Raw genomic sequence first — 133,086 nt, 5'->3', positions numbered from 1 at the left:
ATAAATTAATTTTTCAGAAAACACATTATTCTTCGTGTTTCTTTATTTTATTCTCTCTCGTTTGAATGTATTATTAGTCCTTTTATTTTAGAAAATCAAATATTAAAGATGTTTTTAATAATAATTAAATTTTCAGTAACTTTTATATTATTTTGTCATCTTTAAATCAACCCTATTTAAATACGAGCAACTGCGTAAACAAAAATGTTGGCAACTAATTGTTATAATCAAAATTACAACAAAAGAAAGAGAAAACAAATTGAGTAATAATTCAGATTTAAATACTAACTAGAAAATAACATTTTGATGGTAGAAATGCTTATGGTGTCTTAATGGGTAATTAGAAAAATTCAACAATATCTTCTTTTGCTGAGAAGTTATGTTTAATTAATCAGAAAATATACTTTGACAGCGTGAAACAGTGAAAAGTATTAAATTCACAAATCATAATATAATAATATATATGATTAAAAAATATAAAAAAAATATGATTAAAATGTGAATTAGGTGTAAATAAATAGTGTAAAATACATGTTATTACAATTATCTTTTTATTTTAGTTTTTTTACTTTATTAATTGAATATTAATAACTCCACCAACCATTATTCGCAACTAAACTTCAATCAGCACAAAGGGCATTAACAAAAATAGTTTTCACTCTCGCAAAAATAAATATATTAACTCATCCCTCCATCTTCATTTTTTAAAATGGTATAAACCTATCATTTTGTTGATTTTGGAGTTTGCTTTTAATTTATTTAATTATTTACCCTGTTTTTTTCTCACAAATTTAATAACCTCAAACAATCCCATGTTAGGTGTATCCATACTTACCTTAATTTTTTATATTTTTATCTAATGATTCAATTTAGACATATAACATACTTTAATAAATATTCATAACTAAGAGAGACATAAATGAGTTATTGCAAACAATTTGTGTAAAATAAATTACATATATTTGGTAAACATGTAGTTTAATCTCCAATTCAATTAAAAGTGATTATTTAACTTTAACATGATATTACTTCTAATTATCATTTAATCACTAGTAAATATTAGTTTTAGTAGCATGAAATAGAACTTGCATTAAATATTTCAAATAAGACCATTGAAGTAACGATGACAAAGCAAGTCAAGTATATTGGCTTGACTCGCTAGCTCGCTACATCAAATTAATATTTTTAATTTATCTATCTATTTTCACCCATTATCCTTTTTTTTATAAAAAGTAAAAAAAAAAGTGAAAAATAATATTGTCTAATACTTTATCATCATGTCATATCACCACACTAGCTTTCACTACACTCTCACCATTACAATTAAGGTCACCATTGTCACAATTACGATTAAGGTCACCATCAGTGTCAATGTCACATTTATTGTTATATCTCACACTAGCTATCACTACAATGCCACAGTTACAATTAAGGTCATCATTGTCACAATTACAATTAAGGTCATCATTGTCACAATTACGATTAAGTCACCATTGTCACCATCAGTGTCAATGTCACCTTTACTGATATATATCAGAATTTATTTTTTTTATCATAACTAATGTTATTATTACGGTTGTCGTTACCCCATTTACTATCATTATTACTTTTGTCATTATTATTATTGTTATCTTGTTTTTACTGTCGTCATCACCGTCATTACTATTGTCCTTATTACAACAATATTACAATTCATTTATGTATCGGTTACTACCATAATTTTTGTTGAAATATTAGATGAAATTAATGTTTATCTAATTCTCATTCCTATCTTTTATTTTTTAATGTTGGTGCATATCTTGATTATTAAACCAACCCTATCCTATGTAACATAAACACTGATACGACACAAATATGAACACGCATATAATATCTAAAAGGTAAGACATGGACACATAAATCTTTATATTATATAATTATTATGTAATTATGAATCATATAAATTGACAGTAAAGATTTATGTGTATGAGTATGTTTCATATTTTTAGCAGAAAAATGTTTTTCATGGCTGATTCAAAATGATTTGTTTCTTATTTTTATAATCATATTAAAAATTTACACAATAAGTTTGAATTTCTATAAAATTAATGTATTTTTCATTTTTAAAATCGTGTTAGAAACGTGTTAAAATTGTCAAAAATCTAACAAATATTTTTTGAATTGTACATTTCATCAATACATGTCTTACGAGTATGAGTATTTGATATATTAAACACACAATTTAAGAAGCATGTCCGAACCTTATATCCAATAGTTTCATATTAAACTCATATCAAGTTAAATTGATAAAAAATAAAAAGATTGAATAAATTTATTAACCATAGAATATTTATTCATGAAGTGGAAGAATAAATTAAATTATATAAAATAGTAATTAATGCCTATACATTTTTAAACATTTAAAACTACCGAGATAAAAAATACTAAAAATATATTAAAAATCAAAACATTATTTTGTATAATATTTTTTTAAAATTATAATAAAAAAAGTAAGAACATTTTTCAATTTTATTTTTTAAATTTTGTTTGTTTATCAGTTTAAATAAAAAGCACGAAAAAACATTCAATACTTGTATCAAGTAAAATGACGAGGACACAATAATACAATAAGTTTGTATTAAATAGAAAAATTGGGCCGAAACAGAACGGGCCCTTTTGGTCCATAGATTAGCAGTGAGGGACCAATAGTCATTATTCATTGCGAAAATCTTTCATCATTCTTTCTTTCTACAAAATCCCTCATTTCCTTCTTTCTTCCCATTTCCCACCTTTTCATCATCGTTCATCGCCTCCACCACGCACTCACCCAGATTCTCCTTTCTCTCTGCCTTCTTCTTCCCTCTCCAAATTTTGATTCTTTCGATCAGATCCGCCACCCCCACCTCCCCAAAACCCTCTGCCACCCATCCATGACGCTTGGCTCAGGAGGATCCAGTGTCGTGGGTCAGTCCCTCACTGTTCTTTCTCTGCCTTATCAACTATGCCCTTTTTCTTTTTCATCTTTTTTTTCAAAATTCCTCTTCTTGGTCTTCAGATTTTTTCCCTTCGTCGTCTTGCCGTTGACCTAAAACATTCCATGTTTTTTTTTATTTGCTCAATTCTTGTTTATTTGTCTGTTTTTGGGGTTTCTGTTTGTGTTTTGTCGGAGGATTTTTGGATCGTTGGCTGCGCTTTCCCACCTTGTAATTTTTAGTCTAATGTTTTGTTTTCCTTATTTTGTAAAGGGTGGTTTTTGGTGTTTTTATTTTTTGTGATCATGTTTAATAAAATGTTTTTTCCCCTTTCATTTCACGTCTTCAATCATGGGCACACGTTTTTTTTGCAGCTTTTGTGCATTAGTATGTATTTTTTGGAAATGCGTATGTTTTGTTGTTAATGTTGTTTGGTGTCTCTTGTTAGAAGTATATCTTCTCTGGGACCATTTCTCTTTTGATGGAGTGTTCTCATATTCTTTCATAAACTTCATTCATTGAAGTTAAGCAAGCGTGGAAAAGTAATTCAGAATGTGTGGTTGAACCTTGTGGCATGGTTTTAAAAGCGACTGTGATTTGAGTATGTGATTGCAGATGCATTTGTCCATAATTTCAATGCCTCTGTAATGCATGCCTTTTGAATTTAAGTTGTGGGATTGTCAGTGATGACTTGAGTTGATTATCAACGTTTTCTGTCAATAGCATGCACATACTTGTGAACCTTAACTTGTTTATGTTTTGTTAAATATTTGTTCGTTTATTTGCAGTTCCAAGGAACTTCAGATTGCTGGAGGAGCTTGAACGAGGAGAAAAAGGTATTGGAGACGGCACAGTTAGCTATGGAATGGATGATGGTGATGACATCTACATGCGATCTTGGACTGGCACCATTATTGGCCCCCATAATGTAAATATTTCTGTCACTTCTGTAGATTAATCTTCATGCATGTGTGTCTAATCACTGTCATCAATCGCAAGTAGCAGTACAAAGAGTTTGTCTCGAAAAATGTTTACCATTCCGAAGATTCTAACCTATATAATTTATATTAACAAGTAGTGGCTGTAAATTCTGATGTGACATCCATCTGCAATGGCTCTATTGTGTTGCTATGGTGCATGGTTGATAATTGTGTAATATTTTATTTGAAGAAGTAAATTCGTTTGCAGATGCTGATTTATTGTATCAGAATCAGACCCTTTCAGTGCATATATTGTAACATTTTCTGCTTGGGTGTGTTCTGTACATGCTAGTAAATTCGTTTTTTTGTCCAAATTTAAGAATTTGGTTGTAAGTATTGACTTTTATGTATTTGTACATGCACATTGTGTATTATTCTATGCCTGTATGGAGTTGAGCATGATATTGATGTCTATTAAATTATAATGGGAAGTTTTATTACTGTTCTGTAATTAATAGGTGAGTTTTTGGCTTTCTTTAATATTGAATACGCATGCCTTGCAATTTTCTGCTGGATTGTAGACTTTAAGTCTGTTATGAAAATTCGTTTTTCCATGAATATGCAAGTTTGCATAAGTTTATATTTTCATACAATATATATGCTTTTATTTTTTGTTTATAGTTAAAAGGCTGTCTGCAGGTCCTGTAATTGTGTTCTTCTCATTTATCTTTTCTCTTTCAGACTGTACATGAAGGAAGAATCTATCAACTGAAGCTGTTTTGTGATAAAGACTACCCAGAAAAGCCCCCAAGTGTTCGGTTTCATTCACGGATCAACATGACCTGTGTTAATCATGAAAATGGAGTGGTATCATTTATAATCTTTCATATGTATTCATTGCATAAATATTTTGTGCAGTGGTTGCTGGGGTAATTAAACTGTTCCAATCTAATAACTGTGCTTACTACTTCAATCTGTAATAACTTGAGATCTCTTTTATTAGAGATCTAATCAAGTTTGATATGGGTTTTCGGGAAGAAGGGAATAATGAAATATATTTCATTCTCAATAACTGATTATCTGTGTGAAGATTTATAGACTGGTACATGAATCAGGTTGAACCGAAGAAGTTTGGTCCTCTTGCAAATTGGCAAAGAGAGTACTCCATGGAGGATATACTGACCCAGCTGAAGAAGGAGATGGCAGCTCCTCATAACCGGAAGCTTGTGCAGCCCCCAGAAGGAACCTACTTTTAGCATTGAAGACGGTATAGATGTCAGCTTGTATTGCATATGCTGTATGCAATATATAGTGTGTAATGCTTTGTGGATCCTTCCTTCTGAATTCAAGAACATATAGGGGAATGCCCCAAAAGATATTTCCATCTCCTTGCCTTCAAAGTTGTTTTGTTGTCTTTCTCAACTGTGCTGAAGGGGGACTGTTTGATTAAAATATTGTGTGTAAAATATTTCTAAAGCAACTATTTTAAGTAGTATTTTCCCTTTAATCCCAAAGGTGCTTTCAATTTTAGTCTTGCTTCTTATGCCTTCACTTTTTCTCTTGCTTCTTATGCATTCACTTTCTCTCTTTCTTCTTATGCATTCACTTTCTCTCTTTCTTCTTATGCATTCACTTTCTCTCTTGCTTCTTATGGCTTCACTTTCTCTCTTGCTTCTTATGGCTTCACTTTCTCTCTGCCTCTGTAAGTAAGGTGGAGCCAAATGGAAACTTGGCAATGGCAATGTGATGTGCTTTTTCTTTGGTTCTCTTTTTAGTTGGCTGGTTTCAGATCCACCATTTTGGTGTGCCCTTTACGAAATCTTCTCTCTGATATGAAACAAAAGTAACCAAGTTACCAATTGAATATTTGGTACAGTTAATAATAAAGCTTATGAATTTTATTCTTTTATAAGACAATATTTGTTTTTTAAGAATATCTTATGATACTTGGTTTTTTAAGATTGGAATCAGTTTATTTTATGAATTATGAATTTAATTAGAATATATTGATAGTGTAAAATATACTGTTATTTAATTATAACTTCACATTTGAATCAAAACTATTGTCTTTTATATCAGAGTAATTTTTAGTTGATTGAGAGGTTAAATTTATGCTTGTATATATATTAAAACTAAACTTTGAAATAAAAGGAAAATTGTAGAACTCCGAAATTATTGTAATTGTTAAAGCAATATGTAAGTGTTTGAGATTTATCTTTACCAAACAGGGTAATTTTAATTTGTTAAGTTGATATTCTCTGTTATGAATATTAAAAAAAGGTCGTTTTAAGTTTAAATTGTTCATAATAATTTGCAAGTTTAATTTGTTCATAATAATTTGCAAATATTATTTATTTGGAAAGATATTGATTTTTTTCGGTATTTTCATACTTATTTAATTTGATAACATAACTTAATTGAATGAAATGTTATTTTAAGTGCCATTGTACGTGACATTATATTTTAGCAACTAATAAATTAGCAATTATTTTTTTTTATAAACAAATAATCTACAGAATAAAATTAAGATATTGCATATCCAAGCTTTATTTTAGTAAAATGTGTTCAAGTTAGTTCAAGCAATTGAAATCATTTTGGAGCTTTTTGAAATTTTGAGATTGATATAGACTAAAACAAAATCAAAATCAAAATAAATGCTTTTTAAGGTGATCAAGAATTTTAGAATGAATTAAATCCTAGGGCGAAATAATATGATAAAATAAAGTATTTACAATTCCCATGGATCATAATACAAAATATGATAAGATCTTGAAGTGTAACTTAAACCTAAGATAATATATCTACATCTCAAATATAATGAATTCCTAAAGATAAAATAATTATCTACAATCTTAGTATATCGAAATTTTAAAATAATTAAATTTAATTACCTCATAAAATAGATAAAATAATTATTTATAATTAAAATTTTATCTACTCCTAAAATAAGATAGATATTTTCTTAATGTTAGCTTGTCCCTTCTAGCATTTTAACTATAATTTAATAATTAATTTAAAACTTGTCATTTTTTAAAAACTTTTTTAGACTATGTGAGTAAATAAAATATTTAAATGATTTCGTACCCAAAATATATATTCAATGTTTTCATTTAATTATTGATGGATTAATTTGTTTCTAACAAATATAGAATATAACAATTAGTAATATATATATATATCAATTAAAGATGATTTTTTTATTAATTACTAATAATATTTGAGTAAGAATATTATTATTTTTATTAATTATCCAAATTAGAATTAATAAATTTAATATATTTTTTTAAAAAATGTAAACATTTTTAACAATTTTTTTTTGTAGTATATATAATCAATCTAATGAAAACACTTATTTAAATAAAAAATTCCAAAATTATTTTTGTTTTATTATAGTACAATTAGTCATACGAGGTTAATAATTAAATAATTTTTATTTATTTATTTCAGAATGATTTATCTTTTTTAAAATAACAATTATATGATTTTTAATTCTATTTTTATAAAACGATATATATATTAAATTAAATTATTTTTTATTTTTTAATTAATTAATTATCAAAATAATAAAATTATATATATATAATATAATAAAAATGTGAATAAACATATTTTTTATTAGTATTTAATAATTTTGAATTTTAAAACATTAATCAGTTTTTCATAAATAATTCTATTATAAATAATAAAAAATATAGATAGACAATTTTTGTCTTAATTATTTTACAAATATAGTAAAAATATTATATTTATTAACAAAAAAATAATATCTTATATTTCCTCTAAGATAACAACAGAATGAAATATAATATAAGTGTTCTTTATTGAAAAAAAAAAAAAAAGTTAAGTCGAAGAGCTTTTACGTAATACTTGAAGAGTTATAAAAGGTAGTCTCCTATTAAGGTAGGGGGTGCATATAAATATTTTGTATCCCGTTGTATTCAGGCCCAACTTGTGTCGAAACAAGTTCTTATTTTTCTTAGCACTTCTCAACCTAAAACCCTTTCTTCTAAACCCTGTTTCTTCTTCTCTGCCAAGAAACGTTTCCACATGGCACCGCCCAAACGAACGCAGATGAAGGTCTCAGGTGACAAACCAAAAATCGACAAAGCCTCAAAGAAAATTTTCAAACGGAAGGAAAAGAAGCAAAACGACGCCGCCGCAACTAAGTCGGAAAAACTCCCTTTGCAGCTAGAAGACGAGGTTCCCGATTTCCCTCGAGGTTGCACTCAATCACTCTCCGTATTCCATATTTTTCTACTGAGTATTCATTTTTAATCTGAATTTGGTTTGTATTGAATGTGTTTCATGTAGGTGGAGAAGTTTTTGCAAATCCAAGGAATGATTATGATGAGTTTGGTGGCGAGAATCACTCGAGAAAGACGAAGAAGAATAAGAGAAGAAAGGCTTTGATTAAAAGTAATGAGGCTGTAGATGATTGGGGCTCGCTTTCTGGTGAGGGTATCACCGGAAAGTTGCCAAGGCGCGTGAATAAAATTACTCTCAAGGTAACATGCAGCATTTTGTAGGATGGAAGAAGCAGATTGTTAATTACACGAAGATAACTTTTAGGAGTGGGAATGTTACTAACTACCTTGCTTGTTGTTTTTGCATGTTGTGTTTTTTGCTTTCTATTTTACTTTGTAATTCCATGTAAAGATTAGTTATAGTGATCTGCAATATACTGGTTTAATATGATAATTACATAGAAATTTGAGCTTTTTTAGTTGGTGGTTGAAAGTTTTGTTGATATTGTATCTGCATTGAATGATGAATTCAATTAACTGTTTTTCTTTTAAAATTTACAACCGGAATGTTCAAATCAGTGTTACAATATGCATTTAGTCTCGAATTATTACATTTTATTATTTGCTTATAGAGATCATACCCGATGGATTCCTTTTGCTTTTTCTGTGTGCGGTGCTTTAACTTTTTGTCTCACATGTATGTCAGAATATAACTCCTGGAATGAAGCTTTGGGGAGTTGTTGCTGAAGTAAACGAAAAAGATCTCGTAGTTAGTTTACCCGGGGGTTTACGTGGTTTAGTTCACTCAGCAGATGCAGTGGATCCTATTTTTGATGATGCGATTGAGGTGTGCAATAAGCTTTTTGTAAAATTCTGATTGTTCTTCCTCCTCTTACACATATCTTCACTCTTCAGCATAAGTTTTTTTATTACTATATTTTAACTTTATTGTTCTTTCTTGTTTGTTTGCATCAGGTTGGGGAAAATTTCCTTACTGGGGTATTTAATGTTGGGCAACTGGTTTCTTGTGTTGTACTGAGATTGGATGATGACAATAAAGAGAGAGGAAGAAGGAAAATTTGGCTTTCGTTGCGTCTTTCATTGTTGCACAAGAACTACAACTTGGATGTTGTTCAGGAAGGCATGGTATGTCATTGTTTTATTAGGAAACTATGTGTAACTTTTGTACATCATTCATCTAGACTAGGATTTAGTTTCCTCCTTTGATTTTTAAGATATTTTCAATTATGACCTATAAAGCTCGGATACGCCTCTTAAATGGCGTGTCCGTGTGTCCGGGCAGTGTTACAATATAAAAGAAAATTAGTTCTTATTATATTCATTTTATTATGCTATTTTGGTCCATAGCCTGTTGTGGTTTTTTATCCATTCACTATATTCAGAGGCCTTTGAGAGTAATAGGGATTATGGAATATGATATGGAGCTTTTGATTTTTTTTATACACAACGTATATTCAGGTCCTGGCTGCATATGTTAATAGCATTGAAGATCATGGTTACATTCTTCATTTTGGTGTGTCTTCTTTCATGGGATTCCTACCAAAAGACAGCTCTACTGGTAAAATAAAGTCAACTGCTGTGAATTTTATAATTTTTTCTGGCATGACCGAACCAAACTCACTTTATGGTTTTCTTCCTCATGCAGAAGGCCCAGGTGGTGAAGTAAAAATTGGGAAACTTCTTCAGGGTTTGGTTAGGAGCATTGATAAAGTTCGAAAAGTGGTTTACTTGAGTTCTGACCCTGATACAATATCCAAAAGTTTGGTATGGTTTCTCTGTGATCATTCTATTGTCTTTTTGGTACCTAATTTTAATGATTCTCACTTTCCCTTCTGATTGGTTATTTTCTTTATGCATTTGATACAGACCAAGGATCTCAGAGGTTTATCAATTGATCTTCTAGTTCCAGGAATGATGGTAAATGCCCGGGTGAAGTCAATCCTTGAGAATGGTGTTATGTTATCATTTCTCACATACTTCACTGGAACTGTAAGTGTATCCTGTAAGTGTGAATTGATCATCTTGGCACAGCCATTGCCCTCACAATATTAATATTAAGATTAATTTCATTGCAGGTTGATCTGTTTCATTTGCAAAATATTTATCCTGGAACAAACTGGAAGGATAAATACAGTGAATCTCTTAAGGTACTTTTGAATTTTATATTTTGCATGCAACATTTATGAGTTGTATTCCTGTTGTTTCCTGACACAGTGAAATACTTTCATTTCAAGCTCCTGCGGTATATTTACACCAGTTATTTAGTGCAAGATTTTTCATGTATGTATTGTGTTGGTGTGATCTAATATTTGAATGAAAAAAAACATTTTGATGCCTTGTTTGGCTTTCTGCTAATAGGTAGCATTTGCTTTTTTGGTTCCTCTGTCGTTTCAGAGAGACAACATTTAAGCAGTAAAATGATGAGGAATTTGATCCATATTATAGTACAAGCAATGCATTAGAAGCTGCTTGCAGATTAAAGCTCTTTAGTCTTTTCTTCTACTCTTCTTCAACTGATATGGCTTTCAAATTTAAGTGTAATTTTTTGTAACTACAATAATACAAGTGGATTGATATGTGCATTTCACAAGTTCTTTTATGGCTGTTATTTTTTCTATCAAAAGAATTTATTTTTTATTTTCTACTCAACTCCTCCATAAAAACAATGGTTGTGTATTTTTTGTTATTTGATATAATTGGATTTCGGATTGCACTTATAAATTCATAATGCATCGTCATGTTTATTGTGTTATTTATTGTCTTCATATTTACTTATTTCTCTTGATGGATATTCACACTGGGTTTGAGATATGGTTGGTGTGTTTTTCAGTTGATGTTGTCTTTTGTTCTGCCAAACTGATTACCACTTTTTAAAGCTACTTTTTCTATTTTCTAAGTTCCTTTTTATGTAATATAGGTTGTTTCTCGAGTATTATTTATTGATCCATCAAGTAGATCTGTTGGTTTGACGCTAAATCCATATCTTGTTCTGAACAGAGCCCCTCCTTCTGTAAGTATTGTAGCTTATATATTGTTGATGGGATATTTCATTCCATGGAATGGATTCCTTAACTGTTTTCCCTTCTCTTTCTAACCAATTGGCCTTCAATGTTCTTAAATGATCTATTTCTTATTTTTGTGGTGTCCATAATTAATATCCTGATTAAAGCATGTTTAGATTAACTTCAATACTCATCACGAAAAAATTGAAAATGTTTTAAAATTTTAATATTATTGGTAGGAATTTTATGCACTAATTGGAAATGCATTTGAAATTATTAGAAAGTGAGTTTAAGTCTAATTTTAACCTTACAAAACCAGTGTGTAAAGCGAGGTTTGCCACCATTTATATATTGTATATTGTAAATTGAACTTATCTCAAGTCAATGTGAGATTTCTAACCCCTCCTCTCTCAAGTCAATGTATTGTATCTTGTGCGTGAGACTTGATATTTGTGGGAGGTCCAATAGCGAGTGACACGATAAACTCAACCAACTTTGTTAGGATAGACTTTGATACCATATTAAAAAGTGAATTTAAGACTAATTTAATCTCACAAAACTGGCTTGTAAGATGAAATTTGCTACCACTTATATATCATAAATTGACCTAATCTCTATGTGATATGAGATTTCCTACAAAAGTAATCCTAAAATAATTTCTATAATAAAAGGGAAGATGACTTCAAGTGATCTCTACTATTATAGTGTTGTTTCTCATTAATCAATGAATTGTTTACCTCATTGTATATGCATGTGTTGCATAGCCGTGAAATCTCTACACTTTCTGTTATGTCTGGGGAAGTGTGAAAGAATGCTGGGAAATTTACATAGAAAGAACCAGCCTTTTTAAAAATGGTTGAATCTTACTGATATAGTGATTTGAGTAATCATATAAATTTAGGAATTCCAATAAATTATAAGTAGTTTGCATCTGTTATTCTTACAGAGTGCCTTGATGATAATAGAAGTTGGGTTATCACTGATGTAAAATACTATGCGTGTTGTTTCTGGGGATTGAAGTTGATGTGAAGCTTTATTTACTGGTCTTTGAGTAAGGTGCTATAGTATTTTAAATTTAGGATTTGAGAAATAATTTATTTCTGCATTGTAACATCTCTCCTTTTCTCTCTTTCCTGGTGTTTGATGTTGGTAGTCTGTTTTTTTAAAGTTGGTAATCATTGTTCCATTTTGTAGACTGATGAACTGACTTTATTGTGCAGAATGTTAAAATTGGAGATATATATGATGACTCAAAAGTTGTAAGGGTGGATAAAGGATCAGGACTATTGCTTGAAGTTCCATCAATTCCGGAGCCAACTCCAGCTTTTGTCAGTGTAAGTAGGGTCTGCATAAGTTTTAATGATGCAGAGTTTTACAGTATGACTACATTACAATAATAACAAGCATTACATGACCAAGGAAAAATGTAAAAGATCTTTGAAATTATTGTTGACAGATATCTGATATTGCCGAAGAGGAGATCCAAAAACTTGAGAAGAAGTTCAAGGAAGGAAATCATGTTCGAGTTCGGATTCTTGGGTTAAGATATTTGGAAGGAATCGCAACAGGAGTTTTGAAGGTTGTCATTGCACTAACATTTAATTTTCAAAAAGATGATAAACATTTGTAATTGAATGATTACATTACCTTTTTTGTTGGTACACTTGAATCATATACTTTTTATTTTAGTAATTTTGTTTGGAGAATGGGATACAAAGACTGTGTTTCACATGTATTATTATAAAATGAAGTTAAGTTGGAGCTTTATCTTTTTATGATTTACTTGTTAGGTGACCAGCTATGGTTTATACTGGCTAGGGTCCAGTTGTGATACACTTATATCATTTAGTCAACTGTGCTTTGTATCTGCACATCAATTTTCTGTTGAATTTGAAAATACTTAGGTAGATTTGTTCAGAGTGTTTGAATGTGATAACCTTTTCAGAGTAGAAGCAATATAATTTAGTTTTTTTTTATATTCAATATATTTTTTATAATGTCTATCATTGTTAAACATTTTCTTGAATATGCAAAGGGATTATATTTGTTACCCATTTTTTTTTGGAAAAGAAAAAATAATAATTTTGATTCATAAACTGAGCTACTATGTTGTTTCTATGTATAATGAATTAATGTGTAAACATATTAAATTTGATGGCACATGGAATAATGTTGAATTAATAGTTAGTAAGTGGTTTTCATTTAATCATCTTCATGATTTCATATCATGCAGGCTAGTGCTTTGGAAGAGGAAGTGTTTACTCATTCTGATGTCAAGCCAGGCATGGTGTTGAAGGCTAAGATTCTTTCAGTTGACAGCTTTGGTGCTATAGTGCAAATTCCAGGTGGTGTGAAGGCTCTTTGTCCCCTTCGACATATGTCTGAATTGGAAATTTCAAAGCCTGGAAAAAAATTCAAGGTTGTATTCTTGCTAAGCATGCTTGTTCTTATTATTTTCAGTATTGTCAGTTGCATCCCTGTGGTGGGGCAGTTTTTACATTCCGTGGCTGAAGTTTTTGCTTGAATTATGTTACAGGTGGGAGCTGAATTGATTTTCCGTGTGCTTGGTTGCAAGTCAAAGAGAGTGACAGTTACACACAAGAAAACCCTCGTATGTTTCTACATGTTAACTCTTCTCCAGTTTATTCAATCTCAATGATATTATAGTAATTTCCATAAACTTTAGATTCTGTTTTTCCTATTATAACAGCCTTTAGTTCATGAAATATTCAGAGCAGCATTTGTTGAGGCAACAGTGGGTGGGGTGGGGTGGGGGTTTGGAGGAAGTGATGCAAAAGCTTCCCTTTTCTGTTTACACCTATCAATATGCTTGTTTGCCCATGCATTGTTCTCAATGGAGAAGAGATTTTGGCAGCATTTATTAATATCTCCCCGCAGAACCTAAATGACTAGTTCTCTATTCAATTTTGAATCAAATATATGTTATTTTTACAGGTGAAATCGAAACTTGGGATTATTAGTTCATATGTTGATGCAACTGATGGTTTGATAACCCATGGATGGATAACAAAGATTGAAGTTAATGGATGCTTTGTACGGTTTTACAATGGGGTGCACGGATATGCTCCTAGGCAAGTCTCATATTTGTATATACTTGTATCATAATCACAGTCAGTTATGTTCATAGTTGCTTAGTAGTATTTGAAATTTCATCTTCATTATTTCAGCATTTAGTCTTTGACTAATTTCTTCATTCCTGTGTCATTGATATAACATGAGATTTTATGTTTGAAGCATTTTGCTTCCTCACAAGATAAAATTATATATAGAAGTCCTTTTGTGAGCAAAAAAAGTTCTATCAAAGTAAGTGTGTTTTGGCATTGCACAGGGTTTAAAAATATATTTTTCTGCTATATAATTTTTCTTCTCTTTACTAACCATGCTTTTCAATATTTCATATGGTTTTCAAAGATGTTTTACTGTTTAATTTTCAACCATGTTGATGTTTAAATTGGATATTCTGTATGTGTTATTGTTAGTTATCAATAGTTTGCTTTAGCAGCACCATAATAGCGGTTTTTTCAATAAAGGTCATGGAAGCTATTGTTTTTGGGGCCTTTAAAGGTCAATGTTGAGATTATGCTCCCCCTTTTCAGAATGTAAATTGTAAAATAATAATACTTAACTTTGTGAGACCCACTCATCTTGGGCAGTATATCAAATGCCATCCACCCTCCATTATCAACACTCATCTTTGATGTTTGAATAATGAACCCCCAATCTGTTCTTTTCTTTGTGCTACACTGAACCTCAAATTTTATTGAATGTTTGATGTCTCCTGATTTAAAAAAAATATGGACGAATTTTTAATTTTGTTTGTTTAGATGACCTTTTCTTTTATTTACTTGTATAATTTTCTTAAAACCTTTATTGAACTTGTGCGCATACTACCCTAGAATAATGACTATTTGTGACTCTGCTGGAGCCCCCCAATTATTTACTTGCCAATCCATTGTTTTTTGTTTCTGTCATTTGGCTTTAACTACTTTCATTTTATCAACTGATCCAAACTTTCATATTATCTTTGAGTTTCTTGCTAACTTGGTTGGACCAATTTGAAATTTGAACAAGTCTCTAATTGCAGTATTTTATTTTTTGGTTGTATATTGCCTTCCTATGATTATGTAGTGGGCTCTTGGAAAAACTACTGACTATATTATTTAATAAATTTTCACTGTGATGTCGATATTGGTGTTATTTTCTCAAAGGACCTATATTATGTAATATATTCATTGTTCTGATTTGATGTAAGAGCAGATTTGAACTTGGATTAGAGCCAGGTGCTGATCCAGGTACTGTGTACAATGTTGGACAAGTTGTCAAATGCCGGGTCATAAGTTCCATTCCTGCTTCACGGAGGATCATTCTTAGTTTCATGATAAAGGCCTCAAGGTTTGCATTTTTCCTCTTTCTGCTTGTTGGGATCCTGCATCTGGAAATGTCTACTAAATTTTTCAAGTGTGTAATTGATCATCAGACTGTTTTATTTTTGAGAGGATCATATACTTCCAATTATAAAAAAAAGTAGTTTGACTTCTGTCATGTTTTATGAGAAGCTATCTGCTGACTTTAGTGATTTTTGTAGAAGGTACAGGCAGTCACACTGCTGGTGTTTTACTTATGCTAATCCAATGTGAATTAAAATGACAGGGTATCTGAAGATGTTATGGTTACCTTGGGCAGCCTTGTTTCAGGAGTTGTTGACAGAATTACATCCGTTAATATAGTTGTTCGTGTCAATGCAAGTAGTTTCTCAGGGGGTACAATATCCATGGAGCACTTGGCAGATCATCATGGTAAAAATTCCCATATGGTTTGGTAAAGGCTTTTCCATTTTCTGCTCACTCTTAATATAATTGCTAATTCTAGCTTCTTTTTTCTGTAGGGCAAGCTATTCTGATGAACAAACTATTGAAACCTGGATATAAATTTGATCAATTGTTGGTTCTAGGTACTGTTATGATGTTGAGGACATAGAATGTTGTATCCCATGTCATGACCAAGTTGATGCCTGTGCAAAACTATTAAGCAGGAATTGTTGATGATTCTGCCTTTTAGTTTACTACTATAAGTAAAACTATTATGTTTTTGTTTATAATTGTACTTTACGTAAAGTATCAAAGAAATAAGAGGTCAATTTTTTACATCGTAACATAAAAATATTCATAATTTTATTGCCTTTGTGTTGTGTTTGAAACAGAAACTTTAGCATCCTTTTTAATGTTATTCCTTAGATATGAATGGTACTCTTATTGTTATGTATTTTTCTTTTTCGTGTCATTTATCAAGTTGATAACTTTCATTATAAGCCTACATTTACTAATTAAATGTTTCATTTCAATGTAGATGTTAAGGGAAGCAATTTGATTCTGTCTGCCAAAAGCTCTCTTGTTAAACACGCTCAGCAGATTCCTTCAGATATCAATCAGATTCAGCCTAACTCTGTTGTGAATGTAAGTGCTGATGTCTATTGAATAATAAAACTGTTTTTGTTATACTTAGTATGTCATAGGCAGCAGCCCTTATTTACGATTTCTGAAAGTTGTATTGTCGATTACTCAAATCTCTCTCTCTCTCTCTCTCAATATATATATGTATATATGTGTATGTATATATAACTATATATATTTTTACACACACAAACTTCGGAGGAGTGTAGGAACAGTCTGTTTTTCAATCTATAACCTTCAACTTGGTAGCAGAGTGATCCCTGTCCTCCCTCCAGTCACTGTCGTATCGTTGGAAACTGCTGTTGTTGGAATACTATTCCTTCCTGAAGACTTAGGGATGGTTCACCTTGTCAAGCACAACCTAACCCAAGTGGTTTCACGTCCAAACTCTTGCCCACATATTCTCATGTGTCAATATTACAATCTGTCCTGTCACACATGTGCATATAACATGTCAATATGCCGCCATTGCAATGTCACCACAGGTCTTGCGAGAGCTTCCTTGGTCTGTTTCAAGCATCATCTTCCTGTACAATTGTACTTAGCTTGGTTGGTTGGCTGGCTTGTACATGAACTTCCCATATTTTTTCTCACAGGGACTGCTATGGCCACTCTTGGCTCTGTTTTAGCCCCTGTTTTTTCCATCTCTGGAATACCCACCATCACCACATTGAAACTGTAGTAAAAGGTTATTATGGGATCAGTAGAGAATAATGCTCAATGTATGGAGCTCGATTTCCAGCCATGTGCTGTGCTGTGGCTATCTGTGGAAACCACATTTTAAAACGCTGTTCTTTTGTGAGAAGGGCTCACATTATTTTGCTAACTTTTACAATTTCTACATAGCTCAATAGAGAAATCAACTTGAAGTATTTTTTTACTAAATCATTAGAAGACCTGAAGTTCTGTTTAAATGTTCAATGCTTGGCACATACAATTTATTTGCTCCAACTTGAGGGAGAGTGTTTAGTAATAATTATCTTTTGTTGTATAGCTTCTATAAAGCTGCTTTATTAGCCCTTGTTTATGTTTAGTTGTATGTCAATTACTTAGATACTCACACACATCAGTGGAGTGTAGGAACACATGTTTTTCAACCTTGTGGAACATATATGAATTGCTTCCAGCACGTTTTTGAAAGTCACAACTTTTTAACATGTTACTTTTTTGTCGTTGACATGCTGCAAAGTTTCTGTTCTTTACTCTATAAATTGTGCATGGAGCAGGGTTATATATGTAACATAATTGAGTCTGGCTGCTTTGTTCGTTTCCTTGGTCATTTAACTGGCTTTGCTCCAAGAAATAAGGTATTTCGGGTCTATCCTTTCTTTTTCTTTTACACATCTCACTATATCTTACGCACATGATAACTTGGACCTCATTCTATTGGTTTGTATAGGCTGTAGAAGACCAGAAAGCCAATATTTTGGAAGCCTATTACATTGGTCAATCAGTTCGCAGCAACATATCCAATGTTAGTATGTTGAAGGTTGTAAATGTGAATTTTTTGAAAGCTTAGTGCTGGCTAAAACAGTGTAATTCTTTTTTATAAACATCAGGTTAGTAGTGAAACTGGTAGAGTAACACTCTCTCTAAAGCAGATAGATTGTTCTTCAACTGATGCATCATTTATTCAGGAGTACTTTCTCATGGATGAAAAGGTATGAACAATTGTCAATTAACTCTTAATATTACTGACCCGTAGTTTTATGGGTGTAATTTGGTGCTCTGAACCCACAAATCCCTATGCACCGAAACGTTTTTGTAAGTTGGGTTTCCTTTTATTGCATCCAATTAGAATTGGGTTGAGAACCACGTTCTTGAGTTTCAAACCCAATGAACACAACTCAACTAAATGATAAATGTATAATATTGATCTGTTTCTACTATACAAAAAAAGTTTGATTTTTAATTGTAGGAATAATGTTCTATGATAACTGTACGTAGATGCTACATATTATACATGTTATTACTGTGAAATTGTGTTTGTCTTCCTACCTAGACCATTTAGATTATTCAAAGTAATGGCGTTTATTTTATGATTACTGTTTAGATTTTATTCAATATTTTGAGAATTACTGTTGAGATTTATCAACCCAATCATCTGGGTTGCTAAATATAAAAAGGTAATATCCTACCCAATTATGTTTAATTGGATTGGGAGGAAAATTGTACTAGATTTAACCCTACCTAAACAATTTATGTCCCTAATTCTACATGTTAGATTGTTTATTTTTTCCATGCTAACTCAAAGACATCTATTCTTATGCTGTTACCAGTGCTGAGTAAAATATTAGGCCTTGTTGACATACTAGCGGTCCAGTTTTTTTTTTTTTTTTTTTAATTGAGAAGTAGATATCTGATTAGAAAATGATATAGAACTCTGTTATGTAACTAGATCAGGGAATGAAGTTTTAATAAACCATATCTGCAAATTTTTATTTGCATCTCCTTTTTTAATTAAATCTTGGGAAATACAAAATAGTAATTATTTTTACGTCATGTCTCTTTTCAATTGCTTCTAATCTTTTGTGCATCTTTGAATTAGATTGCGAATATTCAAAATTTGGACTCTGGTGCATCTGATTTGAAGTGGCTTGAAGGATTTAACATTGGTGCGGTTGCAAAAGGGAAAGTTAAGGATGTTGCGGATGTTGGACTTGTTCTAAGCTTTGAAGAGCATAATGACGTTTTTGGTTTTATTACCAATTATCAGTGTATGTTTTCTCTTCTCGACTTCTTACTTAGTTTCTAACTAATATGTTTGAGTGATTCTTACTCAATTGCAAATTCCACCTCTCTCTGTATTATTCCTTAGTGGCTGGAACTGTTTTGGAGAGTGGGTCAGAAGTGGAAGCATTGGTTCTTGATGTTGCAAAGGCAGAACGCCTTGTTGATTTAACTCTAAAACCAGAGTTCTTTAATAGTTCTAAAGAAAGTTCCAGAAGTCGTACCGACAAGAAGGTAATCATTTTATCCTGCACCTCATCCATGTTCACATTTTGGTCCCAAAGGGCAGAGAAAAACTTGAGTAATTTTTTTGATACAAGTTATATGCTGTCATGCTATGGAAGCATTTTTATGTAATTACTATTTATAAATGAAAATATTTGGTTACACTATTTCTTTCTTCTCTCCAATAAACATTCCCTTTTTAAATGAAAGGAAAATAGTTCAGATTTTTTCTTTCTTGATATGATCAAGGTTCCATAATCAGCATTCAATTTTGTCTTGAGAAGGGCAGCCTTGTGCATGATGTTCCAATATTATTTCTTTATTTTGACCAAATGAATGAAATATCTCGTTTATTCTAGAAACGTAGAAGGGAGCCATCCAAGGAGTTGGTATTGCATCAGACGGTGAAGGCAGTAGTGGAAATTGTGAAAGAAAATTACATGGCAAGTATTGATATTATTGTTCTTTCACCATTGGCTATTTTCTGATAAAATTTGTTCATGCATATTAACATATTTTACTGAATTTATTCTTTGCAAAGCAGGTTGTATCAATTCCAGAAAATGATTACTTGGTAGGATATGCATCTATATCGGACTATAACACTCAAAGGTTTCCTCATAAATACCAAAATGGGCAGAGGTGTGCACAAAAATTAGTGATTAAATTTTTTAATTTAGTTTCTCATTTGATGATAAAGTGGGTACATCAATGTTTTTTAGAGCCATATTCTGAAGAATGACTATTATGAGCCATCAATTCCTAGACATCAATTCCTCTTATTACATTGGTCTTCCTGAAAAGGTTTTGTGGTTGAATGCTCTTTTTCTTTGAGATACAAGGAAAGGCTCATGAACCATGAAAGCTCTCTTGTAAAAATGAGAAATGTCCAAGGTTTATAACCTTTATTTTAGCCATATTTATAGTCAATGTGGGGCTAAACCACCAACCTCAAGATTGTAATTTAGGCAACCTCCATAGAGGTTACAACTAAGGCATGTTAGGATGATTAAATTTAAGCTGACTTTCTAACTCCTTGCCTTCTATGTTAGTTTCCATCTTGTATTATTTGGTAGGAGAATTTTTTCCTGGTTTTCCCATAACACATTGCATTCATGTTTTACTTGGTCAGTGTTACTGCAACTGTTATGGCTCTTCCAAGCCCAGAAACATCGGGAAGGTTGCTTTTACTTCTAAATGAGGTAAATGAGACAGCTAGTTCTAAAAGATCCAAGAAGTCTAGCTATAAAGTGGGAACTCTGGTTGAGGCAGAGGTATGTGGGTTTATCGTTTTGTTTTCAAAATGTATGTATGTATTTGATGGTTTTCAGTGTGTTCTACAAGCAAGCTTATACATACGGACTGTCATAAGCTTCTTTATTATGCATGTGATTCGCATTGGCTATTATTTTTCTTTTTACTAGAAAAGTGTACCATTCTTATAGCTTGCTAACATTTTCCAACTTTTATAGACTGAATATTTTCTACTATTTCTCCATTACGCTCTTATTATATCTGAATACTACTACTTTTTGTTTTTCTGACAATTACGAATGTTCTTTTGTTATGACATTGTTGTGTAGATTACTGATATCAATATGTTTGAACTGAAAGTTAAGTTTGGGTTTGGTCGACATGGCAGGATTCACATAACAGAGGTAACCTTTCTGTGTTTCTGGTGTAGATTTAAATTAGCATTTTAAGTTGTAGATTTGATACAGCTTCTAGCACTATGTGGGCTTTCAGTGTGTCAGATGTAAGCATGTTACCCAGGGTTGGTACTGTTTTAATAGCTGTAAATTGTGACCATGTTTAGATAGCAGTAACCTTAATTTTGCAGGGGTGAGGCTTGCCCTCTTGCTGATGTGCTATTTTTGTTTTACTATTTTTCTCAATAGTTTTGTGCCCTATCTGTGGGCAGGTACATAATGGTAATGATTTGAAAAATCCATTCTCTAGCTACAAAATTGGACAGACAGTGACTGCAAGGATTGTTGCAAAACCTAATGCAAGAAATGGCAATTGGAAGGGCTCACAGTGGGAGCTTTCTGTCAGACCTGAAATGGTTACAGGTTAGTGTAGCACTAGCTGGCAAAGATGTGAATGATATAAATACTGTGCAATTTGTGAAACATATATGCAGAAATACGGGTTAAATTTAAGACCTACAATTTGTTTCATAAGGTGTAATAATTTTATTTGTATTTTGACATCCTTATTTTATAAACATTTATGCTCTTGTCATTATATATTGATATTGCTATCAGTCTCATTTTTATTGGAATCAGGGGTAAATATATTTTCATCCCCACTCATGATTGAACTGTATTTTGGTTTTCATATATACTTATCCAGTCTCCCTTATCTTCTATGTTTGTTTTCTAATGAAAAAATTAGCATAATCTTTAAATCCGTTTTGTCGGTATCTACTAGTTAAATTTATTCCAACAGTTTGTCTGTTCATTTTTAAAATTATCGTAATATTTCTGCTATGTAATTTATTATCTGTACTTCAATTCAGGTTCCAGTGATATAGATGATGTATCAGGAAATTTTGAGTTTATAATCGGGCAATGTGTGGCTGGTTATGTATATAAAGTAGAAAGGGAATGGGTATCGTTAACAATATCGCGAAATGTGAGAGCTCAGATATATATTCTTTATAGTGCTACTGAACCCAGTGAGCTAGAGGGTTTCCAGAAGCGATTTCATGTTGGGCAACATGTTTCTGGTCATGTACTAAGTTTCAACTCAGAGAAGACGGTATTGCAGTTGGTTCTATGCCCCTTCTTAAATCTTACTTGCAGAACAAATGAAGAGCCACAATATAATGTCGTGGACAAGGATTTAACAGCATATGTACACGAAGGAGATATTTTAGGTGGAAGGGTTAGTAAAATATTTCCAGGTGTTGGTGGATTGCGTGTTCAAGTAGGTCCTCGAACATACGGAAAAGTACATTTTACTGAAATTGCAGACTCATGGGTGCCTGATCCATTGTCTGGATATCATGAAGGGCAGTTTGTCAAATGTGTAGTGCTTGAAATTATTCATACTGTAAAGGGTAGCATTCATGTTGAATTGTCCTTGCGATCTTCCAGTGTGAAGCTTTCCCAAGATTCTGTAGATGTTCAGAGCATTGTGTAAGTAGTAGTACTGATCTTTGTGATTAATTTTAAATAGTTTTAGACTGGGCCGCTTATTTTTATCCAACTAATATATACAGTAAATCTTTCCGAATTCTGGACACATGTCAAGTTTTACTGCAATTTTTATTGCTAATTTTACTTTATTTTTTCTGCATTAGAATTGGTTGTTTGGGTTTATGTTCATTGGTTGACTTTTGTTCAAACAACGGGTTTGTGTTCTAGTTATGTTAGAACCCAACACGTTTTATAATGATTATAGTAATAATATGGTAGAATCTGTTATACGTGATATTTCATCTCATTACATTATCAATTGCTGATTTTTCAGGGATGCTAATGACAAACGTGTAGAGAAGATTGAGGATCTACACCTTGGTATGATTGTAAAGGTATAGTCTTTTTTTTTTGTCTATTTCCTTTTAGAGATAAATGCTTCAACTTTCTAGTTTTCATTTTTCTTCAGTAGGACTTCTGTCTTTCTTTTCTTTTCTACCATTTCTCTACTATATTTTTCTCTTTAGAAAAATCAAGGCAAATCTTTTGCTTTGTTGCAGCAGTATTCTCTTGACGGAAATGAGTAAAGATTGTTTGTTTACGGATGTCTGAGGAGAAATAATTTTGAAATTAGTGATCCCCGCTGTATTATAATTTATATCACACATATTTCCATTCACGTCTCCTAATTTATATTTTTTAAATTTGTAGAACTCACTGGACTATTTTTTCTTTTTGATTTATTTATGTCTTCTTTTGGCTAGGGTTATATTAAAACTGTCACACCAAAGGGTTGCTTCATTTTTCTCTCACGAAAGATTGATGCCAAAATTCTTCTATCCAATTTATCTAATCAATATGTTGAAGAACTCGAGAAAGAATTTCCTATTGGAAAACTTGTAACTGGCAGGTAAGTACTCAATCTATTTTTTCCGTTCACATCTTAAAATCATACATTTTTGAGGGAATGTACTACGGCCAAAATTGGCAGGGTTATATCTGTGGAGCCTCTTTCAAGTCGTGTTGAAGTTACACTGAAGACATCACCAGTTCTCCATACATCCAAATCCGATATTATTGATTTCAGTAAACTTCACGTTGGAGATATTATATCTGGCAGTATTAAGCGGGTTGAGTCTTTTGGTTTATTCATTGCAATTGACAACACAAACATGGTATTTGTACAACCTTGGTAGCCTTTTCTTGTCCATTTATTTGTAACAAAAAGTATTATGATCTATAAAAAAATGAAGTTTATATCTCATCAATGCTTTTAGCATTTTATAAGTGTATGCATCGTATATTAGTTATTTTTTTAATCTCATGCTTTTATCCTTTTATTAACTTGGTGATCAGCTTGGTTCTGTGAGCTCACTTGGTTATGCTTCTTCAATTTCCTAGGTTGGACTATGCCATGTATCAGAAATTTATGATAACCAGATTGAGAATATCGAAGCAAACTATAAACCTGGAGATAGAGTAAATGCAAAAATATTAAAGGTAAATCAAATATATAAAGCTTTAGATATACTGGGTTCTATGTTCTTTCCAGGAGATTATATAACTTCTAGCTGTTAAATGTGCTTGTTTTTATTTTTCTGTCTATATTTTACAATCGCAAATGCTTTGCATGAGACCTGTTGCATGCATTCAGATAAATATATTGACGATTCAGAAAGTTGCACCATAATTAGGGTAGATCTGGCAGACAAACCTAAAATCCACAAATTGCTTGAAAATAATTTATAATGAATGAAAGCAGTTGTAATTTTTGTGAGGCATAAACAAAGTTGATGAATAACTACAACACTTCTAAATGGTATGTTAACTTGTTCAAACTCTAATTTCTATCTTAATTATCATTAAATTGAGTGAAATAATGAATTCTTATTTGTCCCATGTCAACTAGTCTTTCTTTCTTGACCAGTGTGTATTAAAGTAAATTGCTAATTACTTGCGTTTCTGTAATTATCATCAGGTGGATGAAGAAAGACACAGAATTTCTTTGGGAATGAAGAGTTCACATATGAGGGATAGAACATTACTTCAAATAGCATCCAAGGATGAACTTTTTGAAGATGTTATGAAGTCTATAACTTCTACGCATAGTTTTCTTAAAACCTCAAATTTAGACGTTGAGGATGAAATTAATCAATTCCCAATTCTTTCACGAGCAGAAGATAGGGGAGACATTCCACCACTTGACGTTTCCCTTGATGACTTTGATCAAATTGATGTAAATAATGCTAATAGTCACAGTGAAGAGAATGCAAATGAAGAAGTCATTATAAAGGAAAAACATAAAAGGCACGAAAAGAAGAAAGCAAAAGAAGAAAGGTCAATATAAATGCTTTCTATAAAATGTTATCTCATTTTGTTTATTCTTCTTATTGCTTTTTAATCTCTAAAATGGGGAAGTATTTTTGTACAGGGAGAAGCAAATAAGGGCAGCCGAGGAAAGATTACTGGAGGAGGATATACCTAGAACTGCCGATGAGTTTGAAAAGCTTATTAGAAGCTCTCCCAATAGCAGTTTCATCTGGATAAATTACATGGATTTCATGATTTCTATGGCTGCTGTTGAGAAAGCCCGCTCTATTGCAGAAAGGTATATCTGAAAAACTATGATTTTTTGTTTGGATTTTTGAATGATTATGAAATTCAACTTGACTAATCCTGGGCTTTTTCTGGGTGTCGTAAACATCCTATGCTAATGCAGATCAAAAGAGGGTTTTACCAGTTCTCTTTTTGTTTATTCTCGTTTACTTTTTGGTCAATTATTTTCTATTAGACATTGAACCTTCTATCGAAGACTGTTTTTATATACTCGTTTGTGTTCTGGTTTTAATATTTATATGGAATTGGTGATTTTGTTTACTATCTCTATGCTAAACTTTGAAAGTAGTAAACAAGTGAAAACAACATGTTTTCTTAATTATTTTGTAAATAAAATATAAAAGTCGAGACAAGTTTTCAAACTCAACAGTTGTATCAACCAAAGCAGCTATATCAGCAAGATGGTACACCCTAAATGTTACATTTGTTTCAACAGTTACTTAAACATTTAACTTTGATGCTGCTGCTTAGACATAATAAGATTTGTTGTGTATTTGAAAGGCCTCCTTCATAGATTGGTTATAGAAAAAAGAGTAGGTTGTAAATCTCGTTATGTACTTTCTGAAGTATGAAGATTGAGCACTTAAATAAATAGCTTCTTTTAAATATGAGATGGATTAAATGATGATCTGCCTATGTTGTCATTGTTAGTAAAATTTTGAAATAGAGCGACTTGAGACTAGACACATCAATTGTTTACTAGTATTTTTATCCATCACAAAAGTGGGGAATAGTCATGAATCATGTAGTTTGTTTTTCCGTGATTGTTTTCTTTGAAGTTTTTGTTTGCAAACAGTGTATTTCTCCCCTTTAACCTGGCAGAATACATCCATGTGAAGATCATATTACCATAGTCATCTTACTTCACATTGTTTTACTCACATGAATCCATAATTTTGAAGAGCTTTGATGACCATAAATATCCGAGAAGAGAATGAAAAGCTTAACATCTGGAAGGCATACTTTAATTTGGAAAATAAGTATGGCAACCCTAGAGAGGTGAGCAGAACGTGCAATTTCAGTTTTTGCTTGTTCACAGTTGTAATGTGGAATCCTTAATTAGTGTTTTTGTGTAGGAGGCTGTAATGAAAGTATTCCAAAGAGCACTACAATACAATGATCCCAAAAAGGTCTATCTAGCACTGTTGGGAATGTTCGAGAGGACCGAACAGCATAATTTAGCTGATGACCTTCTCAATAAAATGACAAAGAAGTTCAAGCATTCGTGCAAAGTATTGTAACTTTTAAGTATAAAATACTACTCTTTTTGTCTAGTTAAAAAAATGTTTTCGGAACTTATTTTGCGCTGTATTTTAGGTTTGGTTGAGGCGTATACAAAGTCTTTTGAATCAAAACCAGGATGAAATCCAACCTCTCATCGATCGAGCTTCTTTAAGCCTTCCCAAACATAAGCATATTAAATTTTTCTCTCAGACAGCTATTCTTGAATTCAAAGCCGGTGTTCCAGATCGAGGGCGATCCTTGTTTGAAAAAATTCTTCGGGAGTACCCAAAGAGAACAGATTTATGGAGTGTTTATCTTGATCAAGTATATTATTCTCTATCTCATTTTCTTTTTGTATTAGTATTATTTTGATCCTAACATCCCTGTGTTTATTATTTTGATAGGAAATTCAACATAAAGACGAAGATATAATTCGTGCGCTGTTTGAAAGGGCTGTTAGTCTGAGTCTCCCACCTAAAAAGATGAAGGTGTGTGCACCGATCTATATTACTAATTTTGCTGATGTTTCATGTTTTTACGCTGGGACTCATTTGGATTTTGTTGTCTTGATTGACAGTTCTTGTTCAAAAAGTATCTTGATTATGAGAAATCCCAAGGTGATGATGAACGTATAGAATCTGTGAAGAGGAAAGCAATGGAATATGTTGAGACTACTCTGTCTTGATAAAAGGTCACCACTGCCTTAGTTTTGAATTTTAAAACTGGCTTTCCTAAGACAGTTTGAGTTTGTTAAGGCATGATACCTAAACACTACTTGTTTTCCTAAATCATCAGGCAACAGGATTTGATATTGGCTGCCTCTGTAAATGGAGTGATTCTAACAATACCTGCTAGTGCTGCTAATTGCTAATCTGCTTTCTGCAGTGTAAATTGATGAAAGTTTTCCAAGTGAGTTGTGAATGCAACAAATGATGCCAAGAGAAAGACAGCTTTGGTGAAAGAGGAAATATATAGGTCCTTCTATTCTGTCTTCTGCCCTGTTTATTCCATTTATTTAGGCTGTAATTTTTGGTTTTAGAAACTATCTTTCTTCAGCACTGAGGTTGGGATAGTGTTTGCTGAAACAAATTTTGCCATTGTAACCATTAATTTATCATTAAAATGATTAACTATTGCTCTAGTATTACTTTCTAAATTATCCCCGTAGGAAGCTTAAATTTTGGTAATATCTGAGTGAAAATGTCAAATCGTCCGAGCAAGACTTGTTATTTAACCTAAAACAAGCTACTGATATCTTAAAAGGATAAAATCACTCAAGTGGTATGTTAGAACACATTTAGATAACAAATGTCGGACTTTTGTCTTACTCATAAAATCTTTTTAACAAACCAGAATGTAAATAAATAATTGAATCTAGTGTTATTACTATTACTATTGTAAGTACATGGAAAATGTATGTTTGATCATAGGGTAAACATAATTCCATGTCAGTGTCAAGTGTCATGGCAAAACATTAAGCTCCTAGGGTGAGAGATTCTCTTCCCCCATCGTCAATTTATTTCTGCTCAGAATATGAATTGAATATAGTATGCCAATATTCACTATGTGAGAAAAAAATTGTAACTACTCTAAATATTATGCGCTTTTCAAAGTAATTTTTCAGTTTTTATTTTTTCAGAAAAAAAAAAATATGGTCCACTTCAGAAGTGGACTAACCTTTATAAGACATTCCAACAGAATGTTTACATCTAACTATCAAACAAACAATCTCAATTAAGCCATCAAATAATAAAACATGAATGCCTATCATTTAAAACTTTTTCAAGATTAAGCACAGTAAAAACAACTGACCAGCCTAAAATTGTCACAAGTTTTTAATTGAAAACATATATGCCATATATTCAAGTACCAATGGAAAAACAAACCGAATGAATCTTAGAAGAAATCCAAATCCAAACTTTTAATTGAAAAAATTTAAACCATTTCTATCTTCCAATTTTATCGGATGTCGCCGAAGGGACCAAAGTATAATTTTTCAGTAATATGTTAATCATTCACAAAATGCAGTGAACAATATCAAAATTTTAATATAAAATCATCTGAGCATGAGAAACTAGGTTAATTTCCTTTCGTGGTTTTGAACTTTGAAACATGAAACTTCATTTTTCAGCATCAATATCCTCTTTGTTCAAACTGGTATATATCCAATACCATGCTACATGAAAATCAAAATATTTCTTGCAAAATTCAGGTTGAATTTTGTTTAGAAAATGGCGAAACAATTTTCTGTTATTTGCACCATTTCCTTGCCAAGATCCTGAAACATAAAACAAAATTGGAAACAAGGAGGTGTTTTTTAAATTATTAGTAAAACTACACCTAAAATATCAAGATGTCTAATTGAACGAAATTATTTCCAAGTCATAGCCATAATCACATAAAGCCACTAATTGAATTTTGATCCAATTTTACTGAAATAAATAATTAAATATAATCCTATTATAATTTTGATTCTGTAGAAAAGTACGAAACAAATTTATATTTTGATTAAAATTACATTTTAATTAAATATTTAAATATAATTATATTTTTTAGAATACATATTGAATAGACACTAAAATTATGTGTCTTAAAATTAATTATAATAACTAATTTTTAAATGTATTTATTGTAGAAACTAAAACTTATTTTAAAATTATGCTTATTTACTTGTATTTGTATGAGAAGAACAAGAAGAAAATAATAATAAAAACTTGTAAAATTATTTTTTATTCATGAAAGAAGTTTCACAAACTTTTTGTTGTTTTTGTCACGAGTGCTTGTAGAAAAAAAAATTCAGTGCTGTTCAACTTACATCAAATTTATTCACTTAATTTTGTCCCAATGGCAACGAATTGAATTAAGATTAAAAAAAAAACTGGTTAAACTGGGCTTAAATATGGTTTGAAACTTCCTTTTGATTATAGATTCAAGAAGTTCATTCTGGAAGTTGACTTAGAAGTTAAAATTCCTGTTTGTCACTCTGTCCTTAGATTTTCAATATATTGAAAACAAAATTATAGAATATATTCAAACAACTTAATTATTCTCCTTCTTTCTAATTAATAAAATATCACATATTCATAAAAAAGTTGTTTCTATTAGTTGCTAATTTTCTTTGTTAACTTACAATTTTTTAATTAAGGGAATAAACAATAGAAAAACCTCAGGTACTTTCATTCCAAACATGAGTTTTAATCTTCTTCCTAGAGTTTGGGACATCAAAATGCAGCACATTCTTTTACTCTCTTTTTTTCACAATATTTACTATTACAGTAAACAGATGTTGACTATTCTAAAAAAAATCTGTAGATTAAGAAGGATTTTAAAACTGTTAGTAATGAAAGACATTGAATATATCTTTTAGAATTATTTTTATCATATAAATAGTCTTCGCATGAATTGTTTGGTCTTAAGATGAGGAAGGTGTGTTAGATATCATACATTGACTAAAAATAAGGGTCAACTCATAATATAAAAATGAGTGCAAACATTACCTTATAAACCAATTTTGTAAGGTTCAGTTAGGCTTAAGTCTAATTCTTAAGATGGTAAAAGTTATTTAAAGTTTATCCTAACGAGAATTTGTTGAACTTACGTTTTACTCACTATTGCATCATTCATTAATATATAATCTCACGCATGAATTGACTGGTCTCTTGCAAAATTTTACCAAGTTGAATTAGACCTAAAGTCCAATTCTTTAAGATTAAGATTTTTTTTTTTTGTGTGTTTTTCAAAGTAAGAGATATGAATCATAATTCCCATGTCATATTTCATTAATTATTTCATATAATTATGAGAAGTGCATTGTCTTATCTTTCTTTATTTTGTTTATTTATTGTTAATTAAATAAACAATAAATTGATATATTTAGATATTTTTTAATAAGATCTTATAAAAAGTTTGCCAATTAAAAAAAACTTCTCTCTAATTGTTTTTAATGTAATAGTTGATTTACTTGTACTTCTGAATAAGAAAAAATGATGAACGACGAATTAATGGACAATATAATTCTCATAACTATTTGAAACAAGAAATGACATTTGCATTATCACTCTTGTAACCAATAAATTTTTTTGAAGGTGACCTCATCTTCAAATATTTGAACAACGACATGAAGAGCTTTTACATTTTTTTAATCATCATAACTAAAAAATTAGTACTTTCAGTTGCAATAATAGGAAAAAACACCTTTTAGCAAACATTAAATATTGACTGTAATTTTTTTTAATTTTTTTTAATACTCATGTCTTCTAAATCAAGATTAATTTTTTTTCCTTAATATCCAACAAAGTTACAATTATATTATCAAATATATTTTTCTCTATATATGTATTATATAAAGATTATGATATAATTTATTTTGCTTCCAATATTATAACTACAAGGATAGATTTTTTCTTCGATAGATCTTTGATATTTTTTTTTAGTTTTACCAAACACATTGATGAAGTTCTTTATAAGATAATTTTTTCCTTATTTGCCACTTACATTCTATTTTCCTATTAAAAAACCTTTTCATTTGATCTGAATTTATGATCAATTGAAGAAAAACACAATAGTTCATATGGCATGTTTTATTATTGTTATTTAATCAGTTTAAATCAGTGTAATAATTATAATCAAAACATGCAAATTTCTCTTTTATACTTTACTCATGAATGTCACTATTTTTTTTTTCAAAAAAAATATTGAAATTATGCTACCAATAATTTTTTTTTATTATTATTATCTCTTGTTATTTAAATTTGGTTTAATTTTTGTATTTAGTGCATCTTGGGAACTGAATTCAAAATAAAGACAAGTGAGCACCCAAAAAAGGAGAATAAAGAAAATAAAAGGTTTCTAAAATGGATCTTGAGTTTAGTTAAACTTGGTTATGAGTTTCTTGAAGAAGCAAAATTGCTCAATCAGCTTAAATAATTGATCCAAAAAATGTGCCACAAACGGTAATGAGGCAGTTACACTTAATTTAATCACTAAACACATCATTAATTAATTATTTAATTTGAGAGAGAGAGAGAAAAGAACCATGGAGATTAATTCAAATATTAATCAATGAATAAGCATTATAAGTTAGATGTAACGTAAACGTTGCGTAATGAAAACATCTTTGCCATAATACCACAGATTAAATTCAAATTTTCATCAACTTTTTTGTTAATGCTTATTAATTAAAGTCATTACTATTTTTATTTAAAAAACATAGGTTGACTTGGGAGTTAAATGTGTATTTATTGTGATAATTAACAGTTTTATGCCGTTATCTGATAAGAAAAATGCAACGTAAAAGAAATTAAATAATATATTTGATTTCAACAATTTAAATTTACTATTTGGTTATATTTTTATTCTATTAATTTATTATGTAGTCAAAATTAGCTTGCAAAATAATTATTTATTTATAGTCAAACACATGTAATTAATATTTTCAAATTAGACAAGAGTTATTGAATTTTGAAATGTTAATTTTATGGTTTAAGTATTTTTAAAAGAGATAATTATTGATAACAATTACTCCTTCAAATATTTTACGCAACGTTTTAATTATCAGAATTTGAATTTGAATTTAGAACATTTTTACACGCTTATTTCGTTGAATTTGAATTAAAAGAGTTATAGTTCATTCTTATACCTTATATTAAAACTATTCAATACTTTATCAAACAGTTTTTATTAATAATAAAATTTATAAACTAGTTCTAAAATTGATTATTTAACTAAATTATTGTATTTTTGAAAAAAAAAATATTGTATTAACATGTTTGTTAAGGAGAAACTATGAAGGATAATTTTGATTCTAATGGAGGTGTAAGTCTTTGAGTCTAATTTCAATACAATCGTTTTTTGAAAGTAGAGTTGTAGGTATATATGTTCGTGTCATTGAATTTCTTGTATGAATGACGTTAAACATAATATATTTATAAATATTACAGTACATGGATATGAATGAAATGTTATAATTTACAAATTCATAATTGCATTCACTAAATGAAATGTAATTATTAATGTGTTGTGGTATAAATTAAAAAATATAAATTTTTTTTGAATGATTATTGATTATATAATATTGAAAGGTAGAAAAATAATACTTTATCGTATTTTCTTGTTTAAAATATACAATTATTATATCTTACACAGAAATAAAAACTATAAATGATGAATCTTAATATTGAGTAGCCGAGGAGTTCCTAGAGAAAACTAGAAGATTTTTTTTATTTTTACATACGTGTACATATATAAATTTTGTTGTAAAAACAAACAAAATTTTGTAATACAATATTTGAAATATGTAAGTTGAAAGTACATACCAATATTTTAATTTTAATGATATAATTATTAAAGCAAATAACGGATTGTGTTACAAAACTAAAAGTGAATGAAATATGTTATATTTTGAAGTTAGAAATACTAATAATCGTTAAACATTAATTTTTTTTAATAATATTTTTTTATAAGTGATGATTATTGTTTAAAGTGTGAGTCTAACTAAAATATCAAATTATATAATAACTATTATTATTTAAGGTGTGAGTAGAAAAGTAAAATTGTATAATAATATTTAAGATGAATTTTTTTTATTAAGAAAATATAATAAATTTGGCTGAGATACATTTATTTGTATGGGTGAAAAAGTTATAAGAAATAGATGAAATGAAACGTATCTTTGTTTGACCCACCAAGTTGTCCTTTAAAATCTTCTCCCCACACACTCCATTTTCATTTTCTGACCATCCATTAATATCTCCATCTACTTAATAACTTCAATTTCAAAATGAAGTTCTTTTCTCTTCTCAAAAACAACACCACCGCCAACAACCACCATCACCGATCCTCCACCTCCTCCTCCTCCTCCTGGCCCTGGCCCTCCTGCCACCAACCCAGAACCCTCTCATTCAGAGCCGCCGCCACCGCCGCCACAACCAACGACGACGTTTTCAAAGGCACCAACTCAACCGCCTCTCAAACTCCGGATTCCTTCTTCACGGACTCCCCCAACTCCGCCAGCTTCTCTTCCGCTTCCAACGCATCCCGCGCCGTGGACCCCACCGAGACGGTTATTCGCGGCCTTCGCTCGGACCGGCTTTTCTTCGAACCGGACCAGACCAGCTCCATATGGGAGGCGAAACTCGCCACCCTCGCACCCTTCAAAAACAGCGTGGTCTTCTCCATGGACTCCACGCACCCTTACGTGGATTTCCGCAGGTCCATGGAGGACATGGTGGCCACCCACAGCGTCACTGACTGGGAGGATCTCGAGGACCTTCTCTGCTGGTTCTTCAAGGTCAATGCTCCCAACACTCACCACTATATCCTCCATGCTTTCGTCGATTTCTTGTTCGCTCTCGCACTCGCTTCTTCTTCTTCTTCTTCCTCTAACGCCATTTGTAGCACCACCACCACCGTCTCTTCTCTCTCTTCTTCTCCTTCCTCTTGCACCACTCACTGCACTCTCTGTCTTGATGAAGAAGTTGAACACCAACACACTTCTTAATCTCCCTCAATTGTATTATTAGATCATCAAAATTATAACTCATAAAATAGTTACAACCAAAATCTAAAATTACAAATATTATATAAGATATTTTTATCATCTACTATGTATCTAAATAATTCTCTATTTATATCAGAGACTCTCAAAGTAACATCAAACCTTTCTTTTATTTACATTAACATTCTTCGCTTCTCATCCCACTCAACGTCTGCATAATATATAATGATTAACGCAAAATTTCATACTTTTTTCGTTTACACAAAAAAATGAAGCACTTTGTTTAAGAGAATAGAAGAAGAAACATTTTTAAAATGATGGGCGCTTAGAATGTCAATTTTTGTTTCTTCTTCTGCAGATTATGACAGGAGGGTGGAAACTCCTATTTTTGTTTTAACTATAATGTTGTGTTGTGATGCTAAACTCATTAATTAATTGTGAACTGTGAAATCCATATGCATATATATGATAGTTAATTGATGTGTTGCTTTCGATGCTGTAGACAGTTTAACTCTCGTTGTGAATGTGAAGGTTAGTTTTGATGAGGAAACAGTGCAGAGTTTATAGAAAAATGTTAATAAATGTGGCACGTTCTGTTATAGAAGAAAAAGAAGTGATTAGGTGCTGTTCTTGCTTCAACGGCATCCTCTCATTTATGGCATAGAGAGTTCCATGTGGCTAACTTGTCACCTTCTTTTGCAAATCATTATTACTTTCAGTCAAAAAAGCTCATCAACACAAAACCATTTCCTGTGAAAAATATTCAGCTTCATGTCACCTTCAAGTGATTTTTCTTTTGTATGTGATTAGTTTGTTTATGTTACCACAACAAAACAATCTAATTGTAACTAGTTTTAAAGATTAAAAGTTTAATTTTTATGTTTTTAACTAAAATGTTAAGTGTACCCAGATAAATATAAAACAAATAAAAAACATGTAGTTGACCTATTTTATCCAGCATTGGATATGGCACAGATGGGTACATGAAAAGTGGAGTGGTGAGGGAGATCATGGCCATTGGTTTTGAATTGGGCAGTCATTATCAAATGATGGATTCAAATCCAGCTCAAAATTTTGGGGTGGTCCTGCTAAACTCTGTTCACCTGCAAGAACCAGCATTGTCATGGTCTTGAGCCAGAACAAAAAAAACACAGAAAAAATGAAAATTACTAATAGCTCTATGATGTTGGAAAACATTGTCTTCATAAGGCACTTAAATATGTCAAACTTGGAATATAAAGGTTACAGAAATCTATTATTTACCTGCCTGCAAAATCCAGCAAGAGTACAGAAAAATGCTTTCTTCAGCTTTGAAAATGCCAAAAAATACTGTTCAGGTTGAAATTGGAGCTACATGTTTGAAATTTTATGTATTTATTACTCCTTTAAAAACATTATGTTTTTCTTTTAATTTGAATTGATTTTGGTAGGACAATTATGTCCTCATAGCACCTAATTACATATAGGACATTGTATCTTTGTCACTGAGTTTCAAGTATGAAGCATTAGGGTTGTTAGAAAAAACAAGATTCTGCATACTGTTGAGAGGGTGAAGAGAATCCATTTAATCTATGGTCCCTCAAAAATTGATGGTAACAATGGAATGGTCCTTCATAAATCCCCTACAGTCCTAAGGCATATTTCATTTTTATTATTTTCAATTAATAAAAATAAATTTAAATTTTCAAATACAAAATATACTAATCTAGATAGACACAGTTTTTATCCACCTTGAGAAGAAAAAAGTGAAAACAGTGGAAAGCATCATTGGATAGGGTGCAGTCCAAAACATCTGAAAATTAATGAAAAAAACAATTTATTTTAATTATTTTGGATAGATTATTTTTTCTAATTTTTTCAAACCCATAATCACTAAAAAAAAATTATTAAATAAAAACTAATTTGAAAATAAAAAAATTATTACTATTTGAATAAATTAGAAATTATTTTATAAATTAAAAAAAAATATTTAAATTATATTTTATTATTAATAAAAAAATTTAAATTAATTTTTAAATTAATATCTAACTCATTAACTTACTTTATATTCTAAATTAGTCTTTATTAATCTTTTAAATACCAATTTAGAATCTAAAATATAGGTAACTAATTTAAATATCAATTTAGAAACTATTTTTTAAATTTTTATTAATAATAAAAACCACTTTATATATCAATAATTTTTTTGTCTCTATATTAATATCTAATTTAGTTAATATAATAATTAATTATTTTTAGTATTTAAATTTAGTTACTATTTATATTAATTTTTTTCTGTTTAATTGATCAAATATATTAAAAAATCTTGAAAAAATCTGAAATTTTATATAGTTTTTTCATTTTGTATTCCTAGCACACAAGTTCTAAAGGTGTACTCGTATACATAAACAAATTCTTTAATTAAATGAACTTAATTTATAGTTAGACCAAAAATAATCAATGATATTTATCTTGTGACCTATTAAAAGATTCCTTCAGCTGTTTTGTATATGGTAAAACATCACGTCCATTTTCTTTTCTCTCTCTCACACACATAATATATATATATATATATATATATATATATATATATATATATATATATATATATATAGAGAGAGAGAGAGAGACACACACACACACGAGAGTAGCCGTGAAAGGGAAATAAAAAAGAAGTATTTTGCAGGTTTAGAAGCTTCCTTGCTTGACGATAATCATATTTAAATGAGAAACAAGTTGGTTTGAACTTTGTAAAAATGTGTTTCCTTTCTATAATATACCAATTCCGAATCCCAAACTTATCAAGATTTGTTTATATATTATGTTATCGAGGTGTATATCTATATACACACATCTCATCAAGGTTCTGAGCATATAGTACCTTTTATCATCCAAAAACATTATTATTTAGAAAAAATGAGTAAGTGTTCATTTGTATTCTTGAGTTGTTGTAATTTTATTTTTAATTATATTCAACCTTTATGAATGAAAAAACATGCTTATCAAAGTTATTAACAAGTTTATAATGTTACTATATATCTAATTTTTTGTATAGTGGTAAATGCTACACTTTCAGAGGCACAACATGAAGTAGCAACGATGAGAACATTATATAATATGAAATTTGATCATTACAGAAAAGACAAGATTACATAATTATTAAATATGCCGATAAAAAAAGTTATTAAATACGAGAAAAAATTGAGTAATGCCCATCAATGAAAATATGATAGGAAATCTTTTAAAGCAATTCATTAACGAAGTCATTGGAGACACTAATAAAAAAAGTAAAATATTGCATGCATTAAGACTCTAGATTCACTAAACTAAATTAGTTGTACTGAGTTCATTAAATATAAATAATTAGATAACCCTATATTAATTAACTGTAGAAATACTACTGAAAAAAAGTGTGTAAAAAATATAAAGATTATTATTTCAGAAAAGAACTATTATTATAAAATTTGAGACAATTTTTTTTTTTGAAATGAAATAAGACCATGTGTTATTGTTTTTATCGATAAAATAAAAAAAAGAAATAAAAAATAGGTATTTAAGATGCTTCAATCTATTTTTATAAAGACATAATGAGAGGATGTAGGACATTTCATCTAGTTTCAGCAAACCAACTGCAGCACTGATGATCTTTGCTCCATGAATCTGCTGCCCCGTATAAAAAAATTAATTACTTTTAAGCACAAAATTAGATTGAATGACGATTCAGAAAAAAAAATTATATCTTCAATCATAATCAAGTCTTATATTTGAGTTATAAAAATAACGTTGTCTAGTTACTATATTAATTAAATTAAATAGTATTTTAAAAATTAAAATATTATTAATATTTAAATTATTTTTATTATTAATAAAATTTATAAACTAATTTTTAAATTAATATTTAATTAAATATTGAGATTTTAATTATCAAATTTAGAATTTAAGTAATTAATAACTAAAATATTAATAATTAATTAAATACCAATTTAAAAATTTTATGAATAATAAAAATTATTTTAAAAATTAATAATTTTTTTAATTTTTAAAATAATATCTAATTTAGTTAATATAATAAATAATTATTTTTAATATTTAAAATTGTTTTTTATTTAATAATTTTCTTATAATATCTCTTTCTTTAAAGTTGTGGGTTGCTGAACTATGATAAACTTGTGGGCTGCTGAAACTATGACAAACTTCTGGGCTGCTGAAACTATGAAAGTATGTGCCGAATGAAAATGAAGGTAGAAGTGTTTAATAATGCATGCTGAATTTGCCTTGCTGTGAGACAAATAAAGAGACAGAGTGCAGAGGTTTGTTAGTGTGAATTTTGAAGACCTTGGGGGAATCGAAACCAAACTTTAAGAAAATAATGAAACTGTGTCTTGTAATTAGTGAGATAATGACCTAACATTGAGACCTTCATTTTCCAAGAAGATTTGTTCTATTCTACTGCTCTCACCCCAATTCAGAATGCTATTGCTCCTTTATGTTTCCCAACTATTATTGTCAGAAAAAACACCCATTATTCAACTTCATCACATTTTATATTAGGAGGGTCATATATTAACACAGGAACAGTGAAACACATACATATTACATAATAATAAATTAATATTTTAATACTTTTTTTTTTAATTTTAAATAGTATTATATTATTATAAAGAGGTGTGAAGTGTCAAGGAAAAGCTTTTCCTTATATTAATTTTTTTCGAATCAAACTAAAGCATATTACATATTTTTATAAATTAATCTTATATGACTAGATTAACAATTCACAATACTCTAAAGTATCTTGATTTGTTTTCATTTGCATAAGGTGATATAAATAGCATGGTAGTTCTCAGAAACAAATTTTGCACCTCAATGTGTTTAGAAATACTAAATTATTATATTCACTAAATTAAATACTAAAAAATTTATTAATTTTTAGATTATTTTTTATTATTAATAAATATTTTTTAAATTAATATTTAATTAACTATCAAGATTTTAACTAGTTAAAATTTTAATAATTAATTAGATATCAATTTTGAAAACTATTTATTAATAACAAAAAATTAATTTAGATATTAATAATTTTTTTAGTATATAATTTATTTAATATAATAATTCATTATTTTTAGTTTTTAAAATTGATTTTTATTTAATAATTTTTTAATATAATATATGTTGTTTAACATTTTTTTATAATAAAGGCTGAGTGATGTTCTAGATTTTCATGGAAATGAAATACTTTTTAAGCTAATTAATTCTTCTCACTTTATTATTATTTTATATTTTTACTTCACTTTTTAATTAAATAAACTGATTCTCAACCAAATATATTTATAGAATTAATATTTCTAGACGTATCATTTGTGAAAAAAAGAATTGATATGTAATGCAATATTGTACTTAAATAAATGTCCCTTTAAAAAAGATTAAAGTACAATATTAAAATAAAGGAATGGAGCGTTGTTGGAGGAGTTATGAAAGGATTAAAGCCTTATTATCAAACTAGGGTACTTTTTGAATATCAACTTTGATTGTAATGTCTGAGTATTGAATTCAAATTTTACAAAAACTAATGTTCAGTTCATTAAAAGCTCAAAATAAAGAATAACATGAGAATGCAGTACATTTAACAAGTATTTTGTTTAATAAGTAGTTGCAATTTGAAGTTTTTGAACCTTCTTAAATGTGGTTGAGTAATAAAAATATATTTATTTCAACCCATATATAATTCGTCAAGATCAACAAATAAAAGAAAAAGAACTTGTACGAAGACATTACAAACCTTTAGAATATACATTCTGTAAGTGAAAAAAGATAACATTAACAATAAAATCTCTTACCTTCTTACGTCTACTGCAACATTTTTCAGACATCCTAATAGTCATGTCGATAATAATTTTAATAGAAAAATATGTCAAGATTTTAAAGTATATGATGGAGATCCCACGTCGACTATCGACTAGAAATGAGGACAATTCATTGTATATAAGTGGGTGTAAACCTCACTCCCATGAGCCGGTTTTATGGAGTTGAGTTAGGCTTAAAGTCCACTTCGTAACATGGTATCAGAACCATTTCGATCCTATCCTAGCAAGTATTTGTTGAGTTTATCAGGCCACCACCCATAATATGTTATCCCACGCAGGTTTGTATAGTTTGGTATGGGTCGATTTTCGATCCCAAATTACCAATTGAACTGAATTATACCGTTTGAAAATAAAACCAGATAAAACCAATGAACTTTTATTTTATTTAATTTAATTTTTTAATTGGATTTTCAGTTTTTAAATTGGACTGGTTGAATTTTAAATATTATTACATTTATAATAATACGTAACAAGTGAGTTACATTTAAAAAAGAAAATTAAGGTTATACTATATAGCAATTTGGCTTCTTTAAATACTGGCCCGTGAGACGCATTACTGATCCAATTTTAATTTGCATATTTACATTTTAAGTACTTTAAATAAATGTTAGATATAAGAATCATTCGGTTAAATAAAAGAAAAAATATATATCCAAATTAAAAAAAATTAAATATGTTTAAAAAACTAAAGAAAGAGAATGAAAATCACAAATTTTTCATGTGTTTAAATTTGAAGTAATTTTATTATAAAAATGCATTTCCTGAATGGTGATGTTGATCTTACATGATCTCATTGAATGGTTTGATTCTTCCAAGCAGCAAAGTAGTGAGAGGTATGAAAAAGGAACCAAAAGAAGGAAATGGAACACAAAAATGACCAATCCATTAAGAAAGTTGATTAATAAATGAATCATAAACTAAAGTTGATTAAGATTAATCTTTAGAGTGCATGTGTGCATGCATACTCTCACTATTTGTTTTGTGCCAAACTCCAAAACTCATTGAATAATACATCACAATAGACTTTGCTTTTTTTGTCAAGACAAGATCAACATCTTTCTGTCTAACTTTTCTTAGCTCTCTTTCTTTCTCATAACTCATCACACAACTTTTCTTCATCTTTAGGTAACAAATCATGTTAACTCTTTCCTACACAAGTACCAACATTTTCCCTTGGTTTGTTTTGGGAGATTAAGGGATATTTTTCTATATAAGAATTATATAAAAGTTGGAGCATCTAAAGTTATTCACACTTTTCTTTATAATAGGATCAAGAGTGTTGTTATTGTGTCTTTTTTTCCAGGCTTAACCATCTTCTCAACATTAAATCATGTTCCTGAGATAGAATCTACATGTTTCTCAGATGGAGTTTAATGAATTTGTCTATTATAATTACAAAATTGCAACAACATTAAAGAAACATATGGTGTGGAAAATAGGAACATGGTTTCTCTTCACAGCTAGGATTTGGAAAGGGTGAGTTGGAAAAGTTGTTAATTTAGTTGCATATCTTATCCCAAAGTTATTATGTTCTGGATTTTGTTTTGAATAATGGTCCACCATGTTTCCACTACCATGAAGATGCTGTGCTATAGAGTTGACCATCCTTTGACCAACTTTACCTGGATTTTCTTTTCTGATTTCAAGATTGAACTCACTGAAATCTCAGCTCAAAATCTGCACCTTTGCCTTTTCCTCTTTCAGTTCATCAATCTGGACCACATAACAAACAAAAGAAAAACCCTATTTTCTCCAAGGGATGATGATGCACAAACACCCCATTTTCTACAAAACATTCACTATGGTATTTTATTTTAAAATATAAAATAAATTTGAGATAAATCAATTAGAAAAGTAAAATTTTTATTAGATTTTCCTTTTCTCTAAAACTATGTTCTTTTAGAAAAGAGTCAAGCTTGAAATTCTCTGAACAATTAATAATCCAATTTTAATACTTTTCATTGTCAACTTTAATATTGGCAAAAAAAAGTTCACAACATTGAATGACAAGTCTGAATCTAAAAATACACCCATATAACCTTAAAATAGTAAGACAACAACTTGAATCTAAAACCCTAATGTTTCTGTTTTTTTTTCTATTTATATACTACTTGTTTTATTTATTTTTATTTAATATGAAATTTTCAACTTGTAAATTTACTTGTAGGGATAGTTTATGATCACATGTATATGTGATGCTTTAACCAGAGATATCAAATTATCACGAAAATATATGTTAGATGACTTAAACAAGTTTGTTTTTGTTAAAGAAAAAAACATGTTCAGTGGTGAAAAAAATTATATATTTGCAGGCATGATATTGATAGTCTTCTTCTGTCAATACTACACTTCAAAGTAAATAAATTAAGACTACAAGAAAATTATCAAATAGAAACCAATTTGTAGAAACAAAAAATAATTAGTTGTAATAGTAACTAAATTAGAGACCATTTTACAAACTAAAAAAAAATCTGGTTTCTAAATTAGTTTCTATTATGTTCTATTATTGTTAAATAGTTTCTAAATTGGTATCTAATTAGCAACCAAGGTTTTTGCTACCAAATTTAGAAACTAAATAATTGGTATTTAAAACCTTAGTTGCTAATTAGATACCAATTTAGAAACTATTTAACAATAATAGAAACTAATTTATAATTTTTTTTTTAGTTTCTAAAATGGTCTCTATTTTAGTTCTTATTGTAACTAATTATTTTAATCTCTAAAAATTAGTTTCTATTTCATGATTTTTTTATAAATAAAGTCTAAATTAACAAAAATAACAGATACATTCCCTTAAAAAAATATGAAAAACTCTAAATCTAATTTTCACAACCTTAAAATAGTTTTCTAACTATTACAAAGTATTCAAAGAATAGTAGTCTTTAACAGTAAATATAACACAAACAAAACTAAGGTAGGAAGCCGAATATGAGGGATTGATGATGTGTGAGCTTAGTAAATAAAGTGCAGAAAGGAGTCTGTAATATGGTTTTGTTGGGATGAAGATTGAGAGATATTTGAAAGAGTGAAAAAGCAGAGTGTGTAGTGTGAGAGTGATGAAGGGCAGAACCTACCTCCCTGAGAGGTTGTAAATTGAAATAGAGATGTTGCAGTGTGAGAATGAATGCGAAAGTAAATAGAAACAAGAACTAAATAGAGTATTCATTCACCCAACTGGCAATTATACTAAAAACAAAGAGTACGGAGAAGAGAAAGATTAATGGCACCATGGGAAATGGTGCAGGGAAGTTCTGTCACCAAAATTTCTATTATCATATCACTGGAAGCCATTAAAACCTTGTGTCTCTCCCAACTTGGACCCTTCATATTATTGTGATTCAAATCCCAATGCTTTTCTACTCAAAAGCTGGCAACCATTTTTGACCAAATCCCTACGCAAAACCTCAACTCACGCAATGGATTCGCTCATCCGCACGGCCACTGCCAAACCCAAAATCTGCACATAATAACTTCTCCTCACTTTCAATATCAATTTTGTTTTACTTCTCTTCAAAAACTATATTCTACTCATTCTTATTCATTGCTATTCTTCATAACCGAGAACAGAACTTAAATTGTAGCAAATGTGGATCAGAGAGTGTAATAAACTAAATTATTGCATTGGAAGAGCATAAATAGTTAATGCAAAAAATCTTAGGACAACCTATATATAAGTCACAAAAATTTAAGATAGTGTAATGTCTTCGATTATACCTTTATTTTCATTTTTATTATGTATTGAAAACTATTTAGAAAAAGATATAATTGGTCATGTTTGAAGTTGTATTGAAAATAGAATAATTAAATGTTTTGTAGGTGAAAGAGTTAACGATCTCAGAAGACAAGGTCAAAAATGATTTTGTTTTTAAATTTGAAGATAACATAATTTTTAGATTTTATTAAGAAATATAAATATATTTGTAAGTTTTTTAGTGTTTGTGATAAGATGAGTTTTTGAAACCTAATAATACTTTTCGATTGATTGTTGTGTAATTTCTTTTGTAATGACAGTGTGTACAAACTAATGTCAAATTAAATTATATCGAATAATGATTTTCTTACATTCGCTCAAAATTCAAAATTGCTATATGTTATAATTTTTTTATTTTTCATAATGGTTATTTTAATTTTTACAACATTTCATGTTAATACATTGTTAATGCACGTTTACATTTTTAATTAATAAAAAAATTTGTTTATAGAAATTTTAAACTAAGTATTACAAAAATGAACAAAAAGCTAACAAAAATATGTATACCACAGTGCCTCACAATTATATTTATAACAAATTATAAGAAAGCACATTTTAAAATTATTTTTATTTTCAAGAACTTAAAAGGCGTCAGAAATAAATTTTTCATCTCATTCAGACAACACAGTTGTCTTATTGTGATTTCCTTAGTATTATTCTTATATTTTCTTGCTTCTCTTTGTTGTGCCTATTTCAGTCATTATAAAAATAAAATGCAAATATGACGATGAATGTGTCTTTTACGAAATACAAGGAATTGGATAATGACACATGCACATCAAATTCTTAATAACTTTTTCCTTATTTATTTTTTCTTAAAAAGGATCTTTTTATCACGAGTCTCAAATATAAAAATAAAAAAATAAAAAAAAAGTGAAAAGAAGATTATGTGGATGCAAGAATAATGGCACAAATACAAAAGTGAAAACAGAATCAGTTGGTTGTGATCCAAACGCGCCGCACAGTACAACTTTACCAACTTGTTAAATATCTGAACTTACAAAAATATTTATTCACTAACACGTATTTGGATAAATGGAAGAAAATATGAAAATAAATATTTAATTTTATTCTCGTAATTTAAAATCAAGCCATGCACTATATTTTTAAGAAGTTATCTTTTTCTAAAAAAAGTGCATAAATTGATTTTACCAGAGAACTTCATATTTCCTTCGGGTAACGGATTTATCCAAACAAGGCGCTACTAAAGTAAAGAACTAAACTACCTTAGGACTGTTACATTGTTATTATTACAGTCATGGCGAGGCGCGTGGGAGCGGCTAGAAGTCACGAGACTTACGGTTGCGGTGGAAGGCGGTGGCGCCGGAGCTGACGGAGAAAACGCCGTTCCAGATCTCAGTGAAGGCTCTGACGATGACACCGTGGTGGTCCGGTGAGTTGAGCTGGAGGAAACAGTTGAGAAGTTCTCTGAGGTCGTCTTTGGAGTAAATCTCGTTTTGGAGTATCATCTGGAGCATGGAGTGCCGGAAGTCCAAGTAAGGGTCTTCGGAGTCTTTCTCCACCGCCACGCCCTCGCTACCGGCGCGCCCGAACCCTCGCACGCTCTTGGCGTAGTCGCAGAACTGCGTTGAAGAGTCGGCGTGGCAGGGAGAGAAGGTGGTGGTCGTCGTGGTGCTGGTGGTGGCGGTGGTAGTAGTGTCGTCTCTGTCGTGGGCCCAGTGATGGGCTTGGGCTTGGAAGGTGGGCCTCTTGGGGCGACGTTTGGGGTTGAAAATGCGGGAGAGAAGCTTGGGCCTTCTGCAGGTGCCGCAGCCCAAGCTGACGGAGACGGTGTTGAAGGTTGGTTTTCTTCTGGAACTTGACATTGGTGGTTGCAAATGCAATGGTAAAGTAATGTTATGCAATGTGTTGTGTGCAGTGAGAGAGCTGTGAGACTGGGAAAAGGGTTTTATGGGACTCACTGTGAGACTCACCTGGACCACACATTTATTATTACTACTATTTATTATAACTAAATAAATTAATAAGTCTAATAATTATTAAAATCAAAATATTAAAGCAGCTTTATCTATCACATCAAAGAGAAAATTTTGCTATTTAATATACGTATTTTATATTTTCTATTTACTGATATAAAAAAATTATATTCATATTTTACCTTTAATTATATTTTAATATTAAAACAAATTAAATACACTATCTAAATACTAAATAAAAATTATACATTATAAATATATAATTTTTTTTTATAAAAGTTTTCATGTTAGGTATCATTATGTAACTTTACATCTCAGCTAGGCTGACATGCTCAAGTAACAACAATCATCTGTCATCACATGAAAAAAGTATTGTTAAAAAAAATACAAAAATATGGGGGACTAGACCAAAACCCACATGTTAACAAAAACGATACATAGGTAGACTATACCTATTCATAAAGAATTCTAAAAACAGACTAGATGGAAGTCTATTATACCAATGAAATGATTTTCTATGAATGAACTCTAAATTAACCAACTTATCAGCAAATGCATTTTCCTCATGAAAAATATGAGTAACCCTAAACCCGATTGTCCTTCAGTAAATCACTTACCTTTTCAATAACACAATACATTACGAACTAATTACTATTATTGGTTTTATTTTCTTAAAAAATTTAAATTACTACTTATTATGATATTTTTAATTTTCTATTACAGGAACTAATATTTGTGAAGATTTATTGTTTAGAGATTATTTACAAAAGAGTAGTTATAAAATAAATTATAATAATAATGCATATTGAAAATCCTACTTTTTTACAAAATAAAAACAAAAAATTATTATAAAATTACATTCCTAAATTGCAAGAATATTCATAAATAATAAATTCATTATATAATTATTACGTAGTCTATTTTAATTTTGTATTATATCAGACACAACATTCTATTTATCATTTAATAATATCATACTAAATATATTATTGATAGAATGATGAGAGGGTGCGGGGAATTTCCTTTTACATATTCTGTTATGATTTTACATTGAAATGTTTATTTTCTCATATATTATTAGTTTAAAATTGTACCACAACATATAGTATATTATATAATTTAGAATATATTCTTCGATATTTTTAAATTATTTTGTTTATATAAATATAGAAATGGTACTTCTTCTATATATGAATATTTTTATCCTTATCAGACTAAGCATACATGTTTGTGTGTGTAGACGAAGCATACAACAAACAACTTTTGTTTATTCAACCATTGAATTAAACTGGACACTTGCATCTAAATTATTATGTTTTATATTTAATTTTTTAATTACAAAATCAAATCAAGGATCTCTTAAACTTTTATCTAATAATACATTCCTACCAATTTATCCTTGTATTTTGTAACTATTTTTTATGTTTAATTAATCACTCATGATAAAAAAAAATAAAAAAAATATCTACACAATAAATAACTATTTTAAATAAAATTACAAAAAATTATTTATTTTTATAACTATCTTTCATAAAAAAAATTATAACTCAATAAGATTTTTTATTTTAATAATTATTAAAATAATTTTTTGTTGTTATCACAAGAAAAAATGGACATTCGTTTAACTGCACGTGTTTCAACCGGTGATTAGAAGGTGAAACAATAGTTATGTTATTAAATTAACATTTCTTTTTATTTAGTAAAAAGTGTTTGGGTAAATTTAGTATATTGGGTTATAGCTACATTTGAGTTTTTGCGCCTATTACGAAACACATGACTTAAAAAAGGAGATTTCTTTCTACACCTCCATCATTTTTTCATGCACTCCTTTATTTTCTAAAATATCAAAATTATCTATTTGAAATTCTACACTTTATAATATAAATTTATATTTTAATCATATAATTCGAAATACAAATTTGATATTTCAGATCGTAAAATCTAAAATACAAAAATCACAATTTTTAACTTCTGAATGTTATAATTCAAATTTTTTTTCCAGATTCTACATTCTGAAATTAAAATAAAATATTCATTGAAAAATATAAAAAAAAAGTAATTTAAAAGGTGAAGAAGAAAGGCATGGGGTGCAAGAAGAATTTTCCCTTAAAAAATATAGTTTTTGCTACAGGAGCTAAACATGTTCTTTTAAACCTGATTGAAGTAAACTTTTTTAGATAAACGGCTTGCCTAAATAAATTCTACAGGAAATAAAAAAAAATGTGTTTTCTTCTTGTATTCACATATTTTTGTGAAAAGTCCAATTTACCCTTTTGAAATTGTAGAATTTCAAAGGTATATATTGGATTAAAAAATAACATCTACGCCAAAAATAAACTACTTTCCTGCACTACAATTGGATTTTAACCCATTTCGCTGAAGGCTGTTGCTTTCTGCACCCCAAATTTCAATCTGAACCCAATTGATTGTGTGAAATGTTAGAATTGTCCTTATGGGTTTTTAACTTTATCCTTAATTTTTTTCTCCTTTCTCCTATTTCCTTCTGTTTCATCTGCCTTCCAAGGCAACCACCACAAAACAATAATTGCATGGAGGAGATCGTTGGATATAAAAGTCGAATGAGCAAAAATGATTCCAAAAATTATAGGGGTGCAAATAGAAGTTGATGGAGTGCAGGAAAACAATAGCCTTCACTGAAAGGAAAGCCTTTGTTTTCAAAAAAAATTATTATGTTTAATGGATTTTTCAAGGCCCAATTTAATCAAACTAAAAAGGAAATCAAGTTATCATGTAAGTAAATATGTAATTAGTTTACCAATATATATATATATATATATATATATATATATATATATATATATATAATCCCAATTTTATCTATAGTAATCTATAATAGCAACACAATTTTTTACAACTGATTTTAGTGTACTCAATTTTCTTATAATTTTATTCTAATTATAGTAACATTTGTCTAATTATTTTTTCTATTGTGGTAACAATTACGTTAACTGATTTTTATTAGATAATATAAAAACAGAGAAACAAATGCAACAACACTTATGTTTTATACTTGTGTTTCCATTAGTTATTAGTTAAAATGAAGTTAATAGTAAAAACATTAGTTTTATCCATTGAGTAGTGAGTTTATTAATATAGTATAAGAAGTGGAGAAGGATAAATCATATTATATATATAATTATTTTTTAGAGTATTATTTAATTTTTCATAAATAAATTAAGAGTTTCATATAACATATTTTAATAATATAAAATGTTGATTGTATAACTAGACTATACATAACTTTTGATTGTATAAATGTTGGAAAATTTTGAATGAATGTTAAGAAAGATGAATTTATATGAAATTGAGGTCATATACTTGGGATCATGTATGAATTCTTCTTTGATTTGTATACTAAGATATTAATTTGTAAGAAGTTAATGAGAAAGTTCATACACACCATGACCGCTTGTAGGGATGTTTGAATTTACCCTGGTCATTTCTCTTAGATTTGTTTGTAAATCTAAGTCTTGGGTAAGATGTAGTATCTGGTAGAACCTACTTAATACGAGAGTCTTTAGGAAACGTCAATGAATATTTTGCTTGTTGAATATTCTCAATGTATAGATTCATCCATGTGTAGTCTATATGATTGTTGTATATTGATATTGGAATGAGGTTAGATTGTGATATTGATATTAAGTATTATATGATTGATTAACGAAAAAAAATTGAATTATACATAAATGATTACTCTAATTGGTTTCTTACTTATATTTTTATATGTTTGGATAGCTTACTTGCCTTTTCTTTGTGTATTAACTATAATTACTATACACTGTACAGGAACAAATATATATATATACAGGCGTACGAGGAATGTTGAGAAAAGAATAGACAACACTATTTTTTTTTATTCTATTTAATTAAAAATTATATATTTTTAGGAGGTTACATGCAGACGTTCCTTATATGCAAAAAGATAATAATAAAAGAATCAAAAATATATTCATAGGAATAATGGCTGATATCACACAAATATATATATATATATATATATATATATATAAACTTTGTCAAGTGGAATGCTTTATAAACAATTAATGATAATAATAATAAAAAAGTAATAATATAAATAATTAATCAAAAACAATTACTAATATATAAGGATATCATTTAAAGCTAAATCTACAACATGAATTATTCTATAACTTTTAATTTAATTTTTATAGACTTTATTGTCACATTATTTTAAATACTTTTTTAACTTTTATTTTATAAAACTTGTATCCTAATTAATATTTTATTTAATTGTCAATAGAAATATATATATTTTTATTACTATTATGGCTGAGGATTATTTAAATTTTATATTATGTCAATACATAGTATTGAAAGAGTCTTATAAAGCTGATGAAATTATATATGATTCCTTCACAAAGATGTACTTACATTGTTTAAAACAAATTAAGCCAGTAACTATTCTAACACCAATATTACTATCATTATAGTATTTTTGTTGCAGATAATTTTGGTGGTATTTACGAAAGCAGTTAATAGGAGGATTCCGTGCGTGGGCAACTGCCAAACGGTTAGGAGAAATCCCTGGAACTAAAAATAAAGAGAAAGGTTTATGGAAAGAAATTCCTGAATGGTTCTATAATTGGAAAAAGATGGTTAAATTATGAAAGTGCAACAGTATTTATATGGTGTGGAAGGAGTGTTTGCCTAAGATCTAAGGCTTCTTCTTCCACATTTTGTTTGAGAGAAAGAGAGAATCAGAGGCCATTCTTCCTGAGGATTAAACCACATTGGTTTCTAAAGTATAAAATTTCAATAATAACTTGTTAATAATATTCCTTAGGAATTGGGTTTGAGGCACCCCATTTCCCTCACCTGATTCACTTCTCTGCCTCTCAATCTCTCTCTCAAACCTAAATCATCATCTTCCAACATCAACACCAGGTCTTTCTCATTCTCTTCATTCATTCTTCTCCACACACCACCTTCATTTTTCTCTCACATTTCTAGGGTTTTCTTCTTTGCTTTGCTTTTTCAGACTTCATTTATTCTGCTCTTTCTTTTCCTGGGCTTCAAGATGTTGGGAGATTTCATCAATCGAATCCTTATGTACGTCTCTTTTTCTTTCTCTAACTTCAATTATATGTTAATTTATTTTTTCTTGTTGATTAAAATAACAAGTTATGTTATGAAATTTTATTTATCTTCTTTTATTATTATTATTGCAGACTCATTTTTGGGTATGCATACCCTGGCTTCGAATGCTATAAAACTGTCGAGAAAAATAGGATAGATATGGAGGAACTTCGCTTTTGGTGTAAATATTGGTAAAAATACTTGTCTCTCTTCTTCTTACTTGCATTCTCATCAAACTTAACTATCTTAGAGAAATATTACTTTACAAAAATCTATACAATGTAATTTTTTGTGTTTATCATTTATTACAATTTTTTTTCTCAACAATAAATAAATAAAATAAAATGAAACACTTTCAGATTATTTCAACCTTTATAAGACTCATCTACATTAATAAGAAAAAAACAAAGAAACTAATGTAACGTTAATACCTTTCAATCCCCAATTCTAACAACGCCCTTAATCTCCAGGAACAGAAACTACATGTCAAAAAAAAACATATACAACCAATCCAACAGAACCACAAACAAACCTAATACAAAACATAAAAATTCTTTATTTTCAAATAAGTCAAAGAAAACCAAAACAATAAAAGTAAAGAACAAAACTTCTCTTTTTTACACATGTTATAATAATGGTGGACAAAAATAAACATAAAGATGTCTTTACTTTTAAGTCTTGCCTTTTTTCAGAAGATAAAACTTGACCCTTTTGAGTGCATATGGGGTTAAGAATACTAGATAAGGTTGATAGTTGAATGGGGAAATATCTTGTTGATTTTGGTCATGCATGCTGTTAAAATCCATGTTGAATTCTCAGTTTTGGATTCATACATAATGTTTGGTATATTTTTTTGCAGGATCATTGTTGCACTTTTTACAGTAATGGAAAAATTTACAGATATATTTATTGGATGGTAAGTGTTGAACATATTGTAAATGGATATTGTTTCCTCTTGCTTTAGCTTCGATAAATAAATTCACTCTGAATTTTATGAAGGCTGCCATTGTACGGAGAGATGAAGCTTGTGTTCTTTATCTACTTGTGGTATCCAAAAACTAAAGTAAGTATATTTTTGTTCTCTTTAATACACATTTTTTTTTTAGTTATTTTAATACTATTTGCAGCAGATACTTTATACTTTCATATCAACTTTCTTGTTTGAGAGGGAAAGAATGATTATATATGTCCATTTAATGTTTATGTTATGCTTTATTGTGTATAAAAAAATTACCTATAAAAGTAATGGTATTGAAATAATGTGTATATAATAGTAAGAATGTGAGGAACACACAGCAACACACCCTTTTATAAAATATAATGTAGTTGACTTTTACTGAGTCTCACTGAATAAGTTGGTTCCACGTTTTTTTATTTATTCATACACTGCATAGGTTTTAGGAGTGTTTACATATTTATATCAGATAAATCCATGGTCTAATTTAAAAAAAAATTGAAGTCAGATTAAGTTTAGTTTTTAATGTTTTCATTATTTAACAAACCTTGTTGGAGATTCCATATAAATACAAATTTCAACTCATAACCGATTTTATGAAATTGAGTGATTGATAAACCTTGTCGAAGATTCCATATGGGTGCAAATCTCAACTCATGAACCAATTTTATGGAATTGAATAAATCGATTTTATAAAATTGAATTAGACTTAAAATTCACTTTCATTTTCATTTGCGATAAACCTTTCTGCACATAAAAATTTGAGAAATCTCATACATAAAATCAAAGATGCATATATATGTATATAGTGTATGTTATGTTTGGTTTGTAGTGTTTTGGTGATAAGTATGAAGAAATGTTTGATGATGGTGTTGCAGGGGACAGGGTATATCTATGAGTCAGTGTTGAGGCCATATGTATCAAAGCATGAAAATGAGATTGACAGAAAGTTAAGTGAGTGGAAAGCAAGAGGATGGGATTATGTGATATTTTATTGGCAATACTGTGCCAAATTTGGTCAAACTGCATTTGTTCAGGCTCTTCATCACCTTGCTTCTCAATCTTCTAAATTTTCATCAAACCCTAATTCAGAGGTAAAGTCCAGAGTTGATTGATTCATTCATTAGGCTTCTCAAACCCTTCTTTCTTCTTTCTTCTCTCTTCCTCTCATTAACAAACTGCATATGGCTGAATTTTCTTCACCAAACTGTGCTTCTAGTCTTATAAGATCTAATATTATTATTAGAAATAATGTTAGTTCAAAACTATCACTCATTCATGTACCTATATCCATAGTCCCCAAAATATTTATCTCATATAAACTCAGATCACATCAATTTATAAAAACATTTTCTTAGCTTTTTCTCTCTATTTATTGCCCCTCAATTTTATTTTATTCTTTCCAAAAAATTCTTTCATTTATTTCTTTCCATGGTTGAATGCAACATGTATCTACACGCATTAAATATCGTATATCCGTCTCCATATATTTCTTCTCATACCAAACCACACGGCACGTCATATCTAAAATATCAAATTAATTCAAACTAACCAAAGTGTTAAAACCCAAATTCATCTTAATCATAATTCACGGCAATGCACTACATTTTTTTTTCTTCTTATTAAGTATTCGAGTAAAAGAGATATATTTTCCTTTACATAAATCAAATTTAAATAAAACGATAAATTTACAAAATTTTATCATTTTTGGTTAATATTTTCAAAAGGATTACTAGAAAAAAAAAAACATTATTGACTTTTTCGAATTACATATACTTTTTTCGTAATATGAATTCTCTAAATTAAAAACCCTGATAATTTTGTTTACTACATTAATAACACGTAATTATAATAAACTACAATTATACCTCCTATAATTCCTTAATTCTGTCCCTTTTTACTAGTTTTCTCCTTACTGTGCTTTTCTTTACAGTAACGTGTAAAAAGTAATCCATGTGTAATGTAAAAAGAGGTCAAATAATGTATTTTTTTTAATAAGAAAAATAAAACTTATGTAGATTTTTTTATAAAAAAAATTGAATCTCATTAATCGTTATAATGTACTGAAAAAAATACTATATATATATATATATATATATATATATATATATAAAAGTATCACATGTAATCTGAAAAAAAAATGAAAGTGTATGAATCAATTCACTTAAAATTTTTGATTAAAAAAAGTTTGTCTGAGAATATATTCCCACTACCATATCTACCATATATCACTTGTGTGATCTACAATACTATAAAAATATATATAGATATATATATATGGAAATAGTGTAAAAATATAAGAGGAAAATAACATCATTTTAATGATAGTTTGACCATTTTAAAGATGGTATATAATTTTGATGTGATGGATTTAAAAATATATAATAAAAAATAGGGAAATTAAATAATATCAGAAAATATTAAAATAATAATATTAAAATTTGTAATGTAATTGAATAAAAAATTGAGTTATTTATATATTATTATCCGCAGAAAAAAGAGGCAAAGAATGAAAGTGTCCCACAAGAGGGTCCAAAGCAAGCCGAACCATCCTTGATGAAGCAAAGCACTACCCTAAGCAAGGGCAAGAGCTACCCTCCCAACAACCAAGCCCAAACCGCGGAGGTTCACAATGTTCTCAAAAACGAACAAAAAGAAGATGAACAGGTGCAGGACCCACAACCAAACACTCTCGACGGCGAAGGCCACCGCGACGACGGCGAGGCCGTGAGCGTGAAGGACAGAATCACACAAGCACGCGCCAGGTTCGTACAGTCAGATTCTCAACAACAACAACAACAAAGCCCTCGAACTCCACGAACCCCTCGAACCCCGATACGTCAACACCAACAAAAACAACTGTAAAAACAACAACGTTGTACATACATCGTCCTCAAAAACTCAAAATCCCCTGAGATTGAGAAAACTAGACTCTGTTTCCTCTTTCCAGAATTATCATTCATTCATATATGTATACATCATCTTTTCTCCTAGTAATAATAAGAATAATAATATATACATTTGCAATTAATAAGGTAAGTTTTTAAACTTTGAGGATCGAAAAATGGGTATAATATTATATTGTTATGGTATTATAGTATTACAGGGAGGAAGCAAGGGAAAAGTTGGAGAATTCGGTGAAGGATTCGGGTGGTGTGGTGGTGTAGGAAGGAGAGACAAGCGGCGAGAGGGCTGCGGCGGAAGAAGTGTGGGCCTGATGGGCCGCTGGGGGAAGTGGACATGGGCTGGAGGTAGGCCCACGCGGCCTGCTTCACCAGGCGGTTGCGTATGGACACGTTGTAGTGGTTGGCGGCGGGGGAGTTGACGGCGGCGCCGGAATAGGGAAGCACGTCTCTGAGGGAGGTGTAAGAGGGGGTTTTCACTGAGAGAGAGTCCAAATTGAGAAACTGTATTTTCGGAGTTTGGTTTTGACGTGAGGAAGAAGAAGAAGAAAGGGTTGAAGAAGACTTAGCCATGGATGTGGAACACTGAAGAGAGAGAGAAAGAGAGAGAGTTCTGGTGAAGTAACAAACTACACGTCTATTTGAATTTTCAAAAGATGTGATTCCAATGGTTGTTATTGCAATTAATTAAGGAAATTATTTAATGTTAATTAAATTAATTATTAAATTAAAAATATAGATAGGAACCCTAAAAGTAAAAATATAGAGTTTGTCATTGATGACTAAGTTTGTTCAGTTGGTTCTTTTTTTTTAGGATAATGTTTGTTTTACTTTGGTAGGAATTTGACACTTAAATAATAATTCTGACATGATATTCTTTAAAAATATGGCACGTGACAATATAGTAATTGGAGTTTGGGATTTATACCCAAAGTTTGTATATTTAACATGTATTTAATTATTGTAGTGGTGAAGATATAATTGTAGAAAAAATAATTTTGACACTATTTGTTTTTATCACACATATGTAATTTATCTTTTCTTTTTATGTATTTTTTAATATATACTAAAATTTTCACACTATCTCTGTATTGGAAATTAAAATCCCTCAAACCGTTTAAATTGTTGTGGACCAATATAGAATGTAAGTTATTTTCTTAAAAATATTTTAAAGTCGTGTAATTTACAATTAGATGTATTTTATAACAAAAGTAAATTAATAGTGAAATTCTATGAATTTTTTTATTAAATTTAGATTTTATATTTTTTTAAAAAAATTGGAGGTCACAAAGCATGAATAAATGTTTATGCATTTAATAAAAGATTAAAACGGAAAGAACAGCATGGCACTAGTATATGTAGAAGGTATTTTAAAAAAAGGAACTAATTAACAACCTCTTTACTGCTCTAAACCTTCAAGTCAAATGTATCTTGTTATAAATTTTCATATCTTATTATAAGAGCTGATTTTATAATTCCAATTATTTCTTTTATTCAAAATTCTACATAGACCTAGTGAGCAAAAAATAGTTAGGTAACTTTCAATAATAAAATTATTGTTGCATTCATTTAGAGAATAATTTTGTCACAGTAAAAAGAATAATATAACTCCATAATTGGTGTAGTTCCACTTTTCTCTCCTCTCATGTATCAAAACATGAATTTATGTAAAATGAATATATATATATATATATAATAATTTTGTTATTACTAATTAACATTCTAAATTACTAATTTATAATATAAATTAATTAATAATTAAAATCTTAATAATTAAGGTTAGATATAAATTTTTTTATAAAGCTTTTATGTACAATATTAAAGTTAGATATCAATTCATAAATTAATTTAATAATAATAAATACTACTTTAAATATCATTAATTTTTTAGTTTTTAAAATAATATTTAACTTAATATGGAATATCTTTTGTTTTTAAAATTAGTTGTTATTTAATAAAAAAATTATTAATATCATATTAATATTATTATTAAAACTTAGTTTCACTTTTAATATTTTATTTTAATATATCAATTCAAAGACTTTATGACAAATATCAAGTATATTTTAAATTTTTTTTAAACAATGTTTCAAATATCTATAAATTAGTTAAAATATAACTAAAAGGTTTAAAATAGAAATTAAAAAGTAATTATTTTTATTGGGATATTAAATCGACTAAATCGATTAGCGGAAGATTTTAGACTATTATCTTATCATGATAAAAATCTTTGAGAGGCAAATGAAGGGGAAAAATAAAATGATACAAATTCTGAAAGTAATATAGTTATAATATATTTGAAAAGTGATTTGATTAAAAAACAATAATAATAACATCTAAATAATACACACAAAATTTATCAAAAGAGGATCACTAATAAGAATTGAATCCAATCTTCTTCTTTTTTTATCAACAGTACAATTAAAATAAAAACGAAATAAGAAATAGGTATTAAATAGAGAACTTGCTATGTGAAAACAATAAAAAAAATGAAAAGGTCAACTTTTATATATATTTTTTTCACTTTTACAGCTAACTTCATTTAATAATGAAATAAGAGAGAAAAGTTGACACCACGTTGGAAGATCATAAGCTGAAATGTTGATTTGTCATCAAGAATTGGTATAAATAAATTTTTTTATATATATTTTTAAGATATTAAGTGTATCTATACTTTTCTCATTTATTATTTTCATACAAAATAAAGTGTTGAAAATTAATAAAAGAATCTTACCAAAAAGATTTAGCATCACTTTCCTAAACAAACATTAACTTATAACCATAACATCGGTATTAACATAAAATTAATTACGGTTGATGGATAGTAAATTCTCTATTTAATATTTTAATATATTATAAAAAAATCATTAAATAGAAATTAATTTTAAATACTAAAATAGTTAGTTACTATTTGATTAAATTAGAGATTATTTTATAAATTAAAAAATTATTAGCGTTTGAACTAGTTTCTATTATTAATAAAAATTTATAAAATAATTTTTAAATTGGTATCTAACCATTAACTATCAAGATTTTACCTACTTATTATTTTATATTTTAAATAATTTTTATTAACCTTTCAAATATTAACTTAGAATCTAAAATATTAATAGTTAAAACCTGAGTAACTAATTTAAATATCAATTTAAAAATTATTTTATAAATTTTTATTAATAATAAAAACTATTTTAGATATGAATAACTTTTTAATCTCTAAATCAATATTTAATTTAATTAATTATAGTTCATATTAAAAAAAAATTAGTGATAAAAATTATTATATTATGATAAATAAAGTGTCTGTAACTTCTGTGTCACAAAAGAATTTGACCTAATCCATCTCTTTCAAGCTTTTTAAGCTCAGTAAGTAGTGTGTAACATATTTTAATAACTCTGTAGAACAGAGATGAGATAATAAAAATGTTCCAAATTCATAATTATTTTACAAGTTAATTTATTTATCTTCATATAATATAGGAATAAGAATCATTTTCTTTGCACTCCAAGTCTAAAGTGGTAAAGTGGAGCTTTCACATCTCAAGGGAGGCATCTTTTAAGTATAAAATCTTTACATTTTTTATGTGTGGACAAAGTTAATGCTTTAACTTTTTAATTTTTAATTTTTATTATTTCCTGATTGCAGAATTTTATCTTTAAATTTAGGACTATTTTAATCATAATGGTTTTGTATTGACACTAAAACTAAATATTTGATTAAGATATTAAATTAAAATTATGAAGTAAGAGACAAAACACCAAAAGAAAATGAACGATAAAAAATATCGGGAAAGAATAAAATTAAAATATCAATATTAAAACGTGCAAATTTCAATATAAATTCTTACTCAATGTTTTAATATTGAGTAAGATTAAGCGATGAAAATTTCACGTATATTGAAAAAGAAACTAAAAATAGTTTAAAGTCAACTGCATTGCTAAACGGTAACAAAGTTGTTAAAATTTAATTAATAGTTTGAAATTTGAGTTACGCATCTTTGGTTAATGAGTGTTTTACTTAATTATATCTTTAAGATAAACTTGACTTAATTAAGTTTTAAATAATATATAAATTTAAGTATTTTTAATTAATTTTTTATTTAAAAATTGGGTATAAAATTGGATATACCTATCTTATCATTTAACTTTTGTTGCATAACATGGTTGTTACTTTCAACTTCTAGTCTCTAAATCAATAATTAACTAGTTTTATTTTTCTTTCCCATCTCCTCTAACTTACCAGATAATTTGATTTTGAACAAAATTATAAATTGACATATATGAAATAAATGGTCAACTCATCGTATTACTGACAAAAATTAATTTATCAAGTTATTTAGAAAGAGTACAAAATATTAAGTAATCAATGAATGAAATTTTTTATTAGGAACTAAAAAATACTCAAATAAATGAGGTAGTTAAAATTTAATTAAGTAGTAAATTTATTATGTAATTCATACTTTTTTTAAAGCTGTTTATTCTATTAGTAATGTTTTTTTTATTTTAAAAATGAAACATTTTTTTGCATCTATGTAAAGACGATGTTGGTTTGAGTAACTATTCTTAGTATCTATAATTTTGAATTCATTTTATTCTTACTCTCATCTATGATTATTATTATTATTAAGGTAAATCACAACCATAATTTTGGATGTTGAGTTATGAAAGTGAATTTTGGTGGATAAAAAGAAACATAGACTCTATTTGAGTCTTGTTTTAAAAGAGAATCAAGGTTAGGTAACGCTACGATCGTAGAGTAGAAACGTTGGAACCAAATAACCTTCAACTTTCAACCTTCAACCTTGGCCATAAATGAGAAGTGCTTAGTAAAATAATGAATTTGTGAACATAGAATGCAATGTTTAGAACCATGAACTGGTCCCCTTGCTGCTGTGTATGCGTAATGATTCCAGTTCAATTACAATGACTTCTCAGTCAGAAAGAGGCACACAATTTCTTAGTGGACATTTATTGCACTCACGTCATTCCATTACTAACCTTACAAACCAAATTCCCTCACCAATCAAACATTGTACCTCCTAAATCAACCATTCCCCATTCATTTTTATCAATGAATATACACATTTTCTCTACCACCTCACTTCTACACCATTTCTCTCTCTCTCTCTCTCTTCACTCATACATCCCAAAAACAATGTACGAGTAAGAAAGTTTTGAAAAGTTCAATTATGTCCAGCATTCATTAAAATACTCAATTCAGATGTCATGATCCATTGTAAAAGGAACATAAAAAAAAACATAGGAAAATAATTGACAATTTTATCACTAGACTGATGAATGATTATGAAATTGTTTACAAGAAACATGAATGATAATTCAATAATGAGGTGGTCCTGTCCTATCATTATCCAGTACACCTTGTAGATCATTGCAGTCAGCATATGTAGTAACTCTTATCTTCAAAAAAACTGGAACCACGATTCCAGATTTCAAATAGGACTAATCATATCACAATATGTACTGATTATGAGACTGTCTTGTCTACATTTCATACAGTAGCAGCATTTTCTGTGATAAAACTTGAGACAACTGCTCTACCTTCCAAGCTAAATCTTCTACGAGCATAGTATGTCTACTGTAACTAACTTTATTTGTCCTAGTTAATGATTTAACATAAGTAAAGAAACCACTCTCAGCTTGACATGCAACAACTCTTGACATCCTCAAGACTAGCAATCACTCTATAGAAGTAGTTTCCCTCTGTGCAAAGGATGATGGTTATCCATACCTTCTGGCTGAGCTATTAGACTAATCGAAATCACTTCTGATTAGAGTTTGCTCCTGGTGTTGGCACTTCAACAAACCCCGATGATGGAGTTTGTGGCCTCGAAATGATTCCAAAATCAGGATGAAGCATGTCTACCCCATTCCAATCAACAGTAGCTGTTATAGTGGGAGTTGAGGAATGAAGTATAGTACTATAAAATTAAACATCAGAAAGAAAGAGAGAAAGCATAAAAGTATTAAAAGAGGATACAATCTGTTCTCCACATATCTGTTATACTAACGTCAGCATCTGATAGAAGCCAATAATCTGCGTCATTCTACAAAAAATTACAAAGAATATAAGCAAAGAGTGTCAATGCATTCTAGCGTGATCGCTCTTGTCCAATCACTAAATGCTTAGTTTAAAATAATACCATCAGAATAACTTAATCACTAACCACCGATTTTGAAGGGGGGGAGGGGGGAAACTCATATCTTGATTATGATATACTTACATCAACATCTGAAGGGACAATCTTCATCATGCCACCAGCAAACTCTTGTGAGGCATTTAAATCGGAGTATGCATGAGAAGACAGCTGAGTTTGAGGTTCAAATTCTTTTCCGCTGGATTCGGCAGGAACCATTTCTGTCATTAGTTGTTCGTTGGACTCAGAACTGGAAGCAACTGGGATCATGGGGAGCTCAGCACCATTAACCTCTTCAAATTTCTCTTCAAATTGACTGAAAAGAGTTCGGAAGTTCAAAGAATAAAAAAAACAATGCATAATCAGATAGATTAATTAGAAAAGTTACTCGAGTGACTACCGCGGGAAGTGGTTACTAAACCATTCCCAGCTTGAGGGTTAGTCTTAAAAAATATGGTTGTGGGAATATCTTGTCAACACCAAAGATGAATTGAACATCGGATAGGAAATAATACTAACCAAGAAACATACCTGATAAGGTAGACATCAATGGGACCCATTGTGCTTCTAAGAATGATTCTATATCTCCTCTGAGGATAGTCTACAGCCTGATGCATATAGAAGCAATAATTCTCCATCATGCATCAGAACATCAGTTTTATTAAGTGCGTGAACCTTTCATCAATTTATGCACTAAACTTACTTCCTCAGGATCAGGGACTTCCAGGGTAGTTCCATGCGGAGCTTTAATTGCTATTAAAGTTTCATTCTGCTTGCAAAAACGCACCAGTATTAATAAAAAAAAAACATAATAATAATCAGAATTTACATGAGAACACAGCTAAAGCAATGTTTATAAACTGGGAGTTCAACGCAAGATAAAAATGACCTGGAAACAAGGTAGGCTCTTAATATCATCCTCAGTCACGAAAAGGCACCTTAAAAGAAATGAAATCGGTATAATTTATAATACAGTGACAACATTACGAATCTAAGAAATGAATGGGTATGTGGAGAGTAGATTACTTCTGGTTGCTTTCTTTTTCACTCAGCCTCCTCAATCTTTCTTGCATTTCCCTGCCAAAAATTTAGAAAAATCAGCATTGGCCAACAGTTTTGAAATAGCAAATTTGTGTTTTTTTTCTAAAAGCAAGCATATAACCTTATTTGATCATCTAATCCCTGCTCCTCTAAAGAAAGTTTCTCAACTTCTTCCTGCAATACATAGCCACAAGGCCAACTACTTAGTCATTTAATCCTTTTAAATATCTTCATTCAGTGAATCATGAAAAATATAAGTTCTGGATCCAATAAATCTTGCTACGCAAACAAAGGTACATGAGAAATGTTTGTGACTATCAATTCTATAACAGTTAGTTACTTGGATGTCAATGGGTCATTCACAAATATACAACACCTACATCGCTTACCTTGAGCACAGAGATATCGCCATCCACCTCACCAGGCGTGGAAGATTCAATTCCCCTAGAATCCACAAAGTTTGATGTAAGAATTTTGCCCTAATACTACATATATGTCAAAATTTCAATGAACATACATTAAAGAAATAAATTAAAAGGTATCAGTCACAGTACTTCCAATGTATTCTGTTCTTGAGCTTCTTTTCAATGAGACCAATGCCTTCCAAAACATTCGTTATGTCATATATCCTCCTCTTTTGCACCTGTGAAAAGGAAAAAATTAAATTCATACATGATAGAAGAAGAATAAATATAAGATATTTTGGTTATAACTTTCTTGCACTTAAAGAGTGACCTCCAAAGTCTCGGCTGCTTTATTTAGATCAAGAATACCATCCTCTGCATGCTTGACCAAATTGATGAACTTTTTGGTTAAGAGACCTGTGAAGTTGTGGATGTTGTCATTCTTTTCTCATGGAAATAACTCCATTGGTCAAACATAACAGGAAACTGAACTGAAAGGAGCTTATCAATTAAGATTGCTGCTAAAATTACCTAAGGAACTATCATAACGACAGCTGCTGGCAGGAGTAAGAGGAGAAGGGGAACCTGAAACAGAAAAACTGTCTGATTAAACACAGTATATTATGGTTGGAGCACATCAAGAAAAAGGTAAATCAGAATTTATATTTTGGACATAATGTGTTTCCAAACACTAAATATTCTCAAACTGAATACTTCATGTTGTTGAACAATAAAGATAAAAAAAGGAAATGTTCTCACCAGCATTTGAGATGGGTGTTGGAGGACATGATCTGCCTTCTTTGGAAGCCTTTGCCTTCTGTGTCCTTCCTCCTTTTGCAGACACTGGAGTTTTAAAGGGACTACTCGTTATGTTACTAATATTAGTGTATCCAGGACTGTTGCTCCACTTTTGTGCATGAGACTCTCCTTCGCTGTCGTTCATTCCACCCTTTCGCTTTATGTACTGCAACCAACATCAATTTCAATAAATGATAAGATAGCACAGAAATAAGATGATCAAAGATACATGCACAAACACAAACATTTGGTAGCGGTTGAGATGGGTAAGATAAATGCAACCAATCAATTAAAGGTATTAATTCATCCTTCCATATTTACAATCGATTACAACAATGCTAAATACAATATTCCTTGAAATATCAACAAAAGAAGGGGAGAAACACACGTACAAAAGCAATTCAAGAGTCAGCATTACCTATCTACTAAAACTAAATGAACTATGTATTGCAGAACTGTATATCAACAAGTACAAAACAATATGCTGGACTGCAAATGAACGTACCGATCGGAATTAAGAATTAGCTCATTGATAACAAGCAAAGACCATAAATGTTCGAAAGATCAACTTTATGACATTTTATCAAAGTTTTAGCACTGGCCAAATATAGCATAGATATATAAAACAAGCTAGATAACATATATCCTCCAGCTCGTAGGAGTGTACCCAAAATTCTTTCCCTCACTTTCCTGTTTCCCTTATTTATTTTATTTTCCATAAAGAGTTTGATCTTAACTCACAATCTCTTAACTTCAAGAATTGATTTAGATTCAGTAAAAATGGCCAAACTATTTAAAAGAAATAAGTTTTCCCATCCCAATAACTTCAAAAACCTAATTCTTAAACAGCTAAATTATGGTCAACTTAAACACAAGCAAAGACCATGTATCAACAACTGACCACATCAAGAGTGACTCACTTGATTATCGCACAGAACTACCTCACTAAGCCCCAACCAACACTGATTAGCCAATTCGAGACTGAGAAACCAACTTCACTTTTTACCCCAGAAGCTATAAAATTGACCCAAAAACAACAAAAACAGCATCACAACCTCAAATAATCATCAGAGTCCGATTGATGACTGAGAGACTAACTTCACTTTTTCCCTAAAAACTAGAAAATTAACCCAAAAAATAACAGAAACAGCATCGCACCCTCAAACAATCATCAACTCGATCATTCACTAAGGAAAGGGAAAAGATCCAGAGAAAAGAATAGCAACACAAACACAAACGTTAAAACACGAAGGAGATCTCCGTCAAGTGAATTCAACATCACATTCAACGCAGAACAGGACATTCCCGATTCGAGAGCCGCGGAGGTGAATTTGAGACCGGAGAGGGGAAACCGATGTACTTACTGGAGATCTAACGACAACGGCTTCATCGGCGAGGCGGCGGGAGTCAATGGAGGAGAAGCTGTGGTAGTCGTCCGGAGGAGCAAACGGCGGTTTGGTGACGAAAGCGAGGTGCCGCTTGAGCGGCGGGCGGACAGGGGTGCCGGCAGGCCCCCGCGGCGGCGAGGCACGGCGGTCGGGAGGTCCGGCGGCGGTGGACATGGGCGAGGAGCCCAACCAAATTGGGGTAAAATTGGAGGGAAAAGGGATGAGGATTGGAGAAAAGTAGGGTTTTAGAGAGAGAAAGAGAGGTTTAGAGAGAGAGAGGGAGAGTGGGGAAAAGGGTTTGGGAGGAAAAGAGGGAGTTAGGAGCGTAGAGGAGGCTCAGCAGAAAACGAGGGAAGGAGGGAATTTGGTTTCGGATAGATGTGGAGGGAACTGCATGCGCCAAAATTAATAAACATTTTTTAATTACCTAAATATCATTATTATTATTTTTTATTATTATTATAACATCATTTTGCACATGTTTTTACCTATACTTCCTTCTAACTTTTTTAATTATTATTATGAAATTAGTAATGGAACATTTTTTCATAATTCAATTATTGTATAAATTTTTATTATTATTATAAAAATAAAAAATAATTTTTTTATTAAAAAAAAACTGAAATATACTTAATATACATACATCTTTATTTTATATAGTTCATAAGTATATAATATCCTATTTTATCAGTGAGTATAGAAAATTAGCCTTCCATCTTATATTTCTTTCTTTTTTTATATTTGATTCTTATTACTTCAAATTCTGTAAGATTAATCATAATATAATGCCAAATTAATATTTAAGCCAGTAGAATGTAACCGCAACAAATTTTAATAGTTTAGACTTGTTATTAATTTTATACTAATTTTATACACGACTGCATTGTAAGTTACAAAGTTTAAATTTAATAATAATACTAAATTAATATTTTAAGAAGAAAATTTAATTTTAATTTCAAAAATTCATTTAATAATTGTAAATTTTATGAACTAGTGCAGTACAGTTCAAACAGTAAATTTACCTTTTAAGGTAAAGAGAATTTAAAATCAATGAAGGTTGAAATAAAGGATATTTAGTTTTAAGGGTACCATTTTATATATTGTATATATTTAATTCATAAAAACATTGCATGTATTTAGTACATTGTCTTTATTATGAAATTGTTGTCCGTGTGATTATTTTATATTAATCTTTTGTCAAAATAAATAAATACAATTTCAACCTTCTTTGTTTATAGTCAACGGTGTGATTATTTAAAATAAATACTATGTTTTACTTTTTATTTGTAATTATAACGGTAGACTGTAAATTTAGTTAATTTTTTCATTTATATTCAAATATATAGACACATGTTTATACATACACTCGATGTAATTATAAATGGATATGAAATATTTTTCATTTTTTCATTTTTTAATAATTTGTTGTCTCCTTTTTAAAGACAATTAAAATCATATAAAGCATGAAAAAGATATATTTATATTTTAGGAATATAAATTATATTAACAACACATGTATATACACGTATGTGGGTGTTTTGGTATAACAAAATTCTAAAATGTGTACAAGTTAAGAAAAATATAAATGATAAAGTGAGTCTATAGTAATAGCATAAATAAAAAAATGTTTTGATTGAAAAAAAAAATACTTTAAATATTTTCATGGTTCTATATAAATAATACTTTAAATTATTGTTTAAAAATTAATAAATATATATATATATATAAAAGTATATATAACACATTTATTCCATCTTATTTTTAATTTTCGTCATATGCAATAAAGTATGTTCTCGTATATTTTAAAGAAAATGATATTTAAGTTTAAATAAAAGAAAGAATAAAAATATCTATAATATTTATAATTAATCCTCAATTTAACATTGGTCATTTCTTTCTACACTTCTATAGTTTCTTTGGACACTTCATAGGTTAGGTAAAAGAATTATTTTGTTCTTAGAAAATACATTAGTAGTTTAATAATCTTATTTTTCTCTTCATACCTCCTAAATAGTAGAATTTGGAAGGTATTTTAGATTGTACAGTGCAAGAAATATTTTCAGATCCATAAATACTTATGGGTTATACAATCTGAAATATAATTTAAAAATGTATTCTGAAATTGTATTCAAAATATATATTATAATAAGGAGGTATTATGAATTTTACAATCTGATATACACACAAAAAATGAACAAAAATAAACAAACAGAAAATGAACCGTAAAAGTACCATAAAACTTATATCAGCCACCAACGTTCATCACCATCAACCACCATTAACCACTACAAGTAACCAATATCACTTGAAAATAAAAAAGAAATCGTCACACTCTTCACGAAGACAAAAAAAAATACCCTTATAGTCACAAGAGCAATGTTGGAATTAATAAAAAATGGAGGTGTAGGAAAGATTTGCCTTTAACATTTTACAACATATGGAAGGATATTTAAAATATGTTAAATCATAATAATGATAGCTAAGTGTGGGCAATTTCTTCCTCCACCTCCATGTTTTCTTCCTGCACCTCTATAAAAGACATGAAATGACAACTTTGTCATTTTCTTTATTTTTTCATTAACACTCCTCTTCTCCTTCTTATGGATTTTAAAATTTTAAACTGTAAAATTTGAAATACAAAATTGTATTCAGAATTTTAAAATTTAAAATATATTTTATGGGTTTAAAAATACATACATTATGAATTACAGATTTTGAAATGTATTTTTTAGTTAAAATATATATTTTGATTTCTAAAATTTGAAAGGGTTTTATGAGTTCAAAATTATATTCAAACTCTAAAATTTGGAATACACGTTTCCGAATCTATTTTCGAATCCGAAAATACATTTCAAACTATAAAAGACACATTTCCACAATTCAAAATTGTATTTCAAACTATAAAAGTCACAATTCCACAATCCAAAATTGTATTTAAAGTTGTAGAGTTTAGAAGGTGAACGAATCATGCAATTTGAAAATAAAAAATTCATGCACTTTTTGTTGAAGAGTAATTTTAAAATTAAAATATTTTCAGAGGTGTAAAAAGAAAATACGGAGGTGGAAGAAGAAATTAACCTAAGTGTGACAAAATTGTTTAAGGCAATGTTTCCAGTGTCAATTATAAAGTCACTAAAATTGAAAATAATTTCATAGACAATAAATTTGACATTGGAAACAACATTTATATTAAAACCACAAACAAAAATTATATTAAAAAAATATGATCTAGATAATATAGATCTATCTTGAGATAAGAAATTTATGTAAGATAATGTGTAATTATAAATTAAAATTAAATACTTTATAAAATTTGTCACATTGATAACTCTTACATGTAAGATATGGTTTTAATTTTGACATGATTATAACTAGTATGATTCTTAAAAAGAAAGTGAGTCATTAATGTTGATATATTTAACCAAAGTACATTCTTAAATACATGTTTGTTATTCTTTAATGTTATTTTTTTAGTTTAGGATTCAAATTTCCAACCTAAAAAAAAGAAATTTATTTAAAGTAATTTGAACTTGAATATGTATTTATGTTTGACTTGATTACATGAAATCAAACACACAACATAATCTAACTGTGAATCCAATAATCCCGATTTAGAGATATGATTCAAATTAAGAAAATAATTCACAATTAATGTTGTTGCAAATCTTACGCCTATTAAATATTAAGATATTTTATTTTTTATAGATGTGCAAACTTCGTCTTATAAGTTTGTTTTATAAAATTTAGTTAGATTTAAAGTTCACGTCTTAATCTGATATTGTATCACTTACTATCAAACCATTATTGAATTTTTATAAAATTTAGTTAGATTTAAAGTTCACTTCTTAACCTGATATTGTATCACTTACTATCAAACCATTATTGAATCACTCATAACATATATTTTCACGCACGAATTGGTAGAACACACATTGACTATCGATTAAAATATTTTATTTTCTCTCTAGTCTCCACTCTCACGTTATCTTGTCATGTTATTATCACAACACAATGCTTTGAAGTTTGAGGAATCTTGCTGAAATGATGTTTTGTTTATGATTTAACAGACTGAGCTTCCACTGGTTTGAAACACGGTGTCAGATTTTGAGGCAGAGGCGGTTTTGATCTGAAGTTCATCAACGTAAGAGAATTACTCTCATTCTGAGCTTCTCAAATTTTGTCACGTTATTCATATTTTTAAGGTAAAATGTGTTCTTTAGCCTTTTGGGTCCCTCAATTTCTAGTCAAAATTAGTTTTCTTTACCATGATCTTGGTTATGCTATTTTCTGTAATTGATGAATTTCATCCCACACATTTTACCAATTATTTTCTTTATTTTCTGTAAATTGTTTTAGGAAAATAAGGGTCAGTTTGGTTGGAAAAAATGTTTTCTGTTTATAGTTTAAACTTTTAGATATTACTGCTGGACCTGTCAATGAGGTGTGTGTTTATGTGTATACAATCTCATATTCTGCTTCAAATGAAGCTTATGAAAAAATTAAACCTACTAAGAACAAACATAACTTTGAAACATGATTTTGTTCATCTACAAATATATTGAGATTACATGATGTTGAGAAAATCAGAACAAATTCTCCTTTAGTATATATATAAAATGTTTATGCAAATATCTATTTTATATCTACTCCAAGAAAAGAGAATTTGTTATGATTTTTCCGACACATGATATTCATAGACTAATACACACAACAACAAGACCTTTGCACAGACAACACCAGTAGTCTCACATGCAGATGTGTGTGTCTTTGAAAAACAATGGTCTGTGTTGGAATCTATAGGTTCATTATGTTCTCATGCCTGTCATAGCCTTTCTAATGGAACTGCCACAGTTTATTTATTCTTGATATATGATGTTGTTATTATTGTAGTTCTCGCACCTTGCATGGATCCAAAAGATAGAAAGTGAAGTGGCCTTGGTGATTTGAAGTATCCTTTGGTTTCTGATCTCACCAAAATAACCAAATCTTATGGTGTTCCCATTCCTGATGAGGTATGTTCTGACATGAAATTTGTTTCTTATGCATGTATGGATTATTAGAAAATAGTAATAATCTAACTTCTTGTTGTATTTTCTGTCACGGAATCTACCTAGGAAGGGTATATGATGTCTTGTATGAGATAATGGTTGTTATCAGACCTGGTATCTAATGTATTAAGAAATCTTATAAAACTAATTTTTAAGGTGAAGTTTGCACTCACTTATATACTATGAAATGTCTTAATCTCTAGTCGATGTGAAATCTTCAACACACTCTTTCACACTGAGACTACCAACTCGTGCATGAGACTATATATTATGGATGGTCCGATAGCAGATAGCCTGATAACCTCAACAAACAATCACTAGGATAGGTTTGAAACGACTCCAATATTATACTAGAAAGTTGACTTTAAGGCTAACTCAACTTTATAAGCCGGTTTTACGAGGTAGATCCTTCTTAATTAAATTAAGTTTTAATTTTTTTTGAAGTACATGAAACATGACCTTGCTTTTTTCCTTTCAATGTCTTTGTCTTCTATGCCTGAGTTTCTATGTTCTCTCAGATGAAATGTAAGAGGCCGTGTTGGAAATAGCTGCAGTGGTTAGTAGCTAGCATCAAGTCTTGACATTTAAACTATTACACTTTATCAAACTCGTGTTCATCATGACTTTGAATATATGCAATGATATAAAGCATTAGGGCAATTGGTAGAAGAGTTGACGAGGTTAAGATAACTCTCTAGGTAATTGCTCACTTAATTAGGAGTTAGGGCAAGACCAAGATTGAACAATGATCACATATTTTCTGTTTTTCTTTTGCTGCTACAGTAGGTTTAGCAGAACCTAGATGAAGCCATGAAACCAACCAGATCCTAAACTTAGCAAAGACTACTTTTCATCTGCATCTGTATCATTCAGTGGTTTGCAAAAGGGTCCTGCTTTTTAATGTTTTGCAAGTCCTTAAATTTTGAGTCGCAGGGTATGGTAATACACTAATAAATGCATGTTGGTGCACTGAATCTTGTATGTGTACTATGAATTAGTTTTCAATTTTTGTTGACTATGATCTCTGTAACAGATTAATTGAAAACTACCATAGAAATTAATTTTGATTTAATCACTTTCTTGTTGTATATCACGTCTTTTATGGAACTGAAAGATTTAGTATTAGGTTTAAAAAAAAGCTAATCTTAAACTTTGTACAAGCAAGAGAGTCTACAATTTATGAGACATAAATAATCATGAAATGATTTAAAAAGTTTGATCTGTTAAGGGAAAGCACATTACTTTTGAGCTTGAAGTGAGGGTGATACATAACTTCTTCTCATTAATATTGACATTACCAATCTTTAATGATGTGTTAGTAAAGATAAAAGAAATAGAGGGAATGAAACTGTGTAGTGAGAAAAAAAATAGTGAAAATAGTTATTGTTTGATTTAAAATGATAAGGAAAATTAAGCAAAAATAGAAATAAATAAACTATCAACATATATGTTTGGATTGGTACATGATAAATATATGTTCCTCCTAAAATTTATAATAGATATTCTGACATAAATTTTGTGAAGATTTGACATAATATAATCAATTCCCAATTTAGTATGATTATTATTTTTGCATATAAAATGGACTGCCTTATTTTCTATTTGACAAGACACTTGTAATTAATTAAAAAAAATAATTAAGTTAATAATAAATCTGTTAATAATCTGTATTTTTTTTTCTAAATCTATCCTTATGATATTTAAAGCAAAACTACATTAATAGAGTTGCAAACGAATGTGATTATTTATTTGTATTCTCTAATGAAACTTTATGTTATTAATTTTTATTATTTATTATTATTTTTTAAATATAAGTAAATCAATTAAGAATATTTTAGGGAAAGATTAATTAAAATATATAAGACTTTATAAAAGAGTCTTATCACTAAAGACATATTTTTCTAAAGAAAATCATATAAAAAGGGACAGATAGATACCATAATTATATTGCAAACATAATTGATTATCATTTTATGACAATTTCCAATCATGAGAAAATTATTTAAGATCCACACTCGATTATTTCATTGATATTATTTCTGCTCTCTTTTCTAAGAAAATGTATTCACAAGTCCACAAATTTCAAAAAATTGAGTCTTGATTTTGCAAATATGTTAAATACTTGAAAGTCTTTTTTACCATCCATAACGAATTCACATGTGAATAGAATTGTGGGTATATGAAAAACATCCATAACACTTTAATCATTTTGAAACATCTACATAACACAACATATTATGTTATCTTATGAATTATTCATGGACAATTTCTTACTGCATTTCCTTAGTTCTTCCTGCATTTTTATAATTATTATAATTTTAAAAATAACCTTTTATAGTATAGATTTTACAATTTGAAGTCAATTTTTTTAAATTGTAAAATTTAGAATGCAAAATTAGTTTTCAAAATTTATAATTAGTGGATATTTCTAAATCTAAAAAATAGTTTTCCAATTATTGAATTTGGAAGTCAATTTTATGTTCCAAATTTTATTATTTAAAAATCATTATGACTTTCGACCTATAATTCAAGATATAAAGTTTACTTCAGAATGGTAGAATTTGGAATACAAATTGTCTTCTAAATTTTATAATTTAGAAACTATTTTCTGAATTCAAAAATGATTTTTGAGTTGTAAAATTTGGAAGTTAAATTTGTATTCTTAATTCTACAATTAAGTCATTTTTAAATTTATAAAATAATTTTGGAATATAAAATTGGCTTCCAAATTTCAGAAACAATACACTACAAGAAAATCATGAAATAAAAATCAATTTTAGATAAAAAAATAATTAGTTGCTATAGTAATTAAATTAGAAACCATTTTAGAGACTATTTTTTTTTCTAAATTAGTTTTTATTATTGTTAAATGGATTCTAAATTGGTATTTAATTAGCGACCAAGGTTTTTACTATTAAATAATTGATAGTTAAAATTTTGGTAGCTAATTAAATACTAATTTAGAAACTATTTAACAATAATAAAAATTAATTTAAAAATATATTTTTTTAGTTTTTAAAATGATCTCTAATTTAACTATTATAGCAACTAATTATTTTATTTTTTTAAATTGGTTTCTATTTCATGATTTTTTTTAAGTGATGAATTCAAAATTTGAAAGACAACTTTGTATTCCAAATTTACAATACAAAAGTCTTATGAATTCTAGAATTCAGAATACTATCTGCATTTTGGAACAAATAAGATGATGAAGGATGCAAGAATTTAGGTTTAATTTTTAGTTTCACTAAAAGTAAATATAACTTAAAAAAAAAAAATATGGAAGTGCAGTAACAAATTGCCTTATTCATGAAACAAAAAGAATTCAAAGATAAGAGTCTTGTTCTCATGTTCGGAAGAAGAAAAAAAACACCAATTGTTAGAAGGCTTAAAGTGTGTTCTACATAACAAGTCAACTCATAAGTGGTGTACTAAAAAGCATCACACCTTATATAAGTGGTTCAAATTCCGTTTTTTGAGGAGATTTCAGAATTTAGATGTTCACATTTTGAAGATTTCTCAGGCAAAGATAAAAGGTTTACTTAGTGCAATTTAGAGACTAAATTAAGATAAAACACCGAAGGGAATCTCTGTGTATTCTTGCTATCTTTTATTAGATACACCACAATTATAGGTCATTGGTCAAAGTCACCAAACATGATACCAAGCAAATAAATTTGGTACATGCGACAAAATCCTAGTTCATGTGATATTATGAGTTAGACTAACGTTATCCCCATCATTTGGTTTATAAATATTCCATGAAATCTTTGGAATTTTCACGACCAAAATAATAAGGTGGTTATGTAGATGATGAATCGTGAGATAGAAGTCATGCATTTTTTTATTGGATGATACCAATGCTGTATTATAAAATGCCATGAGTATGTTCATAGTAGTTGATTTAATGAGTTTTTTTTTTCCTTCTTCTTCAAGTAGTATATTGTTTGATCTCATGTCTCTTTTTGGTTTTGTACAGAAATCATTCATAGGAAATAAATCCATTCAAAATATAATTAACTATGAAAGTTAAAAAATAAATCCATTCAAAAGATAATTAACTATGAAAGTTAAAAAATAATTATTATTGTAAGAGTGTTTAAGATCTCACATATGCTAAAGATAGGACATTGAATAATATATAAGTGAATGCAAACTTTAACTTATAATTGGTCTTATATGGTTAATTTAAGCTTAAAGTTCACTTTTTAATATGATATCAGAATAATTTAGAATCTATCCTAACAACATTTGTTGAGTTTATCATATCACTCGTTATCGAGTCGCTATCAAATCATTCATATTATATATAGTCTCATATACGAGTTTAAAGATTTTGACGTGCAGAGAGTGTATTGAAATGTGCAAAATTCACTTTATAAAATTAAGTTAAGTTTAAAATTTACTTCTTAATAAAAATATTAATCACTAAATTTGACTTTTCTTATTTCAATAGTTTGATTGATGAAAAAGAAGTATTCCATGAAAATTAAGTACATAAAGTAATTTTAATTTATAAAAGAATTTTAATTCATTTTACATACCCATTTTTTTCTCTTTTATGATTATTTTTAAAAAAATTACGTCACATAATATTGTTTCTAATATCTAGATGCACATAAAGAATATGCAATTGAATATGAATAAGCACACAGAATCAAACGTTCTAATTTTGTTGTTGTCATATTATACACTGTAAAACCCTTTCTCTAGGAGGAATGCTAACATGTATTCGTTAGAGCATTAAATAAAGAATTAAAAATTTAAAATATTATTAAAGAATATCATAGTTTTATTTGGTACACACAAAATATTATAATTTTAGTTGGCACATAAAAAATATTATATAATTGTACCCTCTACTATAATATTTAAGATTTTTTTATTGATTCTTTAACCGATATCCTCACCCACTCATCACCAAAATTCTTTCTTATAGGATTTATTTCCAATTGTAAATAGATATATTTATTTAATATAAACTTTAGGATAAAATAATTCATAGGTCCTTCTCATTCCAAATTTGTTGGATAGAGGTATGCAATAAATATTTCCCAAAGCCTTTGTTTATTTCTCTTTCTGATTATATTTTTGATAGCCAATGCAGCAGAATATTTTGAAAAATGGTTGGAAATTCTATAGTTTCTTGTAGAGGGAGGAAATTAGATGAATACAATTATTTTTTTAATGGTTGGTGATTGGAAATTTTCCAATAAGATTGGATTAGATTTGATCTCATATAATTGATTAAGTCAAATTTGGTAGCACTGGGCAAGTGTTAATTTCTTACAGATCATGTGCCTCACATGCATTTTGTTACATCAAACTTTTCTTATTGTGTAGATTTTGTGAGACATTTCTCTTATTTTGTATAAAGGTTTCAACTAACTTTATAGTGACATGATAATGATCAAATAATTGATTAAAGAAAGATGGAAGAAAAGTGTTTGATGTGGCATTGGGCATCAAGTTTATTGTTGTTGTTGCTTGTTACAATACAAACTTGTTATAATATCTTCAAATTTTCTATCAAAATGAAAAGAAGTGATTTGATTACTAATAAGTCAATCTCCTAAATGAATTAATGATTTTGGTATCACTTATTGAAAATATTAAAAATGTAACCCCAATATATTATAAACTCATTTATAGTTTTTAGCTCAAAATTTAAAAATAAGTTTATAACTATTTCTTTATATATAATATTCCTTTCATGAACAATTCTAAAAACCCATGTGAACCAAATTATATAGAATAGTTTACCAAAAACTAGACATGCAATAATCTCAACTAAATAAACATTTCCCCATTTGAATTATTAAAGAGTTTTTCTCAAAAGGGTTAATTTATCAAGTATAGCATTTTAATATATAATATAAATAAAATGGGAGAAAGGACAAAAAGAGCAATGATCCATAAGAAAACTTCCATTGATGATTTTTCCATGTTTTTGACTTACCCTCATTTTGTGTATAGTAGGGGCATCAACATAAGTTGGAAAAAAGCAAAATAAGAGGATGATGTATGATCCTACACTTCCTATGCCCATATATATTGACTATTATGTACCCAAAACACATAAAAAAAAACAACAAAATGATAGAAAATATCCCAAAACTAAGTGTTCATCAATCTCCCACTAGAATCACAAGATGAGTCACATGGCAAGTTCTGATTCAGGCACATAACTTAGTCTTTCTTCCCACACCAACTTGGATACAACTTCATCTCGTTCAGGTACATGTTCCTGCTTCACAAAACATTCAATGATCATTGTCTCCACAACATGGCCCACTTGATTTAGCAACTTGATTAAGCCATTCTAATTAACTAACAATGATAATTAGCATTATCACCATCTTAACTCTTAGATAACTCAACCACAAAACTTTGTTTTTGTTCACAATCATTTCATATAAAGTGAAGCTAAAAGAAAATTGTTCACACACCTCTAACTCTCTAACCAGTTCTTTGGCTGTGGGGGCTGACACTATAATGCGACGTGCCTTTGGAGAGATAAAGCCTTCATCAACGGCCTTGTCAATGAAAGACAACAAGGAATTGTAAAATCCATCCACATTCAACAGACCCACCTGCACCACAAAAATTGTTAATCATAATAATAACTCCAACATATGCATTCCATTGACCATTTAACTTTAAATTTCTGTCGTTTCCCTCAATCATTTTCTATGTCCTTCTCCCATTCAAACGGAAAACCATCAAATAATGTAACGTGACAACGATTAACTAAACAAAATATCTTCTCGTGTGAATGTTGAATTAAATTCCCCACATGTGTAGGTTCCATTGTGAAGCTTCCTTGTGCTGCTAGAATATACCCTTTTAGCAGGGTATTTAACTAAGATCAAAACGCGTGTCTAATCCATATAATGTTCTATTAAGATATTAAAATAAGGAGATGGTGAATGAATGCGTAATATCATGCGTCATGTGGAAGCAAGTTGATTAAGGAAACAAGCAAAGATGAGATTTGACTTCTTCATTTTTATAATCACATAACAGAAATTCGATCCCAGAGAGATCATAAGAGGCATTTTTCATTAATTTGACACAATACTATATACTGTTTGGAAAATAGATGCTGACATAGATTTTAGAGAACCAAGTTCTGAACTAAGGTCATTAGTATCTCCTTTTGTGTGGAACAACTTTGTCTAATCACATAATGAAGCTGAGGAATAGTTCATACCGGTTTGCTGTGGATTCCAAGCTGAGCCCATGTAATGATTTCAAGCAATTCTTCAAGGGTTCCATATCCCCCTGGTGTTTGAAAACAACAAGACATGAGTAACAGCAACATGTGTTAATGTTGTACCACTCAAAGACAAAAAATCCCCACTTCACATGACTATGTCGTTTGTTTCAGTTTTGTGTTTGTGTCAATATAGTTATCAGTTATAATCCATACCAGGAAGGGCAATGAATGCATCAGCTTGACGAGCCATCTCAGCTTTCCTTTGATGCATATCAGATACTGCTCTCACTTCACCAATAGGCTCACCAGTTATCTGTATATCCAACATATACATTATAAAATTATTTATTGAGACACAACAATTTATTATTAGCTAACATCATCAATGTGGTAAAAATTGTACTATGTAATCACTGTATAAGAGACAGCATAGTAGCCAGAGACAAGAGTGATTTACCTCTATTGGCATGAGACTTCTTGGGATAACACTGCAAAAGTGAGGCAATGATGCACACCATCAGTCAAAAAGACAGAGGTGCAAATATTTTATAAAAGGAAAAATGATTACTCAATAAACAAATAACAAAAGAAAGCAAAGACCAATTTGAAGATGGATGAGTTTTAAGCATGTCTTGAAAGTGCATGCAAAGTAAAATATTATTGAAGGCAATGGTGTGGCTCCAATTCCAGAGCAAAAACTTTCCACTGTTAAAAGGGCTAAAAGGCATTCAACTTTTATCCAACAGAGCAAAGCTGATCAAAAGGCTTCTAACCATGGGTAAAGGTTAACACACTTTTTCCCCCTTTTAAACACCCCAATGGAACATAAAGCTACATTAACCACATCACATAGTAACCTTATATTTTATTTATATCCAGAATGCTCCCTTGCATCCAACATTTGGAAGCTTTAATCAAATAGGCAAAAACTAATGTCTAATGTTGCCTGTTTTTTTTTATCCAATGATGTCCTATTTCTTAGGAAACAGGGAAACACGCATGGGTCAGTAGGCAAAACAGAAGGATTAAACATCATAACCCACTTCGTTGTACCAATCAACAGAATGATCAAGTTGGTCTAAACACCATAAAATATAGACATAGAATGAGATTAAGAGAGAGAAAAAAAAAAACAAACCCCAGAACATGGCGTCCACCATCATGAACTGCCTGAGAAACTAGACCCATCAACCCCACACTACCACCTCCATAGACCAAATCAATCCTTCTCTCAACCTACAAAAAAAACATTGAAAACCAAACCAGTTAGACACGTGTCACTGAATTAATCATCATCATGGAAGAAACAAACAAGCCAAGTATATGGACACAAGCTGAATAAAATACTAATAATTTTACTATAGTATATTCACATAGTGGTCAATGGTAAAGTTTGGTGACAGGGAAAAATCATTTTAGGATGCAAATAAATTACCCCTCGACCACAGGGAAAAATCATGGAGGTGATGAAGCTTGTGGGGAATGCCAAAGGCTAAGAGCACGCTTCATAGTGTAATGATGCCAAAATTGCACGTTCATCCTCCTTGAAACGCGCATAGAACATTTCTTTCTCTATTTTTTTTTCTCAGTTGCAGAATTATTTGACACAAAAAAGAAACAGAACAAGAAAAAAAACATGTTACAGGCATAACATAGATCATGCAAGAAGGCTGCTCAACTGACAGCAGGTTCCAGCTTGCAATCTCTCTCTTTCATGACAAACTCTTAACCTAAACCATTCTCATTCCTCATCGATCATAACCAAGAGTTCAGAGTTTAAGGATTACATTTCTCACCTAAAACTCATAAAATGAGAAAACAAAAGGAAACACAAACACCACACAGTTCAGAAAGAGGCAAAAATGAATAAAAAAAGCTAAGAGGAGAAACTGCCGCAGACTTTGAAGAAAAAACGGATTCAAATACTCTTAAATGAAGCAAGTTCATTGAACATAACTTAGTGAAAGTAATAGCTAATAGGACAAAAATATAATAATTCTAGGGTACCCCAAAATCAAGTGGATGAAGATTTTTTAAGCCTGCTTTCAAGTTTAAACCATTTTTCTTTTGTTTGTTTTTCTCACTAGAGTCTATGGAGATAAAGGCATGAAATTGGGTGTCTTTTTCATGTGAAAAGGACTTGTGTTGTGAAGAAGAAGATTAAGTGAAGTTGATGAAAGTGGTATTGTTACAGAATGCAAGAAAAGTGAAAGTGAGGAAACAAAATTACCATCTCCTCGCCTAGTTCCACAGCAGCTTCTTGGTAACTAGCTTTGTTACCAGAACTGCTTCCACAGTAGACACAAATCCTCTTGAACTTGGATTTGGTTTCTTCCATTTGTGGTGTGTGTGATGGGAAGTTCTGAGAGCAGAGAAATGGGTTGAGAATGAGAGAACAGAAGAGAGTGAGTATTTGTAATGGTGAAGCAGCTATGTGTGTGTATATATATAAGTGCTGGCCCTTCATGCTCACATAACTTGTAAATTTTTTAAATGACAAAAATGCTTTTGCTATTGGTCTTTTCGGAAATAGAAATCGGTTTGTTTTGTTCGCGTTGAGTCATTGACCGAACGACAAAAAGCGACACCAAACCATGAGATTATGTGTATTCTGTACATTATCCCTTTTTCTCTAACTTTTCTACTTTATTTATTATACTGCAAATTATACAAAGACCTAAGTAAAAAACAGAACTCATAATTTTATTATGCTAAAATTTGTAAGTTAAATGTGATAAGTGTTCTTACCTTAAATTCATTAAGATAATATCATTCGATATTCTTTATTTTAGAGATTGATATTTTAATATTATTTGAAAAATGAGTTTAAATTCATTAAGATAACATCATTCTGAGTAATCGTTATTTTTTGTTTTGGAGATCTATGTTTCAGTATTGTTTGAAAAATACATTTTAATGAATTAAGAGTAGAATATGTATTTAAATTGTCATTGATATTAATTTCTACTTAAGTGATGTTTGACTAAATATTAGTCGACTCACCTGTACACTGTATTCAGACTAACTTGATTGTCGGAATACTTTTACAGATTCTTTTCACTTATTCGACAAAAGAAATAATCAATCAAAGACTATCAATACATGGAGATCGTGAAGACGAAACGCGGAAAAAAAAAAGACACTTTATAAAAAAATCTTACCTTTAAAAAAAATCTAATATTATAATTGGTTTTTCTCTATTTTTAATCCACAAAATATTATCACATCTTCCTTCACGTCTTAATTGTGCTAGATATTTTAATGGGATACGTAACTTATGTGACATTTAATGAAACTATTTCCAAAAGAAAAAGCGTTTGCCTTTTACAAGTTACACGTGGTTTTATATAATACAATACCATGTGTATATATATAAAGTTACATATAATTTTATTGTAGTTTGGGTTTAATCAATTTTAATATTAATGCATAGTTTAAAAAGGTGAAGTTTTAGTTTCTTATATATAATAGATTATGTTATTCATAATCCATTATTTTTCTAAGAAAAATATTTTCAAGTTTAAACTAAATTTTAAACTAATATATAACATTAATTACGAAGATTATAACTATTAATTACTTTAAATTCTAAAGTAATTATTTTAAAAAATAATTAATAAATAAAAGTTTTGTAATTAATATTAAATAATAATTTAGAAACTAATTTATAAATATTTATTATTAATTTAAATATTAATAATTTATAATTTATAAAATATTATTTAATTTAATGAATATATTAATTAATTATTTTTTATTTTTAAAATCATTTCGCACATAGTAAATATTATTTACTAGATTAAAGGTTAAATACTGGTTATTAATTTACTTCCATTTCGTTATGTGCTATTACCGTTTTCTAATGTGAAATAAAAAAATAATGTTGTTAACAAGAATACAATACTATTATTTTATATTTTACATTTTTTATATTGATTATAATGTATTAGTTATTGACCATTTTAAACCAAACATCATATTTTTATGACCTGAATTTATAAAAATAATAACTATAATATATTCAAATTTGATTAAAATGAAACAATAAACATTAGTCATATTTTTGCTTAAAAACTATTGTTTGGAAAAAAAATACAAATTATTATTAGTGAAATTATAGTTATTTTTATTCTGTTATCCAAATTTTAAGTAATTAATAATATTTTAAAATAATTATAGTCAAAGTTTATTTTCTAATTTTTACTTTGAGTTAGTTTTTTAACTGGTTAGATTTGTTTATAGTATAAGTCTTCCGTAAGTAGTGTTTTTAGCTTTAGGATTACTCTCCTTTTGTTCATAGTCATTATAATGTTGTTAGATAATTCATTAAAATTTTCGGTACAGGTTAAGTTGTCTTCAAGTTACGTAAATTTGGAGCTCTTTGTGAGTACGTGCTCAAAATTTAGGTAAGGTAAGTTAGTTTAAAATTTTAATACAACTATATGTTAAAATCATATGTTAGAATATTTGGATCAACGTGATAACGTGATGTGGTAATAAAAAATTTGTTTACAAAATTAATGATTTTTAAGTGAAATAGTATATTATTTAAAACTATGTGGGAATATGTTGAGTTATTAATAATATTTTATTTGAGATTAAAAGTGTTGAATGATAATATAAATTTATAGTCGGATGTTATGATATTTTAGACATGAGAAATTAGGAATGTTATAAGAAAAAAAAATTAGTTATAATATGGATGTAAATGAGTTTAATAATTATAATATGTTTGTGATAGCAATAGAAATATGTTTTGTACAGGTAAATACCTCAATCTTTTTACATAATTATACTAGAAAATAATGAATGTTGAATAATAGTTTATCTTGGCTAGTTAATAGAGTAGGAAAAGAAAACCTTGGAAGTGGTGAATACTCTTTGCAGATGACAGAAACTTGGATCAATCGGTTTGGTTTGGCGGGTAATGATTACACTTTTGCTTGATTTATGCAACTCACACTTCATTCTTGATTGATTCATGCCATCTTCATCTTCATCTTCATCTTCATCTTCTCTCTTCTCTCGGGAAACACGTTTTATTACATTTTTGTAGCAGCTGATTGGATTGGATAAAACACCTTCTCAGATTAACAATAATATAAACTACTTTCTTACAAAACTCACACCTCACACTTCAAATCATCATCAACAAAACAAGCACACTACCACACAAAACAAAAAAAGGCTTCAACTCTGTTTTCATTTTACGCACACAAGTGGAATTTTACTCATTAATATCAAAATTGTTTTTAAAAAACTTTCTTTTGCTTCAATGGTTTCATTTTTGTTTAATATTCTTTCTTTAAATAACTATATTTAACTTTATCGTTACTAATTATTATTATTTATTTTTATTAAAAATATCATTAAATATTTGAGACAAATAAAATTATTATTAAACTTTTAATTTATATTTATTATCACTATTTTAAAATTTTATTTTATGTAATCTTATTATTTATAATTTCATTATTATTTTTGTAAATTAATTTTAAATATTATTATTTTGATATTGTAATATTTATACTATTAATATTTATAATAAAAATAAAATAATTAATTATATTATATAATTTATGTATAATATATAATTGATTACGTATATAAATTTTATAATATAATTAATTATTTTATTCTTATTATAATATATAATAATTTTATTTATTATATATATGTAATAGTTTTATTTTTATTATAGATATATTTAATATTTCTATTTTGTAATATAATTAATTGTTTTATATGTATAATTGAATTCATGTGTTTATTTTGGTAGCATAGTATATTTAGATATGAGGATAATTATAATTAGACATTTTGAAATTGTCCCGTAATTTTTTTCGTCTTTTTTGTAGTTGGGAGAAAATTATTTTTTCAATATCTTCTCTCACAAATTAACGAAATATTCTTCATTCAAACACAATGGATTAACGCCTTATGTTGAACGCTGTTTAACGCTGAAATAAAAGTAGAAAAAAAGTTATATTCGACAAGAAATTGATAAAAAAGATACCAATAAGATTTTGTAGTAGTTATGAGTGAAAACACAATAATATATATTTTGATGGATATATATAATAATTTTTTGTTTTTAAAATTGTTTTTTTTTATAATGTAATGTAAATAGAAAATAGTTGATTATTTTAAGTCCAAGTTTAACAAATGTTACATATAAATTTTGTGCAAAGAATGAAAAATAGAAGTTGAAATGGAAAAATATGATGAGTGAAGCACATGTTATGTATTCTCATGATTACAGTGACAAATTTCTTCTTAAATATGCATGATTGTTTTTTAAAGTATTAGATGAAGTAGTTTTTATTACCCGTTTAATTTGCTACCAAAATCGTGCGTGGGACTATATAAGCTCACGTCCGATAGCGGGTGGCACGATAGGTCCAACACAAACACTCGCTAGGATAGGTTCGAAATGACTCTAATACCATATTACGAAGTGGACTTTAAGCCTAACTCAACCTCATAAAACCGGCTCATGGGATGAAGTTTGCACCCACTTATATACAATGAAATGTCTTTATCTCTAGTCGATGTGGGATCTCCAACACAACTCCTTAAAACTCTCTGAAAAACTAAACATGTACACACAAAAATTATAATCTAAATATCTAAACATACCTCTAACAAAATTTATTGAAACTGAATTAAAATAAATAAAAAAAGATGACGAAAAAATCGTTATAAAGAAAAAATTGATTGAATAGACTTGTTCTATTATTTGCCAAAATTCTCATGAGAGACTATGATGTTTAAAAAGTTAGAAAAATAATATTTCTTTTGAAATGAAGTTCGAAATAACTATTTATTTTATGTTTACCAAGAAAAATTATACTTTTTGTTTGACAATTAAAAGAATTATTTGTAATCCAATAAAAAATAAATTTATATTAAATAATATAAAATAATTTAAATAATAATATTAAGAATTATAATATAATTATTTAAAAAAATCAATGTATTATAATTCGTTTAGGAAATATTATAGATATAAAGTGGGATGAATGATAATAATAAATAAAGTATTATATGGTCCAAGGTAGTGGGACTAAAAAAACATATTGAGGTTAAGATCTTGATTGTTGATTAATAAAAACAAAATGATATGAATTAATGTGGTTGAATTTGTTTGGTTAGGATGTGTTTGCCGACACGACGAGAGTGTAGGCTAAGTTGATGACAAAGAAGGGTTTGTGTTGAGAAGAAAGAAGAATGATGGGTGCAGTGGAGCAGTTGTAGCCGTTGATGGATCAAAAGTGTCTTCAGAGAGAGACCTCGGAAGGAACATCGTGGGACCTATCAGACGTTGATGTTGGAAGCTACGGTTATCATGTGCACGTGTATCAACGCGCCGGCAACGTCACCGACTCTATCATTCTTCTCTCGTGCTCCTGTTTCCTCTTTTCGCTCTTTGTAATCTTCTTTCATCTTCATTTTTGTGACTGTTATTAAGAGACTTGTTTGTGTCAACATTTGTTCACAGTGTAACAGGAACTTCAACCGTTGAAACAGTAGTAAATTGGAAATTTTAATGTTGTGTATAAAACATGGTTATGGTTGAAGAAATATATTATTATTAACCGGTTAGAATCTAGTATAGATACCGACAAAGACATTGATACGATACGGATACGGACACAAAAATACGTATAATTTTTAAAATGTAGGACACAGAGACACAAATCTATATATTATATAATTATGAATTATATAAATTGATAATAAAGATTCATGTGCACAATTATATTTTAGATTATTTTTTTATCAGAAAGATGTTTTTCATGACTGATTCACAAATATTTGTTTCTTATTTTTATAATTATAATAACAATAAAATTTAAATTTTTAGAAAATTAATGTATTTTTTTTAAATTGTGTTAGAACCGTATTAAAATTGTCATAAATCTAACGAATATTTTTTGAATTAAACACATCATGGATACATGTTCTACAGGTATCATAAGAGTATCGGATACCGACACACCATTTAAGAGAACTATTTGAGGTTCATAAGTTAGAATAAAGAGAATAATTCTCTTTTATCTTGGTTGTTCGGTTTTTCTTTTACTCAAACATCTTTTCACATTTTTTTTTTTTTACTCTTTACAAAAGGTACTTCGACGTATAAATAAGATTTTAATGTTCATTTGTTACTATTTGTACTGAAAGATGACGAAATTTATTTTTAAAATTTGTATCTATTTATATTATTATTATGAAATATTTGTTATTGACCTGATTATTGATTAATTTGTTTATCTATTAGAAGTAATGATTTTAATTGTATGAGTAAATTTTAAGTAATGCCGAATATGAGTATCATACATTCTCTCTACCGATACATATATGGAATGAAGTGTTAGTATGAATAAGGTTCAACAAATGAAGTATTCTCATATATACACTTATGTACATATGTTGTGGATTTGCACAATTCTGACTATGAAAGCTACAGCCAAAAACCCTGTGTTTGTATTTCTCAACATATGTGTTTCAAAAACAATAATTTCGGTGATTTGTGGACCTACGTGTTTTTCAATGAAGACAACGACGTTTGTTTGGAAAATGCAAATGTCTTGTTGCTTTTCTTATTTCACAGCGATGATTGAGACAGACACCCACATGGAAGTAAGATGAGGTTGGAAACAGAAACAAAAGAGGATAAAGTATGAAAAATTATTGTTTCAATTAAAGTAAATTAAAACAAATTCATATAAAAATAATAAATGATTTGATTGTTATCGTATATTAATTTTTCTTTTTGTATATTAATATATTTAAAACGATAATTTAAAGTTAAAAAAATATATTATATTTTTTGTAAATAAAAGTTATATTTTAAAAAAATTAAATATAAATGTAAATTATAAATAAAATTATATAAAAATAAAACATATAATAAAATTTCAATTAATTAATTTGTTATATTTAAAATATTTAATAATAAAATATTGATGATATTTATTATGTTAAAAAAATATTAGTTATATTAAAAGATAATTCATTATGCATAAGAACATAATTAATTACATATATACATATAATTGATTACATAATCGATTATGTTTTAATACATCGATATCATGCACTCTTTCAAGCAAATCTTCTTTGTATAATGAAGAAAGTGTATATTGGTTTTTGTTTTGCGCGTTTTCAATATTTTATACTTTTGTTTTTCAAACTCTTTTTTTATACATTCGAACCTTGCTTTTCTGCTTCTAGAAACAGTGGATTTTTCTTCATAAAATGCAAGGAATTACATATATAATCTCTTATAATTTTATTTATAGTTAATATTTTATTAATTATTATTATTAAATAATTAATTAAAATAAAAATATGAAAATAAATGAAAATATCAAAATGATAATTAAAATAAAATAAATGTAATTTTAATAATTTATAAAATAATTTATTTTAATATATTGGTATTTTAAAATATTATTTTTTATTTCTTAAATTTTATAATTGTAAAAACCCAAAAATAGTATTAAAATATAATTATTATAGCTAAAATGACACAAAAATATTTAAAAAATATTTATTTAAATTTTATTTTAATATAATTATTATTTATCTGATTTTTTATTTATTTTCTCAATATTTTTTTCTGATAAAATACTATATTTGAACTTGTGAATAGAGTAAAAAACGTGCTTAATCATATTTTCTTCTAATAAAAGATTAATTATATTTTTTTCTTTGATTCACTTCTGAGTTTTTTTTTTTAGTTAGTAAACATACTTTGTATTTTGAATGTGGTGTTTGTAATTCTAAAGATTAGTCTATGTTAATTTATGATTTTAGTTATATGTCTATACAATTCATTAAGATTTTGTGGTTTGTGTTAAGTTATTATTATATTCTTTAGAAGTTAAAGTTCTTCGTTAGTATAAGACCATCAATTTAGAAAAGGGAAATTGATTTTACTTTTTTCAATAGTACCTTATGTTAGATTATTTGAATGTGTAGATGACTTAGTCACAAGTATCAAAATTTCTTTTGCAGTATTTCTTTTGTTAGATAATTCTACAAATTATTTATAATTATGCAAACTTGTTGGCTGAATAACGTTCTCGTTGAGTACAATTAAAAAATTAGAAAACTCAATAGCACTGGTCATCGAGAAAGCCATATTTGTTAGGCGTTGGGCAAACAGTATTCTTGTTGTACGAAAATTCAGAAAATTGAACATTGAAGAATATTGGTTGTTGGGCGAACCATGTTCGTTAAGCAAATTTGGTCGATAGACAAGCCTACTCTTTGTTGGTCAATTTTATTAAGTAAAACCTTCAGTAAATTATTCGCTAAATGAGATAGATGGTCATTGGACAAAAATACTTAATTATCAAGTTATTTTTAAAATATTATTTTATAGATTAATTTTAAATATAATATAAATTTTTTTCTATTATATCAATAAAATCAACTAACTATTTTTTTTTTCTTCCTTTAATTTTGTAGTCGCTTTTGGTCCAAATAAATTAGATTAAAAAAATCAATTTTTTATGTTCTCACATATGTATTTTAATTATTTGTCTGCGTCATAAGTTAATATTCTTATAAAAGTTTAATCATTTTCATTTATTTAACTTGAATATTATGCGATGTACTTACATATATAATAAATAAGAAGGAAAATAACACAGTATCAGCTATTTTTACATTGCTATAATTATAAGCTTAGCAAATGAGAACCATATATACATGGATCATTTCTAGAATATTTAAGCACAAGTTGTTTAACTACCATATAAACCTATCACATTGTACTTTTAGTCCATTTTGATTTTCATAATTGGACGAACATACAATTTGTTGTAACAATAAAATTATAATTTTTGTATTTTAAACAATTTTAATTCTCTGTTAATATTTTTTTTATTGATAAAAAAAAATATAACTCATTTAAGCATGCTTCAACTCTTATACAGCACTTACCTTAACACATAAAGTTATCACAATATTTAATATCTCTTAAAGATATAAAAAATATCAAATTAATTTAAATTCTTCAAAATTTTTAATGAATGCATACAAATTAAATATTTTAGACACCAATTTAAGAAGAAAAAAAAAACTTTGTGATGAAGATGAAACCTTTAATTGTAGTAAAAAAAACTTTTTCTATGTTAATATCATATTTTACTTGATAAAATTATAAGATACCTTAGGAGAGTATATGTTAATAAAGTGATTTGCATAGAATATTGATATAGGAAAGTTTATTTGAGGTATTTTGGATATTTGTTTTGGTGTCTATTTTTTGTGATCTATGTTTAGAGTGGCGTAATAAAGAAAAAGGTGAAGTGCAGAAGAAAAAAAAAACATTTATTATGAGTAGTCGTGTCCATCAAAACAAGAATGATGAAGAGATTTAATGTGATGAACTGTGATTGGACATTCACACAGTCCACACCTGCAACCAAACATCAACTTTTAACATTCTTCTTTTCTCCTACAAATATATTTCTTCCTATTTTTTTATCACTTCAATTCTTTTCATAATATCAAATAATGTCCCAAACAAGTGCCATTTTTTAATTAAACAAAACCTCAACTCATTTTTCTATTTAGTTCTGATAACTTACTAATGAAAATTCCGATAGAATTGAGTCGTAAACACCTCTAATTGTGATGCTATATTGCTATTTGAAGAAAATATGCTGATTTTTTTATTGAAGAAAATAATCTTTACTATACTCACATTCTACTATAAACAATTGAATATATTTAAATGATCCATCTTATAGTTCTATTATAAACAATTGAATATATTTTAAAAAATCAATCTTATAGTACCTAAATAAATTGAGAGTTTATGTAAGATTAAATTATTTTGAGTTTAGAGGATATAGTTTAAAGTAAACAGAGAATGAAAATAATTTTACAGAACATTTATAAATAGGTTTAAAATATTTTATTTTACATTTTTTATAAACTCCATCTCTATAAATTTTAAACTCTTTCTAAGTTTCACTATTAGATTATTCTATTCTTAACGTTAAATTATTATTCATAATATTAATATAAATAAATTTATTCGTTTAGGAGTTGATAGGTTCAATATAAACTTATGTTACGTAGAGATCAAAATTAATAATACTTTATATACATATTTTTCTCTTAATTCATCAAAACGTTTAATTCATCAAAACGTCTTATTATAAGAATGTTGAAATCTTGTTGGATATTAGTTCTTCATTTTTTGAACTCAGTTTTACTTTGAAATCAAAAAGAAGAAAAAAAAAGTTGCTTATGTAAACCCAGTTTACAAAATAACGTTCGTTTAATTTTAATCTACAAAACTTTAATGCAAGCAGGCATTAGGTAAACAAATAAATATTAAAGGCATGTTTAAAATTCTACTTACTTTTGCTCTCCTAAAAAATGTATATTTAGTATTGGTATTTACATAATTTTTGTTAGGCTGTTGATAATTAAGATGCGATTATTATAAAAAAATTAAAAACACATGATTATGCAATAAAACATTTTCATGAAACAAAAAAACGATTAATTAAGGTGGTTTAAATCTTCTTCCACAGTCTGAAGATAAATTAATCTCTTAGAATACTACAAATAAATTTTGCCGACAAATAATTTTCAAATTCTCTCATCCTTCTGGTTCCAAATCCATTAAATGTCTGCAAAAAATTCAAAACTTCAGTCAAACATAAGTGTCTTTGGGTCAATTTTAGTAATGGAAATTGATTTTAAAGTGAAGATATTTATGTTAAAACATTTACATTCTAAAAATAAGTTAATAGAACCCTTTTTTGGGATCTCATTGAAAATATTCCTAAAACCAAAATTTAATTTTGGATTTATTATCAGTTTCTGAACATAGAACCACCACATTAAGACTTATCTTAAAAATCATACATGTTAACTTATTAAAAATTGTAACACAAGCTAAGTGTATTTTTTTATTAGAAAAAAAAATATAAACCATTTCAAAAATAATCCAACCCTTTTACAATATCATATAAACTTACCAAAAACTATAAACTAAAAACCAACATGGCCAGTTAAAATAATTCAACTAATCTTAATTCGTTATAATTCAACTAATCTTAATTCGTTATGTTCAAAATATCAACTTGACTAAATGAAAGTTCATCCATCTAACTCGCTCTTTAATCCATCAACCTACAAATAAATTTATATTTTTTTTATATATGTATACATCGTTAAATAAATGATATTTCTATTTTATTTTAAACTTTTTAAGGAATGAGTGAAGCTCTTTTTAAACATTTTCAACTCATATTTCATGATCATGTGAATTTGTCTCATCTATGTCTAAGAAGATTTACAGTAGATCAAGATTAATTCACTTGTTTCGTCACCTATATTTATTGATAATATTAAATGTTGGATATTCAAAATGGTTTAGAGATTATCACATCTTTATAATTATGACATTTTTATAACTTATAAATTGGTTTTATTAGATTTGATTAAGATTAAAGTTCACTTCTTAATATGTTATCAGAGTTATTTAGAGTTTATTATAATGAGTGTTTGTTAGACTTATAGGTCACTCGCTATCACCTGTAATATATAGTCCCACACACGAATTGGTAACATCGGTCTGAGAGGGTCGCTATTTGACCTTGGACAATCCATAATATATAGTCATACGCACAAGTTGATAGCCTCAACGTGAGGGGTGTGTCGAAAATCCCGCATCAACTAAAGATTATGACATTTTCATACGTGAATAGAAATCTCACCTTATAAATCGATTTTATGATATTGTTAGACTTAAAATTCACTATTTAATATTAAATATAATAAAAAATTATAAAAAATGTCTGTTTTAGTTTAGTGGGATAGATAAAATAGCAGTAATTATGCATATGATTTTGAAGATATTAATTAATGTATGATCGTAATCTTCTTACTTTCAAGACAGAATCCACCGTTTGAGCATAGCCGCTCCTTGCCTCAAGTCAATTTGAAGTATCTTTTGATTGTTTTGGGCATGGGTTTAAGATTTAGGAAATTACTAGAGCAGATATTAGCATGATTTCAAATTAATTTACTTAATACACTAATATTAATATCTATCTATCTATATATAATTATCATAGTGATTTAATGTCTTTGCGGTGTACTGGAGTTTTTTTAGTGTAGTAGTATATTTTTTATAAAAAAAATATATTTTTATGATAGTAATTAAATTACTTAAAAACATAAAATTTCAAATCTTATCTAAAAAAATTATAATTTTGAAATTCATATTTTTTTCTTTCTATATTATCTTCTCGATCTTTATTGTGACCGAGAAAAATAGTTTTAAAGTATAAGTGGTACAATTAAAATGACGCATGAATAAATTTTGTCTTACGTAAAATTGTCAAATACGCTTAACCTCTAGATCTGAACTTACTGCTTATATATCATGTCTGGTATTAATTATAATTTACAAGAACATTCTGTAGTACTAGTAAGAGAGAAAACGATTAAATATTTATCCGGTGTGAGATATCACATTCTTTATGAAACATTTATAATAACTATAAGGGAGCTAACTTTTCATAAAACATTTATAACTAAAAATTGAGAATTAGCCTTATGATCTATTACATTGTCTAAGATCTTTAAAATGTTTATAATTTTTTCCCAATTTTTTCCACAATAATCATACGAATCAAACAATAGAAAGAAATGATCAATTATCTCATGATTAGATTCTTGCACAAAAATTATTAAGGGTTGTACTTTTACTAACTCAGTTTTATAAAATCCACTCATAAGATGAAGTTTTTATCTATTTATATATTATGAAATATTCATATGTTTAGTCGACTTAGGATCTCTCGTTGAGTTTTACGTAATAAAACAAGAGTACAAGGATAAATCTAGAGTTTGTAACGAGCATTCAAACATTTTGGTTAATTTTTAGAAATTACACTTTAGGAAATAAAGGTAGGTCTTTCGAGAATTTCACTCCTCAAGCATTTCATTTTGTTATGAACCTCATAATTTAGATTGGGATGATACACATTTGATATAGACCAGGACAATATATGTCTGTTCTAAGCTAGGATATATAGATACTATAAAATGTTATAATTTATGTTAAATGTGTGATCTCAACACGAATGTAATCTTAAATCTAAAAAATAATAATATAATAATTAAATTTAAAAAAGTATATTTATATATTAAAATAGTTTGAGATTGAAAATAAGGACTTTACTCGCCTTACCGACTAAGGTGAGAGAAATTGTGGTGGAAAGTATTATGATGAATTGTTGTCTGGCAGAGATAGAAGTGAAAGCAATGTATGGTTTGAAGTGTTTGAAGATGGAATTGCAAAAAGACAATGAAAGGAAAATTACACGACAATCTGTAGTAAGCATCAAATCCAACAATGCACACACATGTTCAATGAATCTCCCACCATCAACTTAGATTTTGTCGACGCACTTTTCCTTTGCCACGTTGGAATTGAGTTTTCCATGTCTCTGCTCAAGAACATATTATATTCTGTGCACCACCGTCAACTATCCTTTTCAACATTATCCCTATCATAATCCATCACAAATAAATCAAAATCAGTTATCAGTTACACAACATCACTTCTACATCCTACTATATATTAACTACAAAAAAATAATATAAATAATCTATAGTTTAATATAAACTATTTAAATGAATTGTATTATTAATTGATGAAAAATAAAGTTTAATAATAACACAAATATGAGTTTTTGGAGTTTAAAAATTATATATTTTAGCCTTTATATTTAATAAAAATGATAGGAAGAAAGTCTCTGGATAATTGGGCTTGCAACTCTTATTTACACTTAATTATTGGTGAAAATAAACATTGCATAGAGAGAAAATAATTATAAGTTCGAGGAGTATTTATAATCGCTTAACACTATTTTTTTTCCAATAATCATATTAAAGTTAGAGTTTATGATGGTATATGTGAATCCCATTCTTTTCTATATCATAAACATGGCGTGGACTGTTTCTTCCTGCACCTCCATACCTTTCTTCTCTCACCTCCATAAGTTTTCAAATTTCCAAAAATACCCCTTTATAATATTATGGATTATGTAATTCGGAACTCATTTTTCAAATTTGTAATTAGCTATCGGATTACGTAATCTGGAAGTCATTTTTCATATGCATGATTATTCTCTGGATTACATAATTTGGAAGTCTTATTTAACTTTCGGATTATGTAATCAGGAAGTCTTTTTTCAAATGAGTTTCTGAATTACATAATCCGGAAACTACTCTATGAGGATGACACAAGAAGGACAAAAATGTATTTTCATGTTGTGTATGGAGGTGGAAGAAGAAGATATGGAGGTGCAGTTAGAAACAGCCCATGGTGTGTTGTAGTTTACTTACTGGTCTTCAAATTGAAGTTGGGCCCAATCCGTTAGAAGAAGAAACAGAAGCCCAAATTTTAATCTACTGGGCCATATTCATTGGTTCCACATATCAATTAGCACTCGTGGTTTGAGAAATTCTCCCTACATCTACAAATTATTTTTAATCTTAATAATATTTTTTTTAAGTATGATAGAAAATGTGGTATTTTCTTTTTTATTTTCAAGTAATGATAATATGGTTATTTGTTGTGTGTAATGGTGAACGTTCTTGATTTTGAGATAAGTTTTATAATCTACAATCCAAAAGTCACAAAGTAAAAAACACAAACAACAAATAAAAAATGAAATAAAAAAATAAGTTTACCATCATTAATACATTCATCATCATCATAGTCTATTAATATTTAATCTTAGTAGACACTGCATAATGAATATGATTGATATTTTTAAAGTAAAGTTATAGGGCTTTTTTTAAAGTTTGTCCATTAAAGTAATGTTTAATTATAAAATGAACAGCCGTTATGAGTTTTTTTCTTCACTAGACTAACGATTTCTTAATTTTAAATTTCAACTAAATTTTAAATTTCAATTAAAGAAATTTCAGCCAATAAAAGTACAATATTGTTATCCAAAATAATAAAATTCTATGTACCAATAAATTCCTCAGCAAAAGAAGAAAAACGTTTTTCTGTTTATTTAAATTTAATAATGACTTTCATAAGTAAATGCATAAAAGTTAACTTACCAATTTTTAGGAGTTTTTAATAAGTTTAGAACCATGGTTGAACTAATAAATTCCTCACACGATATTATGGAAAGTATTTTAAAAAAAAACAAAACTTTAAATGTAAATACTCTAATTGATTGAGAAAACAATGCTTTAAATTTGAAGATGAAATAAGTCAGTTGAAATTATAAGAACTTATATTCTTAATCTTAAAATTTGAAATAAACAAAAAGATAACAATAAAGAATGTAAAATTAAGATACAAAAAGTGGAAGAAAAAAAAATATTCAAGAAATTAAAGAAAAATAATTTTACTTAATTAACATAATTAACAAAATGTCTCTGTAATAATGAGATCGAATGAACGAAAGTTCGTGAACATGATAAAAGCTAAAATATAATAAATAAATAATAAAATAGGAAAATATTGTATCAAAGTCCAATAAATATTTCAAAATACTTAAAAATATATTTAATAATTGTAATTTGTGAAAAATAAAAGTTCAAATAAGTCAAAGCCAAACAATAAACACTATAAATAAGAGATATGCTCAACAGGTAAGTAAAGTAATTTTATCTCATAGATTGTCAAAATGATTCTAACTTTATCATAAGAGTACCTCGTAGATACACACATTTACTCGAGAACAAACTTAAAACTAGATGCCGATAATTAAACATGATCAAGTAATAGAAAAACAAAGTATATCCAGCTATATGGAGACAACCTAAACTTTATATAACAATTCAATCTAATAGATATAGTAACCGAAAATACAAGAGACTACAGAAAAAGATTGGTTCACTGTCTTCAATTTTTTTTTTCTCTTCATCTCTCATAATTATATAAGAAAAGTTCTGTACAAAAGTGATTTGTCTTAATTGAAGGGCAGAAGAAGAAAAAAAACTGTAGACTTATATATTAAGCAATCTAACATCAACAAAGCCATAAAAAGTTAAGTGATGATATACATTTTAGGACTCATGCACCATTTCACTCTCAACTCATCTCTCTTTTTAGTGCACTATCAAATTAAAAATCACAAGTTCACTTCACAAAGAACCTTTTAGAACCCACCAATTAACACTTTTGGTCGTATTCAATGCCACGTTCAATTCAACCTTAATTATCACTTTTTTTTTGTTCACAAACTCATATCCTTTTTTCTGTTTTGTGACTAAAACCATCTCTATACACTGTTCACTTTCTAACCGAACACCAAAACTAAACTGCAATTTTATTTACTTCACAACAGTGTTGGTGATGATGCAAAGGCACGAAATGATATTACTTTTGGGGAAGTAAATAAGTGGGGTTGGTTCTTTGAGTGCAAAGGACAAACGAAAAGGAAAAATAATGCAAAAGTGAAGAACGAATAAAGATAACCCAACACTTTACCTTCCATCAAAACTTTCTCCAAAGAACATTAAATAAGAATCGATTCCTTTGAAAAGAAGTTCCCTTTTCTTAAACTAGCACGAGAAAGGAAGAACGAATTAAGTGTCTAAGGAATATAATTTTCAAACAAAGTTAATAAAGCATTCTAGGATTCATATTCAATTCATAGATGAAAAAATCCAGTTTTTTTTTTTACCAAAGTAATTTTTTATCAATATATTTATTATAATAATAATAGTTATCACTATTAGTACTATTGTTTTTATAATTAATATTAGTATAATTACAGTTATTGCTATTATTACTAAACAAAATTAAAACAGGAATTTTAGTGTTTTAGAAATAAAAAGTGAAGTAAAGCTTGCATGACCTTTTTAAAAGGAAATCGTGTTTGTACTTTAGTATTTTTTTTAAAGAAAAGAATACTTACTTTGGTAATTTAAGAAATAAAAGATCATATTTTAGTAAATATCCCAAAAGTTAAATCAAGTATATTTTAGTCATCTATAAAGACTACGAGAGTGTAGTGCATGTTTAAAAATTAGTGTTTTTTTTTAAAAATATACTTCGTGTTTAAAATCTATTAAAAAACATTTCACAAGAGTTTTTTTTTTTAGGTGAATAATAACAATTTCACTGGAATCTATACGGATTTACCTGCATGATATCAACTGAGGTGTCATAACCAACAATAATTATTACAATTTCTGATAATTATTACTAACAATTTGATTGCTAGTAATTGTAACTTTAGTGTTAGAAAAATATAACTTAAATTATATTAAAATAATAAATGTATTTAAATAAAAAAAGATAACAATAGTCTCACATTTTAATCATAAATAAATAAAAATTAATTAAATATTTTGTCATAATCCTAGTCTAAGCACATAATCCTATTCTATATACTTTTTACTGCATAGTTTAAATTTTTCTAATTCTCATTATCATTGGTTTATTCAGTTATTTATTAGGGTACATTTATCGGATAGTAACATTAAGTATTTAATTTTAAAAATATTTATTGAATTTCTAAAAATTATAACACAGTTTTTCTAACACAATTTTTAAAAAATATTAATATTTTTAAAATTCTAATTTATTGAGAGATTGAATAACAATGGATTAAGAAAAGAAAAGTAGCACCATGCTACCACAGATCTACAACAAATTTGAAGCCTTTGTTTTTTTTGTGAAATCCTAACTAACCCAACGTTAAACGCGCGTTTTGCAACTCTGACTCCGAAAACCGAACCTCTCGTTTCCTAAGTCATACTCAACGTAGAAATTTTGCTGCTGATAGTTCCCCAATATCACAGCGGGCCCAGCCGCCACGCCGGGACCCGCCACGTCATCAGACACGATAGTCAAACACGCCACATCGGATTTCCCGACCAACGAGAAATAATTCGTCAGCGGCAAACTCATCTTCGCGCCGCCTCTGAACTCAAACCGAAGCTCTGGAAACGTCGCCGTTCCAGACACCACAAAACACGGACTCAGCCCGGATTTTTTCTCAATCTCCCTCGCGCGCGTGTAGTTCACCTGCCTCGCAAACTCCTCTGCCACCAAATCAAAAATTGGCCTCTCCATGAACGTGAAGGTGGACCCTGAGTCCACGATAGAGCCGCCGTTACCGTTAACGTCAGGCTCTAGAAGCCTCTTCGGAACGCGCACGCGCTTCTCCCCAACGACGATTCTCCTGAGAGTGAGGTAATAGTACGCACCGAACGCGGGGTTTTTGCTGGAGGGGTTTTTCCGAAACGGCGTGTAGCTGACGCCGTTTGTTCTTTTGTTGTCGGAGGAGGAAGTGTGCAAGACGAGGTCGCTGGTTTCCGGCGAGTCGTCGAACTGGTGTGAGAGCAAGCAGTAAGAGAATCCGGTGAGGTTCATCTGCGACGGCAGGGACTCCGGGCCGCGGCCGAAGCCGGCGATTCCGGCTGGCTGGTAGACGGAGACGATGGAGCATCCGACGAGAAAATCGGGCAGGAGTTTCCCGGGAAAGTTGAGATTTTCCGAGAGGAGAAAGCCCGCGGTTGAGCCCAGCCCGTATTGGACGGTGTAAGCAGGGCATGTCTGTGAACAGTTAGCGGTGGCACTGTTTTGTTTGCAACAACGCGATTCAACGCTGGTGCCGAAGACCCACTTGCATTTGGGGTTGGTGCAGCCCACGAATTTGGAGGAAGACGAGTTTTTGGGGATGAAAGATTTAGGTGAGTTGTGGAAGTTGTTGCAATTTGAGCAGAGGTAGTGGGAGGAGCATGGGAGCCAGACGAGGGTGCTTCCGGTGTCGAGAATAAAGGAGAAGGTTTGAGGTGGCGTTCCGAAATTGAGGTCGATGGAGTAACCTCCGTAGCTTTTAGGGTGGATTTGGGTTTTGGGTGGGTTGGGTTGGTGATTTTTGAGGTGGTGGGCTCTTGTGAGGGAAGTTGAAACAGCGAGTTTGAGGGTGTGGAATGGGTGTGAAGAAGGGTGTGTGGTGAATAAGTGGGAGAGAGGGAGGGTGATGGTGTTGGGTGTGGACGATGAAGTGAAGATGAAAACAGAGAGAAAACAGAGTATAGAGAAAATAAGAGGAGAAGGAGGAGGCATTTTAGATGGTGAAGGTTAGATAAATATCACAGGTTTCAGTTTCGGTAGTTTATGCATAACGTTGTATGCATATATATAATAATGAAAGAGTGCAAGACTCGAGAGAATCATTCATGGGTTCTGGAATATGTGTATATATATATTCACGATGAGAAGCAGAGAATCTGAATTTCACGAAACTTGAAACCAACGAAAACGGTAGTTCAGAATGTTAATTCATTATTAGAAATGATGAAATTTTATGTATCATCATTCTCATTCTATAATTATGTCAAAAACTATTACTACTACAAAACAATCCCTTTCTTCAGTTTCGATTATATCAGATTTTCGTGTGAACGTGAACGGCTTGTGTTTACCTTTTGCGGCTTCTTTCACTTTTATCCGTGTTTAATTTGAATTTATATACGAGTTCAATCTTCCTAACTCAAGTATATTAGAATATACTTAATCAATCACCACATTTTATATATTCTTCCTTTTAGAGTGTGGAAAGTGTGGAAGATTTTATCTTCAAAGAATGATGTTTTGAATGATTTAAGGAAAAAAAATGCATTTAAATTAACCTTAGTCACTACTAAACTATGTGACATAGAGCAATAAAGACATAATTTATAAGGATAAAAAAGGACAAACTTTAATACAACAAACACGAAAATATATATAAACTAAAACTTATAGATAATATGTTTATAATTGTTCTAAACTAATGAGTTGATTAAAAAATTTGTAAGTAAAAGATATTTATTATAAGTTTTTGTACTAAACTAATGTTTTTTTTTAAAATTATGATTTTGGATAAATTTATTTTTTATAAAAATGGATAAAATCATACTTTATGAATACCATTTCAGGATAAAAATCTTATTCAATAAATATGATTTTGGGTTCACTTTCACTGAAAACATGACTTCTACTCTAAAATCATATGAAAATATATTTAATGTATATTAAATGGGGAAACTTCTAATACTTAGAATAACATAAGTATAAGTTCTGATAACATAAATTAAATAATTATATTAGCTTAAACTTGACATTGTGAGGTTATATTTATCTACATGACCAAAGAACCTATAATGTATTCGAAAGAAAAGAGAAATTATTTTTTTTTTACATTTTTTTTTCTTACAACTCCACTTAATAATAAAATATTATAGTTAATTAATAAAAATAAAATTTCAAAAATAAAATAATAATATATATTTAGTTGTGAATATCATTACTAAAAAAAATACATGCATGGACATTTTCCGCGTTGCAAGAGACACGAACGCTTCGTTCAGTTATGCTTAAAGACTGACTGACCCCGGAAAGTTTCATACGTTGAAAGGTTGTTGAGTGGAATTGCAACGCGGTACCAAACAGACAACAAAATCACTGTCAATTGCAATTTGCATTGCACCATTTGTTTTCGCTCTACAATGCGAAACACCATCACCGCTTCTTCCAAACGCTCTGCAACCTTCACATTGCACAGCCACACCTCATCACTCTCATCACTCTCTTCATTCTCATCATTCCACCTCCGTCGTCATGTTGCGCTCTCTCTGGCGATCCATCGATCGCTTCTCCGTTCAACACTTCCAGTAAGTGATTAATCGAATTCTTCTCGTTAGGTTTCGCCTTGAGATTCCGTTGCTATTTTCATCGTTAACTTCGTTGTTCGTAAATTTCGGTGATGAATTGAATGTCTACGATGCATCTTGAGGTTCTTTTGTTGATGTGGTTACAGATATGTAATAAATGAACTGCGGAAGATCAAAGTTGTGGACCAAAATAACAGAGTAACAAGCGTATTTGTTTGAGCGTTTTCTTTAGCATGAGAAAACTGCAATGTATTTATGCGTGCCTTTTATTGCAGGAGCTGGTGATGGATTTATTGCAGTCTGTTGTGGAGATTGTGATGTACGGCGATAGGCAAGATCCGCACATTTTTGAGTATGGATCTGTTTGTTCTCATGTTGTTCTTGTTTTCTTGATGAGGTTTTTATAATTGTGACGGATTGAAAATATTATTTAGATGTTTCATGGAGCGCCAAGTGCTGGCGGACTTCGTTCACATTCTTAAGATCAGTCAAGATTCGAAAATTGAGGCACCACTGCTTCAGTATCTTAGCATAATGATTCAAAACATGGACAGTGAACATTCAATTTGTAAGATGGCTAATTTAATAATTTGATGTCTCTGGTTAAACTCACTTGCTCCTGAGTTTTACTTGTTTATGCATACTTAGTTGATATCTGCAGGATGCATTCATTTTACAAAATATAGTGTTCCTCTTCAATCCTTGGCTCTTCGGCTTAGTACTGTCACTGGTATTTAGTATAAATTGGTGCCTTATTTGCATGGTGCAGACTATTGCTTCAGCAATGGTTATATCAACAAGATTATTTCACATCCCTTCAAATTTGATGGAGGAGACCTTGCTCCATACTATGTTTCTTTCCTAAGGTATAGTCCTTTCCTCCTCTCCTTGCATCTCACTTAATCGCTTCAACATTTATTGCAAGTTTTCCCTGCTTGTTTGAAGACATGCAGTTATGTGCTATACATTTTTTCCTTTCTTTCCTTTAAATAGTATTGGGAAGGGGGCCAATTTTGTAATTCTGATATTTATTTCACATATTTCTTTCTTTGTTTCTTCATCCAGGGCTATTAGCTGCAAAATAAATAGGGACACACTTTGCCTTCTTGTGAATATTCAGGGGGTAAGTTGTATGCATACAAGTGCAACAGTTAGCCGTTCTCTGTTAAATCAAGATCATTATCTTCCCACTTTGGATAAGAAGGCTTGAATTATTTTATTGTTGCACTTATGAGGTCTCAGTTGTTTAACTTATTTCAGTCAATCCATAACCTCATTAACAAAGATAATGCAATGCCATTGTAGTTGAGAAAAGATATTGGCTGAAGTTACATACTTGACTCTAGCATGAATCAGTGTTTTGAGAAAACTTTTACCTCTTTTGAATGCAGTATGAAGGGGGAACAATCATCTTCAGTTAATTTCTACTGTATATAGAAGGCTGTTTTTTCGTCCAGCAGAATTCAGCAAAATTGTTTTAGAAATCTTTTGTTTAAACATTCGACTGCAGGATGCTGTAGTCTCCTTTCCCTTGTATACTGAAGCTCTAAGATTTGCTCAGCATGAAGAAAAGATGATTCATACAGCTATACGTGCGTTGGTTCTGAACATCTATAACGGTATACTTCTCTATTTGAATTGCTAACAGATTATAAGCATGCCTTAGTGTAATATATTTCTGAACTTTTCATCATTTTATCTTGATTCTACAGTGAGTGATGACAAGGTCTATCAATTTATATCAACTCCTCCAGTTTCAGAATATTTCTCTCACCTGATTTGTAGATTAAAAGATCTATGCTTTCGCTTAGATGCTTTTATCTATGATAAAGAGTATGTTAACTTGAATATTTTTTTCATCAAATAATTGTTGGGACTTTATACGCACTCAAGAAGAGTTTTATCTTATGGAGCTAACTGCCTTATACTGAAGCAGGAAAATGGACACTCAGAAAAGAAGGAATGGGATTATTCTTGAATCTGACAAAATTGCGGATGAACTGTACTACTTGAAAGACATTCTTAGTGTTGGCGAGCCTCGTTTGACTAGACTGGTTATGGAAAATCTTTTGAACGGTCTTCTGTTTCCTCTACAATGTTCATTTATGGCTTCAAAGAATAAAAATGTCAGATAAGAAAATTTCCTGCAAACTAGTCTACCTTTTAGTTTTAGTTTCTCTCTGCATTTGTGCCATCCATATATTAATATAATGTTCAGGCATGTTATGATAGGGTGGTGCTCTCCAATTTGTGAATGCTTAGGAATTTGACTCCTCTATGAAGTGAGGTGTATAAAGTGAGAAAGTAAGAGTGTATCTCTTAGGATGTAAGGAGAAGACAAATTATTTAAGATAGTTAGGATATTAATGACTTAGTAATATAAACAGTTGGAAGGACGAGAGGAGAGAAAAAGTATGTTAATTTCGTAGATTGAGCATTAGCTATCTGTGAAGGAGAAAACCCTTATACGAGAGCGCACTCTCCTATTTCTTGTTATTTTCATTTTATTCAATTCCTGGTTCCCAATAGTATCCATGTTTGATTTTAAATGACTTAAAGCATATTAGAACTTAAGAACTTAAAGGATGACATCGGGGGATAGAACATGTGGGCCGACCCATCAGTCAACAGAAAAAAAAATGTGAGACTGGTTGAGTATTTTAATTAGTTAGTTTGTTTAGACTTGCTTCACATAACTCGGAATTTATCCGCACATGCCAATGACCGGACGGTGTAGGTTAGCCACATAACTTGTAACAGAAAAATCTACTATATTTTAAAGAAAAAACAATAATGCCTTTGAAGTTAAAGACAAAGTCATAATTAATTATTATAGTTTTTTTTAGTAGTTTAGTCAATAATTTCTTATGTTTTTTTTTCATGAAATATTCAACTTTACATATTTATTTAATGTAGACATTAATTTTATTTTTATTTAACTTTATTGTCAATAATAAATTAATGGGGTGCAATAAAGATATGAAGTATTAAAACACAATTATTATTTCAATAATTCTATGTAATTTTTTTAAAGATTTTTCTTATACAGGCGGACTCGAAAGTGGGTAAGACAATTATTATGTGAAACAGTTTAATAAAACTAACCTTATAATTGTAATTCTAATATGCACCAGCTAACCTGACCTATTTTTTTGCGAGTCAAATCAAATGTAATCAAAACGGATTGGGAAACTTGCATTACCATCGGTACTAAAACTTGAAATTATAATCATAGAACTTGAATTATAACACATGCTTACTTTCTCACTTTATTCCCCTTCTTTCTTTAAAGGACTTAAATCCAATATTTAATCTATAATATGATAAAATGGATTTTTTTCCATGCAATTGAAAGAGAAAGAAGAAAATCATCATTTAAATTAACCACAAAGTCCTACTTCATACTTTTCAGTAGTTCATTCATTTTTTAGATTTGATTATTTCGAAGAAGAGATCTGTCATACCATTATATTTAAATATTTTTCTCTCCCTTTTGTGCTTGTATTTTCCATGCTTCTTGAAGTGTGCTAATTGAAAGGTTGAACATAGATCTGTTATGAATGGAAAGAAATTCAAAAAATATCTCGGTGGAAACTCCAGCAATTCAGTTGTTTGTCATACTTGCATTTTATTATAATTTTTCTTGACGTGATTACTCATTAAAATTATATCTTTGCCCCAGGGATCTGACTTATCTGCTATCACTTCGCTATATATCATATCCCGCCTTCTCCAGGTTGTTGGTGGAAGAAGCACGATTAACAATGTGGCTTGTGATATTTTGTATCATATTTTGAACTTCAATGTGAGAAGTCCGAGTGAAGGGAATACTTCTGATTTCCATGATGATATTGATACCTTTTCAAAGTTCTTGAATGAAGTGGAAAAAGTTATATCTCATGCTCCTGATTCAAATGGATCTCAAAGTATCAATGAGACCTATTTAGGTGCTCATTGGGAGGGTTTCATGTCTAGAATTAATATTTATAGTCTAAATCATGAAATTTGTTCCAAAAGGTTGGTGATTTGTTAGTTGTCATTGTTTTCATCTGTAAATTTCATTGTAAACTTTTGTAGTGTTGACATACTTTTCTCTTACTTTGTCTCTTATACGTGTTTTGTTTGAGTATGTGTACGTGTACAAGTAGGAAGACCTGTGGGGGAAATCAGAGGACGAGCCTAAGTTAGAAAGGATCTGCATATGATTGTTGATAAATGACTTTCCCAGATTTATTGAAGCTTTGCATAATCTGACCATCAACTTCATGTTAATATATTATTATTTACTTGAGCCTTGGAATGTATTGTTCTTCCTTATTTTCTTGTATGGTTCATGATTGATTTTGTTTGAGCTGTGATGCATGATAAGGTTAGATCCAAAAGTTGTTGAAGATAGTATTTTCTTTTTCCAATTCGAATTTATTTTTCTCTTCTGCTTTTGATATAATGCTTTTATATATTCATCATGAACTTGTTCTTCAGCATGGGTTTGCCATGCAGCTCCTGACATCAGGAGGAAGCCTTTACTGAGGCAGAACATTGATGTATTTAGTAGTGGAAGTTCATGTTCCAGAGTATATTAATATACATGCAGTGAATTTGCTATTGTTCAGGAGTGGAATATTTGCTTTTCTTTTCTGTAAGGATCAAAGCCTATTGTTAGCTTCAATATCTCTGTTGCTTATCCTGACTGACAGTAAAGGTAATGTAATTTTGTTGGTTTATGTAGCCTTACGGTTGTCTTTTAGTAAACGACTGAGTTGTTTCTTGTGTATTTCAATTTCATGCAAGTTTTGCAGATCTTGATTGTCACTTGTCTCTAATGAGTCAGCTATCTGAGATGGGGGATGAGATGGTAAGTATTGATGGAAATATTCGTTTAAATTGAAGAGGATAATCAATTGTCTCTAATGGTTTTGCCCGTAGTTTTGGTCCTGCTCTATCTCTTGCAATACGGCTACCCTCTCTTATACATAAGGGTGATGATATTTTTATTGCTCAACTTTACGTTTATAATAAAATATTAATATTTATAATTAAAAATATTATTATTATTTAAATAAAAATATAGGTAAAATACAAAATATTAAAATAATTTTCAAAAGTAAAAATATTAAAATATTAATATTTAGTAGGGTATAGTAGAGCAATGTGGAAAAAAAACCATTTTCCTGTATATAATCATGATCTTTTTGTTACAGCTTGTTCATTGATAAGCTTGATGTTGACATGTTTTTGTTCTATTTCTTTTTCTTTTAAAATCGATTAAAGGACTACATGCATTTATTATTAGAAAAGTACTAAAACAAAAAAAAATTCTTTGTAAAATTATTATAACTTTTGGAATGTGCAACATTTGAAGTTTCTAAAAACTATTGGGATTAGAAAACATCCAAATCTTCAATTTCAATTCATAATTATCCAAATTTATATTACTTTAAATCTGAAATGAATTTATCTTAATAAATAAATTTATATTTTTTTTATTCTAAGTTCAATTTAAGATTTTTTTTTGGATTTTGAAAATCCAAAATTAAGGTAAGTATTGGTCAATTTAAGTTCTGAGAGGTTTGAGAGGTTAGATCGGGTTCAGTCTAATGAAGGCAAGACTGATCGAGTTGGACCTTAGTCATGCAAGGTTAAGTTAGGCCTAACTCATGCAAGGTCAAGTTGGGGTGGGCCTGATCATGTCAAAGTTAAGTTGCGCTAAGCGTAGGCTAGGCTAAGTTAAACCAAGTTAGGCTAGGCTGGACCAAACCCAATCCTTAAGACAAACCAGACTTAAGTTAAGTTGGGTAAGGTCAAACCTATGTTAGTCTGGGTTGGGTTGGGTTGGGTTGAGTCTAGGTCGGGTTGAAAGGGATCCAAGTGGAAAAAAGTCGATTAGGACTAAAGGTCAAACTAAGTTGGTGTGGATAAAGGTAGAGATAAGCCCAAATAAATTGAGTAAAGGCTAGGTTGGTTCAAGCCTAGATTATGTTGGGACTGTGTTGGGTTGAGTCTAAGCTACTTTGGATTGGAATGGATCAAACTAGGCCGAGCTCAAGTCAGACTTGGTTGGGTGAGGTTGAGCTCAAATTTGATTAAGTTGAGGTGAACCTAAATTATGCTAGATTTGACTAGATCAAATCCACGTTAAGGTATGTTTGGTCCGGTAGAACTTGGACCAATTCAAATCTAATTTAAAATATTATGAAAATTGGATTGGAAAAAACTAATTCATTTTTATTTAGTTAAAATGGATCTGAAAATTCCATGATCACATTTATATCTTGTCAATAGCTGACACCTGTTTGTTTCAGATCCATTTTATGTTTTATGTTTTTCCATTTTGTTCTTTGTTTCTACATTTTGCAGACTAATGGCACACCAACATCTAAGACTGTGGATGGAAGTATCTTCACTAAATATATGCCTGAGGTATATCTAACATTATTTTTTATGTGTTAAATCAAGTTGTCCTTTTTATTTATTTTTGTTATGTTGTTTTAGTAGAATTGGGTTCTGTACCGCATGCATGCAGAATAACAAAATTACTATATCCTTTTAAATTTGACAGATTTTAAAAGCACTGTTGAACGTTTTAGCCTTCCAGCAACCCCTCTCAATAATGATGCTATGGCATGCGGGGTGGTGCCTGCAAAAGCTACTCATCTTCCATAAAATGGGACTTGACGGCGATAATCTCCTCCTATTCACTGTAAGTATTCAACAATTGAATCTAATTTCTTAACACCTGCAAGTGGATATGTCCTTGCGTGGAGAAATACTCATATTTTCCTATTACAGCTTTTTCTAGGTGAATTAAATTTAAAGATGTATCAATTTTAGAAACTTCCATAGCTTTTGATTATTTTTCTTTCCAGTGTTTCGGTTCAGTCTATTTTTACCTTTAGTTGTCAAGTCTAGAAGATCATCTAGGTATTATTTTAGGTACAGTATTTTAGTTATTATGCAAAAGAAGTGTATCATTAAGCTCACACTTTGTAATGAAATTATGTAAGCTGCCAGACCAATATTTGAACTAAACCATAGAGGGTTAATTGTAGATGCTATATCTTACTGTTACAAGAATCTCAAGGAATATGATGAAATCAATGTTTGAACGATAGAGGATTTATTATATATACTAAATGTAATTATTAGAAGAATCTCAAAATACCCTAATAATAGTATTATGTGCCTAATTGCATTATTTACAAATATTTTCAACACTCTCCCAAGCTAGAGTTTTGCAACAAGCTTATCGAATACCTAACATAACAAAAGGTCTCCCAAAGCCTCAATGAGATTGTTTGAGTCGACAAAACTAGTATAATATAGAGTCATCACCTTCATTACATTGAAATGCTGAGTTAATGCTAAATCAGCCACAAATAAAACGAGGAGATTGCGTAAGGCCTTGTCACAGGATGGCATTCCATGCCAATGGACTCCCCCGATCAACAAATTCTAGAATTTGTCCATATAAACTTTACTTTTAAAATCACCATTGAGGAAATCATTATTGAAATTCAGCTGATGAAGGGAAGGGACCATAGACAAAAGCAATCAAAGACAGAGAAAGAAGAACAAAACTCATCTGATATAATGTGATATGAACCCACTATCCCTAAAGCTTAATATGCTAGGTGATGGCGCTTGAAAGGTTTTATATTACATTTCAAGTAGTTATAAAAAAATATAGTTTAAATGCCTTTTAGTTACTATACAATAAATATAGATAAATGTATTGATGAACTACACTTGACATGTTAACGTATTATTTTTGTGTATACATGTGGTCCATTTATTACATGTTATGGGAGTTAAGATTTACTTATTCATGTTATTATAAGTTCATGAGTACCAATTACAAAATTGCATTCATGCATTCAAAGTTTCTAAAGTTTTATAATTTCTAGTTTCCATCGGCAGACTTCCTATGATCGGTCACGTGTAAAGTTTATGAAAGAACTCGATGGAGTTTGGTTAGATCATATTCCAGATACACTAATTACAGAATTGGCAAGCTGTAAAAGAGGTATTTATTAATTCGTTCACTTAGAGATTGTGCGTACTCTCTTTTTGAGTAACTTGGTATTTGAACAGTTAAAACAAGTCTAGTATATGCTTAAAATAGATCAACATGGTGCATACATATTTTTGTAACTCAATGGGAAAAAAAGGAAGGTCATTGAAATTTTGGTTTTTGACAGATTCCAATGCCTATGTTTGATTCAGTCCTGATGGGACTAAGATTGTACTGCTAATATAAATTACCTTGTTGTACTAATATGAAATTAGCTTATAATGGTTTATAATTTTTTCTAATGCACATCCCTCTTATTGCATGCAGTTCTTGAACAATCTTCACAACATAAAGATCCATTATTCATGTTGGAGCTTGTTCTTCACCAACAACCGGCCAATGGTATTGTCATTATTGCACAAACACATCCTCGATGATATTTCACTTTTACTGTTGAGCAGAACCAAGTACTATTTATGATTTCATAAAAATATGTCTGTGACAGGTCAAACCGCTTCATATTTTGCTTGGCAAAGGATGGTTGATGCAGTGAAGGTGCTGTCATATTTCTTTCCAATTGTGATTCATATTAATATTGTTCCACGATTTTAGTTGATACTGTAAATTATTTTATGCTTTATCTTTCATTCTCTAATACTCATCAAGCATACTTCTAATACCAGTTGTTTATTCAGGCTTTTGTTCTCCAGATCCAGTTGAGGACATTTATTTTCAAAGGTGAATTGCTTGAAAAGCCATTATTGAACATGATTTCCAGTTCTACCAATGATTCTGGAGTAATTCGTGCTTCAAATATTTCATCTGCTAGCTTCGGGTCCAATGTTTCGCTGGGTACGCACCAGTATATTTATACTTGGTTCTGCCTCTGGCAGTTTTTTTCTTTTGTAAATTCTAATGATTTCGTAACTGTGGCAGAGTCCGGCATACCTTGTGGAATTGCATTTTCAAATTCTGAAATTAGGGATATATATGTAATTCCAGTAGCAAGCGGAATAACTGGAAAATTGGTTCTAGCAGAGAAGCACCCATTCCGCAGTCGACATGGAGTTGTGATTGCGATTGCTCCGTTGGCAGGGTTATGTGTACGTCAATATTGCTGTGACCTTTTGCTGAGCTTAGCTTTTATAGTCTTTGATGATGTTAGTCTGATTACATAAGTAAAATAATCATGTGAAGATACTTGATGTTGTCTCGTTTAATTAAGTTGGTTTTCAAAACCACCTCTTTTTTTTTTCCTCTCTAGTGTTTTGTTTGAGTGTGCACGCATGGCTTTAGATAGTTTTATCGTAAACACTTCAATTTTTCGACATCAGGTTTTCTTTTTTAAAATTTAAAAGACCAATAACAGAGAAAATCCATAAATTTTTAGCTGGTAGGGAGTTGATATTTTTTTATCAATTCATCATGTTTTCATTTCTGCGCTGTGTTTCACTGACTCCTTTTATCTGGTTGATTCAGCCCAAGATAGATGAGGAGCACTCCTCATGGTTGCATCTTCGAATTAGAGAGTTTGACCCACAGTTTTATTCAATGAAAGCTAGAAGAAACCACCTGAGCATGCCTGATGATCATACGGCAGATGGGAGATGGACCCTTGGTTTCCCAAATGCAAGAGCTTGTGAGGAAGCTCAGTTAGCGATTCTGAATGAAATGGGCAAGCAGAGATCAGCCGTGGAGTATATGCTTGCTCCATTACTTGAGGATGATTTTGGATTAGCTGAAAACTCAGCTAGTTTAAGTTGTTAGAATCAGTATTCATGGTTAGTTTTATATTCTTCCCTCTTTTAGTTATTGTCTCTCCCTTTTCTTTATAGTTTTGCATATTATTTTAGGCTACGTGGTTTTATGATATTTTGGATGACGTAGAATTTCTGGATGTAAACAATGCTTTGTAATAGATCTTTTGATGGTTCATTTTCTATAGCTCCTAGTACAAGAACCTACAGGATTCCTGAGGCTTCTACAGTGTTTAGGATGTGCATGTTGTGTTGCGTGTCTATAAAAACACAACAATTTGGGATGTTTCTTTTGTTCTGACTTCAGTCATGTATTCATCTATACTATTAACAATCGTCCCTTTGAGTGGGCTCTACAATGGACATTATCGTATGCATCATTCTGAAGTATAATTTCATAGTTAATAACACCCATTATTTTGTCAAAATGGATAGCTTTAATGAATTTAAGAAAAGTTGGGAAAACAATTTTTTTATTTGCCTACGAACAATTGATAGGGTGTTTTATCATCATACTATGCTTTACTCCCCTAACCAAAATCTAATAACCATAAAAGATTTAATATTATACACATCCAACATATATTTGTGTCAAAAAGCTAAAAAATAACTGGAGTTGTGCTTTTTTAACAACTATTTATTTTAAATAAATTATTCTTATGTAGTTGTGAATAAACAGATGTAACAAGTCATTCTCATAAATTTTGTAAGCAAAATAGCAATGAAAACACAAGAGCAGAGTCTATAGTTCTATTGACTAGCTCAATAATTTCATAAAATAACTTCTATGTTGGTCAAAATAACTTATAAACTAAACTAAATGTATATGTTACACAAACTTATTCTTTATCAATTATCGTAACTAGATATTGTAAGCTTCTGATGTAATTAATTGCATCAATCGAACTTAAATTCTTGGCTAAAAAACTTAGATTTTGTCTAAAATGGCAATATCGTTAACTATATGATGCAATTAAGTGCTCAATTAAACCAAATACTTTATAATTAACAATAAATAATGGATAATAATTAAACAAAATTATGGAAAATAATGAAACGAAACTTTTGTTGTAGAATTACTTACCCGAGTTATAGTATATAGATTAAAAATAATAAATTACAAACAACAATAAACATTTTATGGAAAGACATTTATTGTCTTAAAAAAACTTGATAGCAATGGAGAAGTGAAGATCTTTTATCGGGTTTGACTCCAAATAGTGTGGTAGTGGAGATATTCATCGGCGGAGTGACCCTTAAAAGTTGATTGATAGGCACTCGCGTAAAGGATAAAATTGAAGATAAACAAGTAGAAATAATGGTAAGAGATCCTTATAAAAGAAGAACACAATAATTTAGTTGGTTAATCCATTTTTATGTAAGAGGTTTGTGAAGAGATCAAGGGTACTCTTGAATTCACCTTAATATATACTGTATTCTTACATAATGAATAAGACTTTTTGGTTATCTTTGTTTTCATATTATATATCTTTTTCTCTAATTCTAATTTAATCTATTATTTAATATTAAAATAATAAATTTTAAACATAATTTAACTTTATAAAATTTAATTTTATGAAACTAACTCAATCATATTCTATACATTTTAGACCATATAATTTTTTTAAAACTTAAAATATTAATTCATTTGTTCTATTGGTAAAAGAATAAATATGTGGAATCCTGTTGCAAAATTCATGTGCATAACTAAAAAACAATAAGGTAATCATCATCAATATTAACATTCAACCAAAAACACCGAACCTTACCAACAATATCAAACTATTGGACTGTTTCTGGATATTGTAGGTATAGAGGATAAAATTCAATACTTGGCTACACCTTCTTCTTAACTATTAACCAACTTATTCATACTCTCTTATGAAACATTTCCTTCACATTATAAAACATCATATATTTTGAACATTATGTTTAATTTGTTTATTATTTTGAACTTTAATTTTATTACTTGTGTTATTTTGAGCTTGTAGATCTTATTGTTGCACTTTTTTTCTGAGATTAAAATTAACTAAAATTAAAATGAATTTAAAAAAAAAAATATTTTTTACGTTAATTATTAAATGCAAGTACGAAAATGCTATTTTTTACATTGATCGCTAAATGGACTATTGTAAAAAGTGACCCTTTTACATGAATTTTATACAGTGGATGCAAAAAAAAAACTCTTTACTTTCTCTATCTTCTCAAAATAATGTAAGAAAGATAGTTGGATATACTTGGTAATAATATACATATCTAGTTACATAATAATATCAAAGGGAATGCAATTTGTTTAATCCCTAGCCCTAGCCTAAGAACACAAAGACATGATGAATAAAGAGAATTAAAAGAAGCCTAAACTAAAAAAAGAAAGAAAAAAAAAAACTATTGTTGAAATTGTTCTCCTCACAATTCCTGAAAGTTGAACATAATCTTTCTGTCCACGAATTCAAGAAGCCCAATTTCATCCACCGATCGATCCTCAACCTCGTTCTCATCATCAATGGAAATATTCAAATCCAAAGCACCAATGTCACCATTGTGTTCTTCCTCGGTAAACGATCTTTGTTTGACCGAAGGAGAACAAGTTCTTGACCTTGAACTGAAACTTTCACAGCTGAGAATGATGATTGCGTCGCAAAGTGCAATCTCTTCACCGTTTGAATCCTTAACTCTTCCTCTCTCCATGGCCCTTTTGAAACCAAGTTGAGAACAATAATCCGCTTGCTCTATATCTTCAACAACAAACACTCTGTGAGGGTTCTTCATCACTGCTTCTGCGAACCTCTCAATGTAACTGCAACTTCTTTCTTCTCTCCATCTTTTCTTCCTGCTATAATCATCGCTTGAATCTGCTCTCGTTGACGCGAAACTACTCAACGCTATGGAAACCACGTCGTTGCGGGACCCGAAAACGAGACGAGCCAATTCTCGTGTTATTTTCTCTTTTGCTTCGACGTCAACACCTTGGAACACCAGCCACGTGTCTTCTTTCAGTTCTTCGCCGTTTCTCGCTTTTCCTTTTCTCCTCACCGTGCCAGAACGGCACTGCAAAACGGTGGTGGCGATTTCTGGTATTATATCCTTCTGCCACGTCACCTTTTTCTCCAAGGCATTGCAGAGTGTTTTCATGTTCTCCGAGTTGAACTCCTTGAACCTGCTCACGTGCTCCACTTCCATGACGTCACTGGAAGAAGCGGAATTAGGGTTGGGAGATGAGAAGGGTTGCGTTGTGGTGGCGTCCTTGCTCTCTGGAATGTACACTCGCAAAGTGGGTTCGTTGGGGTTGCTGCAACCGTTGTTTGAGATCCAGAAATGGTGGTTGTTCAATAAATCTTTGGGTGAAGCTCCTTGCCACTCTTGATTAGAATGTTGTTGTTCGTATGAGAAGCCTGAGGTTGAGGAAGAGGGTGATACTGAGGACAGTGTGAGGGTTTTGTCACAAGAATAAGGTTGCTTTTGGATTGAACTGCACATAGAGTTCCACTTTTTGCATAGCTCTCCCACTGGGACACAGTTCTGTCGGAATACACCACAAAAACATTAACTAGGAGAAAGATAACATGATTTCATGACACATGTCGTTTTCCATTGAACAACTGAAAACAGTAAACCAGAAACCGTAAACAGTGAACTTTAAGGAAGTTGGTACAGTTTGAGTGAGAAGTTGAATGAGTTTGAAGACATGAGAAGAGAAAAGGAAAGAGAGAGAATTTCTGAGTAAGAATAGTATATTAAAACCCTTAAATTTTGTAGGATTCCTTAGAATTTGTGTAATTTTAATGCAAATGATATCTTAATATAATATACTAATGCGAGTGGAATCCTTTGAAGGTGTGTTTGATTGGGATAATGAAAACCTGATCATTGTAGGTGATTCCTTTATTCTCATTTTTGTACTGTTGGAGCCATGCAGGGAGGGTTGAAGTTGAGGAGTCACTATTACAAGTACTGCTTTGGAAGCTTCGAATTTCGGTCTCATTCTTGGTGGAAGGTTCTGCGAAGCAAGGTTGTTGTTTCTCATCATCCCCCACTCCTTCCAGTAAGAGCCAGCTAGTTCTGTTGTCAGCTTTCTTGTTTATGGGCTCATTTTGTTGACCACTGTGGAAAAATAGAAGACCATGATAAGATAACATTATCATGAAAAATGATACTTTTATAATTCTTAAACGTTATATACAATTTTGATTTTAATGTAATGAGTTTAAAAATAAATATATATAATAATAGATAAGTTTGAAATTAAATAATATAAAAAGGTATTAAAATAATAGAATTTAAAGTTATAATGTGGTTGTTTAAAAATGTAAGTTCTCAACCTATTATTACCCTTCATTTAATTCGGGTCATATTCCACTTTCAAACTTATTCAGAGAACAGTAACAAAAAAAATGGAAAAAAGGGTCTAAAAAAGATATTTTTTTTCAATATTAATTGAAGGAAAACAGATAAAATAAAGAGAAAGAAGAAAAACCTATTTCCTTTGTTAGTTCTAATCAACTAAAGGAAGTCACACTACAACGACTGAAGTCTTACTCGTTTCAGTGCATACACTTTTAACCAAAGTTCTTTTGCCATTGGTTTTTTCTTCTTATACTCAGTAGCCACTTGAGAAAACTAGTGAGAAAGAAGCAAAAAATTCATAGAGATAAAAGGAAAAAAGAACTGTTTTTCCCAATTTTGTTTACTATGCATTTCTTCCCCTCCCACTTTTCTTTTCCAGTTTTAATCTTTAAAAAGCAAAAGCTAATTCCATTTTTTCCCTTTTCCTATGCCTGTTTTCAGCTAATCAACTATTCATCCAAAGAAAGAACAGTTCGGGAAATGGGATACAGAAGATTGAATCAACCAATTCAAAGCCACCCAACAATTAAAAAAACATGTTTGGAAACCATAAACCCATATCTCAAACATGAAAATCTCATAACTCTTAACTTTATAGAAAATGTGTTCAATTATATACTCACACACATTTTTAAATAGAGTCATTTCAAGAACATCTCAACCTTATAAAAAGCAGAAGTAAAATTCATCGTCTACCCATAACTTGAGTCACATATATATGTATCTTTATATGTATCTTTATAGCTTATAATGAATGAGGTTTTGTAATTATATCGAACTTTACCAAAACTGATTTACCTGTCAGTGATGAGACTCAAGCGCAAGGTTCCGGCAGGGACAGTAATGGGATGAAGATCCCAAAGAGTCTCCAACGATGGCTGCCCAATTTTGCATCTCATGTAAGCTTGAAAAGTGGCAACAGCCATCAACCAAAACCTTCCACCATTCTCTTCAACCTCACTCACAAGCTTCCCAATCTCCATCACCATGTGCTCCACACCACAATAACACCCTCTCCCTTGTGATCCACCACCTCTATAATCCAACACCCATTTAAGATCTCCCAAGTACAAAACATACCCTTTCCCATCTTCACTTCCCTTCACAACCCTCCTAATCTCTTCAACCTTTTCCTCAACTTCAACTCTCGAAACACTCCCAAAAGAAGAAAGTGAAAGAGGGAGAAACTTCACACCCCTCAGACTCTCACCACCATCCCCTTTATCAACCTTTTCCATCACTCCTCTAACCACACTCTCCAAACTACTCACACACTCTCCCACTATCACAACACTTCTCTTTCTCTCACTCCCCAGATTCTCAATCACACTAGCAACATCCTCACCCCTAATGGGATCCAACACCAACCCTTTCTCTTTCTCTTTCTCTTTCTCTCCACTACTACTCTCTTCCTTTGCCTTAGCATTACTGTTATCACTACCATTATTCTGAGAGCATATTTCCAGAGAAACCGCTTGCTCAACGTTGCTTTTCACTTGAGTGCTGGAGAACCCAGCCTCCCTCATGACGCGGCTCACACTGGGGTCATCCAAGATCGAAATAATGAGTTGCTCCAGTTCTATCTTCACTGCCAGAAGAGGTTGCTGTTGATTCTCGATGGATCCACGTCGCTGGTGCGCTTGAGCGCGTTTGAACGCGGCAACCAGAGCGTTTGAGATGGAGGGACAGGCGTGAGAGTGGTGGTGGTGGGAGCCTTGCAACATGGGGCTGGAGGCGGTTGAAGCCGGTAACCGGTTGAGCGCCACGTTGAAGCAGAGCTCCAAAGCCTTGCACTGAAGAGGGTGAGAGTGGGATTGGAGACACGCGGTTCTGAGAAGGCCGTTGGTGATGGAGAGCATGGTGTGTGCCACGTGGAGAGGCGTGACTTGCGCGTGCCCACGACGCTTGGCGAGTGTTACTGCTTGCTTCACTATGGTTGCAGCTTCCTGGGTTAGACCCTGTTGCACGGCGCAGCTTCCTGTTCTCATGTTGGAGGATGATATAAGAAGAGTGAAAGCAAGGTGAGAAATAGTGAAAAGCTTGGTGTTGAGGTTGATCAAGGTGTTGGTGGTGGCATATTGGGTGAGAGGGTGGTGTTAATTTGTAGGGTAGGGTGGGGAAGTGAGGTGTTGTTTTGGAAGCAGGGTTTAGAGGGATATGATGTGTGGAGGTAGCTAACGTGATAATAATGTAACTGGTTTGGTGCATATGAGATATTAAGCATAAAATAGTGAGAAAGTTTTGGGGAAAAAGAGGGAGTGTATGGTACGTAATTCCATCACCTTTACATTAACAAGGCTGTCATGTCAAAATTAGAGCAACTTTTTCCACCCCGTTCTAGCCTTTAAAGCTGCCCATCCTGCCCAATATACTATTAACTAATCCTTTTGTGGAGGTGGGTTCGTCTAAAAGACAAAGAGAGAGGGAGGAGGAAGAAGAGGAAGAGAAAGAGAAATAAAAATGTACCAGATGGGTATCAGACGACTCAATCTCGAGTCTAACAACCAATCTCACAACCAATCGACCGAGTCAAAGAATATCTAAGATTATATAATAAATAACATTAACGAAAGTTACAATAACACTTAATGAATCACATTCATATTTCTATTAATTCGGGATCATAATGCATATCAGTTGATAACTGATATCCAGTCGACTTGAAGGAAAGAGTAAGAAGGGTCCACATAACCGACCGAGCACCAATAACAAAGGGAGAAGACTTCAAAGAAAGAGTGAGAAGACTATTGACAGATCAACAATTGTACTCCCTTTTTGTCATAGAGGTACAAGAAAGAGTATTATGGAAATTTATGAAGGATGAAGTGTGCTTTTCTTGTGGGTGAGGTAAATTTGTGGCAGATACTATTAACTAATCTTTTTCCCTTTTCTCTCTTTTTATCTCTCTTTCTTTCGTTCTTCTTCCCTTGGATATTGCTTTCAGCCACATGGCCACGTAGAGGTCGAAGATGCTCATTTGAAGCTCAAAAGCATAAAATGAGCGTCCCTTTTGAGTAGATAATGCCATATTTTACTTTTAATATTGCTTTATGATAGAGCGCTTTACTTTAAGCAAAAGATGGAGGGTATATTAAAATTGGAGGTCTAATAAAATGTGTTTTGAAGGGGAAGATGAATTAAGAGAGTGGTTTGATGGTGAAAGAAGAGAAAAGATAATAGTCATGTACCTTTCACTTTGCCTCAAATCTCATGCTGTTTCTTCAAACACATTAGTTTAGTGATCAACTTTTCCATATACACATTACAATAACCATTATTATCCTTTGTGTTTAAAAAAATATAAAAGTTAAACCGTTATTGGTGGGAGAAAGAGAGAGAGAAATGAGAAATGATGGGCTGTGTTGTAAGCAAGTGTATATATTCCCCTCTTTCCTTCAGACACTCCTTTTCTTGCTAGTATTGCAGACTGCTTTGTGTTCAAATTATTTTGGTGCCCTTTGTAAGTCTTTTTAGGCCAACAAAGATAGATACATAGAACACACTTTTTGACTGGAACCCTCCCCTACCTAGCTCTCTACACTCATTCTTATTCACCAAACCAAAAACCACTCAAAATAATTTCGATTACTTCTTATCACATTCATTTTCAATCCTTAATTATCTTATGCCTCCTTCACTTCTCTCTCACATGTTGTACAAATACTTCTCATGCCCCTCAGAACACCCTAAGAAGGAAGAAACAACATTATAAAAAGGTTTTGACCAAATTATACAAAATTCAACTGCTGCAAATTATAACAGATACAAAATAGTTGTCAGACAATCATGTTTTTTCTGAGTTAATTAGAAAAAAAGTCAATTGTAGAGAAGGGTGTTAGGGATTTGATTTGTAAATGTGTTTGTAAGCTTTGGTTGTATTAGGTCATGTTTTGTTTTGACTAAAAACTGATTATAAAGATCCCAAAAAGTAGATGCTTGATTTCTTTTGATGTGATTTATCATTCTTTTCATTTGAGGAATAGTTTGGTGACCTGTACGGGTTGTACGAGTTTTTAGTGGTAGATTTGTTTGTCTATCTCTATTTGTTGGTTTGGAAGATTAGAGAAATTGTCTCATATTTTTTAGGTATGTATAAGGGTTGAACCACCCCTTAGGTGGTTCCTGTTATTCAATCTTTTTTTGATGACCTGTAGAGTTCAAACAATGTCGATAGGTCAGGAGTTGAGCAGATTGGTGACCATTTTTTTTATAAGGGTTGAGACATATTTGAAGTGTCTGTATAAGAGTTGGAAGATCCCAATTTATTTTTTATTTTTTTTTTTGCTAATTAAAAAAAAAAAGTGTTAGGGATCCTGAAACATGACGTTATATATGTGTGTTGTTGGTGTTGTCAAAATATGGTGTGAATGGTCATGTGTGTGTGTGGTTTGTAGTTTGGTATCAAAAGAGACAAGTCGATGGTTATTTGAGTGGGTTTGCACTGTTTCTTTCATTGATTGCTCATCAACTAGTTATCCATTATATCACTGACTTTCTTGTATGATTGTTAGATCATTTCTCCCTTTTTTGTTTGTTGTAATGTTTCCTTAGCATGTTTTATTTAACTTGTTTCTTTCAAGATGACACGCACTCAAATTATAACTGGCTGATTCACACACTAATGATACGTCATGGGTCATTGCACAAAACAAGTAAAAGTGGAGCAGTTGATTGAGGAGTGAAAGGGAGATATCTACGTTCCAAAATATTCTCCCATTTCTTTATCTTATTCCTTTTCGTTAACACCTACACTCACCATTTTTCAGTATATGTGCCTTCTCTGCTTTCTATGCAAACCCAACCTTCAACACTTTTAAATCTATATAACCTAAATTCCACAACCCACTCTAACAAACTACACAAAATCAACCCTCAACAATTCAATCTAATCAAAGCAAACAACACATTTTAACTTGTGCATGTTTGAGGATGACAAATGTTTGGAATTCTTAGTGATAGGAAATTGAGTCTATATATTACAATTAGAGAAAAACATATTGATTGGTGTCTTCTGATTTGTCCTTTTTTGCTTTAACTTGTTTACGGTAGTGAGTCTTAAGAGGGTTAGTTGAGTGGTTGTCTGAAAGGTATTGTATTGTATAGCTATCTTAATTTTTCGTATACAGAATCATCCCTTAAGTGATGCATATGTATATATTGTTTCTGGCTGATAAAAAAAATAATTAGAGAAAAGAAAATAAAAATACTTAATTAATATATCAACCATAAGTTTTTTTTTATATACTCTTTAGTGTATGACACACAATAATATTAGAAAAACTAAATACACCTTTTATATAAGAATTGAAACACCTCTCAAATACTTCATATTTTTTTTATTGATAAAAAAAATCAATCTAATTACTTCATTACAATTTTCACACTCAAAAACGTTTCTTTTTTGTTACATACACACAACATAGTCTCTCTTATATTTAATTAAATTAAAATTTATTTTAGTATCGCAATTTCATGAGTGAAATTAATTTTTTTATCAAATACCAATCCATAACACAATAAAAAAGATAATACTCATTGAGATTTTCTGAAATTATACTGAACTCCCTTTTGTTTTAAAACAGTTTATTGTCCCCATTTTTACATTATATATATATGCACTCCCTTAGGTTTAAACACATTATATATTGACACCCCTTTTAGGTTATGCATGCCATCCACTTTTTACATAGACATGCACTCTATTTTTGTATATACACTTCCACCATTTTACGGGAAGCAATCGTAATAATTAAAAAAAAGCGTAAGTATTAATTTTAAAAAAAATATTGAGAGTTTCAATGTAATTTACTCCAAAAGATATAACTTGATTTAATTATTTTTAACTTTTAAAATAACATCAATGTTCATTGTTTCTGTTTAATTGGCCTAATGATTCTGTTTAGTATCACAATTTTATGAGTGAAATTAATGTGTAAAAAGTTTACGTGTCCAATTTCTTAATGCTATTACATTTACCATAATTTTTTTTATATATAAATAAATCTGAGTCACTTTAGGATCATCTACCTTTACAAAACACATTAACTTTAACATTTTCTACCATAACTGTTATTATAAAGATTGAATTAAGAGTTTATCAGGTAATTAAAAATTAAATTAAAATCTAATAAACTGAAAGTAATAAAACTTGGAATAAATTGGTTTACTTGCTAACTCAGAAACTTATTCAATGACAGTAGAGCATTATTTGAAAACCAACAAATCAATTTTTAAATAAGTTTATACAATAAATAATTTGGTAGAAAAACATAGGTAGCTAATTAGACACTAATTTATAGTAGAAATTAATTTAGAAATTAAATTTTTTTAGTCTTTAAAATGGTCTCTAATTTAACCATTATACAACTAATTCTTTTTTTCCAAAAATTATTTTTTATTTTATAATTTTCTTGTAATATATATATATATATATATATTTTATTTTATTTTATTATTATTTTTGTACGTAGTTATAAAATATTTGCATGTTATGTAGGAAAAGAAGGATTAATTAAGAGGTTTGTATAGTGTAGTGTTAGTGGTCCTTGTATTCCAAAATAATATGAATGATGATGAAGTCAAAAGTCTTCCATAATGTAATAAACTGTGTTGGGTAATGCATCTCACAAAATTGAAGTCAATAAATAAACCATTATATTAAGTTTGGATACAGAGATATGCCAACACTTGGCCACACGTGCACAATTTTTCTGCTTTATTGTTTTCAAGCTTAGCTGTTAGCTCAACCAAACACCATTTCTTTTCTCTTTTCAAACATATTTGGTTTTGAAAAAGATTTGAAAACAATAATAGTTTCACATCCTACGCCACAAAATTTTCACTTCAATAATACAACCGGTTTTTTTAGTTTAGAATTCAGTTTTTGAAGAATCAAATTCTAACTTTTGATGGGGTGTTTCTTGGTTAGAATTAATTCAAAATACACCATTTTTTTGTATTTTTTATTTCAAAATAATGGAAACGAGGAAAATTAAGAAAATAAAATAAAATATTAATAAAACTAGAATAAAACTAAAATATTAATATTAAATAATTCGAGATAAAAATTAAAATAAAATTATTTTTACAAGAAAATCATGAAATCAATGAGTAAAAAATATAAATTATTTAGTTTCTAAATTTGGTAAAAAAAACCTTGGTTACTGATTAGATGTCAATTTAGAATCTATTTAACAATAATAGAAATTAATTTAGAAACCAGTTTTTTTTTTAGTTTCTAAAATCATCATATAGCAACTAATTATTTTTTGTCTCTAAAATTAGTTTTTATTTCATATTTTTCTTGTGGTGTTATATTTAATATATTATTTATTTTGAAGCTTAATGCTTTTATTATACATTTCTTTAAAATGTAAGAACAATGTTTATAAATTACTACTGAGTTTAAGTTACAATGGTGAGAGTTTTGAAATATGAAAATAAGTCTTTAATATTATTTGACAGTTAAAAGGCGAGAAAAATATTAAACTTATTTTTTCTTCTTTATATGTGTTAATGTTTCGGTCTCTATTAAAATTAAAGTCAATCAACTTATGAATTATTGACTATTTAGAATTTAATATCTTTATCAATTTTATTTTTAAAAGAGATTTTATTAATTTAATATTGTAAAAAAAATATTAAATAGAAACTAATTTTAAAAAATAATAATTAAATATTATATTGATTAAAAAATTAAAAAATGTGTGTGGAGTGGGAAAAAGAAAAGATAATGAAGAAATTTGATAATGCATCTTACTATGCATAATTGAATGAAATATTGGGGTGAGTTGATATATTGAGTAAAGTATGATCCATGGCGTAAGGATTGTGCAAAGTAAGCAACTTTTTTTATTTGGGAAGGAAAAAGTAAAATCTTCACTTAGATATATCAAAAGAGCACTACTTTTTATGCTTTGTGTGAAGCATTTTCTAAAAGAATAACTTTCCTTTCTTTGATTTTCGTAACCCAACATCCTCTTCTTTCCAAACCAAGAAAAGGTTGCTAAGGATTATAATATTTAAGGATTTAGAAACACACTATTAAGAAAAAAGATAGATAAGCATCTCTTCTTTTAAACCTTAAAGATGTTGCTACTTTAGAATCACTAAAACATCATTATCTTCTCTACTTTAATTAAAACCCTTAAGCATAAGTATAGAATTTGTCGCTTATATGCCTTTTTAAAAGATACGGTTTTTAAGAATTAATGTAGTTGTGGTGGACAAAACTGGGTTTTCATCAACCTTTTCTCTCTTAATCTTTTATGTGATATTTTTTTTTCTTCATAGTGTGCTTAAAACTCCTGATTTACCTGATGTATAGCTTCTTGATTAAAAAATGTTTAGCTTTTGAGACAGTCAAGATTAATACGATGTTTTTAACTGGTATTGGTTATGTTGACAGTTAGAGGTTTCTTGTGAGATTTCTGTTGTGTTCAAAGATAGGAATGTATTGTATAAGAGTTTGATCACCTTTAAGTAAATCACATTTATTTATTTTGTTTTATTGATAAAAAAAAATATTACTTCCTTCATTTTTTTTCACTTTTGTTTTTTCTCTTTAGATTGTCTATGCTTCACTTTTCTTTAATTTTGTTTTTCAACTTTCGTGACCAACACTTGTATGATTAGATGACAATACATTATTAGTTCTCTTCAACAACACCACTTTTTGAATTATTTCTCCATGTACGGAGATGAATTGGCACCAATTTGAAAAACTAACAAAAGGGTTTATATATAATTAGGTTTCTTGCATTTCAGACTAATCCTTCTTTTATACATCAAAATTAAAGAATATTAAAATAAATTAGGGAATAATATTCTTTAATAAAAATTTAATAATATGATCAGGTTAATATGGCTTATAAATATAAATCTTGCGTGACATTATTCATAAATCACGACTACGAGAGAGAGGACTAAATATATATAATAATCATGTTCAAGTAAAGGAAAAGAAAATGAAATTTTGCAAGAAAGAGGAGAAAAAAGAGAGGGAAATAATAGAAGTTGACTATTCTCTCTTATTTCAATGTTTGCACAAAAATAGAAAAATAAATAAGTGGAAGATCATTGTTCAGATGAATTACTCGAAATAGAACTAGGTTAGAGAATATTTAAGATGTTACTGTTAATATGCTTTCACTCTTTTTTTTATAAAAGAAAAGTTATATATCCTTTAAAATTTAAGGTAAATTTAAGGTGTATTTAAACATAGAAAATAACTCACAAGAATAGTTATAATATCATTATGATCTACAACTTAAAAATTACCATAATTTAAACGGATCAACTGTAAACAAAATCTTGACCGTTAATCTTCTTAATTATTATTTTTATTTTGAAATATATTTAAAAAAATTAAAATTATTCTTTCAATATAAAAATTCGGATTCTACCTCTCCATTTGAATTTCTTATGAATCCATTAGATTAATTGTTAGAAATGGCTATATTTTTTTATAATCAAATAATTTTTAATTAAATGAAGAAATTGAAATACTTCAATCTTTCTAAAAAAAAATACATGTACACACTCTCCATACAAATTAAATGAATTCACATACAATATGATTTACTTAAGATAAATTCTATTCACATCTTCGTCATGATACAATTACAAAATATACCAACATGTTTCATCGAGATCCAAACTTTTAGCTAGATCATGTGAAATGCTTCTTATGCATTCACATTTTCATTCTTAATTATCACTCTATTTCTTTGCCTCCCACAAGTTTCAAATAATGGATATCCACAACTTACTCCAAATGTTATTCTGTTTTATTTTGAGGTATTTTTTTATCAGCAAAAAATAAATAAAATAAAATGAGACACTTCAACCCTTATACAAAGAATCTCAAATCAAACTTTTTAACATCCAACTATTTAGAGATCGATCCGAAATACATTACACACATCAGTCATATTGAAATGAAAAAAAACATGAAAGTGGCTGATTGGCTGGTTGTGATACACAAAACATGAACCCACCTATCTATCATACATGTTCCATATAACTGAAAAATAGGTGGTTAACCATTTTGTGTTGGTGATGGGTGGGTGGATATACTTTTGTTATATAGGTTTGTTATTGTTATATATTAAATAGAAGGGTGGGATGAAATGGAATCCATTTTTCCTGAAAAGCAGGAAGATAAAGTTGGCACCTGGTTGTTATATACTTGAGTATACAAAATTAAAAATAAAAGTGAGGGAATAAATGTGGAAAGTGCTTCCCCCTTTTACAACAAAGCTTTCTCTTTTTCTTCAACCCTTCCTTACATTGCTTATTTTGATATATACATGCACCTTTTAGGACAATTTGGATGGTTACTAAGCTTTCTTCACTTTTTCTAGGCCTAGATCTATTAATAATTAACATCATAATGAAACCAAAGGTGCTAAGATAGCTTAGTGGCAAGGAAATAATAGTGGAAAAAGGTTGCCAAAAATATGCCTAATTTTGCTAATTTCTATCTGCCCACTAGGAGACAACCATGGAACACATTTTGGGATCATTTCATTCTTTATCTACTGGTTTTCAATTCTTCCTTTCTCAACTTGTAACAAGAATATAACTATATCATAATCACATATCATGTACATTATCGAATATCAAAACTTAATAATTATGGTAATAAAGTTTAAAAGAACGTACACAAATTGATAGTTCAAAAAGAATAAAAATAAATCGAATATAGTCAAACTTCTTAATAAAATAATCAAATATGTAAATGCATTTATTCAAATACATATATACTCTTTTTGTTGTTCTTTGTAACTGATATAACTCTTTTTTATATGTAAGATAGGTGGCTATACTAAATAGTTTTTTTTTTTAAGAGTTTAAGTATTATTTGTGTTCAATATATTTTTTTTCTGGTAAAAATATTATACTAGCAAATAATTTGTTATCTTATCAATAAATGAGATAAGATACTAATAAGTTATTTTTTGTCCAAAAAATAATAATAAAAACAATCTTAAAACGCATCCTTTGTATAGTAAATGATAATTATTGTTTGTAGTGATAGATGTGAAGAAGTTTCCTCCTTTTTGGTTTATACCTTTTTAGAGAACACAATTGTGATTTGAGTTTCCTTAGGGCATAATTTTTGTGTTTTTTTGTTTTGTTATCTTTATCATAAACAGTAATTAGGCAAGACTTTTGAATACACGTACATGCTTTAGATCTTATATAGGGCCAATTCTTTGCTTCTCTATATCAACTTTTACTTTTCAATGTGTTTTTTTTGTTACACTTTTTATGTATGTTACTGTAGTGAACAACAAAATATACGAAATTCGAATTTGCGTTCAGCTATTTCAGATCCACCGACATACGAGTATTTTTTTTTCTTTTCACTTTACATACTAAAAGTACGTACGTGATTAAAATTTTTAAAACAAGTTAATTCCAATCAAGTCTGAGTCATGCACGATATGTATTTTTTTTATTTTAATTGGTGTTTCAAACTCCTTGTCCGTATGAAATTTATCAAAATAAAAAATTAGACATTATAAAAAAATTATAAAATAGAAATTAATTTGTAGAGACAAAAGAAATTAGTTGTTATAATGATTAAATTAGAGATTATTTTAGAGACTAAAATAAATTTGATTTCTAAATTTGTTTCTATTATTGTTAAATGACTTTTAAATTGGTGTCTAATTAGCAACTAAGGTTTTTGCTACCAAATTTAGAATCTAAATAATTGGTAGCAAAAACCTTGGTTGCTAATAAGATACTAATTTATAAATCATTTAACCATAATAGAAACTAATTTATAAACTAAAAATTTTTTAGTCTTTAAAATGATCTCTAATTTAGTCACTATAACAACTAATTATTTTTTGTCTTTATAAATTAGTTTTTATTTTATGATTTTATTGTAGTGAGAGATTTGTGAGTAAGTAGCAAAAGAAAGGTAAAATTGGATTGAGATGGTGTAATAGAGTGTTTTGTAGTTAAGATGTGAAGATAGATATAATGGTTTTGCAGCTTTATATTGGATAATTTGCTTTGAAGTTTAATTTTTAAAGAAGTTGATGGTATTTTTTAGTTTCTTAGATAAGAATTAAAGTATCCCTATGTCTATTAATTATTATTTTTTTCAAGAATGTATAATAGTAAAATAAGTGAAAATGCAAAAGTTAAAAGGGGAAAACTTGAAAAGTTAAAAAAACTATATGAAGTTGAATCAATCTTTATTTTTAAGTTTAAATTATGCATTAAATAAATTCAAATATTCATTTTAAATTACATGTCACCAACTTTTCATTTTATATTATTACACCTACTTTTGTTGGCTTTAATTCTTGTGTTGATGATTGATTGAGATATGTGGTTAGTTTTTTCATCTGTAAGAATTGAATGCATATGAGAAAAATCATAGTAACTATTATGCTCAATCAATTAAGGGACCTAATCAATTTACACCACAAATATCACTACAAGAAAATAATGAAATAGAAACCAAAATAATTAGTTGCAATAGTAACTAAAATAGATATCATTTTAGAAACTACTAAAAAAAATTTGGGGTCTAAATTAGTTTATATTATTTTTTATTATTGTTAAATAGTTTCTAAATTGGTATCTAATTAGCAACCAATGTTTTTGCTACCAAATTTAGAAACTAAATAATGGGTAGTGAAAACCTTAGTTACTAATTAGATACCAATTTAGAAACTATTTAACAATAATAGAAAATAATAGAAACTAATTTAGAAACCAATTTTTTTTTAGTTTATAAAATTGTCTCTATTTTAGTTCCTATTGTAACTAAATAGTTTGGTCTCTAAAAATTAATTTATATTTCATGATTTTCTTGTAGTGTATGATAGCAACATACATTTTAATTTACTTGTATTATTGGTTAAAATTTATTAAAAATTTATTAAATAAAAATTACTACTTACAGTAATTTTAATAAGAAAATTAGACATGATTTTACTACAAATTAATTGAACTCAATAACATAAATTTAAATAAACATTATCCTCTTAAAACATAAGTAAGAAAATCTAGTAAACTACATTAAGCAATATTAGAAAATTTTTAAATTCATATATATTTTTTCTTTATCAACAATCTCAAAGTTACGAATTTTAATTTTTATGAATCTAAAATATAAACCTCTCAAAACATTTTATTAATATAAACTTCCAATTAAAAGGATCAATTGCCTCAATATAAAAATATTTATATAATTTTATGTGTCAGAATATCATCCTCCACTAATTTAGTATAATGATCAAGATAAACATGTATTATCGGGTAATGGAATTTTATTTAAAAGCCCCGTCAAATAGGCTTTGGCTTTGTGAATTTTATTCATATCCATTATGTGTGTTGCTGATAAATATATATTATATATTTCCATTATGTGTGCGAATATTTTTGTCATTTTTACTTTTAAGAGTGTATACAATTATTTCTTTTTTTAAAGCTAAAAATGAAAGAATAAATTAATAGGGATGTTTTAATTCTATAGGAATCAATATTAGAAAAAAAAGAGTTGTAGCTACCTGTTTGTAGTGGTGGAAGTTAAGAGAGATATTATTGATTTTGATAATCTTTGAAGTTGTTGTTTATCGGTCAAAGTTTAAGAGTTGTATTAAAAATATAAGGTGTTCAAAATCTCATGATAATATTTTTATTGATATATTATTTTTGGAGGATTTTCATGAATTAAAATATTTGTTAGAAAAGAAAGACTCCTTCCTTGTTGAAAATTATGATTTTTAAAATTATATTTTTAAAATGATATTCTCATTTTAAATTTGCAACTAATACAATAACTTTTAAATTAGTTGCTACCAAATAGGTATCTTAATATTTAATCTTGTAAAATTATTTTGAATATCTTACAACTGATGAACAAGATATTTATGAGTCACGTTCAACCATCTTAACATAAGATCAATTGATATTTTTTTTTAAAAAGACAATTTGAACTCTAATTAAGTAAAGACGAGGACGTTCTCTTAAACCTTAAAATCTAAGTAATTGATAGCTAAAATATTAGTAATTAAATAAATATCAATTTAAAAATATTTATTAATAATATAAACTACTTTAGATACTAATAATTTTTTTAATTTATAAAATAGTATCTAATTTAAATAATATTATTAATTATTATTTTTATAGAATTCATTTTTATATGATGATTTTATTGTAGTGAATTAGTTTAATAATAGATTTTTGTTTTAAAAGAACTATATATTCTTATTTAAATTGTTGTAACTGTCTTTTATTAGTTCTTAATTTTGCATGATAAAAACTTACAGTAGGTTTTACTATATTTTTGTTTATATTATATCATTTATATGGAGGATTTACCTGTTATATTCTGAATAATGTTTGTCAGAAAACATGGTTCGCTTATCTCTTATTTATATTATATTTTTTATCTATAAAATTCGAATTCAACGGTTTATTATAATAGTAGGCTTCTGTATGTGATGATAAAGAAAAATATAAAAAGAAAATTTGTTTGTTTGTAGGCCCTATTATATTGTTATATTATACTGGTATTTTTTCCCTCTAAATGTTGTTTGGAGACTTTTAGGCTATATTTTGTATACGAAATATTTCTTAAATGCTTTTTTTAATTTATTTTATTTATTGTCGATAAAAGAAAAATATAAAAAAATGTTAGAGCACAATAAATCAAACTTAGGTACTCACAGTTGATTACATATTAATTATTTTTCATAGAAGTTATGATTTAACTTTGTGATAGAAAATTAAGAGACGTGACATAGACGACACATAAATCCACGTGAGATGCAGTGAAAAAGGTATTTGGGCTTGAGACATATGAGACCCATTTTGTTCAAAAAGTGGGTCGTTATTCATTCACATTTCTCTATTTATTTATTTATTGACGATAAATATTGAGTGGTATAGAAAAAGGAAGGGATGAGAAATATGTGGTAATTATTTGAAGAAAATCATTTGAACATCTGATAATCATAAAACTAATTGAAGTCTTTTTTGGTCAAGTCACGTCTTTCTTCTCTTTATCTCAGATTTGTCATATGTGTACAGTGGAAGGTTTGGCTTAGCCTAAAAGAAAGAAGAATGAAAAAAGAAAATCAGAGGAAAATCTTTAGTTTGTGTGGGTCTGGTTTGAGACATGGAAAGTATAAATCTTTGTTTTTGTAGGGCATGTTTCTGATGATCCCTCATGCAAACAGAGGTGGGTTTAAAAAGGGTTAATGGATCCCAATGGTTCCACTAAATTGATGCTGTCATCCTTGTTGGTGGAGCCCTAGCAAGTTGCTTGTCGCATGAGGACAACTACACAACCCAAAATTGTCTTAATGGAGGATATGGTAACAAAAGGGGTTGCGTCACCAAGGACCTATAACTTCTTCTTCTCGAATGTTGGTATAAAACTCTTAATTTGTATGTATTCGATTAAAAATTATTGATCGATTTAGGTTAGTTTAATTCTTTTTTTTTGTCTTTGAGGAGTGTTAGTTAGTGTAATAACCTTCTATATTAGAAGTTCTAGATGATAGTGTGTATAAGGATTGAACCACCTTTAAGTAAGTCACGTTTATTTATTTTTTCTTCCATAATCAGAAATAAAAACGAAGGAAACTATGAACTTCAACCAAAAACCTAGTTTGATTAAGAGACACACTCATTAGGTTAAGCAAGGACCTTCCAAACTTTGTTGGACCCAACGACTCCATTCTTATCCCTTCTTTTTCTCTTTTCTTTCCCTACCTTTAAGACCCATCTTGCCCTTCACTTTACTTTCCGAACCTTTCTTTCTAACCACCATCAAATTTAAATACCTAAACCACTTTCTGGAAACTACTCTTATTGTATCTTCCTTTCCTTCTTCAAATAATGGTGCCTGCATCTTCAAATTCTCCATCTCCTCCTCCTCCCACTTGTTTCTCATAAAGTTCCCTTAAATATTCTTTTTTATCTTTCTCACGTATACACATAACTTTATAAAGTGGCAGCAGGTGATTAAGATTGATTGGATTTGACCATGCTCTAACGTTGTTACTCTAATTACCAAACACCTTCCAATAATGTTTTTTTATGACCAAAGTTTTCTTGGTAGTCTAATCCGAATACTAATTTTTCCTGATAACACATCAATTATCAGTGATACCTACAGATTATTAATACACTGAAGTCAAAGTAATATCATAAGTGAATCATACCACAATGTGCAAAAGATACTAATAATCATAATATAATTAACAACAACAATAACAACTTCGAAAAGCGACTACATATTTTACATCATGTTAGTTTTTTCTACAAGTATCTTCATGGAGAGTTGGAAGAAAATCATGTTTAGAGCAGCTTGCTTATTATGATCATTTAAAATGTCTGCATATGTTTCCCGAATTCCTAATCCTTGGTAATGAGTGAATTCATACTTAACAAGATCCAGAGAGAGAGAGAATAAAATTAATCAACATCTGTATTATATTGGTACAAAGTTTCAAGTTCTGTGATCATTAATTAATGTCTGATTCAAAAATTGGATTAGTTATCCAATTTTCATTCTTTGAATAAATTAAGATAGGGTGAACTTTATTCCTGTGTTATGAAAAAGTAGAGCAAAACGTCCCTTGATCTATCGACTGTAATATTAATATGGATAGATGCCTTTTAGGAAGGGTGACTCTTACGTAAACATCTCATAACCTAGAAATTAGAAAACTTAGCATGTTGCTTTTTACTTGTAACACACGATTCAGACACAAATCTAGAAATACTATTACATGATATCCATCTAACAAATTCAAGAACGGGTAAAATTCTGTGTTCAGTATATCTGTAACAGTAATTAAGGTATAAGACTATATAGTAATTACTATGTTTTGATTGGAGAGAAAAAATGATAGCACGTGAAACGAAGAACAGAGGGCATCGTATACCATGTCTTCTCGGTTTTGAACAAAAGGGAAGAGAGGAAGAGGCCCCTCTAAAGACACTGTTGCTTAAGTCCCACCAAAAGAACAAAAGGGTATTGGCATCTACAAAAGACAAGGATTTAGGATTGAGACAAAGTTTCCACACACATTGTAGCCTTTCGCAGACTTTAAGAAAGGGGGGAAACATTTGGTTCTTTTGCCTAAGGTCACTATCCAAAGCAATTCATTATACCGTTCTCTCTTTACTTATTAATTTTTCTCTCTTCCTTTTTGTCTCTGTGGGTGCATGACTTCATGCATGAAAGTAAGGGAAAGTCTTGGATCCAAAATTCCCTTACAAAAATCTATATATGGATGTGTAGATTTTCGTAGTAACGCACATATTCTGCGCCTTTGTCCTCTTTGGAATAAGTTATGATTTGAAAGTGATGAGATTGAGGGATCCAAGGCACTTTCATGTGCTGCTATTGCAGACTTGGTGAATGGTGTCAGCGATGATGATCATGGAGGTACCACCATTATCTAGCTGTTAGTTTCCACCATTCATGCATGCATGCATATATGTGCAAGTGGTCTCTATAGATGTAGAAAGAGTTGGTCAAAAGAGAATGCATGTGATGGTGGAAGTAGCACACGCGATTCTTAAATCAAGAATGTTTGTGTATGTGTCTGAGGAATAGATCTCAAACAGACGAATAATTCTGCTTTTGATGTGTGTTGTTAGGTCACTGTCCCAAAGCTAGCGCATATATGCGTGTCTTGTGTCATAACAATTCTCTAACTTAAATACTTAATAACAAACTTAACTTTGAACGGAATATATATATAATTATGCTCTTATGCCATGCACTAGGTTCAAATTCACAAACCTTAATTGTTATGAGAGGAAAATATTATTGTCAAAATAACGGAGTAAATTGGTATAGTGGAAGAACACGAAGAAAGTATGTGATTCGGGCTCTAAGAAAAATTGGTTTGAAAACAATATCAAAAGGAAAGTAGGACGATGAGATAATAGTCAATTTTGGATTAATAAATGGAATAATGAAATGATTCTAGCTAAACAGTATTCTAGGTTATATTGTAATTCAATCATAAGTATGAAATGCGAAAATGGAATGACAACACTCGAAAGTTTTTTTTTTTATCGGAAATAACAAATATATAAATGTGAACCACTTCAGGTGTGGATCAATCCTTATACAATAAATACATAATCTAACGTCTAACAGTACCCTCCAAACCAAACAGGCAAAAATATAGTCCACTCTAAGAACCTAAAAACCTAAAAAACATCAAATAACCAAATGCATACATTCCAAAGGTTCCAAACACCAACTAGAAAAGGAAATCGAAGTAGTACGAGATTTTGCAGAAATCCAAGACCAAACCTTTGGTACAAACTTCAGACGCGTCAGTCATACCCCTTGTTGAAAATAATAGAATTTCTGTGATTTCATATTTCTCCCACACCCCCACTCAAATTGTATTCCACACAACATTAATCAAATCGGAGGACGTATTGATCCTAAATTGGGCAAAGTTTGACTTAGGATCATTATGAGACACGAATGACACTCCTAGCCACTTGAAACAGAAACACCAAACCTGCCAAGCAAAAATACAGTCGAAAAACAAGTGACGATAGGACTCTTCCTCCTTTCCACACAAACAACACAAAGAATTTTCTAACAACACCCCTCATCTTTCTAAGCCCTAAACCCTAAACGACTTTTACATATAAAATTGGAAAACGTCTATTCCCAAATGTAAAATGATTTTGAGGGAATTTGAAGTTGTTGTGAGATTTCGATAACGATTGCGATTTATTTCGATTGGGAGTTCGAATTGGAATACGAGTGCAAATTGATTTTGAGGTTAGTTTTGTTTTATTGCGTTTGTTTTCTATGCCTCGTTCATTCTAAAAAATGTCTCTGCCACCGTAAACAACTATATTCTGGCGCAAGGGGTTTAAGATTGTTGAAAAATTATTTTAGATTTAATTTATATATCCTCTCACACATGAGTATTTAAAAATTAATGAGAAATTTAATTAACTAAACTTATTTCTGTCCAAATTTCATCACACATTCTCACTTAAACCCATATTTTTGTATAAAAAATAAGAATCTCATTATAATATATTAATAGAGTAGTTTTTATATTATTATGTAGTCATAGATTATCATATATGTGATAAGATTATTAATTTCTATAATAAATACTTTAACAATAATCTGTACAAATAAAAAAATCAACCATGCGAACATTTTAAAACTATATCTTTTTTTAGAAAAATAAATATATATATATATATATATTAAAAAGTAATATCAAAATACATAGTGAAAGATTTAATATAGTAAAGATCAAAGTGAACTTAATCCACTATATTTTGAAAAACGACTTGAAGAAAGAAAAATCATTTGACCTTGTTTTTTCATATATAATCAATCGATAACTTTTTTTCTAATAGCGTAATAATATTCACACTTGATGAAACCCAATCCAATCCTTCTTCCACTAAATACGGTCCCTGGCCCAAAATGAAAAACAACCAGAAATTGGGCTTTTTCAACATATGGGCTTTTTTTAGGAGAATTGATTCTTGTATTCAATCCTTTACTTAAAATGACAAAAAATCTTTTTTTTTTAATTTTTAAATAGGAGTGGAAGGTGGCGAAAAATGTATTTTTATTATTTCTGAAATACTATCTGGATTTAGATTTTCAAAATATTGTTTCAGATTTGTTTGGATTTG

The 133,086-nt window shown here is 29.4% G+C and overlaps 11 protein-coding genes across 13 annotated transcripts; 5 read left to right on the top strand and 6 right to left on the bottom strand.

The window, feature by feature from the left end:
- The first annotated feature begins 2,647 nt into the window (after nucleotides 1-2,647).
- LOC137827466 (ubiquitin-conjugating enzyme E2 variant 1C) lies at nucleotides 2,648-5,401 on the top strand. Its single transcript, XM_068633620.1, has 4 exons — nucleotides 2,648-2,943; nucleotides 3,740-3,879; nucleotides 4,613-4,738; nucleotides 4,987-5,401. The coding sequence occupies exons 1-4, from the start codon at nucleotides 2,910-2,912 to the stop codon at nucleotides 5,125-5,127; spliced, it is 441 nt and encodes a 146-aa protein (XP_068489721.1). The 5' UTR covers nucleotides 2,648-2,909; the 3' UTR covers nucleotides 5,128-5,401.
- A 2,421-nt stretch (nucleotides 5,402-7,822) lies between these two features.
- Nucleotides 7,823-27,691, top strand: LOC137827463 (rRNA biogenesis protein RRP5). Of its 2 annotated transcripts, none has more exons than XM_068633616.1 (41): nucleotides 7,823-8,090; nucleotides 8,183-8,376; nucleotides 8,822-8,962; nucleotides 9,091-9,261; nucleotides 9,595-9,694; nucleotides 9,782-9,900; nucleotides 10,003-10,125; nucleotides 10,212-10,283; nucleotides 11,054-11,146; nucleotides 12,359-12,472; nucleotides 12,595-12,717; nucleotides 13,372-13,557; nucleotides 13,675-13,749; nucleotides 14,094-14,230; nucleotides 15,417-15,551; nucleotides 15,810-15,955; nucleotides 16,045-16,110; nucleotides 16,506-16,612; nucleotides 17,836-17,916; nucleotides 18,009-18,083; nucleotides 18,169-18,270; nucleotides 19,158-19,326; nucleotides 19,428-19,573; nucleotides 19,924-20,007; nucleotides 20,109-20,206; nucleotides 20,697-20,838; nucleotides 21,148-21,222; nucleotides 21,486-21,636; nucleotides 22,086-22,707; nucleotides 23,042-23,102; nucleotides 23,472-23,617; nucleotides 23,699-23,882; nucleotides 24,109-24,207; nucleotides 24,686-25,044; nucleotides 25,139-25,315; nucleotides 26,226-26,322; nucleotides 26,400-26,555; nucleotides 26,641-26,871; nucleotides 26,952-27,035; nucleotides 27,125-27,238; nucleotides 27,433-27,691. In XM_068633616.1, the coding sequence occupies exons 1-40, from the start codon at nucleotides 7,919-7,921 to the stop codon at nucleotides 27,230-27,232; spliced, it is 5,721 nt and encodes a 1,906-aa protein (XP_068489717.1). In that variant the 5' UTR covers nucleotides 7,823-7,918; the 3' UTR covers nucleotides 27,233-27,238; nucleotides 27,433-27,691. The 2 variants fall into 2 exon arrangements, with proteins under 2 accessions (XP_068489717.1, XP_068489716.1); XM_068633615.1 differs by having other exon boundaries at nucleotides 27,343-27,691.
- Nucleotides 27,692-33,265: 5,574 nt separating this feature from the next.
- Nucleotides 33,266-34,148, top strand: LOC137828413 (transcription repressor OFP15-like). The gene has a single exon (XM_068634980.1). The coding sequence runs from the start codon at nucleotides 33,326-33,328 to the stop codon at nucleotides 34,043-34,045; it is 720 nt and encodes a 239-aa protein (XP_068491081.1). The 5' UTR covers nucleotides 33,266-33,325; the 3' UTR covers nucleotides 34,046-34,148.
- A 10,407-nt stretch (nucleotides 34,149-44,555) lies between these two features.
- Nucleotides 44,556-45,530, bottom strand: LOC137827462 (transcription repressor OFP6-like). Its single transcript, XM_068633614.1, has one exon. The coding sequence runs from the start codon at nucleotides 45,457-45,459 to the stop codon at nucleotides 44,914-44,916; it is 546 nt and encodes a 181-aa protein (XP_068489715.1). The 5' UTR covers nucleotides 45,460-45,530; the 3' UTR covers nucleotides 44,556-44,913.
- A 4,731-nt stretch (nucleotides 45,531-50,261) lies between these two features.
- LOC137827461 (putative HVA22-like protein g) lies at nucleotides 50,262-54,695 on the top strand. Its single transcript, XM_068633613.1, has 7 exons — nucleotides 50,262-50,496; nucleotides 50,591-50,661; nucleotides 50,781-50,879; nucleotides 51,548-51,604; nucleotides 51,688-51,751; nucleotides 52,522-52,737; nucleotides 54,137-54,695. The coding sequence occupies exons 2-7, from the start codon at nucleotides 50,630-50,632 to the stop codon at nucleotides 54,506-54,508; spliced, it is 840 nt and encodes a 279-aa protein (XP_068489714.1). The 5' UTR covers nucleotides 50,262-50,496; nucleotides 50,591-50,629; the 3' UTR covers nucleotides 54,509-54,695.
- A 40-nt stretch (nucleotides 54,696-54,735) lies between these two features.
- Nucleotides 54,736-55,119, bottom strand: LOC137829476 (uncharacterized). The gene has a single exon (XM_068636278.1). It carries the CDS (start codon nucleotides 55,117-55,119, stop codon nucleotides 54,736-54,738), a length of 384 nt encoding a protein of 127 aa, XP_068492379.1.
- A 4,684-nt stretch (nucleotides 55,120-59,803) lies between these two features.
- LOC137827460 (transcription factor E2FA) lies at nucleotides 59,804-64,730 on the bottom strand. Its single transcript, XM_068633612.1, has 14 exons — nucleotides 64,306-64,730; nucleotides 62,903-63,107; nucleotides 62,675-62,728; nucleotides 62,475-62,560; nucleotides 62,294-62,382; nucleotides 62,129-62,183; nucleotides 61,861-61,913; nucleotides 61,725-61,775; nucleotides 61,588-61,636; nucleotides 61,402-61,467; nucleotides 61,230-61,306; nucleotides 60,786-61,014; nucleotides 60,542-60,608; nucleotides 59,804-60,447 (listed from the first exon to the last, which is right to left on the bottom strand). Exons 1-14 carry the CDS (start codon nucleotides 64,501-64,503, stop codon nucleotides 60,323-60,325), a joined length of 1,404 nt encoding a protein of 467 aa, XP_068489713.1. The 5' UTR covers nucleotides 64,504-64,730; the 3' UTR covers nucleotides 59,804-60,322.
- A 10,556-nt stretch (nucleotides 64,731-75,286) lies between these two features.
- On the bottom strand, nucleotides 75,287-79,030 carry LOC137827459 (cytokinin riboside 5'-monophosphate phosphoribohydrolase LOG7). Of its 2 annotated transcripts, none has more exons than XM_068633609.1 (7): nucleotides 78,827-79,030; nucleotides 77,735-77,832; nucleotides 77,054-77,084; nucleotides 76,810-76,909; nucleotides 76,591-76,661; nucleotides 75,827-75,970; nucleotides 75,287-75,624 (listed from the first exon to the last, which is right to left on the bottom strand). In XM_068633609.1, the coding sequence occupies exons 1-7, from the start codon at nucleotides 78,932-78,934 to the stop codon at nucleotides 75,535-75,537; spliced, it is 642 nt and encodes a 213-aa protein (XP_068489710.1). In that variant the 5' UTR covers nucleotides 78,935-79,030; the 3' UTR covers nucleotides 75,287-75,534. The 2 variants fall into 2 exon arrangements, with proteins under 2 accessions (XP_068489710.1, XP_068489712.1); XM_068633611.1 differs by lacking the exon at nucleotides 78,827-79,030 and adding an exon at nucleotides 78,032-78,665.
- Nucleotides 79,031-96,168: 17,138 nt separating this feature from the next.
- Nucleotides 96,169-97,819, bottom strand: LOC137830765 (probable aspartyl protease At4g16563). The gene has a single exon (XM_068638282.1). The coding sequence runs from the start codon at nucleotides 97,694-97,696 to the stop codon at nucleotides 96,320-96,322; it is 1,377 nt and encodes a 458-aa protein (XP_068494383.1). The 5' UTR covers nucleotides 97,697-97,819; the 3' UTR covers nucleotides 96,169-96,319.
- Nucleotides 97,820-99,037: 1,218 nt separating this feature from the next.
- LOC137830764 (protein TRANSPARENT TESTA 9-like) lies at nucleotides 99,038-109,436 on the top strand. The gene is made up of 20 exons (XM_068638281.1): nucleotides 99,038-99,285; nucleotides 99,432-99,483; nucleotides 99,561-99,637; nucleotides 99,720-99,853; nucleotides 100,055-100,151; nucleotides 100,351-100,408; nucleotides 100,796-100,904; nucleotides 100,998-101,118; nucleotides 101,222-101,411; nucleotides 102,968-103,302; nucleotides 103,899-103,987; nucleotides 104,085-104,140; nucleotides 105,643-105,705; nucleotides 105,845-105,985; nucleotides 107,203-107,308; nucleotides 107,624-107,698; nucleotides 107,802-107,851; nucleotides 107,992-108,148; nucleotides 108,233-108,399; nucleotides 108,776-109,436. The coding sequence occupies exons 1-20, from the start codon at nucleotides 99,233-99,235 to the stop codon at nucleotides 109,061-109,063; spliced, it is 2,418 nt and encodes an 805-aa protein (XP_068494382.1). The 5' UTR covers nucleotides 99,038-99,232; the 3' UTR covers nucleotides 109,064-109,436.
- A 1,795-nt stretch (nucleotides 109,437-111,231) lies between these two features.
- Nucleotides 111,232-116,179, bottom strand: LOC137830763 (protein SMAX1-LIKE 3). The gene is made up of 3 exons (XM_068638280.1): nucleotides 114,196-116,179; nucleotides 112,914-113,154; nucleotides 111,232-112,572 (listed from the first exon to the last, which is right to left on the bottom strand). Exons 1-3 carry the CDS (start codon nucleotides 115,383-115,385, stop codon nucleotides 111,460-111,462), a joined length of 2,544 nt encoding a protein of 847 aa, XP_068494381.1. The 5' UTR covers nucleotides 115,386-116,179; the 3' UTR covers nucleotides 111,232-111,459.
- Between the last annotated feature and the right edge of the window lie 16,907 nt (nucleotides 116,180-133,086).

This window comes from Phaseolus vulgaris, chromosome 7 (assembly GCF_000499845.2).
Source record: "Phaseolus vulgaris cultivar G19833 chromosome 7, P. vulgaris v2.0, whole genome shotgun sequence".
Classification (NCBI taxonomy): domain Eukaryota; kingdom Viridiplantae; phylum Streptophyta; class Magnoliopsida; order Fabales; family Fabaceae; genus Phaseolus; species Phaseolus vulgaris.
Note: the sequence above shows the minus strand (reverse complement) of the source record. Positions and strands in the feature narration are given on the sequence as shown.

Bases quoted from the DNA above. Each gene is read 5' to 3' on its own strand.
- LOC137827466 (XM_068633620.1), top strand. From the start codon at position 2,910: ATGACGCTTGGCTCAGGAGGATCCAGTGTCGTGG. The intron at 2,944-3,739 runs GTCAGTCCCTCA...GTTTATTTGCAG, and splicing joins AGGAGGATCCAGTGTCGTGG to TTCCAAGGAACTTCAGATTG. The intron at 4,739-4,986 runs GTATCATTTATA...TACATGAATCAG, and splicing joins TTAATCATGAAAATGGAGTG to GTTGAACCGAAGAAGTTTGG.
- LOC137827463 (XM_068633616.1), top strand. From the start codon at position 7,919: ATGGCACCGCCCAAACGAACGCAGATGAAGGTCTCAGGTGACAAACCA. The intron at 20,008-20,108 runs GCAAGTATTGAT...TTTGCAAAGCAG, and splicing joins TTGTGAAAGAAAATTACATG to GTTGTATCAATTCCAGAAAA. The intron at 24,208-24,685 runs GTAAATCAAATA...AATTATCATCAG, and splicing joins TAAATGCAAAAATATTAAAG to GTGGATGAAGAAAGACACAG.
- LOC137828413 (XM_068634980.1), top strand. From the start codon at position 33,326: ATGAAGTTCTTTTCTCTTCTCAAAAACAACACCACCGCCAACAACCAC.
- LOC137827462 (XM_068633614.1), bottom strand. From the start codon at position 45,459: ATGTCAAGTTCCAGAAGAAAACCAACCTTCAACACCGTCTCCGTCAGC.
- LOC137827461 (XM_068633613.1), top strand. From the start codon at position 50,630: ATGTTGGGAGATTTCATCAATCGAATCCTTAT. The intron at 50,662-50,780 runs GTACGTCTCTTT...TTATTATTGCAG, and splicing joins TTCATCAATCGAATCCTTAT to ACTCATTTTTGGGTATGCAT. The intron at 51,605-51,687 runs GTAAGTGTTGAA...AATTTTATGAAG, and splicing joins ACAGATATATTTATTGGATG to GCTGCCATTGTACGGAGAGA.
- LOC137829476 (XM_068636278.1), bottom strand. From the start codon at position 55,119: ATGGCTAAGTCTTCTTCAACCCTTTCTTCTTCTTCTTCCTCACGTCAA.
- LOC137827460 (XM_068633612.1), bottom strand. From the start codon at position 64,503: ATGTCCACCGCCGCCGGACCTCCCGACCGCCGTGCCTCGCCGCCGCGG. The intron at 62,729-62,902 runs GTGAGAACATTT...TTTCTGTTTCAG, and splicing joins AACACCCATCTCAAATGCTG to GTTCCCCTTCTCCTCTTACT. The intron at 61,015-61,229 runs GTATGTTTCTTG...AACTCTTTTCAG, and splicing joins ATTGATGTCTACCTTATCAG to TCAATTTGAAGAGAAATTTG.
- LOC137827459 (XM_068633609.1), bottom strand. From the start codon at position 78,934: ATGGAAGAAACCAAATCCAAGTTCAAGAGGATTTGTGTCTACTGTGGA. The intron at 77,085-77,734 runs GTTTGTTTTTTT...TCACTTTTGCAG, and splicing joins GGTGGACGCCATGTTCTGGG to TGTTATCCCAAGAAGTCTCA. The intron at 76,910-77,053 runs GTAAATCACTCT...TTGGATATACAG, and splicing joins GAAGTCTCATGCCAATAGAG to ATAACTGGTGAGCCTATTGG.
- LOC137830765 (XM_068638282.1), bottom strand. From the start codon at position 97,696: ATGCCTCCTCCTTCTCCTCTTATTTTCTCTATACTCTGTTTTCTCTCT.
- LOC137830764 (XM_068638281.1), top strand. From the start codon at position 99,233: ATGTTGCGCTCTCTCTGGCGATCCATCGATCGCTTCTCCGTTCAACAC. The intron at 101,119-101,221 runs GTATGTTAACTT...ATACTGAAGCAG, and splicing joins GCTTTTATCTATGATAAAGA to GAAAATGGACACTCAGAAAA. The intron at 101,412-102,967 runs GTCAGATAAGAA...TCTTTGCCCCAG, and splicing joins TGGCTTCAAAGAATAAAAAT to GGATCTGACTTATCTGCTAT.
- LOC137830763 (XM_068638280.1), bottom strand. From the start codon at position 115,385: ATGAGAACAGGAAGCTGCGCCGTGCAACAGGGTCTAACCCAGGAAGCT. The intron at 113,155-114,195 runs GTAAATCAGTTT...ATTTTTCCACAG, and splicing joins TTGAGTCTCATCACTGACAG to TGGTCAACAAAATGAGCCCA. The intron at 112,573-112,913 runs GTTTTCATTATC...GTATTCCGACAG, and splicing joins GAATCACCTACAATGATCAG to AACTGTGTCCCAGTGGGAGA.